Raw genomic sequence first — 123,109 nt, 5'->3', positions numbered from 1 at the left:
CAGATTTTACTCCCATTTTATTCCTTCTGCTCCCCTGAGTATCCCGTTTTTTTTTTGCTTTCTTTAAACCCGCCATACGGATCCAGAGATAGGGGCCTTTTTATTCAGTTTTAATTTGTGCAGCGTTTACTAAAGGGGTGTGGCTTATAGAATAATAATGCAGGAGTTAAAAGACACGCCCCTGAGGATCATGTGAGCCACGCCCCCTCAGAACAGACCATAAAATAAATAAATAAAACAGCCCATATTTCTGGAAACTTATGCCAGATTTAAAATAAATAAATACTACCGGGATCAACAAGAACAAAAACAGGACACCATTGACCGGGCGACAGGTTCTGTAAGAAAGGTACTCCGCATTGGATAATCACTATTTATTGGAAGAGTCTGCTAACAATAGGCTGATCACAATAGGTCCTCCGATGATCAGCTGTCATTTGTAGGAAAACCTGGCAGTAAGTGTTCAGTTTCCTGGCAGCGCCTCCACAGGGAAAATGAAGTATTACACAGAACCTACTCAAACCAATAGACTGTGTAAAGGAGGGCAGGTCCTCCTGAGCTAGAATCACTCTTTGTAGCCATTTTCTTCTCAAGCCAAGAGAGGTGGATCCTGAATTGGAGCTCGATTACCCCCGAATTTCATAATGGGGTATATGAAGTTGGGTCATAGGAGGTTTTTCCAGAATTTACATCTGTACTTAAGTCTCAAAATATCAAACTGTTCAATGAACTTTTCTTATTGGTCCAAGAGTTTCCTGACTACAAATGGGGGGAAAAAAATCTATGAATAATAACGTGATAGTAATGGCAGGAGGTTTATGGTCAGCGCTCGGAGTACTGATTGACTGCAGGATGCAGCATCCCCACCTATCCAGGCATTTGCACCATGCTATATACAGCAGATCTCGAGGTTTGCGCACATGGCGGGATTTCTGATTTGTGCCTCATCTGCAGATTTCTGGCCAAAAACAAGAACAGATCTCAAGCGAGGAAAAGACTATCCGCCAAGTTACAGCAGCTCTAACAGCGCCATCTGCAGGAGAACCTTCATTACTGCATGCAAAAAAATCAGCACCTTGTACATTATTTGCACATGCTATCCATATAATGAGTATGGGCAATACGAGTATTCAAAAAGACCCAGGCTACGTCCGTAATCTGTGGCCACTGGTGGGAGCCCCGAGAACCACCTCTTACTGGACTAGATAAAAAGCAAAAGCGCAATAGGGTCTTATACAAGTTGTCTTATGTATGGCTGTCCTGAAGAAGGAGTCGGCTCTGAAACGCGTCGATAATGAACCATCCTTCTGTATCCAATCATGGATGCCATCTTTCCAGTAAGCGCAGAACACGTCCATTGCCCCGAAGATCTTTTACCTCTTAAAGGACGGCATCCACGGCCCTTCTTAGGATTACTCTGCGTGATGCATGTAAATAATGCCGCAACGATAGCGCTGTGTCAGGTGGGCCAATCAAAAGAAGAGCCGCAGATGCAGTCAGGTAAGAGATTGTGCTCAGGGGTCCCGTCCAGACACAGCTGGTGGGCCAGGTCCTGTCGAATCAATTTGTACCAAGTCTAATGGGCAATTTTGCCCTTAAAGGGCTTTTTCAGGCATAAACTATTAAGGGGTCAAAAGGGTTTATTATTTCTGTACTACGACATCACTGTGTGTGGTGACATCATAGCTCATTTAGTACAGCATGATAAAGTGACATCACAACAGTTAATTTCTGTCTAAGGCTTCTTTCACACTAGCGTCGGCCCGACGTGCCGACGCGCGTTGTGAAAGTAATGCCCGACGTGGGCAGCGGAAGCAGTCTTACGACGCTTCCGTTGCCCCATTGTAATGTCCGGGGAGGAGGGGGCGGAGTTTCGGCCGCGCATGCGCGGTCGAAAATGGCGGAGACGATGCGCAAAAAACGTTACATGTAATGTTTTTTTCTGCCGACGGTTGCGACGTGTGGCAATCCGTCGCAATGCGTCGCTAATGAAAGTCTATGGAGAAAAACGCATCCTGCAGGCAACTTTGCAGGATGCGTTTTTTCTACATTACGACGCATTGCGACGTGCGTCGAACGACGCTAATGTGAAAAAAGCCTTAAGGGACATGACTGTGTGCATTATCCCTGCATGGTGACAGCACTTGGTCTGGAGTTTCTTGTTTTATGGAATTACTAACAATCATCCTGGTGTTATGAACCTGTGACAAGCTTTGTTCGCCATACTAATGCTCAATGATGTCACAGATGAATATGACAGGGGAGGACCACAATAATGGCAATTCTTCCCATACTATGACATCACTGTGTGCATTTTCAATTTATTTACAGCCCGATTCATTGCTTTTGTTTGTGATATTCATCTTTATTTTTCTCTTTTTCACCTCGACAAATTCTTCCAACAGGATCTCTATTTTTCTCTGATACCTTTTTTTAAGAGCAATCGGTTGCATGTTGTGCTAAAATCTATTTATATAATTGCCTTGTAATGTTTTCATTTCCTGTTCTGTCCAGATGTCACTGTATCCCAGAATTCCAAGCAGAGGAAGTTCACAGACCACCATATTGGGACACCCAAGTAATGGGTGTCTCACTATGGAAACTGCTGCTGGTACCAACCTATTGTGCGGTACCACCAGCGGAACACCGTCGCACCACACACTCGCGCACTCACACACTCACGCAGCCTCTTACGTGGTACCACCAGTTGAACACCGTCGTGAAGACACCGCCGCCGGGATCAGCCGAATGATTCACTGACTGCCGCCATCTTTGTACAGGAGGAGTTCATGCAGTTTTAATGTGACCGCCGCTATCTGTCTGCACAAACATGGCGGCGGTCTGACTTACTGCGCCTGCGCGAATTACATGCAGGTGCAGTAAAGCATTCGGCTGATCCCGGTGGCAGATGTGCGGCGTGTCTACAGGCAGAGGATGCCGATCACATTAAAGGGGTTTTCCCACGAACGAAAGTTCATTTTATAAATTGTCTGTGTCTGACCGTGTACGGAGCATACCGCATCTCCTGGGCAGGGGAGGAAGCAAAAGATAATACTTACATTACAGCAGGGAATCACACAGGATTAATTTTGTGAGGTAAAATATTTCACTGACTTTTTTAAAAAATATTTTACCTCACAAAATGTATCCTCTGCGATCTCCTGCTGTAATGTCAGTATTGTCTTTTGCTTCCTCCCCTGCCCAGGAGCTGTGGTATGTTCGGTACACGGTCAGACACAGACAATTTTTAAAATGAACTTTTGATTTGTGGGAAAACCCCTTTAAAAAGCAAATATCAACGCCAACATGGCTCCTCATAAAAAAGTACGCCAGTGACAATGAAAGGAAAGCAGCAAAGGCACAAGGTCGAAGACAGCAAAGGGCAAATGAGACTCTTGAAGAGCAACAGCATCGCTGGGACAAAAACAATGCATAAAAGTGTAGGCGTCAAGCATATGAGTCCCCTGATGCAAGAGTCATTAGATTATCACAGGATGCCATTAGGCAACAACAGCACGCATGCCTGCCCCCATCATGACATTACCACCATCACGATGCGATAGCATTGGGCCTCCATCTAGTGTTACATAATTTGCCTAAAAATTTCAGGCATATGTAAAAATGACTCACAAAATTTAGCCAACTTAAAAAAAAAAAAAAAAATTGCAATTGGCTGCAAATATCTGGTAAATGAAGATTAAGCCCACATTGGTGAAAAAAACCCTAACAAGTACATAAAATAGAATTAAACAAAATAAAAAAAAAAAAAAAAGTGTAAATCAATACCACCCACCAAAAACAAGAAGAAAAATAAAAAAAAGTTAAAATGCAGTCATGAATTAGACCCATGAAGTACAGGTGGGCTTGGGTACTTGAGGTTTCCAAATAACCCTTATGCCACACGAGAGGCGACCCATACTGTAATTGGATGCCCCTGAACATCAAATTAATTATTATTATTTTTAAGTAGAACGCAAAAACAAAAAATTGTGAAATTATTGGTCGTTTTATTAAAGGTTATTATGACTATTAACAAGTTAGGGAATTTTCTATAGATACCGGGCGGCAGAGACTCGGCTGAGGTCCTAAGATCACGGGATTAGTTCAATCACTGCTGCGAAATAAATCTGCGCTGGAAGTTATTTCAATCCATTAGTGTTGAGAAGACATCAGATTACGACAGGTTGTTCGAAGCAAAGTCCCCGACATGTCCCAGCATTTCACCGGGGTCACATTCATACAAATATATACATGCCGTACAATGCCTGCATAGGAATTAAGGGGGACATTATTCTTTTATTCTTGAGTAGGAAAAAAAACCCAGCAGTTGTGGATGGTCCTTTAAGAGTCAGCAGATGGCATCGGAGAGTTGGCATCTGCTGTGCGGGTGAGATCCGTCGGTGTTCGGACACGGGATCTCTTCACAGCTTGGCCTTCATCGGCTGCAGCTGCAGATTCTGCAACTTCATGGCCAGGCCCATGTTTCCAGTGATTTTCAGCTTGCCCTGGAAGAAAGCCTGAGAGGCACAAACCAAATTAGTAAAAGAGGTCAATGCAAATCGCAAAATGTCACCAAGAGTGGAGTTTAAAAAAATAAATAAATAAAAAACCTGCTGAAAAATGGCAGCCGTGACGGCCGCATCAGATCCCTATTGTGTTCCCACACTGCTGCACCTAAAGCCCAAAAATCCTTTGCCCAATGTATGACCCGTTCTAGAGGTCATCTCTGGATTATAAGCACTTGCTATTCTCACTACATGCTGGATTTTTCACAACTTCTAATGGTACATCATTCCCCGGCTCTCCTCACCAAACCCCATCTGTGCCACCTACAGACCAGTCGTGCCCGGGGTCCACTGTAAAGGTGGGTTTACTTTACACCATCTGCGGCTTAAAACCACCAATCGTCTAGATATTTGCCCATCAGCAATCATTTGATCGCCTTTTTTTCCTTTTTTTGTTTTTACACAGGTCGACCACGGAATGATCAGTAACTGCTCATTTAGTGCACAATAGACTCATTTTCGGCTGCACATCTGTTTACGCAAAACACTGTGCTGCCAAGGATAAGCAGTCAGAAAAATCATTTCACCCGACAAGCGTTTTTACACTTGTCAGGTGATTGGCAGCTTGTTCACACTATTGTTGTGTCATCTGCAAAGTGTTTGTATGTTCTCCCCATGTTTGTGTGGGTTTCTCCAGTTTCCTCCCACGCTCCCCCCACGTTTGCGTGGGTTTCCTCAAGTTTCCTCCCACACTCCCATGTTTGCGTGGGTTTCCTCCAGTTTCCTCCCACACTCCCCCCATGTTTGCATGGGTTTCCTCCACTTCCTCCCACACTCCCCCCATGTTTGCGTGTGTTTCCTCCAGTTTTCTCCCACACTCCCCCCATGTTTGCGTGGGTTTCCTCCAGTTTCCTCCCACACTCCCCCCATGTTTGCGTGGGTTTCCTCCAGTGTTCTCCCACACTCCCCCCATGTTTGCGTGAGTTTCCTCCTGCTTCCTCCCACACTCCCCCCATGTTTGCGTGGGTTTCCTCCAGTTTCCTCCCACACTCCCCCCCATGTTTGCATGTGTTTCCTCCAGTTTCCTCCCACACTCCCCCCATGTTTGCGTGGGTTTCCTCATGTTTCCTCCCACACTCCAAATGCATACTGATAGGGAATTTAGAACATGAGACCCAGTGGGGTCAGTGCCGATTAATGTCTGTAATGCGCTGTGGAATTAATGGCGCTATAAGTGTGAGTTAACTACATTTATGAAAAACTTTTAAACATTTATACAAAATGTCACAAAATTATTCCTGTAGGAGTCGGCATAAAAACGTGTATGGAACAGTTCTCCCTAGATCAAAGAAGAGCCAAATATTTCAAACATGGCGCTACACTTCTCCAATACGGCCAGAAATAAAATGGATTTCAGAAATTCCTCTCATGATGAATTTCGCCCTTTAATTCTTGGCCAACTAGACAATATATGAATGGATACAAGGTGTAGAGCGCCATACGTAGAGCGCACGCGTTTATAAATGGTAGCCTGCATTCTGCAGCAGGAAATATAAATTCCGCATCAATCTGCAATACAAGTGAGCAGATTACTTCGGTTTTTTTTTGTTTTTTTTAAAAGGGACTCAGATTTCTAAATTTGCAGTCATTCCACCGTACTTACTGTCTGTGGATTGATCTTGCCGGTCATCAGAGCTAGCAGATCAGAGTCGGCCATTGTGATTGTACAGTCAGCTTTCTTATCTGCAACACAAACCATCCCCCCAAAAAAATTAAATAAAAATTTAAAATTCAGATCTGAAAAAAGTGTCATTATAAAAAACATTTTGATTTTATGAATATGATATTTACAGGCAACTTTGCAAATACATTTTTGGACACCTGGGGCACATGCACACAGTTCTGCACATGCACGGACCCTATGGTCTTATACTATAGGCCGATAAGTATCTTGCATGCAGTTATGTGATGCAGCAGCTGATGGAATATGACTTTTTTTGTTACATATTTTTTATATGCAAAAATAATAATAATAATATACGGTAATATATATATATATATATATATATATTATATATATATATATATACAGTATTTATATTATATCTCTCTTTGAGGGTACCATGTTCTAGATCCATACTGTGCGGGTCCTTACCCGAGTTGTAGGCCACAGAGCCTTTGCCATTCTTCACATCAACCACCCAAGTTGCTTCTTTTCCATTAGGTCCATCCTTCACCTTAAAGGCAAAGACACCTCCAATTTTCTTAACAAACTGCTCCCCTTCCTGCAAGATGAAGAATAACAAGTGACAAAAAAATAAATAAATAAATGGGAAAAATTAAAAATATTTGAATGTTTTTTTTTCTCCTTTATTCTTGCAGATCTACTTCATTTTACATTTCTCCTGCAATACACAAGCATGCCTCAATAAAGTAGAATTTATGAGTTATTCCAGGTCGCTGGACCCTCTTATCAGAGGGCGGTTTCACCGATTAGTAAAATGATCTTTGATCCCATCGGCAGGAATGTTTTTTTTCTGCAGCTTCGGTTGTGGAATTTGCACCTTTTATTCAGCTCTGACCAAGAAATGTGACATAAGAGCTTAAAGAGAGGTCTGGTCTAGCGTCTCTGCACTACTTTATTTCACCTGTGGAGGCGCTGTTGAGGAACAGTGCTTTTTATTTGCCTCAATTTCCTTAAAGGGGGTTGTCCACTACTAAAACAACCCCTTCTTAAACTAAATGTTGGGCACCAATAAAATAATAAAGCCTATACTCACCTACCAGGCCTGCGCTGTTCCGGCCGTGTCGGCACTCACAGTCTTTATTATTTTATCAGGGGGAACATTTTACTTTAAGAAGTGGTCGTTCTAATAGTGAACAGCCCCTTTAAAGAGGACTCGTCACTTGCCAGTAATACGTAGATTATTTTATTACCTGGAGTAAATGCCATATCTCAGGAAAGGAGGGGTACGGGAGAAAAAGGAAAGCAACGCTGAATTCAGAGGAACAGTGGCATTTACACCATGTAAAAAAATATGAATAAAAAATAAAATTTACATATTTTTGGCAATGACAAGTCTCCTTTAAAGCACCACTCTGGCAATTTTTTTTTATTTTTATTTTTTAAATTTCACTGCTGGAGTGGTAGCAATATACTTTGCAGTTGCCGTCTTCTTCAGTCCTCGATGCTGCTCCGGTCATCTCCTGCTAGTTGCGACCTGATGGATGCTCAGGTCTTGATTCAACGAGGTTCTTATAAACTTACATTGAGAATTTGTGTCAGTTAGTAGCAGTCAGTCAGGAGCTGAAATTTGAAGATGGTGGAGCAGGACCTGAGAGGTGCCGGGAACAGCAGAAGGTGGCGGCCGGTAAGTATTTTACAAATTACAGCTGTGGCTAGATAGGGAAGAGGGGCAGCAGCGCATTAAGACTTTACTTGGACATAAGTAGGGAATAATGATGAGCAAATGTGCTCGGATAAGGTGTTATCTGAGCATGCTAACCGAGTGTCTTTCGGCGTGCTTGAAAACTATGTTTGAGTCCCCGCAGCTGTTAGGCAATCCTTGCATGTGTTGTGGCTGTCAAACAGCCGCGAGACATGCAGCCGCAGGGACTCAAGCACATTATTCGAGCATACCGAAGACACTCGTTTAGCACACGAGCATGCTCAGATAACACCTTGTCTGAGCATACTAGCTCATCACTAGTAGGAAACCATCTAAAAAGTTAGGAAACTTTTTTTTTTTTTTTTACATAATCATATTTCAAGAATGACAAACTAACAAAAACCACAATAGTAAGTCACTGACCTGTTCCAATTTCTTCTCAATTTCTTTGAATACATACTGGGCTTTAAATCCGTCCTCGGCACTGGTTGGATTCAGTCGAATACGGGAAGAACTGAAGAGACAGAAGGTATTGCAAGAGACGTCAAAAGCAATAAAAAATGATTTTGGGGAGATGTCAAAAGTAAAAGAAAAGTCAAAAGATGCTATAGGATTTTTACAGGATGAAAATGATGAAATGGTAAAAAAGGATGTTGAGAAGGCCGAACTTTTAAATTCCTATTTTGCATCTGTTTTCTCTCAGAAAGGAAATGTAACATCAACTGATCTTCACTGTCCTATTAAAAGAATAGAAGAATCCAGGATATCTATAAACAGAAAGATAGTGAGGAAACACTTAGCTAACAAATGAATTCAGGTCGCCAGGTCCAGATGAATTACACCACAGAGTACTGAAGGAGATAGCAGAAGAAATTTTTGAACCACTCTCCATAATCTTTGAAAATTCTTGGAGAACAGGAGAAGAGCAAATGTTGTTCCTATCTTCAAAAAAGGGGAAGAAGGTGGACCCAGGGAACTACAGGCCGGCAAGTCTGACTTCTATGCCAGGAAAGATCTTTGAACAAATTATTAAACAACATGTATGTAAGTACTTGGATAAGAATGAAGTGATTAACCAGAGCCAGCATGGGTTTGTAACTAATAAGTCATGTCAGACTAACTTAATGTCCTTCTATGGCAGAATCACTGACTGGGTGGATCAGGGAAATGCTGTAGATATAGTATATCTTGACTTCAGTAAAGCATTTGACAAAGTATCTCCCACAATCCTTATTGAAAAAATGTCAAAGTATGGAATGGACAAGGCAATTGTTAGTTGGATTTATTATTGCCATTATTGATTGGACCCAAAGAGTGGTCGTAAATGGCTGCACATCCAGTTGGAAGAATGTCTCAAGTGGGGTAACACAGGGTTCTGTCCTGAGCCCTGCATTGTTCAACATCTTTATCAATGATTTATATGAAGAAATTGAGGGTAAACTGATTACATTTGCTGATGACACAAAGCTAGGAGGGATAGCTAATACTAGAGAAGAGAGAGAGGATTCCAAAAGATATAAATACACTGGAGCAGTGGGCAGCAACTAACAGAATGGTTTTTAACAGGGTAAAATGCAAAGTACTACATCTGGGTAATAAAATGAAAAAAACATACAGAATGGGAGGAATAGAACTAAGCAACAGCATGTGTGAAAAAGACTTAGGTATACTAATAGATCAGAGACTGCACATGAGTAAACAAGGTGATGTAGCAGCAAAAAAGGCAAATACAATTCTGGGATGTATTAACAGAAGCATACAGTCTAGATCACGCAAAGTCATTATTGCCCTCTACTCCTCTTTGGTCAGACCTCATCTGGAATACTGTGTCCAGTTTTGGGCACCAAGACATAAACAAACTGGAGCAAGTTCAGAGAAAAGCAAACAGGATGGTGACCGGTCTGCAAACAATGTCATATGAGGAACGGTTACAGGATCTGGGAATGTTTAGCTTGCAAAAAAGAAGACTGAGAGGAGACTTAATAGCTGTCTACAAATATCTCAAGGGCTGTCACATTGTAGAAGGATCATCATTATTCATATTTGCACAAGGAAAGACTAGAAGCAATGGGATGAAACTGAATGGGAGGAGACGCAGATTAGATATTAGAAAAAACTTTTTGACAGTTAGGATGATCAATAAGTGGAACAGGCTGACACAAGAAGTGGTGAGTTCTCCTTCAATGGAAGTCTTCAAACAGAGGCTGGACAGACATCTGTCTGGGATGGTTTAGTGAATCCTGCTTTGAGCAGGGGGTTGGACCAGATGACCCAGGAGCTCCCTTCCAACTTTACTATTCAAGGATTCTATTATTTATAGGCAGGGCAGTATCACAATAGTACACAGCTTATACCCCTCCGTACTCAGCGGCAAAACTATGGATGTTTTTACTGTGAATCGGCGCAGTTTATTGGTTGAGCAGAATTTACAGGTTACTCTCCTCCATGAGAAAAAGGACCGGACATGCTGGACTTCAACTCGCATTCCTTTTCTTGTCAGGGTAACGTACTTAGCTCTTCCCATTCAGAACATATGCATGCTCAGCCAAACTGAGTGTGCATGGACATTGGGAAGGGAGGCTAAACCAAATCTGATTTACTCACCCTACACAGGTCCAGTGATGCCTCTCTGTACCTGCAGCTGGTCTTTGTTGACATGTTACAGTGCACATGACCTCTGCAGACAATCACTGATCTTAGCAGCGATGGTGATGTAGATGGCACTGCTGAACCCAGTGATCAGCTGCAGCGGTCATGTGCACTATAGCGGTGAGGTTACTTCAGCAGTAAACACAGACTGGTGGCAGCATCGAAGAGGTATTGCTGGACCTGAGGAGGGCGAGTAACATAGATTTCATTATTATTTTTTCAGGTCTACGGGCAGATAAGATGGTAAAGCAAAAAACCCTTTATTATGAAACTTATGGTTTTTGAAAAAAATGTTACAGTCATGAAGAAAGTCCCATTTCTGCGCCCCTTAGAGATCCGCAGGCAGAACACGGAGCTTTGGATGCTAAAGTCCATGGTTACCCAATAGTCCCCGACGGCCGGCACCGACAGCTGCAGTCAGCGACCGACTGGGCTATTAACTCCTTCTCATTGTGGCACATTTTTCATTTTTGTGGCCTTTTGTTTTTTTACCCTCCCTTTCTTCTATGAACCATATCTTTTTTTTTTTGTCTTTCAACATTGCCATGCAAAGGAGTTTTTTTTTGTGTGGAGGGACGAGTTATAGTTTGCAGTGACTTAACCATTTAATGTGCTAAGTACAGGAAGGGGGGAAATCCAAGTGGGATAAAATGAAAAAAAAAAAAAAAAAAAGAAGCTTATATATTATACATTCCCCCCTGACAGTGTTTATTTTTTTAAGTTCTTTTAAACTTTAGTGATTAATAAATAAAAAATAAATAAATTAAAATATTAGGCTGGATTGCCATTTTCAAGACCTGCTGATCTTAAAAAAAATAAAGATTGGTGGAAATGCAACCTGCCATGACACTTTCCATTGAGAAAATGGCCTAGACCGTGAGCGTAGATACATTTATTGCAAGCTCAATAAAGAATACTGCAGGAAGCTGAAACAAGTGATAACAGAGAGCAATAGCACTCGGGGGTTGAAAATGGAGAGAGGATAAACTGCACTATTCCTTTATGTATGGGATCTGTAGGTAGAAGAACATCTCGTGATGTGAAGATCGGTGTTAGTAAGTGGCCACATCACTATAGATCTCCGATATCGCCATTTCCCAGAATGCATCACTTTCGCGGGGTCATTGTCTCCTCTCCCTGCCGGGATCATTGACCTTCCAGGCGCGGTGTGTGTACAGGGCGCGATCTGCGCAGAACACGCATGGCAATAACGTATATATTCACTATACAGCTGAGATTACACGAATATAACATAAGAGTTACATGACATGAGAACTCACAATATTACACAATAGTGACATTATTATTAGGGCAGATCCCTTACCTCGCTGCTGCATCTGGAAATCCCATCTTGTACAACGTAACCACAACGGCTCCCCCAAGTCCAATGTTGTGCTGCAGGGCGAGCTTGGCTCCTGGTACCTGTCTCTTCCCGGCCTGATGTCTGAGCTGCCAGCAGAGCTCTGCACACTGAGCCAGGCCTGCGGAGACACAAGAGGTGGAGAGGAGGCTGAGCTTCCGGCTCTAGGGCGCCCTCTACCTGCTGAGAGGCACAACTGCAACTCAGCCACTTAACCCCTCACTGCCCAGCACAGAAACTCATTTTTTGTTGTTTACTGAGGTCATTCCCGGAGAGGCTTCATTTGGCAAAAAAAAAAAAAAAAAACTATCAAGGCCAATTCCACTATGCAAAAACTACATAATTTTTTTTTTTTCTTGCATGACAACCGTGCCAGCTGATCTCAATAAGGTGCATTCACAAGTATTGTCCGTGTTGCACGGGTGCGCGGAGCCGGCAATCACATGGACATGTGCTGTGGGACCAATGTTATTGAATAGGGCAGTTTGGATTATGTTTTTTCACCTGGACCAAGAGCCAAAACCATCATAGCCTGCACTAAATTTCTTATGTTTTTTGAGACTCATGCATTTCAAGTTTATGGCTGTGCAAAAATACTCATATCCCTATGTATCATCTATATTGCACCTGTTTAACAGATAAATTTATTAATGTATATACAAGTCATAAATAAAAATCCCAACCATATTAAAAACCACAGCACCAAACCTTGTGGACCCTCCCTTATGGAAACGTCTGCACCTCTTCTGGTATTTGGACCCACTACTGGCGTTGAGAGTGGTGTGAAGGTATGGTCTACATTCATAAACTTTAGATGTGTGCAGCTTGCCTACTGAGTACAGACCATGGTGGTCGGATCGACCATAGATCTCTTGACCCGGACTCAAAAGCCTCATAGATGACCACAAAACTATCTGTGTTCAGGTCAAGAGACCCTGGCCAGTTCGGACCAAGTATGGATGGGTCAAACCGTCCTTACCAAGGACACAAATGAGAGTCAAATGTGGAGAGACGGCCTCTCTGTATAAAGGGCCAGATATACCCAAGACGTCTAATCCATCATCGGGGTAGGTCACTCTCTGGCAGTTGTCCGGTGCCAGGCTATTCACGTTTTTTTTTTTTTAATCTTTGGCAAAAAGTCCTCATATCTGTGTATCTGATGAATGTCAGAGGTGCCCCAGCTACATGAGAGTGAAGTTCATCCCCGCAGTGTAAAGTCTCGTTATCTCTATCAAGCAGGGAGATAAGAAGGCACAAATTCCAGAATGTCATATAAACAGGCAGATAAGCGCTGATCCGACCCGATTCCTTCCACCTCGGCTTTGGCTTTTCACCTACATCAGGTATGATTAGTGTCGCTGTACAAGGTCTGCACATCCCATGTACTGTGGGTAGTCGCTGCGGTTTACATATCCCATAATTATACAACAGTTCTGCACATAAAAGGGTGAAAGGTTGTGGGGCAAAAATCACTGAAAGATAAGAGTCCAGCTCACCGGCGTGCGCTATTTGAAGATCCAGAGCAAAGGAAGCATCCGTGACCATGGACGTCAATGATTGCAGAGAAAGAAAATCCAGCTTCACGAAAATCCAAAAACTCTTCTTTATTGGTGGGAATAGAAAAAAAAAACACTCCAGTCGGTGAATTAATAAGTCATGGTAGTGGTTGCAGGTAGTGAAACCCTTAATCATGTTACCATAACTAGTGGTTTTATCTACTACCATGGCATTTTAAATTCACACCAATAAAGAAGGGATTTTCGTGAAGCTGGATCTTTCTTTACAAAAATCACTGCGCACACAACGACGTCGTCACAAGTGCCCTAATGGGGATAAAGAGGACGGGCCCCGATCCTCCTCCATTAGACAAAGGAAAGAGCTGCAGCAAAAAGCTGGAGAACCAGGTGATACAGGTGCTTCTCACAAAATTAGAAATCCATCAAAAAGTTATTTCAGTTCTTCAATACAAAAACTGAAATTCATTCATTATATAGAGTCATTACAAACAGAGTGATCTATTTCAAGTGTTTATTTCTGTTAATGTTGATGATTATGGCTTACAGCCAGTGAAAACCCAAAAGTCATTATCTCCGTAAATTAGAATAATTAACAAAATAAACACCTGTAAAAAAGGTCCCTAAGGGTACCGTCACACAGTACCATTTTAATCGCTACGACGGCACGATCCGTGACGTCGCAGCGATCGTATGATTATCGCTCCAGCGTCGTAGACTGCGGTCACACTTTGCAATCATGGCGCTGGAGCGATGCCGAAGTCCCCGGTAACCAGGGTAAACATCGGGTAACTAAGCGCAGGGCCGCGCTTAGTAACCCGATGTTTACCCTGGTTACCAGCGTAAACGTTAAAAAAACAAACAGTACATACTTACATTCCGGTGTCTGTCCCCGGCGTTCTGCTTCTCTCCACTGTGTAAGCACCATAGCCGGAAAGCACAGCGGTGACGTCAGATGTCACCGCTGTGCTCGCTTTCCGGCTGGCAGACGCTCACACAGTGCAGAGAAGCTGAGACGCCGGGGACAGACACCGGAATGTAAGTATGTACTGTTTGTTTTTTTAACGTTTACGCTGGTAACCACGGTAAACATCGGGTTACTAAGCGCGGCCCTGCGCTTAGTTACCCGATGTTTGCCCTGGTTACAAGCGAACACATCGCTGGATCGCTGTCACACACAACGATCCAGCGATGTCAGCGGGTGATCAAGCGACGAAAGAAAGTTCCATACGATCTGCTACGACGTACGATTCTCAGCAGGATCCCTGATCGCTGCTGCGTGTCAGACACTGCGATATCGTAACGATATCGCTAGAACGTCACGAATCGTACCGTCGTAGCGATCAAAATGGTACTGTGTGACGGTACCCTTAGTCTGTTTCAATAGGCTCCACAATCATGGGGAAGACTGCTGACTTGACAGATGTCCAGAAGGTAGTCATTGACACACTCCACAAGGAGGGGAAGCCACAAAAGGTCATTGCTAAAGAAGCTGGCTGTTCACAGAGTGCTGTATCCAAGCATATTAATGGAAAGTTGAGTGGAAGGAAAAAGTGTGGTAGAAAAAGGTGCACAAGGAACCGGGATAACCGCAGCCTTGAAAGGATTGTTAAGACCATTCAAAAATTTGGTGGAGATTCACAAGGAGTGGACTGCTGCTGGAGTCATTGCTTCAAGATCCACCACAAACAGAGGTATCCAGGACATGGGCTACAAGTGTCACATTCCTTGTGTCAACCACTCATGACCAATAGACAACGCCAGAAGTGTCTTACCTGGGCCAAGGAGAAAAAGAGCTGGACTGTTGTCAGTGGTCCAAGGTGTTGTTTTCAGATGACAGTAGGGTTGGGCAAGAAATATCTGCTTAAATAGCAGTTCCTTAAAGTCAGGGTACATCCCCCACGAGAAAACCCGAAACGAAACACAAACCAAACGGTACATGTTTTTTGTGTGCAGATTTCATTGCAGTGCAAATTGTGAAACCCCTAACATTTCAGCAAAGGGGGATCCACACTGAATATCCAATGCATAAATGGACACGCTGCAAACTGAAAGCGAACCTCGGCTCAATCAGCTCTGCATGGTTTTAAGTAAAGCACTGTTGGGCCTTATCAGACATTTGTTTTTACGCATGTGTTCTGTCCATGATTTTTTTTTTTTTTAATTCGTTTATTAACCATAAAGTGAAATATACATATTTGCATTCATTAGTATTACAGGCAATGTGGAACATGTACATTGTATGCATGACTGAAAATTGCAATTTATGCACAGCATATCTTTTTCTCCATTTAAACCATACAAACCCAACATGGAGTCATGAAAATTTAGTCATTAAACTACCTTTCTGCCGCTTGACAATGAGCCCGCAGCCTCCTTTGCGTAACATCTAGAGACACTTTGCACTAATATAGTTAACAAGAAATTTATAAAGTGAGGTGAGAGGAGTTCCATCCGCTCCAAATTTTCTCAAATTTACCTGGACATCCTCTGTTTTGGTATAGCGTACGTTCATATGGTATGACTGAATTGACTAATTCAATCCAGGCTCTGAGGGAGGGACATGAACCCCCCATCCACCGCATTGCAACCACCTTCCTCGCCATAAAGAGTGACTCCCGCAAGAAAATCCCAACATGATGACCCCAGGCCTCCTCGTCCCACACCCCAAATAGACAAATTAATGGTTCAAGGGGAACAGAAGGTTCGACTATGGATGAAAGTAGAGATGTCACCTCTTTCCAATACTGAAGAATAATAGGATAACTCCACATCATGTGGATAAAATCTGCGTCTGGTAAATGACAACGCTGACAGTCTGGGGAGTGAAGTCGACCCATCTTAAAAAGCCGTATGGGGGTTAAATACGATTGATATATTATATATAGTTGTGTCATTCTATTATTAACCGACGGGGATACTGTAAGTGGGGATTCTAAAATTTCCTCCCATTCTTCTTCTTGTACTTCAGGGATGAGTCTCTCCCACCTCCCTTTAATGAGTCTTATAATTGATCCCGTCCCTACTGACAACATATAGGTATACAAAGAAGAAATAAGGCCCTGGGGTCCCTGGGATTTGAGGATTCCTATCAGAGGTAAAGACGAAATTGTGCGGCCCACGTCTACCCCCCTCATATATGACTGGAAAGCTGATCTTAATTGTAAGAAACGAAAAAATTGGGATCTTGGAATATCATATTTAGACTGTAATTGTTCGAAGGACACAAAGGTCCCCCCTGGTCATATAAATCTCCTACCGAGGTAACATCATGCATCACCCAAAAATCAGTGGATGGGTGATTAAATAGCGTCGGAAAGTGGTTATTTTTCCAAAGGGGCATTTCAGCAATGATATCTGTAAATCCCACAACCTTTTTGATTTGTCTCCAGACCAATCGTGCCAATCGGAGCATGGGCAGTGGGTGAGGGGTACTTATTTTTTTCTGACTCTAAAAGGCCTAGTGGACACTCCACCCCAGCAGAATGAAGCAGATGATGTTCAGAGTTAGGAAGACAACCACCAGGCATCCACGTGACCAATGCCTTAGCCTGCCCGGCCAGGTAATATAGGAAAAAATCCGGTAATGCCGCCCCACCCCCCCGTTTAGGCCTCTGCAAAACAGACAATCTAAGTTTGGGCCTGGATTTCCCCCATATAAAGGAAGTGATCTGAGAGTTTAAATTTATAAAGAGGGACTTAGGTACTGGTACTGCACTATGTTGAAGGCAATAATTGAGTTTCGGGAGTAAAATCATTTTTATTAGGTTAATACGGCCCGCAACAGATAGTGGGAGTTTGCTCCAGGATGCAAATTTGGATTTAACTAAATCTAATAATGGATAGACATTGAGTCGTAGATCAGAGTTACTACTTTGGGACATATAGATACCCAAGTATTTGAAATTGGACACGACAGGTAACAAGGACAGAGTTTCAAGATTAGGCATTGGGGTACAAGAGAGAGACAATAGAGCAGATTTGTCCCAGTTTATATACAGGCCGGAGTATTTACTAAAGACATCTATAGTAGCAATCACTTTTGGTAGTGTCTCCTCTGCCTTGTCCATAAATATCACCATATCGTCGGCATACAAGCCGATGGTGTCCACCCGACCCGCTATGTCTATGCCCTTGATGTCAGGGGAGGATCTCACACGTATTGCCAGTGCCTCTATCGCAAGAGCAAAAAGAGGCGGCGAGAGGGGGCACCCCTGACGAGTTCCCCTAGATAGTGAGAAGGACTTAGAGATGGAGCTATTTATAATTATACGCGCCTTAGGTTTCATATATAATACAGTGATCCACCTTAAAAACTTATCTCCAAAGCCATATTTCTGTAGACATGCTGACAAAAAGGGCCATTCAAGAGAATCAAAGGCCTTAGCCGCATCCAGGGATGCTAATGCCCAATTATTATCCGTCACCAAGGAACTATATTGGATTATTGATTGAACTCGCCTAATGTTAAAGGGAACCTATCACCCCGTTTTTTTCGGTATGAGATAAAAATACTGTTAAATAGGGCCTGAGCTGTGCATTACAATAGTGTAGTTTGTGGACCCCGATTCCCCACCTATGCTGCCGAAATACGTTACCAAAGTAGCCGTTTTCGCCTGTCAATCAGGCTGGTCAGGTCGGATGGGCGTGGCTTCTTCCCCCAGATATTGCGTAGTTTTCCGTTGGTGGCGTAGTGGTGTGCGCATGTCCAAGGTCCCCAATCCTGCACGGGGGGGTGAAAATAGCAGCGATGTCCGTTATTCCATTGGTGGTCGGTGGGCGCGGCCATCTTCCTTTGGCCGCGCGTGCGCAGAAGCGGCGCTCTGCTGGCCGCGGCTTCAGGAAAATGGCCGCGGGATGCCGCGCGTGCGCAGATGGAGATCGCGGCGGCCATTTTCCTGAAGCCGCGGCCAGCAGAGCGCCGCTTCTGCGCACGCGCGGCCAAAGGAAGATAGCCGCGCCCACCGACCACCAATGGAATAACGGACATCGCTGCTATTTTCACCCCCCCGTGCAGGATTGGGGACGTTGGACATGCGCACACCACTACGCCACCAACGGAAAACTACGCAATATCTGGGGGAAGAAGCCACGCCCATCCGACCTGACCAGCCTGATTGACAGGCGAAAATGACTACTTTGGTAACGTATTTCGGCAGCATAGGTGGGGAATCGGGGTCCACAAACTACACTATTGTAATGCACAGCTCAGGCCATATTTAACAGTATTTTTATCTCATACCGAAAAAAACGGGGTGATAGGTTCCCTTTAATAGAGGTGTTTTTTCCCGGCATAAAGCCAGTCTGATCTGGGTGAATAAGATTTAGTATAATGGAATTTAGTCTAATGGCCAGGATTTTAGTGAAGATTTTATAGTCTACATTAACTAACGATATGGGTCAATAGGAGCCACATTCCAAAGGGTCCTTCCCCTCTTTTTTGAGTATGACAATATGTGCTTCATAGAAAGTCTCGGGCATACATCCCCCCTCCCATATACCTTGGAATACTTTCAATAGGAGTGGCGCTAGTATATCCCGATATCTCTTGTATAACTCAACGGGAAACCCGTCTGGCCCGGGAGCTTTCCCAGAGGATATGTCCGTTATTGCGTATTCTACTTCCTCCAATGTAAATTGAGCATCCATAAAATCTCGCTGAGTGGGATTCAGTGTGGGAAATATTACATCTGACAGATAATCCAAACACTGCGAGACGCCGAGGCCACTTTTGGAGGTATATAATGACTCATAATAGTTATAAAAACAGTAAAGTATTCCCTCTGTTGTGGAAATCAATAGACCGTCCGGCGCGTGAACCTGCAGTATTGTATTTGATGTATTATGTTGAACCACCAGATAGGCTAGAAATTTACCAGTTTGATTCCCCAGCTCAAAATATGACTGACATGCGAAAAACAGCTTATGCTTGGACTTAGTGTCCATATGTTGAGTATACAGTCTGTGAGGTCAACCACTCCATTCTGTTACCACTAGTTTGATTAGATATCTATGCGGCCTCCGCCTCTCTCAGCCTCTACTCCACCCCATCATTCTCTCTCGAAGTCACTCTCTTTATATATGAAATTGTGGAGGACAGGCATCCTCTCAAGTATGCCTTGAGGGTATCCCAAAATAAGTTGATATTCTGGGGCTCTGGATGAGACAAAATGAAACACTTCAACTGATCTACTGTTCTGTCGTTATGATCCAATAGTTTCAGCCAAAAGGGGTTCAGTTTCCAAACCACACCGCTCCTTGGTTGCCTAATTTTAAGTTTAAGTATGATCGGACTATGGTCTGATATCCCCCTGTTACCATGTTCCACACTATCCACCCACGTCGCCAGCCCACTGGAGCTAAATATGTAGTCTATGCGAGACAGGGATCGCTTAGTAGATGAGTGGCAGGTATACTCTTTCACTCCAGGGTGACCCATCCGCCACAGATCCAACCATCCACTGCCCTCGATAAATGATGCCAGTTGGGTCGGAACCAAAGAAAGGGGCACCCCAGATCTCTCATCATCTAATCTCAGTCTATCAAGGTTATTATCCATAACTAAATTAAAGTCTCCCATACAAATGACTTGTGCATCTGGATAGTTTAGAGCAAAGCTCATTGCCATCCGGAGGATTGACATATTAGCCGGGGGAGGGTTATAGATGCATAAAATCACGTATTCACTAGAATTAATTAGTGCGTGCACAAAAACAAACCGGCCTTCAGAATCCCTTCGGGCCTCCCTAGCCTCCCATCTAACGTCTCTGTGTATTAATAATGAAACTCCTCTCGAGTAGCTAGTATGGAAAGCGTGTATATGCCATTGTACCCACGGTTTCTGCACACATCGAGCTGTATCTCTGGTCAGGTGTGTCTCCACCAAGGCTATTATATGTGGGTGGTGACGTCTAATCTGTGAAAAGACCTTAATTTTCTTTCGGGGGGATTTAATACCTCGTACATTCCACGTCATAAATATTATTTCAGATCCCATGGTTGCTTATCCAAATATGGTATGCAATATTACTCAGGCAAAGGTCAAAGGTAACATATAGAGGACAAGAACATCGTCGGCGGCAGTTTCTACTAAAATAACAAGGAAAACCTATAGAAAAGGAAAAGTTAAACAAGAACCAAACAATGTAGGAGCCATGTCCTGTGCTCCCGTTATCGAAAAAGTAAGGGGATACCCTCGCTGGATTCAGCGTCCGGTATTGTGGATAATCTGGACATTTCCCCGAGAGAGCTTCACATTTAGTACTCAGAAGAATTTGACTGACTAGATGCATTTAGAATTCCTTGGCACAAGACGCCCCATAAGACCGTAGCCAATCAGCTACCTCCGCTGGATCCGTGAAGAACACAGAGGAGCCTTTACGGACAACCCGGAGACGAGCCGGGTAGATCATTGAGTAGATGATGTTTCTATCTCTGAGCTGCTTCTTGATCTCCATGAATCTGGCCCTTTGTTTCTGAAGTTCCATGGAAAAATCCGGAAAGATCGAGACCACAGCGTTATTAAATTTAATGGGGCTTTTTTGCCGTGCCAGTCGCAGGATCGTGTCTCTGTCCTTGCAATTAAGGATCCGTGCCAGAAAAGGTCTAGATGGGGCCCCGGGTGGGGGGAGGTTTTGTAGGTACTCGATGGGCTCTTTCCACAGCAAACGTTGAAGAAAACTCATCACCCAGAGAAGATTTGAGCCATCCCTCCAAAAATACCTCAGGTTGTTGACCCTCTGTGCGTTCTGGCAGACCAATAATTCGAATATTATTCCGGCGCAGTCTGTTCTCCAGGTCATCTGCCTTTTGCTTCCAGGAATTTATAGAGCCAGCTACTTTTGTCAACTTGGCCTCCATAGGTGTGATGGTATCTTCTACTTGGGACACCCTCGTTTCAACCTCCACAATGCGACCTTTCATAGTTTGCATATCTTGACGGAGGCGTCCCACCTCAGTATGTACATCCTCTATTTTTTCGGTGAGGGATGTTCTGGTTAGCGAAATAGCTTGCATTAATTGGTCAGACACTTGTTTGAGCGTTAATTCCTCCTGTTCGCCTCCCTCAGCGCCATCAGAGGGGCGATGTTTGCGTTGCGCCTGAGAGGGGTTATTTCTAAGAGTTCGTGTACCATCAGAGGGATCAACTCTGGCAAATTCTTTTAATTTATCTGCTGCTCCCGAGCCCTTATTACGTTGCATGATTGACAAGGTCAGAGTCGCAAGTCGTACACAGCAGGGCTATGGCAAAGTGATATCTGTAGCGAGCCAAGAGGCTACAGGCACGACGGTCCCAGGGTTTCACTAGGGTGTTATGCACCAGGGAGAACTCACTGTGTCCCCAGTGGTAGCAGCCAGGAGGGGGGATCCAGGGGCCCTCCAAAGTAATGGCACCGATAGGCAGAGTGTCTTATTGAAAAAATATGAGGGGCGCTGGGCTCAATTTTTCAGAGCACACTCCACACGCCCCCTCAGTGTGTCCAGAATTTATGCTTGCTCACCTGCCCATGCAGCGCTGCAATGATGAAAAAGATGGCGCCGCGTCTCCACCTGCTGGAGCGCGCGCTTTAGAAATAACAGCCACTTCACGTAGGCACCGCCTCCGCACGGGTCTCCCCTGCTCCCGTCGCACCGCAAGTCCCCGGCACCCACTGTAGGTATCGGCAGCCACCCGGAGATCAGGGCAGGGTCCGGTCTCCAACAGGGAGCTGCGCCGCACTTCCTTCCAGCAAGCGCGCTCCGCTGAAAATGGCCGCCTCCTCGCCACGGGTCTGCTCCGAAGTACTCTGTCCCCGGAGTTTCCCGGTCACAGCGGTCTCCCCACAAAGTTCAGAAGAGCCGGCGGGAATCAGGGAGGTCCAGCGGCGGTAATATATCGCTGTGAATAGGGGTCTTGAGTGCAGGATAATAGAAGGATTCCGGAGCTCTCTCGGTGTGCGTCCCCTCTCCTTCACTACATAGCCACGCCCCTCTCTGTCCATGATTTTACCTATTATACACGTGAACTAAACACTAATGACACTCGTCCCACTTTTTCTTGCGAAGGTGAACAAACTCGGACGTCTGAATGAGACCCAACTCTGATTCTCCACCAGGACAAGGAGGATGGAGAATCTGCCGTGTATCCAGTAAGTGTGCACATACCCTTAAAGTCTGCCCCAAAGAAGCAGCTGTTGTATGTGCAAGGGTTGGTCAATGGGACCCAGAAGTCTGGATGGACCCAATCGCCTCGTAGGCATGTCAGGAGACCCCCTGGCGGTCCGCACATGGTGAAGGCCACCTGTATGTATCATGCCTGAGGCCGGATTCACACATCCGTGTGTCGCAGTCAGCAGACAGACCACAATGTATATAGACTGTAGGTCTCCTAACCCAATCTCAGCCGCCTCGCAGGCACATAGCCTCGAGGCTGCAGAGGCTGCGGATTTTAAATGATCCAGGTGAATGGATTAATGAAAAAAAGTGAACAGACTACTTCGGTTTTTAAAAATGGATGAGGAAAAAAAAATGGATGCAAAAAATGGAAGAAAAACAGTGTTTGGGCATAAATGCACACGACATCTTTTCCAGGCAGATTCGACCTGGACACACACATGGACACATACAATGGTTTAGAGAAAACAACCATGTGTTTTCCTGGAACATCTTCTGCCTCAAAACATGACGTCGTGTAAATATATATATATATATATATATATATATATATATATATATTTATTATATTTTTTTTTTTTAAGCAGTGGAAATAGCTTGTGGAGATGCTGCTTTACTGGGGACACTTTGGAGGAGTTTTTTTATTTCTTGAAGAGTTTGGACAGTGCCTAGATTTTGTTAATCAGAAGAGTCTCAAGTGTTTTTATAAGTAAATCTGCAAGCGCAAAACCCCAATATCCAGAAAATAAAAACAATCCTCTACACAATAACAAATTTCGTTAACTGAATAGGAACATGTTCACGTTTGCAGATTATGAAGCTTTTTCACAAAAACAGATCAGATCTAAAGCAACGAAAGGCGAGAAGCCGACAATGAGAACGTGGTCAACAAAAAGCAAGGAAATCACATATGTTTAGTACGATCGGTCACATCATCATATTGGGCAGAATTGAATATTAGATAAGAAACAGAACAAGCAACACGCACACGAATCTGCCGAGAAGAGCCTTCCTAATGTAGCAGTGTGCATCGTCAGATATTAATGGCTAGTGGCCTATTGTAAATGGCTATAAGATCTCTGTAAAACCAAGCGGCCACTGATGATAGGCAAGAGTTTAGCAATTTATTTGCAGAGTGTATGATCGCCTAAGAAGCCACGCTTATCAATGGATAACCTGCGGGAACAACTAATAAATAAATACATTTAAAAATAAAATAAACCAGCTTCAAACAGATGTTGGGATTATTTAAAATCTGCACCTGAGATCCACCGATTACAACAATTTTATGCAATGCTGACCTGTTGCTCCCAGCGGATGCCCCTTGGAGATCAGACCCCCACTCGGATTGATGACCCAGCGTCCTCCGTACGTATTATCTCCTCTGTCAATCAATTCTCCTGCTTTACCTGCAAGAACAAACCCAAGAAAAACAGGTCAGAGGTGACACTCACTCAGGTCAAGACCAAAGAGGTGGCAGATGGGCACCTGACAATTACAAGTCCTGGTCAGACTATAGGACCAGGACCAAAAAGATCCCCAACATATTGATCAAGGGATTGTCCACCTTTAGGGACAGTTTTCTTTCTTCCTTATTTAAATGTGTGTATTTGGGGCGAAAATCATTTTAGCAATTGAATTTCATTAAATCTTTTGCACAGTTTGCCTTCTATATCCACCGTACCGCACTGTCTATTGCTGGCTGCAGAAGGGGTTAAAGGAGAATCCATCAGTGAACCTTTCGAACAGTCTTAAAGATAAAGTTTGTAACTCTTATATCTCTCTAAGATCGTCTCAGCTGGTTTATGACCACATCAAGTATGAATATGCTGGAATTTATTTATTTTTTTAATGGTACACACTTGAAAATTATATATATTTTTTCTTTTTTAGAACAAATACAGGCATTTAAGTTAATGGCCCTTAAAGGTGAGCAACCCCTTTAATTTCAGTCATTAGACAAAAAACAAACAAGTAATGATTAGCGACGTTGGATTACCTATGGGGCAGAGGCCGAGCGCCTCGTATGTAATGAGCTCGTTAGCAGAGAAGCAATCATGAAGCTCGATCACGTCCACATCGGTCGGCTTCACACCAGCTTTCTGGTAACACCTCTCCGCTGCGACCCTGCTCATGTCAAATCCAACCTAGAAGAAAAAAATAAAATAATAATAGTTAAAAACATGCAAACTAGAACTCTAGTGCCACCTATAGGAAGTAGCAATCCTAACAGTCAAATGTCGACCCTTTAACGAACCTTGTCAAATGACTTAGGATAAAAACGAGCATTCTCAATTAATTTAATGGCGTCACGGAACACAATGTTGTGAGAGCTCCTGATTAATATGATGGCGTCGGCTCCTCCGGCCCTTGTTGGTTAGATGCTTGTTACAAGATTTGTTTTTCGTGATGCAGGATCAACGAATACAGAATGTATTTTACAAAAATGTAAAGTTCTAAAAAAAGCCCGATATAAAGTCTCAGTGGCCTTTCCCTTAATATCGGGGACAATTCAGGTCTTGAGGGGTTTTTTTTTTGTAGGAGAGAGACTGGATGCTAAGGTCATGGTGCCTACAGTAAAATCACATTGAATAAATTATATAAAATTTATGCAAATTTACACAATGGGATTTTCTGGATATTCTATTTCTTAATGTTAAAATTATAGACTGTCCTTGTCAGCAGGCAAACTTACAAAAACAGCAGGGATCAAATACTTATTTCCCCAACTGCAAAAAAAAAAATATATATATATATATATATATATATATATATATATATATATATATATATATATATATATATATATATATATATATATATATACATACACATACACACACACACTATATGCCAACCGGAGTCTGCCCGCGTTGCACTCACCGCCTTGATGCAGCTCTCCTCATTAAACGTGCTGGACGTGTCCGTCACCATCTCCTGGGCCACGATTTCCACCGCCTGATGCTGCAGTCCGTGCTTCCTCACAAAATCCTCACTTACCAGGATGGCAGCTGCTGCTCCGTCAGAGGTAGGACTGGAGTAAAGAAGTTAAAAATAAATCAGTGGAAATCTCGTTTGGCCCAGAATGAACTCTGCGTGCATGCTCATTTCAGCTGAGCATCCATTTGCTGCAATTAGGAGGGGGATTCTGAGGAAGCCCTACATATATATATATATATATATATATACACATACACACATATATATATATATATATACATATATACATGTATATAAAGAGGTCAAAGGTCAGCTGAATCAGGGCAGACTAGTATTTATTAGACTCCATACCTCACTATTAGGCTTTACTTACCAGCACTGAAGAACGGTGAGGTAATCAAACACTTTCCGGGAATTCTTCACTTGATCCAAGCTGTATTCCTCTTGAAACTGTGAAAACCTGCAGAGAGGAGACGATGAAACGAGTGAGTGAAGGCTGCAGTGTAAAGCATCTCCAGCTACAGAAAAGAATGCACGGAAATAATAAGATTCTTTGACCATTTCCAAGACGCTCATCTAACACAAGGATTGCTTTTCGAGGACGGTCGACTATAATTTCGGCTTCACATATCAGCATTTCACGGTCCTGTAAATTCTGGACCAACTATGGTGATCTTCACCTAAACTGACAGTCTCATACAGGACTAGAGAATGGGGTCACAGCTGATGACTGACGGTTTATACGACTCACGGATTGTTTATCGAGTGTTTGTGATTCTTCCAGGCGATCTTCGCAAAATGTTCCATCTTTGTTCCTGCAAGCAAAAAAAAAAGAATAAAAAAAATTATATACTGTACCTAATGAGAGTTTGACAAGGAAGGTGAACGCGACCTTCCCAGTCATCCCCTAAATCTAAGGTTCTGCTATCTAACGACTCAAAGAAAAAAAAAAAAATTCAAGCATCCCATCCCTCATGGCACTGACATCAGCAGTGGAGCAGTACAGGACGAGCACACAGGCTGCGTTCATAGAACATCTCTGGAGCGACAATCTGGAAATCTTATGTATTATTCACCATTTCCCCAAATTTATGGTTGCAAGATGGTCATGTAACCCACGATTTTGCTGTAACTATATTTTACAGCGCAGCCCTGCTATTAACCACTTTATGACCTTGCAATTGTCCGGTTTTTTTTTTTGTGCCTTCACTTTTTTGCCCTCCTTCTTCCAAGAGCCATATCTTTTTTGCTTTTCAATATAGCCGTCAATCCGTCACTTGTTTTTTGGATTTTTTTTTTTTTAACCATGTTCACTATAGGGTAAAACTGACCTGGTAATATAGGTTTCTCCAGGACAGTACGAGTACACAGACACCAAACATGTATAGGCTTTTTTTTTTATATTCAAGTGGTGAAAAAAATGTTTTCCGAAATTTCTAAGAAAAAAAAGAAATAATAATTTTCACTTACGGTATGTTGTTATTTTCAGAGACCCATAGCAATTTTTTTATTTTGTGGGATCCAGGTCTGGCTACGGTTTTTTTTTTATTTTTTTATTTTTTATTTGCACCCTGATACCATTTTGCGGTAGATAAGATGTTTTGATGGCCAAAAAAAAAAAAAATAAATAAATTCTGGAGTTTTGATTAATTTGTTATATATTTGGATAGATCGCACATTTCTGAACACTTTTCTTTTTTTTTTAATATTACTTTATGCCGTTCTTTTTTTTTTTTTTTTACTTAATCTCCAAATGTATGGATTGGGAAGAGGGGCCAATTAGATTTTTTTTTTTTATATTTTACACAAACACTTTCCACTCATTTTATGTTTAAGTCCCCTTACAGGACTTGAGCCTGAAATCATCTGATCACCTACCAAATACTGCAATACTCCAGTATATAGTAAAATTCACAATCCTCTATGAACCCCAGCCAGTGACCACACTTCACGGGAGCACGAATTTGGCGGCAATATATCTGATTATAATTGTGCTTATCTCCAAGAAACATTATACATTTTCACACAATTTTACCATATTTCTCCATGTGTTCAAATCCAGCTCTGCCAAACAACTGGGGAGCCAATGGAGCAGGTTCCAGGCCATACTTGTTGGCTACAACCTCCACATGTTTATCCATTGGGTTGGCTCGGTCCGTGTACTAAAATATACAAAAGTTACCCAAAAAAGTTATTTAAAGAAGTTATTCATTTTTTATATCTCATAAATTGCTGATATCACAGCATGAAACCGTATCACGACAGTAAATTAAATACCAACCATGGATTTTAATGAGCCTCGTTCCATCTTCTCGAAGCCGAGAGCTAGGACGCAGTCCGCCAACCCTGCGGAGAACAGTGTAAGTCAGAGATCTGCAGAAACTACCAATATTATAGGAAAGTGACAAAAAAATCAAAGTACTGAGCTTGAAACAACACAGTTTGGATAAAGACGCGAATGCATCCCGGTCCCGCATCTTTGGTGCCTGTCACGCAGCCAATAAGCATGCAAGGATTGACTGTGAGCCACTGTACTGTTGTAGCCATCTTGGTTGTGGCAGTACTGTGATTGGCTGGCCGTGTGACATCAGAGGTTATAAAAGGACATGCGCCGCCCGGCTTGGAATGCAGACTCCATTGCGCAGCTCCGTCACACTTTGTATTGCAGGGAGAGAAGCTTGTACAGGCCTGTGTGAGCACAATATAATGAATCAGAGAGCGTCATAGGCTATGTTGTGAGGCTAAATTTTAACCCCGCGCTTTCCAATTCACCAAACAATTTTGCCCCAATCTACATAATGGGGAAAAAGTGAAAGGAAAAGTGTTGGAGGCAAATTGACAGCTGCCAGATGTGAACAAGGGGGACTTAAAGAATGAGAGTGATGGCGCCAAAGAGTATATACCATACAGTTGCTAAGGTGGGGCCCCGACATGGGATAATCACCACACCACCACGGGGATATGAACACACACACAAAATGCGCCACACACTACCACGTGCTTGAACACATATACGACCCTCAGCACACATTACACCACACATACACCAACCTCGCCACATAAAAGTCGAAACACAAAAGTCGCCGCTCAAGACTTCGCTACACGCAAAACTCTCCACATGCAAAACTAGGCTGACGCAAAACTCGCCACACGTGCAAAACTCACCTCATGGAAAACTCGCCACACGCAAAACTTGCACACGCGGAAAAATTGCCACATGCACAAAAGTTGCAACACATGCAAAAGTTGCCTCACACAAAACTTGCACATACTCAAAACGCACCACACATAAAACTCGCCACGCGCAAAACTCGCCATGGGCAAAACTTGCTGCACACAACTTGCTACACTAACCTGTCACATGCAACTCGGCACACAAAAAGTTGCTACACGCATGTCACCACACAAAACTCATCTCACAAAAGTCGCTACACGCATGTCGCCACACGCAACTCAACACGCACAACTTGACACATGAAACTCGCCCTAAAACACACACAAGTCTGGTATTATCCTTCAAAAATAAAAATCTGATTAATAAGCAGACAAACTACAAGAGCAACAAATGTACCATATAGGAATCCGGCAGCTGTCAGTCACATGACCTGTCTGTTATGTGTATGTGTGAGCTAATATATACTGCCAGGGGGAGGGCATCCTGATGGCTGGGGATTTATCAGGCTGCCAATAGCAACCAATCACAGCTCAGCTTCTTTTTTGCTACAGTTAATTAATCTGAGCTCTGATTGGTTAATATAGGCAACAAAGGACATTCTCAGAATAACAAAGCTTGTGTGAGGTAATAGCATGTCAGTTAGGGCATGTTGGTGGAAAGGCTGATGTCAGTCACATTACCTCTATGTGAGAGGATATAGAAACTGCCAGTTACAGACTATTTTTACCACAATAATGCCTCATAAGAAAAGGAATTCCATGGCACGAATGTCAGCTGATGCGAAAAGAAAAGCTGCATTATGGGCCACTGAAAAATGTGAAGACCGAGAAACAAGGCTGACACACATGAGAACAGCAGCAGCTTCCTCAAGGGCCAATGAACTTTCTGAGCAGAGGGAAGCAAGGCTTGCAGACAAGAGAACAAGAGCTGCTTACTCAAGGGCCAATGAACTTTCTGAGCAGAGGGAAGTGAGGCTTGTAGACATGAAAACAAGAACTGCTTCCTCAAGAGCCAATGAACTTTATGAGGAGAGGGAAGCGAGGCTTGCAGATAAGAGAAGAAGAGCTGCTTCCTCAAGGGGCAATGAGTCATCTCAGCAGGGAGAAGGACGACTTGCCACTAAGAGAATTGCTATTTCTTCCACCAGGGCACCGGAAATGGTTGGAGATTTGAAACATGCTGCCTTTTGTTACCAGTCACACATAAACATCAGGATAACCCTAAAGTTCAGATAGGAAAAATGGATGTGGTCTGCATGTACTGCAGTGCCCTGAAATGGAAAGATGAATCGCCAGGTTTATGCTGTGCAAATGGCAAGATAAAACTTCCACCTCTCCTGTCACCACCAGATCCCCTAAAGTCTCTGATGACAGGCACCAGTACAATTGTGAAATGCTTCTATTAGCTTAGTTTTTGCCTTTTAATAATTCCATTTCTATCTATTTGTTTTGTGGTTTTTGTGTGCAGAATATATTTTTGTTAACACATTCTATTTTGCTAACAGCAGTTATTAACCTGGGCAAAGCCGGGTAGTACAGCTAGTTAAAAATAAATTTGGTTTCCAGAGACCTAGCAATTACAAAATGCGTAACGCGTGTCTTAAGGGACGGGAAGTGGAAGAGCTGATGATGGTGCACACAGATGCCAAGGACGTGGGGCAGGTGCGACTACGCCCAAGAAACAAGCCCATCCAAGATGCATATGTTCCTGCCCCACTTTCCCGGGAGGCACGGTACACCACTTCTGAAGCGAGAGCAGTGCGAACAGGTGGTTGGTTGGATAGCAGATAATGCTTTCAGCAGGCTTCGCAGCACCACACGGTCCAGTCTCACCAGCCTACAGCCTAGATCACTTATTCCTCACCCTGATCCTCCTTCCTCCCACCATGCCGAGTTGTTGGAGACTAGTGATACCACACTAGGACACTCCGAGGAGCAGTTTACCACAAAATTTCTTGATTGTGGCCTCTCGACCTGCACGCTTCAAGAGGGACAGGAGGACATATTGTTTAATGATGCACAAACCTTATAGCAGCCACCGGCAAAAGAACATGATGGTGGGGGGACGGCAAATTTGGGACAAAGAGGAAGAAGATGATGAGTTGCCGCCAAGACTGGTTGTTGTTAAGTCAGAAAGTCAGGAGGACCAGGATGCGGTGGTGGAATACAAGGTGGCGGAAGATGAAGTTTCTGACCCAACCTTGGAAGATGTCATGCAGAGTGAGGCCAGCAGTGCTGAGGGGGGGAAAAGGATCGGCAGCACCAAAACAGGCAGGAAGAGGCAGTGGGGGGACCAGAGGGAGAAGGCTGGCAACTATTCCTACGATCACCAACACTCCTGAATTTTTCTATCAAAGAGTTACGGTAAGTATTCCCCAGTCTGGGACTTTTTTAAAGAGAGTTCTGAGACAAATGAAATGGCCATTTGCAACCTATGCCATGCAAAGATCAGCAGGGGCCTGACCATTATGAGCCTAACCACCACCAGCATGATCAGGCACATGTCATCTAAGCACCCGACTCGGTGGCCAGAATGCCTGGGGACATGATTGGTGCCATAAGATAACACCACTGCCTCTTCCCCTGTGCTAGATGCTTCCCAATCCCCTGTCCAAAACACTGGCGCAGATTTCTCCAGCTGTTCATACCCCAGAACTTGGAATTAAAAAGAAAATTCCCAGCCACAAGCCCAAATGCTAAACGGGCACATTTCCAGGCTGCTTGCTGTGGAAATGTTGCCATTTAGGCTGGTAGACAGGGAGGATTTCCGCCGACTCATGGAGGCAACCGTCCCTAGCCACCATTTTGTCTCCTGGTGTGGCGTCCCAGCCTTGTACAATCACGTGTCCAGAAACATCACTCGTGCACCTACTAGCATTGTCCACTTAACAACCAACACGCGGACAAGCGCTTGTGGCCAGGGACACTACATTTCCCTGATGGCACACTGTGTGTACATTGTGGAGGCTGGAGTTGAGTCTCACCTTGGCAAGGCGCATGTGCACCCAACTCTGAGGATTGCTGGCCCTACTTCTATCAACCTGAACCTCCAACCAGGCATGGCCGTGTGTGATAATGGGTGTAATTTGATGGCGGCTGTGAAGCTTGGCAAGCTCGCACACCTACCATACTTGGCACATGTGCCCAACTTGGCAGTTCAACAGTTTCGGAAAACATACCCAGATTTGCTAGAGCTTCTGGTCAAGGGACACCGGTGTTAGTGCCCATTTCCACAAGTCGTCTACAGCTGCCGCCACTCTGGCACTACTGCGGCAGCGCATGCAAGTGCCGGTTCACTGAACTCCACATGCTGGCAAGGCTTTGTGAGCAGAAGAGGCCAGTGGTTGAGTATCAGCTCCCACACGCCAGTCGGTATTCTGCTCGGCCTCCACACATAAGTGAAGAGTGAGCATGGATGTCTGACATTTGTGTGGTTCTCCAAGACTTTGAGAAATCCACAAAGATGGTGAGCGATGACACCATAATCAGCGCAACAATCCCGCTTCTGTGCCTACTTAAACAGAGCCTCATCTCAGCCGCTAAGCTTGGATTGGGCAACAGTGAGGTGGAGGAAGAGGCGGAACAGGAGCTGGTGGCTAGCGCAACACAGGCTAGTAGCTGCATAACCTTCGTCTCGTCTCTCCTATGTGAATAGGCATGAGGATATCGAGAGTAGTCATCATGTTGGACAGAGGGAAGTGTTGGCTGTATGGAGCTTGGCACATATGGCCTATTTTATGTACCGCTGCCTCTCCCATTACCCTTGAATTCCATTCATCTCGGCAAAAAAAAAAAAAAAGAACCAGCTGTTCCCCCTGCTAGACCCACGCTACAAGGAGAACTTTGCTTCTCTTCTTCTTGAGGTTGAGAGGTCTTCTAAAATGTTGCTATACCAGAAGGCCATAGTGAAGAATGCTGCAAAAATTCCTATCAGAAAACACCAGTGGCAGGGGGCAAGGCTCCTTGTTCAACGAAGGAGGAGAGGTCAGTGACACACAGCAGAGGCAGGGGTACACTGTCAAAGGAGTGGGCTAATTTCAAGACACCAACCCAGCGCTTGATGATCGGGTATTTTTGAAAAGGATGGAAAAGGCTTTTTTTGTTAAAATTGTCACCTGGCCGACCAAACCAGCGTACTCCCTAATTCCACTGCAACTTTCAACTATTGGGTCTCAAAGCTAGACACCTGGCTGAGCTGTCCCTCTATGCCTTGGAAGTGTTGTGCTGCCCTGCCGCTAGAGTCTTGTCTGAGCGGGTTTTTAGTGCCGGGGATGGGGTTAGGTGATAACAGACAGGCACTTTCTACAGAGAATGCAGACAGGCTCACTCTCAAAAATAAACAAAGCCTGGATTAGCCCACACTTTTTCACACTAACAGATAACAGCACCACATAAAGCATTTGTAATATTCAATATTTTAATGAGGCCCGCCAGTTGTTGCCTTTCAGGGGTTTATGGATGACCATAACTATTTCGGTCTCGCTTTGCAGTTTCTGCAAAGCCTTTATGACTGTACAAGTACATCACCTACACTTTAAAAAACACAGTTATTGTTGCATTATGGTGGTATGTAAAACTTACAAAAAGTGTAGAAAAATATTCCAGGATTAGATTACTCATCCATACAGTATTATGTGCTGTCACATTTTTGTGGTATTTAACATTAGAAAAAAAAAGTTACAATTTTTTGCTGGGTTACATTTCTCAGCCATACAGCATTACGTGTTCTTTGGTACATTTAGTAGTTGTATAACCCTCCAAAAGAAGTTTTCAAAATTGTATCGATATATAGTTTATCCAGACCATGGAATAGCCTATGGAGTACATTTCCTTGGTATATATCGTATTTTTCGGCATATAAGACGCACCGGACCATAAGACGCACCCCAAATTTGGGGTGAAAATTGCAGAAAAAAAGATTTTTTATAAGATGGGGGTCCGTCTTATTGTCCGAATTTACAGTATCTTACCTGTGGGCTGGTGGTGGCAGAGCAGGGTCACAGGAGGCATGGTGTCGGCAGAGGTGGGGTGAGGCGGTACGGCGTGCACCTGAGCAGGGTCCCTTCCTGCTTAGGTGGGCGACGCCACGGCCTGGTGTCCATGGGAGGGTGGCAGCAGTGGTTACCGGCAGAGGTGTTGGGATGAGGAGGCACAGTGAGAGGTATGGCATGAGAGGGGCCCCTTTCCCCGGTGAGGTGATGCAGCAGCCCGGTAATGCAGCAGAGCCGGGTGAATCCTGTTGTTACCGCGGTGGCAGAGGTGTGGAGATGAGGAGGCGCAGTGAGCGGGGTCCCTTTCCCCGGTGAGGTGATGCAGCAGCCCCGGTAATGCAGCAGAGCCGGGTGAATCCTGTTGTTATCGGTGCGCGCGGCCATCTTCCTGAGGCCGCGCATTCGCAGATGGAGCTCTGCTGCCCAGGGCTTCAGGAAAATGGCCGCCGCGATCCCCATCTGCGCACGCGCGGCATCCCGCGGCCATTTTCCTGAAGCCCCGGGCAGCAGAGACCTCCATCTGCGCACGCGCGGCCTCAGAAAGATGGCCGCGCGCACCGATAACAACAGGATTCACCCACCTCTGCTGCATTACCGGGCTGCTGCATCACCTCACCGGGGAAAGGGACCCCGCTCACTGCGCCTCCTCATCTCCACACCTCTGCCGCCGCACCTCTGCCGCCACGGTCCACGGTAAGCCTGCATTGCGAATATAAGACACACCCCCCATTTTCCCCCCTTTTTTGGGGGGGAAAAAGTGCGTCTTATATGCCAAAAAATACGGTAACCCTCAAAAAAGTATCCAAAAATTGAGTCTGTGTGCACACGTTGTAGACTTTGTTTGTGTGTTTGTCGCGTTTTCCTGCGTGGATTTGTGACAAAACCTGACGCAAAAGCTGAAGCCACAAAGTGAATGAGAAACCTGAAGTGCCATGCACACGTTGAGTATTTCTGACTTGCAGATTTGGTGCAGAATAATCTGCTGAACGTGAATTCTCTGTGCGTTTTTCCTGTCAAGAGATGCAGAAATTTTACTCCACGTGTCCACATCCTCTTATCGGTATTATATTGCTCATCCGTAGACTACTCCGGGGTCTGGAGTACATTTCCTTGGCATATAACCCTCAAAAGTGCATAGCCTTTATGAGCCTAGGAGTAACAATACATGACAATATGAACAGAATGTGTATGAGGCCACCTTTATGTCTAATATAGGTAGGAAATGTATAGGAGGAGTGTCAATGCACTTGGAAGATGAAGTCGAAGTGCACTGACACGCCCCAGTGCACCTCCAGCCTGTTTTGCATATGGTTTCTACACTAGATTTCTCATGACCGGCACATCGGATCTTTACAAGTAAGGTATCACTGTAATTGGGGAACAAGCACCAATAGAGTAATACCACTGCTCCGATACGTAATATGTGCTAACAGGTTCCCTTTAAAAGAGGCTGGACACCAATCATTTTAATACTGAGGGAAGTGGAAGACAAGAGCGCCACATTTATGAGACTGACGCCATCACTGATTACATATTGTGCAGGGATGTGGATGTGTCACAGCGATATAGAAGCCGCATCCATCGCTCACCTCCCTGGACGATCTGTCTGGCCATGAAGAGCGCCGTGGAGCCTGTGGAACAGTTATTGTTGACATTGATGATGGGGATCCCGGTCAGCCCCAGGCTGTGGTAGATCGCTCGCTGGCCACTTGTTGAATCACCTGAAAAAAAAAAAAAAAACAACAAAAATCACATTTTAGAAAGTGATACCCTGGTACCCGACCACCATTCTGAGAAGACCCCGCCATCATCCAGACAGGATTTCCCCTCTACTGTTAGGCACACTGGCCATGTTCTATAACCTTTAAGGACAAGGCGATTATCCTTATATCTTGCAGCTTTCCAAAAGCCAGAACTTTGGATTGAAACCAGTCATAAATATACAATTTATTGAAACACGGACATTCCACCGTTTCTTTTTTTCTAAACCACATTTGCTTAATTTTGAAACAGCCGTGTTTTTTGCTTAAACTAACTAAAATAAATAAATAAAATAATGATAAATAAAAAAAAAAAAGTGACTTCATTTGGCATATTCTGAAAGCCGTAACTTTTTTAAAATGATCTTTCAGCTGATAGTGAAGTAACAGAAAGAAAAAAAATAAAGAAATAATTTACCATTTAATTTCGCCCCCCTTCCAAAATTCACGAATCGAGTCAATATATATTATATATTATATACACACATACATACACACTCACTGGCCACTTTATTAGGTACACCTGTCCAACTTCTTGTTAACACTTAATTTCTAATCAGCCAATCACATGGCGGCAACTCAGTGCATTTAGGCATGTAGACATGGTCAAGACAATCTCCTGCAGTTCAAACCGAGCATCAGTATGGGGAAGAAAGGTGATTTGAGTGCCTTTGAACGTGGCATGGTTGTTGGTGCCAGAAGGGCTGGTCTGAGTATTTCAGAAACTGCTGATCTACTGGGATTTTCACGCACAACCATCTCTAGGGTTTACAGAGAATGGTCCGAAAAAGAAAAAAAATCCAGTGAGCGGCAGTTCTGTGGGCGGAAATGCCTTGTTGATGCCAGAGGTCAGAGGAGAATGGGCAGACTGGTTCGAGCTGATAGAAAGGCAACAGTGACTCAAATCGCCACCCGTTACAACCAAGGTAGGCCTAAGAGCATCTCTGAACGCACAGTGCGTCGAACTTTGAGGCAGATGGGCTACAGCAGCAGAAGACCACACCGGGTACCACTCCTTTCAGCTAAGAACAGGAAACTGAGGCTACAATTTGTACAAGCTCAATCGAAATTGGACAGTAGAAGATTGGAAAAACGTTGCTTGGTCTGATGAGTCTCGATTTCTGCTGCGACATTCGGATGGTAGGGTCAGAATTTGGCGTAAACAACATGAAAGCATGGATCCATCCTGCCTTGTATGGAGCATCTTTGGGATGTGCAGCCGACAAATCTGCGGCAACTGTGTGATGCCATCATGTCAATATGGACCAAAATCTCTGAGGAATGCTTCCAGCACCTTGTTGAATCTATGCCACGAAGAATTGAGGCAGTTCTGAAGGCAAAAGGGGGTCCAACCCGTTACTAGCATGGTGTACCTAATAAAGTGGCCGGTGAGTGTGTGTGTATATATATATATATATATATATATATATATATATATATATATATATATATATATACATATACATATATATACATATATATATATATATACATACATATACACACACACACATATATATATATATATGGACCAAAAAAATGAAACGCAGCACTCCAGGTTTTAGCAAAAAATATAAGTGGACTTTATTGGGCCCACATGGCGCAGTGCAACGTTTCGGCTTCCAAAAGCCTTTCTCAAGTATATGTACTTTATCACCAATTAAGTTTGGGGTAAATTAAACACACACAATTTAATATCGCAGTAAGATTGCGGCACATTGTAGAACTGCTGATCCATGAAGATGAGGAGGCCATGTCTTTCTGTATAAAACTAATATGTCCATTTGATAATCTAGAACATTTTGATAAGAGAAATGAAAGTGCGACCCTCTTCTCTAAATATAGACCCTTAATCTGTGATTTGGCGATCACACACTTCTGCAATGATCAAATGACAACATGGCACCCCCTGACATGCAATATGATATGATCGTCACGAATGGCTCTTTCTGGCCATTTTTCCCCCTGGATAATAAAGAGGGCGCCCTAGTAAGACCCTCCTATATAACCCATACATGCCCCTATGGTGTATGCCCCTATGGTGTATGCCCCTATGGTGTATGCCCCTTTCGCCTTTCTGTACTTTTATTTCTCATGCCATTACAGAAATCTAAGAATCCTCTCCCGACTGACACATTTCTGCATTTATTCTTCAGATGTAGCAGAGCTGAACTGGTCATAGAACACATTACATCGCGTACCGTAGACGTAGCCCACACACGCCTGCTCCACCAAGTTGTATGCAACTCCCGCATCCGCCAGAGCCTTCTGTCCTGTAATGAAGAAAAGAATCATGGAGGAGCTACAGAAGGAGCCGGCGACAGAGAGGAAGGTGCAGCAGGCGCCGGCCTTTGTCAAAGACGTCAATGGATTCAGGAAGAAAGTTTCTCGGTTAAATGACTTCCAGATTACTGGGATTTTCTCAGCCTGTCCTAGATGCAGAAGATTAGGAAGTGTACAGATGCCTAGAAAATCCGAGTCTGGATAGATAACGGTCACCTGCTCATGAGAAACACATGGATAATATAGGATCCTGTATTTTTTGACTCCTCCGAGAAGCAGAAGGCAAACATACAAGATGGGGCTCGTGGCTGTAGAAAACATGGCGCTTTACACTCACCTGCCTCCTTGGCCATATCCGGATAGTCAACTGCATCTCGTGGCTTCAGGAACTAAAAACAGGAAAACAAATTACGTTCTGCACTACAAGAACAGAGACGTTATACAGAGCACAAGGAAGCGGGGGGGAAATAGGGGGTCACCTTGGCACACTAGTGCGGTCCTGTTAGAGGAGCCGCTAGGTAATAAGTCCGTTAGTGACATTACTTCCTCCTAAATCTTCCCCCATCACCTGTGACTGATATTATTGAGAAGTGGAAGGAACCGCAGCAACTCAGCCACAAAGTGGAGACCCCGTAACGTTACAGAGTGGGGGGCCGAGGGCAGAAAAGTCATCAACACTCTGCTGACCCCATAACTGCAGAGTCCAAACCTTCTCTGGTAGTAACACCAGCATAAACACTGCGCCCCCGCCAGGAGCTTCATGGCCGATCAGTTACATATAGCCTTACATCACCAAGCACAATGCTGAGCGTCAGACGGAGAAGTGTAAAAGTGGAGAAAAGGTGTTCTGTGCAGTGAGAGATCATACTTGTCTATCTGGCGTCTGATGGACGAGTCTGGGTTCGGTGGATGCCAAGACAGCATTACCCCCTGACTGCATTGTGCCTGCTGTACAGCTGTTGGTAGGGGTAATGCTATAGGCTTGTTATCAGGGCTCATCCTTGGTCCCTTAGTTCCTCACATTTCTATTGGAAACATTGAACAACTTTCTTGATCTCCCCCAGATTTCTATAATGCTGTACAAAATCAGTTCTATATAATAATAATAATAATCATCTTTATTTTTACATAGCGCTAACATATTCCGCAGCACTTTACACACATTACACCCTATTATCACATTATATATTATATAGGATTACTTTATAGCTCCAGGAGCAAAGAGGAGATTTCCAACAGCAAGAAAATGCTGGGAGATCTCAGCTCTGTACCGGCGATAACTCAGGATCAGTGCTAGATATAATTAATGCAATAACTAATTAATTAACGCTATATGTAAACTGGTCCTTGACCTTCTCCATCACTGATCTATATTAGGCTCGTACTGATTAACAAGTGCGTATCACACAGTTCTATCAGGACGCCATCACAGGATTACTGCTTCTGTCTGGTCAAAGGGCAAACGCTGACTGTTCTGCAACATTTCACCACGACTTGGAAAGTTACAGAAAACGTTCCAAAACAATCTTGAATTGTGCAGACTTTTTTTTTTCCTTTTCTTGCCACTTTGCCAAGTAGGAAGCATGCAAAAAATTAACAGCAAATAAGGTTTTAATAAATAAAATAAATTTAATGTATACATTGCGGAAATGTTTTTTTTTGCATGGAAACGGCTTTCGCAGAATTAGTTATGGATTTTGCAATGTAAAAAGAGTGAAATCTGCAGCAAAATCCAAAATGTGGATTTCAGTGAATACAAAAAAAAAAAAACCCAAACAAATAACATTTCCTATGCATTAACATATTGTTACCGGCACAGATTTCCTGCTGCTCTCAAAGGTTGAGCTTCGCAGCGACGATCCGCAGTGAACGGATGGTGAATTCACACTTTACGGATTTTTCTGCAGAAATTCCCTTCTGTTGTTTCAGAACTTTCTGCGACCTGTGAACCTTCCCTATAACTTCCCACATAGAATAATATAGCGGATTTTGCACTGATGTTCAGTGTCAGCGAAGCGCAGGGGATATTATACTGTGTACACAATTAGCGCTGTGTTTGTTTAGTCATAAAAGTACAAATTGTCAAAGGTCAATAAACCAGAATATCTAAGAAAAGCGAAACGGAACCTCGCTCCTCCTAGAATATCTGCAGAATTATTATGCAAATTAATGAAAAACGTCAATTTCCCGTCGCGGATTGTTTATTTTCATCGTTACGGCTCAGCAGCATCTGACGCCTGTAGTCGGGTTTGTTGGGTTCGGTCGTTGCACCGAGTGCTGCTGAATTCTGCGCTAGCATTACAAATATCGGTGGCGGAGGCCAAACATGATCAGAACTGATCGACACAATCACTGATCAGGGCGGATCGCTCTCTGTCAGTCTCTCCCTCTCTTTTTCCTGCTGTAACTTAATTTTGTAGCAAAGTTTTTGCAAAGTCAGTTACAGAACTGCACATGACAACAAACGCAGCAGGTGTGAACACTCCCCAACCCAGGCAGATCCCACGGTCACTGACAGACCTTGGTCATTCCTACGCCCGCCACATAGACTTTCCTCTGGTTGGATCCCATCTCGGCAGCTCTCAGGTCTCGGCAGCTCTCAGGTCTCTGCAGTCTGTGTGCACAATCCCCGAACTGACCTCCTAGGACACTGATCTGCCAGCACTGGCCGCAGCCGCCCTTCTCACAGCTTAAAGCAGCGATGGCACAGAGTGTAATTGTATGTCTACCGTCCAGAACGTCGTCCCTTTAAAGAAGGCGTGGTGAAAGTGAGTAAACCGACCAATCAGGAAGCGCTGGAATGACAGCGATGACTCGATGAGCCAATCACAAGAATTGTCCCGCCTATCCAGATCCGGTGTACATAACAAGGGTTGGCCACTGGGTGGCGCACTGCCGGATAACATATTACATCATGGGCAGCTCAGTGCGGCAGTTGTCTCGGTTGCGGGGGTCTTTACATTGGGGGCTGTTCAGGGGGCTCAGCAGTGCAGCCGGGCACACAGAGGTCCGGGTCACCCATCTAGAAGGGCACGATGCGGGTGAGTGACCCCTGATGTGTGCAGGTGATGACCCCCTGCTGTGTTATATGGCTTATTATCATTAATCGGTGGCACTACAGACCCTGGGGGTCCTTGATGGGAAAACTTCACAACCCCTGGGCACTAATACCACCAATGTCACTGACACCTCCACTAATATTGCACATTGGGTCGTGCTGATTATTATTCGGGGCGATCTACAGACTAAAAACTATATAGACAATTCGGGGGCAGATTCATTATTGCATTTTGCTTTTTTTATTATTTTTTTTTCTTTATTTTTCTTTGCGTCTATTTCATGTCTTCAATTGTTTTTTTTTTGTTTTTTTTATTATTATTTTATGTTTATTACGGACAAGGTTTGGGGTTTCCAAATGTTATCACCGATACATCAATTTCAGTTTTTTTAAAAAAGTGACATTTTGTAGCAAATGTACTCCAGTCCCCTCCACCCTCCAACCCAGGAGTGATTTTTATATATGTCAGATTTTTTTATTTCTTTTTAAAGCACATGTTGCATATTATTTTTTTATTTTTTTTACAGAAAGTAAAACTTTTTTTTTTTTGTAATTAAAAAGTCGTAAAACAGGTTAAATAAATAATTTATTAAATTTATTAGATTTGTGAAATGCTGGCAGAATTACGAAGAATTTGGCGTAATAAAAAAAAAAAAAAAAAAAACAACTCACAAATATTGAATGGGCCCTGGTGTCTGGCTCTTATAAAAATACTGTAGAGGAAAAGGACCTAAGCGTTGCAGGTAACATCATGAGTTTATTTCTTCCATGTAAAAGCACATTATATGGATCCACAAACAGCAGATCTGCGCTCGGCATTGTGCTTGGTGATGTACGGCTGCAGCTGCTCAGACCTGAAGCTCCCGGCGGGGGCGCAGTGCTTGTGCTGATGGTAGCACCAGAGGGGGTCAGGACTCTGCACTTATGGGGTCAGCAGAGTGTTGGTGACTTTTCTGCCCTTTTCACCTCCTATTAAAACTTCTACTACTTATATACCATTTTTTTTAAAGCCCCTAGTTAACCCTATCAGTGGCTTGTCCTTGTGTTTCTCGCCCAGTCCATATAAACTCATGGTGGCCCCCTTCGTGTCCTGGGGTGTACCTCCCACTCAGTCTGCCACACGGCAATAACGAACAAGTTCCTCTTCATCATTTTTCCACCGTGAAAAATTCCAAAAAGCCTTGGAGGACTGTTTGGGGGCTGTGCGATAGGAAGGGTTAATGTGTGGAACTACAAGTCTCAGCATGATGTCATAATTTTTTATTTTTTTTTCCCTCTTTCAGGTATCGCGGAGATCATCATGTGCCGGCCTCGTGCTCGAAACTCCCTGGGCAAACTGTTTGTTAGTGAGGTAATGTCGGCCCCCATGACAACTCCTATGTGCCGCAGCATGGTATATTTGGGAACATTCGTGTGATTCGTACTCTGAGCTTTAGGACTAGCCTGGGTCGTAGCTGGGGGGATTAGTGGGGCTCACTTTGCCTGGGCCGCCGGGGTATTTAGACATTAACCTTTCATGTTCTCGGCTGTCTCGGGACTTGATGATGGGTCGGTACTGCTGCAGTGTATATTATATTATTGCTTTTTTTAAATTCTCCCTATACCCATCTGGTTCCAGTTTTTCCATTGTGTAGACAGCCTGCGCCATGACGGCGGTGTCCGAGTGGTGGTGGTCAGGAGCGCAGTCCCCGGGGTCTTCTGTGCAGGTAATTAACACGAGTCTATCTTACTACTTCACCCGTCTGTTGTATGCGGCATATGAGACGTCTACCGTTCTATTTCACGGGTTCTGGCATGGTGGCTCCTTCCAGCTATGGTGACACTGCTGTGGTCAGTGATTGGCTGTAGCGGTCAGTGATTGGCTGTAGCGGTCACATCATGTTAACACATCATGGCGGGAGTACGATGTGAATAAAGACTGGCGGGGGACCAGGAAAGTGTTGGCGGTAACACTCATTTCATCCATTCTCTGCGTCCGGTGCGAGCAGAGCGCTCTGTACACCTGGTGGGTGCTGGCTGTGCTATGCAGCCGTCATCTGCCTCTTACCAAAGTGGCATTTTACTGAAGGGTGCAAAGGCGAGGCCCATAAAAATAAAAAAGTTACGCCTCTTGAAAGAAAAAGGATATTAAATAAAAACGGAAAACCGAAGAAGAGATTAAAGGGGTTGTCCGGCCTTGGTGTACAAGTCTGCAGTGGCTCTATGCGACTGCAGACTTGTGGATCCTCACAGTGCACTGTCAGGATTCTTTGTTGTCGGGACGGGCGGTCTTGTGATTTCTGGATACTTGCAGCCAAATTCCAACTAGACTTGTCCGGCCTCGTTCATTGAGCGAGCTGTGCACGTCTAGTCTGTACGTCACCGCATGTGTGCAAATCACATACCTGCGGTCAAGTGCCCCCCACTTTGGGCGCTGGAGTCTGCAGTCAGTGACTGCAGACTTGTACCCTAAGGCCAGACAACCCCTTTAAGAACAACTATAATATTGTATTCCTGTAACTGTACACATAGAATACAACTGCTACACTTGAAAATGCATGAAAAGTTAGATATCAGTAGATGTGGTGATCGGCTCCATTACCCGCTCTTGTTTCTTTTTCTTGCTGCAGTGGAGATAGTCCGGTGAGTGCCGTATCTTACTACTTGTGATGTCATTACCTGCAGTATATATCCGAGTATATGTCACAGTGCAAAACTGGCAGCTCGTCTCCACCAGCAACATACACAGCCTATAGATCTGCATAGACTGCATGTAATGCCTCTGTTCCCCTGGGGTGGCGCTGCAGGATAACTGAGCACTAGCTCTTGGGTTTCTCTAGATCTCATCGCTGGGGATGATGATGATTGTTGATCAGTTTAATTTTAGGATCCCTTCTAACACACAGGGATTCTTTCCTATTTAAAGGGATATTTCTCAGTAAGTTCATTACTTTTAAAGTGATGCAGACCGCATACTTGGCTATAAAGGATTGTAATTGACCCTGTTATTCTCCGGATCACTCGCAGGCGCTGATTTGAAGGAGCGAGCGCAGATGGGAAATTCTGAAGCTTCTCTGTTTGTTCAGAGTCTGAGAAAGTTAATGAATGAAATTGGTGAGTCCATCCGACCGGATCATAAGTGATCCTCAGAGCAGATCCCTATCGGAGGGGCTTTACCCCGGTCACATATAGGTCATCTACCAGGAGAGGAATGGAAACATTACCTGATTTTATAGGAAACTTCCTTAAAAACAAAAAGTTATATATTTTTTTTTAAAGAATTTTAGTTAAAATGTAAAATATTGTACTTCTATAAAATTCGAGTGGCAGAGAACACTACTGCCAGTTTACCACATGCTGCAATGTTACCTCAATATGATCATACGTGAGGTCGAGAATGACAACTCGATTGTTCTCTTAAAGGGGTGGTGACGGGTGAAAATAGGTGATATCCATTTTTCCACTGTCTGCCATCTTATGGTGTATTTTTCCTTGCTATGTCATACCACGTAAAGATATACCAACTCACCGGCCTGATAAAGGACACTTTTTTGACCTCCGTCAGGTAACTGGTGTGCTGTGAATATATTTAGTGTATACAATAAATGTAGACCCAAAACTTTGCAACGTGTGAAGATGGCCCAATTCTGACACTCTGCATATTTCTCAGCAGCAGTTTTGGGACATATCATCACTGAACTGTAACTCCGCTTTCCCCGTGTCAGCAGAAGTCCCAGACTGTATTGTCCTAATCCCTGAGATGTTACCCAGCTTTCTCAGTCTCCGCAGCAGTCCCAGAAAGTACCATCACTAAGCTGCAATCCAGCTTTCCTGGGGTCAGCTGCAGCCTTGCGGTGTATCAACAATGAGGTATACTTTCTGAGAATGGAAAAAAACCCCGATTACAAAGTCCAAAGTAGTTGATATAAAATCATGAAAATTTTATTAAGTAATAATACATCAGATTTATAACATGAATAGAGCAACGCGCGTTTCGGCACGCTGCCTTCGTCAGGGGCACGAAAGCAGTGTGCCGAAACGCGCGTTGGAGAGGGAGCCATCCAGGACACCGGGATCTTGTTATTTCTGAGAATGGAAAAGCTCCGTCTGCAATGACACTCTTGGAGCGACCCTGGGGGAGTTATGGTGCTTCTGGGTCAGAGTCGGCGCCCCCCTGGTGCTTCTGGGTCAGAGTCAGCGCTCCACCCTCTCCCCGGTGCCTCTGGGTCAGTCTGCTCCCCCTCCCCCCCGGTGCCTCTGGGTCAGAGTCAGCGCCCCACCCTCTCCCCGGTGCCTCTGGGTCAGTCGGCGCCCCCCTCCCTCGCTGATGCCTCGGTCAGAATCAGCGCCCCACCCTCTCTCCGGTGCCTCTGGGTCAGTCGGCTCCCCCTCCCGATGCCTCTGGGTCAGTCGGCTCCCCCCTCCACCCCGGGGCCTCTGGGTCAGAGTCGGCACCCCCCTCCTGGTGCCTCTGGGTCAGTCGGCGCCCCCTGGGTCATCTCCCTGGTACGCCAGATTTTCAGTGCCCCTTTCTGCCATGCTATCAGTGCACTCAGAGAGGAACTTAAAGACAAGGAGTGACTTTAAAAAAACTTTAGAAAAATGGAAATCACCTTTTTGTGATAAAATTGCATATAAGTCATTACTTTTTGAATGCTTTTGTTTTTTTTATCAAGTATATATTGAAATTGGTGAAGTAACCTGAAGATTCAAGATCTGTAACGAGTCCCCACCTGCCATCTCTAATACTGCAGTCCCCTAATGTGGCAGAAGAGCCTAGTGCGCCCCTAGGACAAAAAGAAGGGTGCGACTCCTACCGCTGTGTCCCCTATAGCTACACCATACTGAGATCATGGGTATTGTCCCACCTTGTCAGGAGTTTTGAGTGCTTTTCTCTTTATGTACCCAGCGGCTCTGCCTATGCCCACAATTGCTGCAGTAGATGGATACGCCCTGGGGGGCGGCTTGGAGTTGGCGCTGGCGTGTGATCTCCGTGTAGCAGGTATAAAATTCTCACGTGTAGGAGCTTCGTCACTCGTGATCTATGTGCTTAGACCTGCGGGAAATGACGGGTGCGTGTCTTACAGCATCTTCAGCCAAACTGGGGCTCATTGAAACCACCAGAGGGCTGCTGCCAGGGGCAGGTAAGAGGATGCACCCACGGTACATTGGAATCATCACGTTATAAATATGTGATGGGTATTTTTTTAATTTAGGGGGTTCACAGCGACTTCCTCGCCTAGTTGGTATTGGTTTAGCCAAAGAACTAATCTTTACCGGGAGACAGATCGAGGGTACGCAGGCATTCCAGATCGGACTAGTAAATGATTCTGTTCCCCAAAATGAGGAGGGGAACTCTGCCTACAAGAAGGCATTGGAACTGGCCCATGAAATCTTGCCGCAGGTACGGGTCATATTTTATATTTAAACTGGATGTCCATTGTTTGATCATTTCTTTTTTTTTTTTTTCTTACTGTAATTAAATAAGTTTAAAGTTCGGTGCCGGTTAATTTTAGGATAAAGGTGGTCAAAGCTCCAAATTCCTTCCCATGGATTTCAATCATTTTAAATGTATCTGCTTGGAGTTGCCACTAGGGGGCGCTTCAGAGCTTATTGCATACAAATTGGACAATAATCCCTAGGTGAATAGATATATTTGAGTTCTTGACCCCAGTATCCCCTGTATTTTCTTCTAGGCCCCAGTTGCGGTGAGGATGGCCAAGTTGGCTATGAATAAAGGAAGTGAGGTAAATGGTTCATGTGCAAGTTTCCAGTGCTTGAATTCCATTGTGTCTTTGTTTTTTTTTCTTCCTTTAATCTGGTAGCCATATTGTATTCACAAGAGAATATAGAACACTGATCAGAAAGTGGAGATTAACCATTTTTCCATTTCATGCAAAACACACTACTCATTTAGAAACTGGTGGCAGCAACACATCTCAGAAAAGTTGGAACAGGGTTAACAAAAGGCAGGAAAAAAGAGAAGGGGAGGGACGGCACAGTCTTAACTAAAAATCTTCAAATTATATTAGAAGTCCATTTCATTAAAATCTGTGAACATAGTTTCCAAAATTAAGTGGGACTAATGAAAGCCATCTGGAAGAACAATGTTCAATAAAATCTGTATATAAAATGAGCATGTTAGAGAGGCAGAGTCTCTCAGAAGCAAAGATAGTCAGAGGTTTGCCAGATAGGAAAATTCACTTAATAGGATCGATGTACGGAGCTGGATTACTGCGGCCCCTTCAGTTAGCAGATCGTGAGTTACAGGAATCGGACCCCCACTGATCTGATAGTGAAGTGAGAATAATTGACATGACCAGGTCGCAAATAGCAGAGATTTCTTAAAATGTCAAACCCCCCAAACACAACCCCCCCCCAAGGCCAATTTCTGTAATAAGCAGTGGATTTCTCCTTCGCCTCATTGGGGGCCACAGACCGTAAATGAGTGGCTCGGAGAAAAGGATTTTACGGTGAGTACACAAAAATCCCTATTTACTCTGTCGCCTCATTGGGGGACACAGGACCATGGGTGTTATGCTGCTGTCCACTAGGAGGCGACACTATGCATAATCTGAAAAAGATTAACTGTGGCTCCTCCTGTGCAGTATACACCCCTGGACGGCATCAGCCTTCTCCAGTTTTTGCTTAGTGTCGCATAGGAGGCACACCTAAAAGATTTTTACTCCGTTTTTTCTAACGGGATTACAGATGAAGAAAAGAGGGTCTCCTGTGAGACTCCCGGCATGGCTCCTTCCTCGGCCCCCTATTATGGGGTGCCCAGTTGAAGTAGAGATGGCTATTCCCCATGTTGCTCCTTCCCCAGTCCCTCGGGTGCTGGTTCGAAGTCGAGACCCCCCCTCCTTCCCCAATTCCTTTTGGTTTCTGGGTTGAGGTCGAGGCGAGGATAAAGGCCCCTGAAGGTGACAACAGCACCCTCCCTATCCCCCTCTGGGGGTATTAGGTTGAGACACCTCAGGTAGGGCCTGTACAGGCAGCATTCTACAGCTCCCAGCAATGGGCCAGCACACTGCGCCTGCATCCAGGGACCCCAACCCAGCTGCGGGCTCCTGTTGGGGCCGGGGGGAGTGCAGGCAGGCATGGCACATACAGACACAGGGCTCCCTGCGCCCCTGTCTCTGCGGCAGCACCAGCTCTATACTGCCTCTGGGAGACCCCTACCGGGCTCCCCCTTCCGCTTATAGCCCCACCGCCATCCTGCCTTTAAATCCGGAGGGGTCTGGTTCAGATCCGACCCCCTCCCGGACTTTCGCGCCGGCCTGGAGCCCTTCTGGGCCTCAGGCATCTAATTTAGGCCCCGGCTTCGGCCTAGCTGAAGCTGCTGCCTCCTCTCCGCCCCCCCGGCCCGCCCCCCGGATGACAAATATGACACTCTGCAGTGTCATAAAGGGGGTGGATCGAGACAGAAAGGGCGCGTTTTTACACAGCCTTGCCCCCTTCTCCTCCTCTCTTCTCTGTCGCCATTTTCGGCTGCAAATTAACCCTGCATCTCCCGGTCTGCAGGACCAGGCAGCCAGTCTCCGGGGGGCACAGGACTGTGGATCTTCGGCGCTGGACCTAGGGGCACACTGGTGGTGTAAGATCACAGCTGGGTTCTTTTTACTCAGCTGTGAATCCATATTACCTATAAGGCTCCCCTGTAGGTTCTCTACCCCTGTAAGGTCCATCTGCTGGCAGCACCTCTGCACTTTGTGCACTATGCAGGGCTCACGGTCCAAGAGAACCAGGCAGAACTGCTATTATGCATTCTGCACAGCCTGCGGGACCGCTCTCCTCAGTAGTAGCACGTACCCGCATTGTCAGAACTGTATACAAACTACTGTGTCAGTCTCAAGAAGCCCCTGCCAATGCCTCGGTGTCTAATGCCACGCCGGAATGGGCTACTCAGATATCGCAATCTATGACGCAGTCTATAGATAACCTAACTTCCACATTGCTGCAGGGTCATGCCCCGGCTATGACCGTTACCCAGCAAAGGGAGAGCTTGACTCAGGAACAAGATGACCCTGGCACATCCACGTCTAGGTCAGGACGCAAGCGGATCCATAGATCAAGTCCATCTGCGTCATCCCATAGCACACGGTCATCCCCCTCTAGGGAGAGACACCGTAGCTCCAGGTCATCTAGACCGTCCCATTCCAGGGACAGACAATGCAGATCTCCGCAATCCCCAACCAGAGAAGGCCTCCTCCCCAGCCCACCCAGCAGGGGACGCCTCAGTGATACACAGGATTCGGAAGGCATCTGCGACTCTGACAGAGAAACGGAGGGGTCCCTGATCCCAATCCCTCCTAGCAATACAGCGCTAGTTGAGGACATAATATCGTCCATCCATCGGGTGCTGGACATTTCTGATCCGCCACCAGAGGCCCCAGAACATAAGATTTCCTTTGAAGGACCTCTGAAGCCGCCTAAGGTTTTCTCTAATCACCCAGAGTTTAAGGCGATCCTTAAAAAACAGCTCTCACAGCCTGAGAAAAAATTTGCTAATCGCAAATATCTGGAGGCGAGGTACCCCTTCCCACAGAAGGACACCAAGGAATGGACAGATCCACCTGAAGTGGATCCCCCAGTCTCCAGGCTAGCAGCACAGACCCTCCTTTCACTGCCAGATAGCTCAACCCTCAGGGACGCAGCAGACCGGCAGGTAGAATGCATGGCTCGTTCAATTTTCGAGGCAGCAGGGGCATCCCTGGCTCCTGCGTTCGCCTCAGTTTGGGCTGCCAAGGCCATCCTGGCCTGGGCAAAGAATTTACAAGCCTTCCAAGCATCCGCTCCTGAACTGTCGGACCAAGCGGTTCAAATTGCTGTTGTAGCAGATTACATGCTCCATGCAGCTCTGGATTCAGCAAGGGGAGTCGCGGGGATAGCATCAAACGCCATCACGGTTCGGCGTATCCTCTGGCTGCGGGAATGGAAAGCGGACGCAGCCTCAAAGAAGTCCCTCACGCACCTCCCCTACCTCAGTGGGAGACTTTTTGGTGAACAGTTGGACACTATGATATCCAACGCCACAGGGGGTAAGAGTACTTCTCTTCCCCAACTGAAACCTAAACGCACTTACAAGAAGCGTAACCAAACTCGATTCCGATCCTTTCGGAATTCCTCCGGCTGGTCCGTCTCACGTCCAGTACAAAATCGTAACCGTTCCCCACGCAGGGACAACTCACGATCGACGCAAAGGTCGGACAAGACCTGGCAGTCAAAAGCAGGCCAGTCTAAGCCCAGAGGAGGAAAATCTCAGACTTTCTCCTCCTCATGACTCACGGACTCCGGAAGACACCACACCAGTAGGCGGCCGACTTTTGCTCTTTCATCAAGTCTGGCTGCCTATTACAGAAGACAGGTGGGTCATGGAACTAGTGTCTTCCGGATACAAAATAGACTTCACCTCCAACCCACCGGACCGGTTCTTCCTCTCTGTCCCCCCAAAACCGCCAGCCAAGGCTCGAGCCTACCACCAAGCGGTCTCCTCGCTTTGTCAATCAGGAGTCATAGTACCGGTACCCACGACCGACCGCTTCCGAGGGTTCTACTCCAATCTGTTCGTAGTTCCCAAGAAAGGAGGCAGCGTACGGCCCATACTACACCTAAAACAGCTCAACAAATATGTACGGGTCCGTCACTTCCGCATGGAGTCCCTTCGGTCCATCATTGCGTCCATGGAGAAGGGAGAATATCTCGCCTCCATAGACATACAAGACGCATACCTGCATATACCCATTGCACCTGCCCATCAGAGGTTTCTCAGGTTCGCAATAGGCCAGGACCACTACCAATTCGTGGCTCTCCCCTTTGGACTCGCCACGGCTCCCAGAGTGTTCACCAAGGTCATGGCAGCAACCATGGACGTCCTGCATTCCAGAGGCATAGTAGTCGTTCCATACCTGGACGATCTACTCATCAAGGCTCCCACCTTCAAGGACTGCGAGTTCAGCGTCTCAATCACAACCGACACTCTCAGTCGCATGGGCTGGTTAATCAACCTACAAAAGTCATCACCAACCCCGAGTCAGTCCCTGACCTTCCTGGGAATGTTATTCAACACCTCCAGGGGTCTAGTGCTCCTTCCCAAGGACAAGGCACTGGCCCTCCGACTAGCAGTTCGCACCCTCCTCCGCAAACCCCCTCGATCTCTCCGGTTTGCCATGAGAGTCCTCGGCAAGATGGCAGCAGCAATAGAAGCCATCCCATTTGCCCAGTTTCACCTCAGACCTCTCCAACTAGCCATTCTCAGGTCCTGGGACAGGAATCCCCAACCTCGCTAGCAAAGGGGAAATCCTTTCTCTCAGGTCAATGGAAGGTTCTGACCACCGACCCGAGTCTGACTGGTTCGGGTGCGGTGCACCTACACCACAGGGCACAGGGCAAGTGGTCCCCAGTGGAAGCGACCATGCCCATCAACATCCTGGAAATTCGTGCCATCCTTCTGGCATTGAGGGCCTTCCATCACTTACTGGCAGCCTCTCACATCAGAATACAGTCGGACAATGCCACGGCTGTGGCATATGTGAATCATCAAGGGGGGACCCGCAGTACCCAGGCGATGCGGGAAGTGTCACATATCCTCCGCTGGGTGGAGGACACAGGGTCGGTTCTTTCGGCGGTCCACATTCCGGGTGTGGACAACTGGGAAGCAGACTTCCTCAGCCAACAAGGAATAGACTCGGGAGAGTGGTCTCTCCATCCCGAAATTTTTCAACAGATCTGTCTCCGCTGGGGGACCCCGGATGTGGACCTAATGGTATCCCATTTCAATGCCAAGGTCTCCAACTTCATTGCCAGAACACACGATCCGCGGTCGCTCGGAGCAGACGCTCTGGTTCAGGACTGGACCCAGTTCCAGCTTCTGTATATTTTTCCACCTCTCCCCCTGATATCCAGAGTGGTGAGGAAGATCAAACAAGAGGGAGTTCCAACCATCCTCATTGCACCGGACTGGCCCAGACGCACATGGTACGCCGACATCGTACAACTCACAGCAGACGCCCCCTGGCGTCTCCCCGACCGCCACGATCTTCTATCACAAGGGTCGTTCTACCACCAGAACTCAGGGGCTCTCAATTTGACGGCGTGGCCCTTGAGACCTGGGTTCTAACCCAGGCAGGGCTCTCGGCAGATGTCATTGGAACCACGATCAGAGCACGGAAACCAGCCTCTGCCAAGATTTATTACCGTACCTGGAAAGCTTTCTTTACCTGGTGCGAATCTCGTGGCCAGATCCCACTCCCTTATTCCCTACCCAAAGTACTTGGTTTTCTCCAATCGGGTCTGGAGGCCAGGCTGTCATTGGGCTCGCTTAAGAGCCAGGTGTCAGCCCTCTCAGTGCTTTTCCAAAAGCGCATTGCTACCAAGCCGCAAGTAAGGACTTTCCTTCAGGGGGTTTCCCGATTGGTTCCCCCCTACAGACGACCACTAGAAACGTGGGACCTCAACCTGGTCCTGACAGCATTGCAGGAACCACCCTTCGAACCCCTTAAGGAGGTCCCGCTCCGCCTTCTTTCCCAGAAGGTGTTTTTTTCCTGGTGGCAAATCACCTCGCTACGCAGGGTGTCTGAACTGACAGCACTCTCCTGCAGACGGCCTTTCCTGGCATTTCACCAGGACAAGGTAGTTCTTCGTACGGTCCCATCCTTCCTTCCGAAGGTTGTGTCCGACTTCCACCTCAATGAGGAAATTTCACTACCATCCCTTCGTCCGGTTCCGGTTCATAGAGTGGAGAAGGCTCTGCATACGCTTGACCTTGTCAGGGCTTTGCGTATATACGTGTCTAGGACTGCGTCCTTCCGGAGGTCTGATTCCCTTTTCCTCCTTCCGGAAGGCGGCCACAAGGGTATGCCAGCTTCCAAAGCTACTCTTGCCAGGTGGATCAAATCCACCATACAAGAGGCATACCGCCTTAAGAATTCTCCTCTTCCAGCCGGTATTACGGCACTCTACACGGGCGGTAGGGGCCTCCTGGGCCATTCGGCACCAGGCTTCGGCACAACAAGTGTGTAAGGCGGCCACTTGGACTACCTTACACACGTTTACTAAACACTACAGGGTTCATACCCAGTCCTCAGCGGACGCGAGCCTGGGTAGACGTGTCCTGCAGGCGACGGTGCCCTAAGTGTACGGGCCTGTCTGCACAATATTCGTCCATTGCTTCCCACCCAGGGACTGCTTTAGAACGTCCCATGGTCCTGTGTCCCCCAATGAGGCGACAGAGTAAAGGAGATTTTTGTGTACTCACCGTAAAATCTCTTTCTCTTAGCCTCTAATTGGGGGACACAGCTCCCACCCTGTTGCCCTTTCCGGGCTGTTGTAACTGTTGAGTTCTCATATTGTTTCTTGAGCTCGTACATAGTTGCCTTCTTACAGGCATAATTGTTATTCATGTTACGTTCCTCCTACTGCTTTTGCACAAAACTGGAGAAGGCTGATGCCGTCCAGGGGTGTATACTTCACAGGAGGAGCCACAGTTAATCTTTTTCAGATTATGCATAGTGTCGCCTCCTAGTGGACAGCAGCATAACACCCATGGTCCTGTGTCCCCCAATTAGAGGCTAAGAGAAAGATTTTACGGTGAGTACACAAAAATCTCCTTTTTTGTACTTCAATTCTGAGTGTGAAATCTGGTGCGTATCAGTCCTTGGTGGAATCTTGCTAAATGTAAAGTTTAGGCATTGTTTTACGTATAGTATGTTAGTGGTCACTGTCTGTCCCTTCGTTACTTGCGTTGGCAGCTGATCTTTCAGCATTTGTCTTATACAGGTGGACATTGCCTCTGGAATGGCCATAGAGGGAATGTGCTATGGACAGGTGCGTATTCTGCTATACTTTTGTTAATGACACTTTATGCTATAGGTTGGATTCAGACTTTGCATTTTGGAGCCGTTCAAAAGCCATAGATTATTTTTTTGTGGCTGTGTTTTACACTCCAATAAAGCGTAATTGTGGTTTTTGGAAAATGGAATATCATATGAAATTATGGTATGTCTGTATAGCCATCATAATATTATTTTTATTTTTTAAATCTGTGGGTTCCATGTTTGCCCTGGAATAAAAGTTTTAGATCAGAATTGTAATGTGCCCATTATCTTACTCAAACAAATCTCATGTCGTTTAGGTGATTCCTACCAAGGATCGTTTAGAAGGAATGGCAGCTTTCCAGGAGAAGCGTCCCCCTCGTTACATGGGCGAGTAACAGACTAATAAAGCATCATTTTACCAAGTTATATCCTGGACTCCTCAATTTCAGAAAAGTGGCCGAGTTACATTGAATCAGTTAGTCTGAGCTTCACACCTCCCCTGGAAATCACAGTCACATACTTATGGAATAATGGCTTCTTGTGCCAGGAAGATGGATTTAGATATTTTACATTAATCTCAGAATTATATTTTGGAATTTGCACCCTAAAAACGAGTCATTCATTACTTACTCTGCCAAGCTATATGGATAGTGGTCAAGTCATCTCCTGAAATAGGACAGGATCAGGAATTGTTAGAGCTCAGCCTATGGCACATATTCTGGCGCTGACCTGGTAATGTCTCTCAGTGCACAAAATGTGTCATTTTTATATTACTTGGTCCAGTGCATACAATGTGTGTTGGATTGTACTCCTGTATTAGGAGCAAGCACAGTCTCAGGCCCTATATTAAGTATAATTGATAAATGGTTAATTCTTCACTTTATAAAACTGGGCTGAAGTGGAGACCCTGTAACGTTACAGAGCAGGGGGCCGAGGAGCAGAGAACAGAAAAGTCACCAACACTTTGCTGACTCTATAACATCAGCACAAACACTGCGCCCCCGTTGGAAACTTCATGGTCGAGCAGCTGTATTCAGCCTTATATCACCAAGCACAATCCCAAGCGTCGGATGGAGTGGCGTAAAGCCTCCACCACTGGATTCTGGAGAAAATGTGTTCTGTGGAGCAATTACTTCCTAACTCACGGAACAGTCCAGCACAACCCCTATTAAGGTTTGGCAGGACACTCTTGCAGCACTGCATCCGGTATGCTCAGCTTAAGAAACTTAACTCTTACTATTGCCCAAATCACAACCAATCATACAAATCTGTAACATTTAGTAAAAAGGAAAGTTATGCCAGGGTCAGGTAGTCACCGCGAGTTTATTTTGTTCTGGTGCATTACACAAGATTCAGTGTCTGGTTCACATACAGTGTGATGTACACACACACACGAGGTGGCAGTTACTAAAAGATCAGAATACGCCATTTACACCATAGCGATATCCCCCATTCCTGTACGGAGCCCAGGTCAATGGTAAATGATTGTACGCCAGCAACAACTTAAAGGAACACTAAACGTAGAAGAAAACAAGGAGGGAAGCTCTGGATAACATTCAATTTTTGCAGAGTCTTACAATTCCTGGTCTCCTGCTGCAGCCAGTTCCCAAACAGCCAGATAAAAGGTTTGGGTGGGGTTTGATCTTACACATATAGAAAAATATTCATATTACATTTGTATTTAAATATATATTTTATATTCCATTTAAAAAAAAAAAGAGTAATAGGCTTTTATTTTTGCCCACATTTTTACATTATGTTCCTTTAGTGCTGGAGGTTGCTGGTATTGGGAGAACACTGCGGTAGTGAAATTCTCATACAATAGAAATTTCAATTCCAAGAACAGACAAAGCAAACACTTCATGCACTTCCCAAATCTTCTCAGAGAAATGTTGGAAGAATTTTTTTTCCTACAGCAACAAAGCAATTTTTTTTATCTTGTCCCAGAAATTTTGGATAAGACTTTGGCAGGATGATACAAAAACATCACCCATACAGATAAAGATAGGGTCTTGTCTGCAGTGTTGTAACTGATCCATATGCCCATTTAGGTTTTTGTTGGACGAAATCTTTAATTTGCGCTGCCCTTGAAGGGGTCTTGGCCAATTTTATTTTCCATAATACCTTCTAAATATGTATTAAAATACTCACAGATTGCCGTCTTCTCCAGTTTCCAGCTTCGTTCCAGTCCTCTTCTGAAAATCAGACTCGCCGGCTCACACAGGGGTTTGCGTATGGTCCGGAAGTCACTTTATGGATGTAAATCTATGGATCCTTATTTTACATCTCATAGACTTATATAGGAAAAGCAAAAGGCGATCTGTGAGCCGGCAACACTGAAGTGCAGTCACGTGGGTCAGAAGAGGATTGGAGCAGCGCTGGGAACGGCGGAAGACTACAATCAGTGAGTATGTTAATAAATTATATACATTATTGGAAGGATTTAAAACACAAAACAGAAATTCTCTTTTGGTCATTTGTTTGTAGTTTCTTGTAAAGATACAATCAACCATGCATCTTTTACAAGGAACATCCCACAAACACAATTATAGTGTATAAATACCCACATTGTCCCTCAGCCTTTGAATAATGTGTAAGTTTTACCCAAATACCCTTTCCTGATAAAATATTATTCACTATTGCAACACCGCTTTACACTGACGCAATCTGTGTTTGGCTTAGGCTATGTGCACACGTTCAGGAATTTTCGCTATAAAAACGTGATAAAACCGAGAAACTCGCATACATTAAGCATCCTATTAGAATGCATTCCGCATTTTGTGCGCATGTTGCGTTTTTTTCCGCGGCGAAATCACATTACGGAATGCAGCATGTTCATTCTTTGTGCGGAATCGCGGGGATTCCGCACACATAGGAATGCATTGATCCGCTTACTTTCCGAATGGGGCTATGCCCACCATGCGGGAAGTAAGTGGATAATGTACGGATGGTACCCAGGGTGGAGGAGACTCTCTCCTCCAGGCCCTGGGTACCATATAATTGTTAAAAAAAATCAATAAAAAAAAAATCATGATATTCTCACCTTCCGGTGTCCCCGGCAGTCATCCCGCTCCTCGCATTCCCAAGGATGCTTTGCGGCAATGACCTGTGATGATGTGGGTCTCGCGAGACCGCTACGTCATCTGGGGTCATTGCCGCAATGCATTATTGGGACCGGAGCATCGCAAGGAGCGGGAAGACTGCCGTGGATGCCGGAAGGTGAGAATATCACGATTTTTTATTGTTATTATTTTTAACATTAGATCTTTTACTATTGATGCTGCATAGGCAGCATCAATAGTAAAAAGTTGGTCACACTTGTCAAACACTATGTTTAGCTAGTGTTTAGCGGGAAGATGCATGCCAATTCTGCATGCGTTTTTCCCGCGGCAGGGAGTTCCGGAATTGCCGCGGAAATTCCGGAAGTGTGCACATAGCCTAAAGGTTTTCTGTTACATGGGGTAATGGCTTCTTAATTACAACGGTCCAGGATTTCAAAAAAGTGGTCTAATGAGCAAAAAAAAAAATACATCACTTCTCCAGCTAAGTCCATCGGTTTTTCAGCAATGAGGTCTCATCATTACCGTGACCGCTGCAAACAATCACAGGGCTCAGCAGTCATGTACTGTACATGCAAGCATCACTGTTAAGACTAGCAACGTCATGCTGGGAACTAGCAAAGTTGCACTGCGCTGTAACAGTAAGGTATTTAACCCCTTCACCCCCTGAGCTTTTTTCGTTTTTTGTTCCCCTTCTTCCCAGAGCCATAACTTTTTTATTTTTCCGTCAATATGGCCATGTGAGGACTTATTTTTTGCGGGACGAGTTGTACTTTTGAACGATACCATTGGTTTTACCATGCCGTGTAACAGGAAACGGGAAAAAAATTCCAAGCGTGATGAAATTGCAAAAAAAGTGCAATCTCACACTTGTTTTTTGTTTGGGTTTTTGCTAGGTTCACCAAATGCTAAAACTGACCTGCCATTATGATTCTCCAGGTCATTACGAGTTCATAGACACCAAACATGTCTAGGTTATTTTTTATCTAAGTGGTGAAAAAAAATTCCAAACTTTGCTAACAAAAAAAAAAAATAAAAAATTGCGCAATTTTCCGATACCCGTAGCGTCTCCAATTTTCGTGATCTGGGGTCATGTGAGGGCTTATTTTTTGCGTGCCGAGCTGGCGTTTTTATTGATACTATTTTGGTGCAGATACGTTTTTTTGATCGCCCGTTATTACATTTTAATGCAACCAAAAAAACGTAATTTTGGCGTTTTGATTTTTTTTCTCGCTACGCCATTTAGCGATCAGGTTAATCCTTTGTTTTTATTGATAGATCGGGCGATTCTGAACGCGGCAATACCAAATATGTGTAGGTTTGATTTTTTATTTTTTTTATTTTGACTGGGGCGAAAGGGGGGTGATTTGAACTTTTATTTTTTTTTATATTTTTAAACACTTATTTTGGCATGCTTCAATAGGAGGCTAGAAGCATGCACTACATGATCGCCTCTGCTACATAGAGGTGAAGTACAGATCACCTCTATGTAGCAGAAAGGCAGGTGTACTTTGAGCGCCGACCACAGGGTGGCGCTCAAAGCAATCGGCCATCAACAACCATAGAGGTCTCAAAGAGACCTCTGGTTGTTATGGCAATGCACCGCTGACCCCCGATCATGTGACGGGGGTCAGCGGTGCGAGCACTTCCGGCCGCGTGGCCGGGAGCGCTAGTTAAATGCCGCTGTCAGCGCTTGACAGCGGCATTTTACTAGTTAATGGGCGCGGGCGGATCGGATAAAGGGTGACTTTTTTTTTTGTGGGGGAGAAATTAATTAGATTTCTCTATCGCTTCATTGGGGGACACAGGGTTTATGCTGCTGCCGCTATGCACAAAAAGTTAGCTGCTCCTCCTCTGCAGTGTACACCCCACCGACTGGCACTAGGTTAATCAGTTTGGCTTAGTGTCAGTAGGAGGTGGACACGGGTCTTTCATTAGACCCATTTCTACCTCAGTGTGCGTCGTTCCTTTTCAGGTACCAAGGAGGGTATCGGTGTGAACAGTCACTACTGTATTCCCACGCAGACTAGGAGTACGGCGTGCACTGCCACCCCGTATCCTCATACGTCTAGTCAGCAGGACCCCAGCCCCTAACACAGAAGCGTGTTCAGGCGATCCGGTCCTTGCCCCTGTCTCCCATCCCCTCGCCCACCAGAGCCTTTCGGTTAGGAGGTGTGGACGTCCCGTAACGCAGCAAGTTCGGACATCTTACATTCCTGGAAGGAGAGGTACTCTTCTTCTCTCCCCCAGGTTCTCCAGAGGTGGCAAAGAGAAGTTCAGAAGAAGAAAACGGTATCGAAGAAAAAAAAAATAAATGTTTTTCTTTCCTCATTTAATTGGATTGGAGTGTCTGGGCACTTTTAGACGATAGGGGCCCTTTTCCACTAGTTTCCAGGTGGAATGGGGCATTAGGCTACCTTTTTTGTGGTTCCTTTATGGCCTCCGCGCCGCTCCCCCTGCTCCGGCGATCAGGAAAATTAATCTAGGTCCCGGCTTCTCTGGGGTCTAGTGTTCTGCGTTGGCTCTGCCCCCTTTTCTGTATTCGGGTGGGCTTTTCTCCCGCCCGTATCTTCTCCCTTGCTAAAGTTCTATAATCGCCTCTTCCTCTGGCCCCAGAGAGCGCGCTCTACTCCACAGCTGCGAGCCCTCTTCGCCCTATGCCCAGTGCGGTCGCCATTTTCTTTTTTGGATACCCTGGATGCTGTATTGTTCTTGCTGGACCTGCATTGGCTTTACTCTTGGAAGCAGACTACAGGACACCGGCATAGTACTGTGAGTAGCTGCTCTGCAGACTGACACTCTCCTTTGCATATTCCTGTCCCCTAACCTTCTGGCACCTGTTAGTGGGTCTGTTTCATCATGCCTAATACTAAAGGAGAGCGTTCTCACCCTATTACCTTTTCTTCTTTCTCTGCGCTTGTTAAGACATTGTGTGTGCTCTTCGTGTAAGTGCAAGCTTCCTTCAGGTCAGTTTCCTTCCCAGGCTATTGAAGATCAAAGCGGAGGGAGTGCCGTCACTCTGATCGAACCGGATTGGCCCAGAAGGTCCTGGTTCGCAGAGATAGTCAATTTTCTCGCGGGCACCCCCTGGAGGCTTCCAGACAGGCCGGATCTTCTGTCCCAAGGACCGATCTGCCACCAGAATTTTCAGTCGCTCAATTTAACAGCATGGCTGTTGAAACCGCGGTTCTGAGAGCGTCTGGATTTTCTGATCGGGTGATTCACACCATGATCCAGGCTAGGAAGCAGTCGTCTTCCAGGGTCTATTATCGGACCTGGAAAGCCTATTTCAGCTGGCATGAGTCTAATCACATCCCGCCTATGTCCTTTTCTCTCCCTTCCAATTTGACATTTCTCCAGGCCCCTTAGCTAAAGGGCCAGGTGTCAGCACTTTCCATTCTTTTCCAGAAGAATCTATCCTCTCCTTCTCAAGTCAGAACTTTTCTTCAGGGGGTTGTGCATGCGGCTCCCCCGTTCCTGGGACCTCAATCTAGTTCTGGAGGCCCTGAGGAGTTCTCCCTTTGAACCGCTCCGGAAGGTTTCCCTGTCCTGTCTTGGAAGGTGGCATTTCTGGTGGCCATCACCTCCATTAGGCGCGTTTCGGAGTTGGCGGCCCTTTCCTGTCGCCCTCCTTTCTTGGTTCATCACCAGGATAAGGTGGTTTTGCGGCCTCCGCCTTCCTTCCGAATGTGGTGTCCTTTTTTAACCTAAGTGAGGATATTGTCCTCCCTCCCTTTTTGTCATGCTCCGGCTCATTCTCTGGAGTGTTCGTTGAACAGGCTAGGCCTGGTGAGGGTCTATCTGGCTAGGACTGCCCCCTTTAGGAAGATGGACTCCCTTTTTGTCATTCCAGATGGTGTGCGAAGAGGCTCCCATGTTTAACAGCTCGTTCTTTCTTCTGTGTTCTATTGTTACAGTTTGCGGTTTGTTTGTTTTTTTTTCCTATGTTGTTGCTTCTCCTACTGCTTTCTCACTATCTGATTAACCTAGTGCCAGTCGGTGAGGTGTACACTGCAGAGGAGCAGCTAATTTTTTTTTGTGCATAGTGTCAGCCTCTTAGTGGCAGCAGTATTCACCCATGGGTCCTGTGTCATCCAATAAAGGCTCCGAGAAAGATTTTACGGTAAGCAACCAAAAATCCTGGTTTTATAAACAAAATTTAGCTTCCTTTTAAACACTCAAAATAAAAGTAATAACTTACACGGTTAAACAAGCACGTCCTGTAGTCAATAGCTCTCATCAATTAAAATGTCAGTAATAAAAAACGTAAGTAGCTTATATACAATATAACACTTTTCTCTAGTTTTACAACTTTTTTTCTTTGCATTATACGGCGACTAGACATCTGGAGATACTATTAAATAAGAAAACCAACCTATATTATGAACACTGCAAAATATCACTGGCAGTGACCGATCGGTTAGTAAGGGGACGACGGATGAGGTTGTGAGATCAGCAGGCGAATGTCATTTCTTACATTTATAGCAACCCACTGGATCTGCCCTGTAATAGCTTCAGGGGTATACAGAGCCCCTTGCATAAAGCAGAGAGCACCAACATGTCTAGAAATTCATTAAAAAACTAATAACACTGCTAAAGGCAGACATGTGAAGGTACCTGGGTAGAGACGGGATAAATGGGGAATATGTCCTATATTATATTGCAAAATGAAAAATAATTCACTTTTCATGTAGAGTGTCACACCTCAGATCTAATAGAAAGCGGATTTTATGCAAGTGGTGCATATACATCCATGACTGTGCCGTGTAAGGTGTATTCCTGTCTTAGGCATTTATGGCATGCACGCAAGAAAGGTTATAAATGTCCGATAGATGCGACTGGCAGGTATCTCATGAATAGGGGTCCACCAAACTGCTGGCCACCTGAAGATAGGTGGCGGTCACAGAGGTGGGACAGATATCTCTCAGACATTCATGACGTGTTTATGCCATAAATGTCTAAAAGTGACAATAACCCTTTAAAATAATGGATAACCAGAATATTAAACAATAGGAATGGTGTATAAATATAGCACGGAGAATAAAATATTATCAGCTCTTTTGAGCATGTGCACCTTTAACCAGGGTTCCTCGGTTCCAGAGCCCCATTCTTGGGATCGCTGGGGGCCACAAAGGTTGGTCCCCCATCAACGCAAGTTAACTTTATCCTACGCTATAACATTTAGTGATGTTGGTTCAGTTACACTATCAGCTGCCATTAGACAGCACTGCCTATGAAATGTTAAAGGGGTTTGTCAGAGAGGTCAAGAAATGAATCCAGCCGCGGGAAAAGTTTATGAATTACCTGCAATATTCTCCGCCAGTCCAGCAGGGATGCTCCAGTGGTTATCGTCGGTCATTGGTGAAATGACATAACATACTGACATTGGATCACTGGCTTCAGCTAGGATGTATGCCAAGTGACTGACTGCAGTCATCGATTCAGGCAAATAAAGACCACCGGGGACCACTAGAGCATCGGCCCTGGGATATACCAAGTCTGGGTGACATGACCAACTCCAATGCATGCAACCCAGAGTTTGCCACTGCTGCTCAATTTTCTCTTTGTAAATGAAAACAAAAAAAAAAAACAACACAGGAGACGTACACGCCACAAGCTTTTAGCGTTCATGCAGTAAACCATGATTTTCATTAGTCACTAACCAGTTGCTGCTATTTTTTTATGTTATTGACCTCTTAATTGCAAGTAGAGTTGGTGGGGGGTCAAAGTCCTGAGACCCCCACAAATCACTCAAAATCACCCTGGGGCTCAGGAGATGGGAGTACAAAGAGTAGGAAGCATGGGCTTTCTACTGCAGGTGTACTCCATTCTGTGTGCGCTCCCATCCTGAGTGGTGCTCCTCCCAGGGTGTTTGAGGGGTCAGTGGGGTCCAGATCCACTTGTAATTAGGGGAACAGCAACATATAAAGAAGACTAGGAAACGTTTACAAATCACTAAGAGTTGAAGCGACCCGTTTAATGTTGCAGTGCTCTGGCGATACATTGAGTGATGCTTGGCCCACAGCAGTTAGGTATAAAACTCTTCACCAGCTCCTTACAGTACTGGGTCACTACCAAGGACATCTCTTCCTACACATGTAATGTGCCACACTAGTACTACTCCATACTGCAGTTTTTGGTTTACCACCTACACATCAATATTCATTTTTAATCTATTCCTATAATTTCCTATTTTTTTCCCTGTGGTTTTTACCTTTTTTAATCAGAGTAGATCCAAACTATGTGCTGGTTAGTATAAGATGCAGAGACATCGAGCTCTAAATTCACCACCTCCATAGACTTAAAGGGGTTATCTGGGACTTTATATTTTTTTTCTTCTAAGGGCCCAAGAACTTATGGCAGGTAGTTTCTAACAATCTGCGTTGATCTCTTCCGGCTGAGACATCAATTCTCCTACTTCCTTTGACCTCGCACTGGCAGAGCAGCTCCTTCTCTTCCTCTCTGCTGTCGACAGTGCATCACTGCCAATGTCATGTTGGTTGACAGCCAGCATGATGTCGGCAAATACACCCTGTCAACAGAGCAGAGTGGAGTGGATGAGAAGGAACTGCTCTGTCGACATGACCTCTGAGCCAGAAGAGATTTTCGCACGGCAGAACAAGCAGGTTGTAAGTGCTTATACCCATAGAGAAAAAAAACAAGCCAGAAGTTCTGGATAAACCCTTTAATTGATAAAAATCAGACCGTCTGCAGCCACCACTAGACGGAGCTTGCAAAAAAAAAAATAGCTTACATTAAATCCGTCTTCAGTCTGCTCCCCCTAGTGGTGACTAAGCAGACAGAATTTTATAATGAAAGAATTGTCCAGAATATTTTTTTTAATGGGGTAGAGGCAGTATAGAGAAAAGGGGGAGAAAAGAAAAAAAAGAAAAGAGAAAGCAGCATTAGTCATCTATTCAAATCCTCACTGTTTCGGCACCGCTGTTCCAGTGCTCCCTTCCCTTTCTGGAGCTATACCACTTACGTGACTGCTGCAGCCAGTTAGTTGCCATCCATTCTATGGTAATCGCTGATGCCAGTGATTGGCTACAGCGATCACTTGAATGACTGATGTAATGTCATCCTACAGCACCAGAGAGGGACAACCAGGTGGCATTAAAAAAAAAAAAAAAAAAAAAAGGGTACCGAACACACTTTTCCTACCTTTACCATTACGCTAAAAAATCTAAGACATCCCTTTAGGTGGCAGAGGAAGCAGCGGAGCTCGAGAGTAGAAGTTGAAAGCTTGGACCTCTATGAAATATTAGCAAAAAACTTTTAGACCCAAGTAGATTAAACCATGTAGCCGTCCTTTGGTTCCTTTTTATTTTATAAAAAGAGAACCTACCCTGTAATGGTTATCCAGATGTTTTCAATGCAATTTTACAGACTATAAATTTTATCTTTTTTACAATATAATCTCTCATGTTACTTATATACACTTTTTCTTCCACACATTCATAGTTTCATTATTTAAGCAACCCAAGTAAAAAAACAAAACAACATTTTCTTATTATCTTCTAGGTCATAGGGGTAGCAAATTCTCACTACTGATCCCGAGGGGGCTGGCAGACTCCCATTGTAGGTGTCCCAGCATTTGGATCCCCCAAAGATACATGTTGCTTTTGGGACAACCCCTTTAGGAGTGATGCGATCACAAATAAACTGTAGATTTCATATTCTAGCAAACTCGCTTCCATCAGGACTGTAAAGTATGGGAGCAAAACTACTCTGGCCGGAAGCGAGAGCACACGACAAAGAAGAGAATTTGAAAAAAAAACTAATTTTTACAGCATTTTTTTCTTTTACACACTCATGCAAAAAAAATAAAAAATTATGAGGGGAGGCGGATGAGTGGTAATGCCAACTTTCATTCCTAATGCAAAAGTCTCTGCTTCCTTAAATAAAAAGGAACATCTGGTGGGACATTGAAAGACTCCAGAGAAAAGAGGACTCCAGACTTATTTTGTAGATGTAGAAGGTCTTGGACAGAAAGTGTTACCGTGCCGCGTAAAGTGTCTATCGAGGTTGTCTAAGATGGCGATTGTAATCTGCAGGACATCCGGGTCGGCGCTCGTGTGGTCTCGGATGAGATGCAGCTTTTCCAAGCCTCCTTCTTCAATCAGCATGTTGCAGTACCGAACGGCTAAAACAGGGACAGGAGGTAGAACGTTAAATCACAGAAGTCTACAAATAAATATAAATGGAAGAAGGAAATTTGCAAAAGTTTTCCAAAGTACATACGGTTTTTGCTACAGACGTGCTGCATGGCCCAGACTGCCCAAAGCTGTACACCAGGGGTGCTAAAACAGGCGAGGAGAGGGAAGAAGGGATTAAAAGACCTGCGAAGAAGAAGCAAAGATGGAGAAGTTACATTGTAATCTTAGAACGTATTCATGACATGAAACAGCTCTGAAGTTTTCTGAGCCCCGCATGCACTTTAGACAACCATCGGCTGAACGTCTTACTGCTCTGACGAGTACTCGTGTGTTCTCCATGAGACATCGCTGGCGGTGGCTTATCTTTTGGGGAAGAGTTAGATGGCGGTACAACTTGGACAAGGATCGCAATGCTTGGATTGGCAGTCTGTCCTCACAACTCGAGCAGGTCAGCCGATGGTCATTCCGAGAATTGCGTTCCTAGCCTCGTAAGTTATATTGCCATCTAACTCTTCCCTTAAGAGAGCAAAAGCATCGGCAGTCTTTGAACAGATTATGGGGTAGCTAAGGATCCGATCTATCAGACGTTAATCTAATGCTTTGGGGGCTGTCGATCCGTTTCTAGTACCACAAGATGGCACCAACTGGAGATGCGCTCTTAGGATCTTCTGGTGCCGGATGGGTCAGATCGGTAATGCCTCACCCTCTCTCTCGCTCATAAGGTATGTTTTAGATAAGACTACCAGTCCAGTGGTTGGCAGTATCATTCTTTCCTACTAATTATCCACTTTACAATTTTAGATGAAAGTAAGAGTAGATTTATAAATTCTCATCCATTTATTGGTCCCTTACTTGCAAATAATGAACGCTGCCATCTTGAAAATATTAATATATATATATATATATATATATATATAATATTTTCAAGATGGCAGCGTTCATTATTTGCAAGTAAGGGACCAATAAATGGATGAGAATTCATAATGCACCAAAATAAATCTGTACAGAGGTCTGCGCATGTTAGTGTGGATCAGGCAATGGATGGTTTATCTGGTTCACACAACAGGTAATATTGATGATCGCACGTAAAGCAGCTCATGGCACGGGATTTTCCTGATGCCTACAATAACGGCTTTCATAAGTGGTTGTCATCACAATACGTACACGAGTCGTGATGTGACTGGACAGTACCTGGACATGACAAGTCGCAGGGCAGACGGCAAAATCAACCACAATTTAAGACAGTATGAATTTTTTAAAATGCCACAGCTGAATACTCTTAATAAATAGGAACAAAGGATCAGTTTAATATGTCTTGGGATCTTCAGCACTCAAAAACTGAGAAGTTACAATGGACCTCACAAGCAGACAAACTTCCAAAGTAAGAAAGGTCTGCCTGTACGATAGATTTTTAAAAGGAGTCTAACAGCACCAACAGGACTGTTCAAACCAAGCACAAAACGCACCCTTGACGTGTCCGACTCGCTCAAGCGGCTGAGCGAGAAAAAGGGTCCTCATTGGCTGATCTCATCATAGAGGCTTAAATATGGATTTTTGTGTACTCACCGTAGCCAGCCGTGGGTGTATGCTGCTGCCACTAGGAGGCTGACACTAAGTGATACAAAGAAAATTAGCTCCTCCTCTGCAGTATACACCCTCCTGCTGGCTCTCAGCTAACCAGTTCAGTGTAAAAGCAGTAGGAGATCAATAAACAATATATGAGCGTATAACATGTCACATTATATATGAGAGTATAGCATGTTAAAGTATAAAACAAGCACAAGCTAATAATAGGGTGGGAGCTGTGTCCCCCATTGAATGGCTCGGAGAAAAGGATTTTTACGGTGAGTACACAAAAATCCCTTCGTTCAGAATATGGGGAACCCATTCCATTATGTGGACTGGTGCGGAAAGAGATGAGGGAAGAACGATGCCCTCATAACTGTGGGAATACAATACCACCTTGGTAACAAGGGATGGGGATGGCCTGAGGGCAACCTTGCCTTGATGGTAATAAGGGAAAAAGGTCTGAAAGAACAGAGCTGCTAGCTCCGAAGACTCGTCAGGATGAGGGGATCGCAGAGAAAAAAAAGGGGCGACCTTCCTTGATAGTAAAGTCTGTTCGGATCAAAAGGAGTCTACTGTAAGACTCCCAGGATCATTAAGGTCCCAAAGATCTAACGGTATGCGATAGGGAAGAACCACATGTGAAGACTCCCTGCGAGGAAGTCCATATTTGCAGTCTTGCTGCAATAAGACGGAAAAATACTAGTTCCGCAAATGAGAAAAAACCTGACATGGTCAGTGCGGATCTCCCAGGATCACTGGGGCCCTTCCTGCTTCCGAAAAGATCTCGGAAGTAGTGGAACCATGGAAGGACCAGAGCATGCACTGCAATGGCTTTTGGACGTGGAGGCCGAACCATGAACTTATACTACATTGGCTTTCAGTCTGGACGCCATCCGATCTACATCTGGAGTGCTCCAGAGAAGAAAGATCTAATGGAAGACTTCCGGGTGAAGTTCCCACTCACATGAGGCGGGACCCTGACTGCGTCCACCGCCTAGAGTTCTACTCCTGAAATGTGTAGTGCCGAGATCACCAAATGATAGATCGTGGCCCAACAGAGAGTGTGAGGTACCTCGGCCATGACATCTGACCATGGGTACCTGCTAAATGATTTACGTATGGCACAGATGTGGGATTGTCCGATTGAATCAGATGGGGGTGACCCGCCAGAAGGCAGTGGACCTGCCATAGAACTAGCTGTGCCGTTTGGATCCCCAGAACAATGATCAGGAGAAGAGGCATCAGTAGTCACTAATAACTACTGAACCGGGAGGAAATATCTCCCCTGGATGAGGAAGTAGCTCAGAGACTACCCTCTGAAAGCCTGATTGACCTGCAGAAAACGAGAGGAGCGAAGGGAAATGCATTCGTTGTCGTCACCGATTGTCCTCAGAACCCTCCTAGCAAATCGAATGGAATGAGGGGATGAGTGAACAAGTACGCAAGCTCCCTGTTGAAGGGCCACGGCCTTGTCTCAAGGGAGAATCACCAACCTTCTGGAAGATTCCAGGATCATCCTCAAAAAAGGATATCTGCTGGGCTGGAAATGAGGAAAAACTTGTCTAAGTTTAGGTGCCAGCCCAGGAGAGAGAGGGTATAGCAAGAGATATAGACGACTCAGCGCAGGGCTGGAAGAGCGGCTAGAAAGTCGACCAGATAGGGCAAGACGACCACGCCTCTAGGTGAAAGAGGAATGTGACAGCCGTCATAACCCCTGAGAACACTATGGGTGCAGTGGCAAGGCCGAAGGACAAGGTCGTGATTTGAAAATGCTGTTCGCGAAAGGGGAGAGAAGGAATTTTTGAAGAGGGGAAAACATAGGAATGTGAAGGTAAGCATCCCGAATGTCAGTGGATGCCAGAAACTCCCCCTTTTTCCATTGAAGTAATGGCTGAGCGGGGGAACTCCATCCGAAGAAGGGGGACCTTGTCAAGCTTGGTAGAAGTTTGAGGTTCAGGGTCGGTCTTACTTTCCGGTCCCCATTTTTGGAACCAAGATCCCTTAGATCTAGACCGTCCTGGACAACTGATCCACTGCTGGTTGAGTCTATAGGAAATCAAAATAGTTAAGGTCCCTGACCAAGAGACCATTGCTCTAGCAACACATGCGGCAGCTAAGAGAGGGTAGAGCGCTGAACTGGAGGCCGCAAGACGGAACAAACTAGATTTGCTATCTGACAGTCGGTTGTATTTTTAATTGATAACCCATCGGGTAGGGATACTGGTAGGTATATTACAGGAGATTCTAGCCGGTTAATATGCCAAGTGGCAGAATGCGCAGCTGCATGCAGAAGGTCAGGAAAAGCTGTCTCTTGCTATCGCCGCTCTCTTTTGATGGTGCGGAGTTTAAATGATGAACCCTCGATCCACCATCCTCTTAACAGGGAAGTGGAGAGGGATCGTCCGCCTTCTTGCATCATCTCCTAAATAGTGGAGATGCAGAGGGTGTGTTTGGACACCAAAAAGGGAGCCTCTGTACATCCACAGAGTTAAGGTCCCTGGGTGGACAGGGCTGGTTGTCCGGCATTAGGCCTGGCTCTAGAAGAGGATACGTGGAGGCGACACTCCATGTGCTCGTCTATCGATAGTGTGGGGAGATCGGTGCCCTTTAAAGAGGACCCGTCGCCCTTAAGAATCAGACCAGGCATGACATCTCACGTCTGAGGTGGGTATACGTGGAGTGGATACCCCGCGTGTTTGCATATTGGCTGAAAAAAAAAAAGGATACTACGCTTGCAGAGGTTTGTCCAGTGGATCGCTTATCCGGATGCTCCATGTCCAGGTGAATGGTAAATGCTCTGCGAGGGAGTTTAGTTTCCTCATGAGGGACACTGCGTGATCTAGAGGAGAACCGAAGTCCTCGTCAATCTACAGAGATTGGTTGATGATATAAATATGCAAATCCATCATTTTCTGAAGTTTTGGTGAGTCCAGAACCAAGGGAATATCCGATCCATATTCAGCGACTTGTTCTCAGCAAATCATTGGTGAGGGATGAGGAAATGAAACTTCCGTTTTCTAGGCGCGTGAGTTTCTAGACGCCTGTATGTTTCTAGAAAACCTGCGGCTCCTGCTAGCCGACGGCTCGCATGAAGGAAAGGGACATCTATATTGGTCCTGCGAGCACTCCGAGCCACAGAGGGTTCACGGAGGGATTCAATCTCTTGTCAGAGAATCCGTGGGGTGCAGCAGTCACGAAGCCCACTCAGGGAACTAGGTACTCTGGGATAAGCTGGGATCGGCGGCGGAGGGCTCCTGAGCTCATTTAGGGTGACCAGCTTCGGACTGGTCATGTGCCTTTGAGACATGGGAATACTGGTCATGTGCCTTTAAGACCTGGGAATACTGGTCATGTGCCTTTAAGACCAGGGAATACTGGTCATGTGCCTTTAAGACCAGGAAATATTGGTCATGCGCCCCTAGGAAAAGTAATAGTGGTCATGTGCCTTTAAGGCCAGGGAATACTGGTCATATGCCTTTAAGACCAGGAATACTGGTCATGTGCCTTTAAGACCAGTGAATATGCACCTTTATGCAGTACTTCCTTACTCGGTTGCAGTCGTTGTGCCCCTTTAATGTAAAACCATATCCCCTGTGTGTGTGTGTGCCAGCAGGGTGGCCCAAGATGACCACCGGGAGTCGCAAAGGTGGTAAAGTCTCGCAGAGAGCGAGAGGCGCAAATTTTTTTGGGGCGGAGCCACATACGCTATGTGGGCGGAGCCTCGTGACTTCCATGAATAGGCCCAAGCTGGGGCCTAAATTTCTGCAGCCAGCGTGAGCAATACCAGCATGGCTGAGGGAAGCGATCGTTCCTGTGCCAGGGAAGAAGCACCAGAAAAGGTGGGCGGAGCCGCCTTAGTGCGGGCGCGGCTTCCGAGATGGGGCCTACACATCGGCCCAAAGCCGGGGGCTAAATTTTTGCAGCCGGCCTTAGCGTTACCTCAGGGAGGTGGGCCACAGGGAAGCTGAGGCTGCCTGTTAGCATGTGAATTTCCCACTGCAGAGGCCCATCGCTGACTGGATCCACTCACCATCTGTGCGCGTCCCGGCATGGAGCCGCCGCGATGACTGGGTTTCAGCGCCGAGGAAAGCGCACGCAGTCTATTATTCTGGTGCAGGGATACAGGGATAAACCTCAATCCACCATCCATTTGTTAGGGAGGTGGAGAGGAACCGTCCGCCTCCTTGTGCCATCCGCTTTCACAGTGGTGGGACAGTGGGGTCTGCTCGGACGCCATAGAGAGGGGCCTCTGTACATCCACGGAGTTCAGCCCCCGGGTGGACAGGGCCAGTTGTCCGGCATTAGGCCTGGCTGCAGAAGAGGGTACATGGAGGCGACACTCCATGTGGTCGCCTGCTGCTGGTGTGAGATCAGGACACGAAGGAACCATCGCCCCTGAAGTGAGCTCAGGCATGGCTTCCCACGTCGCAGGAGAAGGTACGGGGAGGTATACTCTGCGTGCTCGCCTGTTGATGATTCGGGGGAGATCGGAACCTTGAAAGGAACCGTTGCCCCTTTCACTTTAATTAAAAAATTAAAATTTACAGAAAAGTAAAAAATAAAAACGTTGGGGTCTGAACCAGACCCATGTGCCTCCTACAGACACTAAGCAAGAACTGGTTAGCTGAAAGCCAGCAGGAGGGTGTATACTGCAGGGGAGGAGCTGAGAGCCAGCAGGAGGGTGTATACTGCAGAGGAGGAGCTGAGAGCCAGCAGGAGGGCGTATACTGCAGGGGAGGAGCTGAGAGCCAGCAGGAGGGTGTATACTGCAGGGGTGGAGCTGAGAGCCAGCAGGAGGGTGCATACTGCAGAGGAGGAGCTGAGAGCCAGCAGGAGGGTGTATACTGCAGAGGAGGAGCTGAGAGCCAGCAGGAGGGCGTATACTGCAGGGGAGGAGCTGAGAGCCAGCAGGAGGGTGTATACTGCAGGGGAGGAGCTGAGAGCCAGCAGGAGGGTGTATACTGCAGGGGTGGAGCTGAGAGCCGGCAGGAGGGTGTATACTGCAGGAGAGGAGCTGAGAGCCAGTAGGAGGGTGTATTCTGCAGGGGAGGAGCTGAGAGCCAGCAGGAGGGTGTATACTGCAGGGGAGGAGCTGAGAGCCAGCAGGAGGGTGTATACTGCAGGGGAGGAGCTGAGAGCCAGGAGGGTGTATACTGCAGGGGAGGAGCTGAGAGCCAGCAGGAGGGTGTATACTGCAGAGGAGGAGCTGAGAGCCAGCAGGAGGGCGTATACTGCAGGGGAGGAGCTGAGAGCCAGTAGGAGGGTGTATACTGCAGGAGAGGAGCTGAGAGCCAGCAGGAGGGTGTATACTGCAGGGGTGGAGCTGAGAGCCGGCAGGAGGGTGTATACTGCAGGAGAGGAGCTGAGAGCCAGCAGGAGGGTGTATACTGCAGGGGAGGAGAGAACTTTCTGTATATCACTTAGTGTCAGCCTCCTGGTGGCAGCAGCAGACACCCATGGGCTGTGTCCCCCAATGAGGCGTAGGAGGAAAAAAAAAAAAAAAAGATTAACGGATGTCGGCGGCACATTTTGTAATGGAAACATGCCGTAAACAATTTGCTAATTTTATGGAGGCCAAGTGGTTGTATTAACAATTATCTTGTTAAATCAATAATTGGCACTTGGTGAGAAATGACCACTCTCCAGTATACACTATGGACAATAGTATTGGAACACTATACATCACACCTACAGGAGCTTTTATCACCTCCTGTTCTAAATCCATAGGTATTATTAGGGAGATGGTCCCTCTCTGCAGCTAAACACCTCCCACTCTTTTGGGAAGACTGTCTACAAGACTTTGGAGGGGGTCTGTGGGAATTTTGACTATTGATCCAGGTAAAAGAACGGGTGAGGTCATACACTGATGTTGAACAAGGGGCCCAACTTGACTTGTTTAAAAGGTCTTGTGCTGAAGCATTAATATTTCTCTTCACTGGAACTAAGGTGCTGAGGCCGAACCCTGATAACAAGCCCATAGCATTATCTCTCCTCTACCAAACTGTACAGGGGCACAATGAAGTCAGGGGGTAAAGTTCTCCTGGCATCCACCAAACCCAGAATCTTCCATCAGATGCCAGATAGAAAAGTGTGAGGAGTCACTGTACGGAACACATTTCCTCCAGTGTCCAGTGGTGGCGGCTTTACACTACTGTATCTGACACGCTGCATTGTGCTTGGTGATGTAAGGCTGCATGCCGCTGCTTGGGCATGAAGCTCCCGGCAGGGGCGCAGTGTTCGTGCTGATAATACCAGAAGAGGTCTGGACTCTGCAGTTATGGAGTCAGCAGAGCTTTGGTGACTTTTCCGCACTCTGCTCCTCAGAATTTGCCCCACCTCTATGTAATGTTACGGGGTCTCCACTTCATGGCAGAGTAGCTGTGGTTCTTTCAGCATCTCAATAATATCAGTCACAGGTGAAGGGGAAGATTTAAGAGGAAGAAATGTCATCAATGGACTTGCTACCCCGGTGGCTCCTATTACAGGACCACACTGGTATCAGTGAGATCTACACCACCGGCCGTTTTGTGTCACATGTTAGTAGAGGCAGACGGCATAGCAAGGGACCGAATGTTATACACTGGGGAAAATGAAAAGCTAGAATTCAATGATTAAGACGTGCGTCCGAATACCTTTCTCATTACAGTGTTTATTTGTTAAATTATGACATGTTCCTATAAATTTAGACGGTCTGCCAACAATGTAATGTGCATAGGTGTGGACTGTTCCCTGACATCAGATGTCAGAGGAATCCATCATCAGGCATGTCCTATGTGTTCTGAAGGAGCCTAGATCACCAATCCCATGTACTGATACAAATCAAAAATATTTGTTTATGGCCAAAATCAATTTATCTATCTAATCTATCACATCTATCTATCCCACATTTAGACATGAGGGTCATGTAATTCTTACCTGTACGCCACCATCTCACACTCTGGTGTTGGCCAACTGAGTATGGCAGAATGCTGCGAAAAACAGATATCGTACATACAAAATTAGGAATATGCAGTTATATTAGTGGGGTCCATGATAATTAAACTGTTGGCACTCATGAAATTACATTCTTATATATAGATACAATTAATGCTTAATAAATTAATACAAATAAACACAAAATGAAAGAAAAATAATAAATTCAGTGCAGTATAAAGTCTCACGGGTAAAATAAAAATTTCAGAATTTGTAAATATCATTAAACTTCTGATCTCTGTGAATATGTTGGTTGTGACTCACAAGTTGCTCCAGCAATTTATCTCGCAAGCTTGAGCTTAAGGTCCAGGTCTCTTCTCCGCGGGACACGAGGTGCGCAATAATCCCAGCAGCGAAGTAACTGACCTCTACTTCCACACTATGCAGGAGCTTACTGATCTGATCAATAAAATCCTTCCACATCAGTTCTGAGTGCAGCTCCTTCACCTCCGCTATATTGTTCTACAAGTAACAGACAATTGTGGAAAAAGAAAAAAAAAATTATATATATTTAAAAGTGCAAAACACCATAAATCAGCAAAATTACTTGACATGACACTAAAATAATAATTGGAGTATTTAATATCAGATAATTACTACACGCTGATTCCAGATAAGATTAATCAGCATCAATTGGGTTTATGCTTTTCCTGGACGTACCCTTAAGTATGAGAATACATACTGAAAAGGAGTTCTGTCCCAAACTCTTCCCAAAATCAAGGGTGAGCTAAGCCCACCGGCATCAGGGCTTATCTACTGCATTCCGGGGCCTCCCATCTTCATAGGATGACGTCCTCTTCTGGTCTTCACGCTGCGGCTCCAGCGCAGGCGTACTTTGTCTCAGAGCTATGTACTAAAGTGCGCAGACGCCGGGAAAGGTCAGAGAAGCCCAGCGCCTGCGTACTGCAGTACTTTGCTCTGCCCTCAACAGGGCAAAGTACACCGGAGTCGCAGCGTGAAGACCAGAAGAGGACGTCATCTGATGAAAACGGGAGGCGCCGGACCGAACCGCAACACCCATCGGATCGGACCAGGACCTCCCCCAGGTGAGTATAATCTAACCTCTTTTTCTTATCTTTCAGGATACATTGGGGGCTTATCTACAGCATTCCAGAATGCTGTAGATAAGCCCCTGATGGTGGTGGGCTTAGCTCACCCTTGATTTTGGGGGTGACCGGTTCCCTTTAAGAAGAAGAAAAAAAAAAAAAAAAAAGTACGTCATCGCTGTGCTCTGCTTTACGGCCGGGGCTGACAGTCAGTGCAGGAAGCTCTGAGCAGCAGCGCGTAACCCTGTGGACGCCGGGGGACGTGACAGACATCAGAATGTGAGTATGTACTGTTTTTTGTTTTTTTTAACTTTTACAATGGTAACCAGGGTAAATATCGGGTTACTAAGGGTGGCCCTGCGCTTAGTAACCCGATATTTACCCTGGTTACAAGTGAACACATCGCTGGATCGGCGTCACACACACCGATCCAGCGATGGACAGCGGGTGATCAGCGACAAAATAAAGTTCTGGACTTCTAGCTCCGACCAGCGATATCACAGCGGGATCCAGATCGCTGCTGCGTGTCAAACACAACGAGATTGCTATCCAGGACGCTGCAACGTCACGGATCGTCGTCGTTCTCGCTGCAAAGTCGCTTACTGTGAAGGTACCTTTAGCTTCTTGAATCTTGGCACAAATCAGATTCCCCGGTGTTTTGTTTTTTTTTAAAAAAAAAAAGAGTCACTAATCCATCTCAGGAGAAACAGCCCCAATGTCATCATCCGAGCTGCTTCCAGCCATGACCATGACAAGTATTAGCAAATGCATACATCACGTGCAGACAAATGGTTAGCATCTTACCAGTAAACCCAGGACCTTCTGCTGAATGGAAGACTCTGATGGAAAGGTCTTGAAAGAGAGAGAATACGGAATTATTAGCATATGTACAACTTGGGTTCTGAGCTTATCTCTGTGGAAAGTCAATATTTGCTGAAGATTATATGGAATTTATCTCACAACTCAAGAACGTGCTGGGTGTGTGCGCGGTACAGGACCACGGAGAAATGAATGATGTGATTATAATCTATGTACAAAGCTGTGGAATATGTTGGTAACAAATAAAAACGTGCCAGTTCTTCATTACCTCAAGGACCTTCATAAAGAGTTCCAGGCCTTGGTTTTCTATAAAATGTCGACATGTGGTCGGCGATTCATCCGTCAGGTTCCATAAAGCGCTGAGAGTGAATTTCAAGGTGGTGTCCACAAGACTCTGGCTGGTCTTTTGTCGCACGATTTGAAGCAGTTGCTTTGGAAGGAAGGAAGGAAAAAAAAATAATAATATGAAAATATGACATTTATATGCATGTAAAAAACCATCATAGTCTTGACTAAGCAGGTCCAGAATATAGAAAGAAAAAAAAAAAAAAAAAGAAAAGAACAACTTGCATTCTCTGACAAATAGATGTTTCAGGCAGAATATTCTTTTACACAAAAGCTCCAAACTAGGCCTGTAACTCATTCCTAATGTAGTATGTAATTGTACGTCCTAGATCGAGTCTGGGCCCACAACATACCGAGCAGATTCCGGCTGCATTATACTGCAGGCATCTGACTAACAGCAGAGACTGGTGCTAGCTCCGATCACTGCTGTTTAAGCATTTAAAGGGAACCTGTCACCCCAAAATTGAAGGTGAGCTAAGCCCACCAGCATCAGGGGCTTATCTACAGCATTCTGGAATGCTGTAGATAAGACCCCGATGTATCCTGAAAGATGAGAAAAAGTACAAAGCAGGTGTCGGGCCTCTGCCCTTTCCCGGTGCCTGCACACTGCAGCACTTTGCTCTGCCCTCGACAGGGCAGACAACGTACGCCTGCGCCGGAGCTGCAGCGTGAAGACAAGAAGAGGACGTCATCGTAAGAAGATGGGAGGCCCCGGACCGGACCAAGACACCCATCAGACCGGACCGCAGCGGGACCGCCCCTGGGTGATTATAATCTAACCTCTTTTTCTCATCTTTCAGGATACATCGGGGGCTTATCTACAGCATTCCAGAATGCTGTAGATGAGCCCCTGATGCTGGTGGGCTTAGCTCACCTTCGATTTTGGGGGTGACAGGTTCCCTTTGAATTCTGTTGTCCATGACTAGTAGCGGCAATTAAATTGTGTCATTGATAGACAAAGCATTCATGGGCTCCCATCGCCACCTTGTGCCACAATCACAAGGTATTTATGAGCTATCATGGCAGCCAGGGTCCGCTGAAGGCCCTTGTTGCTACCCTCTTAGTCCTTTGAAGCCCAGCCTTTGGGTATTACTGCAGTATCTAGTAATCAAACGATTGCATGTTCACGTCCCCTAAGAGGCCAAAAATATGTAAATAAAAATTTATATTTTACCTTTTTTACAGTTTAAAAATAAGTAAAAAAATAGATCCATACTAAATGCTGTAAGGCAAAAAAAACAAAAATAAAACAAAAAGCAATGTATGTACCCTAAAATGGTATAGCTAAAAAGGTCAGGTTTGCATAAATACAAAAAAAAAGCCATCACAGCCAGAAAAAAAATGAAAGCGTAGAACAAAAATTGGTATTCACTTGAAAAAGTTAAACACATATTGGGAGTGGAAGTGTAGGAGTTTTAAAAACCCAGTAGCACTGAGGTGAACTCAATTATATCAGACTGAAAAGCAAGAGTCAGCTGGCTGTATAACACGGACGACGATCACAACGTAATGCTCAGACTGGCTGTCACACAGCTGCATAGAAATACCGGCTGTCACACTTGGGATGGAAGAGCCGCCGGCCAGTCTGAGCATTGTGTTGTGATCCTTGTCTGTGTTATACGTCCGTCTGACTCTTCCCTAACAATGTGTCACATAGCCTAATGAAATTTCAATTTACAGGTTCATCGGGAATCTGTAAACTGAACTGTGCCCATCCATTCCAGGGTGTTCCAGAAGGTCTGCAATACGAACCCGCACGATGAAGAGCTCAGCTCCTAACTGTGCAGTTTGTTCAGTTGATAGCTGTAAAACAAAATGACACAGCCAAAATGTTATTTTGTACTGTCAAGGTGAAAATGTATTTTCTTATATACCTTTGTACTTTTATATATCTTTATACTCTTTTTGTACTGTTATACTCTTATACTGTGAAACAATAAGTTTTTCCTATCTGTTAGTTAATGATTTAAAATGGCTGCCAGGCAGTTTCGTTTCTGGTTTGTGTCTGGAGGGATGAATCATTTCTTTGGAAACGAAACTAAAGGAATGATAAGAAGAGGAGGAATTCACCAGGAGACGTTCGACGAATCAGAGAGACTAAGCACTAGATGTATGCTGCTTAAACCCCACCCATTGCATTCCCTTTTTAGTACTATGTATTGGAAAATAAAGCACAGTTGCTGCTCAGCTCCTCACTGAGGTGATCGCAAGAGCATCAGCAAAGATTGAATCAGCTACGTGTCTGAATCATTTCTTTTTCCGGTACCAGAAGTTCTGCGCTCACATTACAATTTGGAATGACTGGTGAATGAGGATTAATTGTCGTTATTACGGCCCCGACAATTTTGGCGCCCAACGTGGGGCGTGGCCAGCGATCCGAGACTCTCTGGACCCATGCCTGGATGTCTGTGGATGATACCCGTAGTGGCTGACCTCGAGGACTGATCACCCTCCGTACACGGTAAGTGGCGATCATGTACACTGTATATGTCACACTTGCTAGTGTCTCAGCCGTTATTGGTTTGTCTGTAGTCTCCTTGGGTCCGGGAGGTGAATGATCGAGTGGTGAGATCAAACGTGATCCTGTGCCACGCTCTGAACCAGCAACTGAGAGACGTCGCATCCTGTGCGACCTCTGTACACCACACCTCCCTCACCGGTCATTGTACTCCGTTCAACCATCCTACCCGTGACTATTGTCTAGTAGTGAAGTGGACTGAAAAATTGAGCCAGTTGTAGATTGTGGGGCAGCTTAGAGAAAGGGATAGGAGACGCAGCCTCTGTGATATTGTGCTGACAGGTAAATAAGGCGTTCCGTGAGGGGACCACCTGTCCAGGCAGGTAAATAAGGCGTTCCGTGAGGGGACCACCTGTCCAGGCAGGTAAATAAGGCGTTCCGTGAGGGGACCACCTGTCTAGTTAGGTAACCTAAGACGTTCCGTGAGGGGACCACCTATATTTTTGTGGAGGGGTCTCATTAGGAGGCTGCCTCCCGACTGTTTGGGATATCGTGGCAGGATAGTCTGTAATCACTGTGTTCAGGTTAGGGACAGGAAATATTGAGCGCGAGGCTCTTTTCCTAGTACGTCGAACGTGAGGCTCCGTACTGTGGAACACCGTGTTGGTATCGCTGTCAGTGGTTTTACTGCAGAAAACCATAGTATCCTGGGAGCCAAGCTGCGTATCTTACAGCAAAAGAAGTCTGTGCCCCACAAGTTAGATGAGGATGCCGTGGAAGTCAAGACAATGGTCACGGGAGGGCAAGAGACAGTCAAGAAGCTTATCTGCGAGTTGCGCGAGGCTTAAAGAACAAAGGATGAAAATAGGTTGATGGAGAGGAAGGATCAGATAATACAGAACCCGTATTCGGTTATAAAATGCCTGTGAACTGTGATCTTACAGATTGTAAAATGGCCGCCGTGCCACTGATGATGAAAATGCAGTCTCAGCCAGCGCCCTGTAATGGCGGCGGAAAGAGCTCTCCAGATGTGTAGGTGTGTCCTGTTTGTGTTGTGCAGAATCCAACCTGGGTGGAGACCTGCCTTGTGTGTGTGTACGGACTGTCCTTGGGGCTCCGCCCAGCCCACGGAGGATTATAGGAAAGTTTTGTAGAAATTAAGTCTGAAAACTGCTGCCGTTTGTGACTGTAGAAGATACGGAGTTTTGTGTCAGTGTTGTGTAGTATGGGGGAGGGGCAGCAGCAGACCGCTGCGAGATTTCTTTGTCAGTTCTCCTCTCTTTTCTACTTATCTACGCTACAAGCCGGAGAGAGGGGGGCAAGGTGCTGGGTTTCGTTTCTCCCTCTTGCGCTGTGGATTGCAGTGAAGGTTCTTATCTCCCTGTGTACTAGATGGGAGGGGCTGAGTGAATCCCTGCGCGACTTGCTCGCAATTTTTCCCCTCGGCGCTGCGGGCTACAGAAAGGGGGGCTATGTATTGCATTCCAAAGTTTACTCTGTCCTTGGTTTAGTAAAGACAAGGGGTTAAATCACTAGCCCCCACCTTTGCAGCTGCGAGATCAGTGTTTCTTATCTCCATGGGCAAACACCACTGCCCCCTCCTATTGTACATGCAAGTCCAGCTTCACACTCCGATATCCCTTTTAACCCTGTCTGGGAATCTCTCTCCCCAGCCCCGACATGCAAATTCTCAGATCAAGAGCTTGTTTTAATTAGAGTAGATGACAGACCCAATGAATATACTCTTATAAAACCTATCCCTGTGGGACCTTTCCCTGAAGTTACTGCTCAGTTCGTAATCTCTTCTATATGTTCGGTAAATTTACTGGGGGCAGATTTATTATTACAGTTCTGCTCCAGGATATAATTCCAAGATGATGGTCAGATGGTCCTTGCGTTATATAACTCCTATGCAGATGAATATAAAGAGATGTGTATCCTACTTGCCCTTCCCACAGTTATGATGGTCCTGATAGACCCAGATTCTCCCCCAATAATGCCTGTAGAACCAGTAAAAGTGTTTCTCAAACCTGGTGCCCCTTTTTCTAAAGTCCATCAGTACCCTTTGAAACATGATCAGGAGCAGTGTCTCAAGGGGCAAATACAAATGTTATTCGATAATGGTGCCCTGATACCCTGTGTTTCCCCATGTAACACACCCGTGTTTCCCGTTAAGAAACGAAAGGGGGGGCCAGTTATAGCCCAAGAGTGTCAGGCCTACCTTGCCACTTATGGCCCCTTGTATCCAGGAGACGCTATGTCCACCCAAAGAGGGAATTTGCCCTGTGATACAGTGTTACACATTGCAGGCCCTATATATGATTACAAGACACCCGGGCACTGCCGTACAGTATTGCAGACTGCCTTGCAGACAGAGCTCACCTATGCAGGACATGTTACAGGTTTGCTGATTCAGCTTCATGGAGACAAATAGAGACCTGTTGCTTATTACAGCGGCCGCCTGGATAGGGTGGCAAGAGGAAGTCCCTCCTGTATTTGGACTGTGTTGTCTGTCCAGCTGTTGCTACACAAGTCTTCAGAGATTGTTTTCAATTACCCACTGATGGTCCACACCCCACATGATGTATATAGTATCCCTAACCAAGTATAATCTAGCCACATGTCCATGGCTGGACAGCTGCGACTTCGGTGTGCTATTCTCATGCCTACTGATGTGACTTTGAAAAGGTGCACTGTCCTAAACCCCGCTACTCTTCCCCTAGTTCCCCTGGATCCAAAGGGGGGAGGAGTAGGTGACATGAAGGTGACATGAGCAAGGACACTCTTTCTTTTTCTTTCTAGAATGGATCCAGAGGAACAAGATTAGGTTTCCAAACCACATGATTGTCTAGAATTGATGTCTCAGGAAACGGCTGGTCTCTAGTGTGCCCATTCTAATGCTGATTTTGAGCTTTTTGTAGATGGATCCCGTCACCAAGATGACCGAGGATGCTACTGTACCAGATATGCTGTGGTCTCAGAACATGAGATAATCAAGGCAGAGTTAATGCCAGCTCATATGTCTGCACAAGAAGCATGCAAACTAGCAGAAGGTAAGACTGTAAATATCTACACTGATTCCAGGTATGCTTTTGGCATTACACACGATTATGGGCCTATCTGGAGAGCCAGGGCTTTCCTGACAGCAAATGGCCACCCCTTTAAACATGCTGAGGCAGTCCAGCAACTTATGAATGCACTACAGCTTCCCACCCAAGCAGGCATCATAAAGGTAAAGGCACATACCAAAGGCACTGATGGACGGATAAAAGGGTAACGCACTGGCAGACCAGGCTGCGAAGAAAGCAGCAAGCACTCCTGTGGCCTCTCGAGTACATCACCTAGACACCCCACCATCTCCACTTGTGTTGAAAGACATCTTAGCCCGGTTACAAGAACAGGCAAGTAAGGAGGAGAAAAATAGGTGGCAAAAGATAGGGGCTTGCTCTGATACCGTCACTGGACTATGGGGGAGGGGTGAAAAGGTCTGCCTACCACAGGTACTGTACCCAAAGATGGCACAGGTTCTGCACGGGAATGTGCACCACTCGAAGACGGCCATGTGTGACACCCTACAGAAACAATGGATTGCCCCCCGGGTTTTCCACCTGCGCAGAAAGGCAGGTACAGAGCTGCATGATATGTGCCACACATAATCAGAGTAGGACAGTGAAAACCCCATCCAAACACACTCCCCGGCCCTTTAACCAATTCCAGAGACTGCAGAATGATTATATTCAGTTACCCAGGGTAGGGACGTATGAGTATGTGTTGGTCTGCATTGATTTATTTTCAGGTTGGCCAGAAGCCTACCCAGTTGCCAAAGCTACGGCTAAGACAACGGCGAAGAAACTGATGGCTGAGATCATATGCAGGTATGGAGTTCCTGAAGTCATTGAAAGCGATCGGGGTTCCCATTTTACTGGAGAGATTATGTCAGAGGTAATGGCAGCACTGGGGGTAAGTCAAGCATTGCATACTCCATGCACAGAGTAGTGGAAAAGTGGAGAGACTAAATGGAACTCTTAAGCTTAAAATCCAGAAGGCAATGGCAGAGACTGGTAAACCATGGACAGAATGCCTTCCTCTAGCTTTGTTTTCAGTAAGATATACCCCAAACAGGAAGACAGGACAGTCACCGTATGAGATTCTGTTTGGCAGGGGCCCCAATCTTGAATGTTTCTTTCCACAACAGTTGCAGCTCAAGTACCAGGACTTGACTAGCTATGTGCAGGCCTCACATGGACACCTTGCCAAAGTGCATTTAACTGTCTTCAGTTCTCTTCCAGACCCAGACAAGGTTCCTGGACACCATCCCTTTGTGCCAGGAGACTTGGTGTATGTGAAAAAGTTTGTGTGCAGAGATTGTCTCCAGCCGAGATTTGAAGGACCCCACACAGTGATCCTGGTCACCCCCCCACCGCAGTAAAACTTGAAGGAAAGAGCACCTGGATTCACGCTTCACACTGTAAAAGAGACCGAACCAGTGTTTAGTCACAGAAGTGACTGAAGGGAAATGTTGCTGTTTTTGACCTTGGGACTGGGGGCCATCCTCGCCCCTACCTCTTCGGCCCCTATTGTAGATAAGAATTCTGGCTCCACTATTCTCTGGATAAACCTGACAGCCCCGGTGAATATCTGGCGATTTGATTTCTGTGATGTAGTCAAGTGCCCCGAGACTGAATGGGCGGTAGAGGGAACTATCCAGTTTTATATGTGTTACCAGAAATGACAACAATAATTGTTATTATTGGACAGATGCTGCCTGGAACACGGGAGATGATTGGGGATATAAACCTAGTGAAGCCATGTTCCCAAGGATGGGACGGGTAGGAGTCTTCGTGAGAGAATGCATCTAACAGCCCTTCTGCAACCACTTAGGGGCTGTAAATGGGGTAAAAGTTGTCACCCCCTCCTCCTAAATCTTGAAAGCCCCCAATCTGCTGATCTGCAGACGTTCGTACTGGGAAGGCATTATAATTATGTATTTAATAGTGGATACCATGGGAATTTAGGCCATATACAGCTCCAGGATATTAGTTTCAGACCAACCAAGGCCCCTGTTACCAGTACACCTAAAACAGGCCCAGGTGAGCGTTTGCAAAATATAGTTAATGAAGTAATCCCCATTCCAGGTCTTAGTTGGCAAGAGGTTTTCTCCATAGAAACACAAACAGCCCCAAGGAAAAACCTATGGTTAGAATGGGTGAGATACAATGTAAGAGTCCAGAATATCTCTGTAGGATGTATTGCTTGTGCTGCTGCGAATACATATCTATACACACATGTGTTGCTTTTCCCTGATGACAACACCACTGCCTGTGTCATGAATTTGCTGAAAGGTTTGAAGCCCACTGATTGTCCAGATTACGTTCCACTGATTCATAAGGAACCTAAACTAAAGGTCCCAGGAGAAGTAATCGTATTAGCTGACAATTACACCTGCTATAATTCCTATAACACTACAGGTACACCAGTAGGGATCTTCGAGACAGGTTTCTGTAGGGAGAACAGTTCTCTAGATACTGATTTGCTAATCAAACATACACAATATATGTACACCAAAGATACCTGATGATGAACCTACCAGAAAGAGGAGAAGTTTTGATCAGCTCCACATGAGTTATGAAGAAGATCCACTAGTATATATTGATGCCATTGGGGTGCCAAGGGGGGTGCCTGACCAGTTTTGAAGCCCAGAATCAGATTTATGCCGGCATTGCTTCTATAATCCCACAGGTGCAGATTAATAAAAATGTTGAATGGATCAATTATATATATTACAGTGAACAAAGATTTGTCAATTTTAGCCAAGATGCCTTTCAGGGTATAGTTGAGGATTTGGGCCCTAACACTTGTATGACCCGTGCTGCAACCCGACCTAAGAGAATTACACTGAATCCTGTCCAGACAAGATCACATGCAGTGATATAAGAAGCTGACACAGGATTGTGGTTGGTGGATACTGGAGACATTAACTTTTAGGAGTAGGCTGACAGTAATCCTTTTGGGAAGGAGCTGTAGACCAGCATGTCATGTCGCCCCCACCACCAGAGAACCAACCACATCGGGTAGGGTAAGACAGATACAGGAGTGTTATCCCTGGAGGCCCACTGACTAGCTAGCTACGCAAAAACATTTGGCTGACCCTGAGAACCAATCTTTCTCATTCTACAGACAAATAATGACAATATGATGGACGTATTAAGTGCACCTAGGCAGGCCTAGGTAGTTAGTGAGCACAAAAACAGGTGACGTGCTAGGACACAAATTAAGATCTTCTACAGATGTGACAAAGGAGAGAGTGTAGAGCTATACGTTGGACGGTTACAGCTGAAATAGGAAGACATGGAGTACAGTCCCATAAACCCACTTGATGTTAGAGTATTGGTAAATACATTCATTGACGGTATGACCAAAGACTTACGAGACGAAATATAGACAGCCAGACCTGAATGGCGAAATGTAGATCCGAAAGACCTGAAGGTTTCTAAAGAAGTTGAACAAATTAGGACAATAAGACGACGTGTCATGTATGCTGGAGCAGACACATCTTTCTTCTCCAGTTGGTTAGGTGGGATCAAGGGATTCCTTCAATAAGTTTGTTTAGTACTGATTGCTCTCCTTATAATTGAATCGATAATCCTCTGTTGTGTTATTCCCTTGTATAAAAAGGTTATTGCCAAAGCAACTCCGACTGGCACCTTCCTCAATCAAGAAGTAGACCCACCAGAGTACAATGGTACTGATCCAGGGAAGATCCCGAAGTATATTCCTCTTAAGAGAATAGACAAAATCCCCCATTTTCAGATGATGCTAGGAGATCTAGTTTAGGGACAGTGGGAGAACTCCATGTGAGGTTAGTGAAGGGTTCAGCTGCCTGGAGGCCTCTCACTAGGGGAGAGCTTCTGAGGTGTCTGGATGAAGAAATCCACCTCCCCTTTTCCCATCACATGGACAGTCTCGAAGGATCTTTCTTTAAGGGAAAAACTTAGTGTTTAGGGGGGATTGTCAAGGTGAAAATGTATTTTCTTATATACCTTTGTACTTTTATATATCTTTATACTCTTTTTGTACTGTTATACTCTTATACTGTGAAACAATAAGTTTTTCCTATCTGTTAGTTAATGATTTAAAATGGCTGCCAGGCAGTTTCGTTTCTGGTTTGTGTCTGGAGGGATGAATCATTTCTTTGGAAACGAAACTAAAGGAATGATAAGAAGAGGAGGAATTCACCAGGAGACGTTCGACGAATCAGAGAGACTAAGCACTAGATGTATGCTGCTTAAACCCCACCCATTGCATTCCCTTTTTAGTACTATGTATTGGAAAATAAAGCACAGTTGCTGCTCAGCTCCTCACTGAGGTGATCGCAAGAGCATCAGCAAAGATTGAATCAGCTACGTGTCTGAATCATTTCTTTTTCCGGTACCAGAAGTTCTGCGCTCACATTACAATTTGGAATGACTGGTGAATGAGGATTAATTGTCGTTATTACGGCCCCGACAGTACCTTATGTATTCTTTCTACACCAAGGGCTTTATATCAAGGGGAAAAGAGAGAAAATGTAATTATGAATAAATTCCTCAATACCTTTAATTAGCAGTTCACATTTGTTTTGACAAGGAGTCCATAACTATAGGATTGAAACAACCACATAGAGGAGCCTATGAGCATGTGCAGTAGGAAGCTCCGCTGCTGTGACCCAGAGATGACCTATACCATGAGCATGTGAAGTAAGAAGCTCCACTGCTGTGACCCGGAGATGACCTATATCATGAGAATGTGCAGTAAGAAGCTCCGCTGCTGTGACCCGGAGATGACCTATATCATGAGAATGTGCAGTAAGAAGCTCCACTGCTGTGACCCGGAGATGACCTATACCATGAGAATGTGCAGTAAGAAGCTCCGCTGCTGTGACCCGGAGATGACCTATACCATGAGAATGTGCATTAAGAAGCTCCACTGCTGTGACCCGGAGATGACCTATACCATGAGAATGTGCAGTAAGAAGCTCCACTGCTGTGACCCGGAGATGACCTATACCATGAGAATGTGCAGTAAGAAGCTCCGCTGCTGTGACCCGGAGATGACCTATATCATGAGAATGTGCAGTAAGAAGCTCCGCTGCTGTGACCCAGAGATGACCTATACCATGAGCATGTGAAGTAAGAAGCTCCACTGCTGTGACCCGGAGATGACCTATACCAGGGGTGTCAAACTGCATTCCTCGAGGGCCTCAAATCATGAGTGTTTTCAATATTTCCTTAGCATTCCACAAGGTGCTGGAATCATTCTGTGCAGCTGATTAAATTATCACCTGTGCAATACAAGAAAATCCTGAAAACATGACCTGTTTGCGGCCCTCGAGGAATGCAGTTTGACACCTCTGACCTATACCATGAGAATGTGCAGTAAGAAGCTCCACTGCTGTGACCCAGAGATGACATTTATTATGAGCATGTGTAGTAAGAAGCTCCACTGCTGTGACCCGGAGATGACCTATACCATGAGAATGTACAGTAAGAAGCTCCGCTGCTGTGACCCGGAGATGACCTATATCATGAGAATGTGCAGTAAGAAGCTCCGCTGCTGTGACCCGGAGATGACCTATACCATGAGAATGTACAGTGAGAAGCTCCACTACTGTGACCCGGAGAGGACCTATACCATGAGAATGTGCAGTAAGAAGCTCCACTGTTGTGACCCGGAGATGACCTATACCATGAGAATGTGCATTAAGAAGCTCCACTGCTGTGACCCGGAGATGACCTATACCATGAGAATGTGCATTAAGAAGCTCCACTGCTGTGACCCGGAGATGACCTATACCATGAGAATGTGCATTAAGAAGCTCCACTGCTGTGACCCGGAGATGACCTATACCATGAGAATGTGCAGTAAGAAGCTCCACTGCTGTGACCCGGAGATGACCTATACCATGAGAATGTGCAGTAAGAAGCTCCACTACTGTGACCCGGAGATGACCTATACCATGAGAATGTGCAGTAAGAAGCTCCGCTGTTGTGACCCGGAGATGACATGTATTATGAGCATGTGCAGTAAGAAGCTCCGCTGCTGTGACCCGGAGATGACCTATACCATGAGAATGTGCATTAAGAAGCTCCACTGCTGTGACCCGGAGATTACCTATACCATGAGAATGTGCAGTAAGAAGCTCCGCTGTTGTGACCCGGAGATGACTTATACCATGAGAATGTGCATTAAGAAGCTCCACTGCTGTGACCCGGAGATGACCTATACCATGAGAATGTACAGTGAGAAGCTCCACTACTGTGACCCGGAGAGGACCTATACCATGAGAATGTGCAGTAAGAAGCTCCACTGTTGTGACCCGGAGATGACCTATACCATGAGAATGTGCATTAAGAAGCTCCACTACTGTGACCCGGAGATGACCTATACCATGAGAATGTGCATTAAGAAGCTCCACTGCTGTGACCCGGAGATGACCTATACCATGAGAATGTGCATTAAGAAGCTCCACTGCTGTGACCCGGAGATGACCTATACCATGAGAATGTGCAGTAAGAAGCTCCACTGCTGTGACCCGGAGATGACCTATACCATGAGAATGTGCAGTAAGAAGCTCCACTACTGTGACCCGGAGATGACCTATACCATGAGAATGTGCAGTAAGAAGCTCTGCTGTTGTGACCCGGAGATGACATGTATTATGAGCATGTGCAGTAAGAAGCTCCGCTGCTGTGACCCGGAGATGACCTATACCATGAGAATGTGCAGTAAGAAGCTCCACTGCTGTGACCCGGAGATGACCTATACCATGAGAATATGCAGTAAGAAGCTCCGCTGTTGTGACCCGGAGATGACCTATACCATGAGAATGTACAGTAAGAAGCTCCGCTGCTGTGACCCGGAGATGACCTATACCATGAGAATGCACAGTAAGAAGCTCCGCTGCTGTGACCCGGAGATGACCTATACCATGAGCATGTACAGTAAGAAGCTCCACTGCTGTGACCCAGAGATGACCTATACCATGAGAATGTACAGTAAGAAGCTCCTCTGCTGTGACCCAGAGATGACATGTATTATGAGCATGTGCAGTAAGAAGCTCCACTGCTGTGACCCGGAGATGACCTATACCATGAGCATGTACAGTAAGAAGCTCCACTGCTGTGACCCGGAGATGACCTATACCATGAGAATGTGCAGTAAGAAGCTCCACTGCTGTGACCCGGAGATGACCTATACCATGAGAATGTGCAGTAAGACGCTCCACTGCTGTGACCCGGAGATGACCTATACCATGAGAATGTACAGTAAGAAGCTCCGCTGCTGTGACCCGGAGATGACCTATACCATGAGAATGTACAGTAAGAAGCTCCGCTGCTGTGACCCGGAGATGACCTATACCATGAGAATGTACAGTAAGAAGCTCCACTGCTGTGACCCGGAGATGACCTATACCATGAGAATGTGCATTAGGAAGCTCATGGTATAGAGTAAAGAGCTTTGCATAAAAAACAGCAAGAAAGACTTAGGTATTCCTGCACAATTCATCATGCACCTTTATAAGTATTGCACTTTATAGGATCGTGTTCAGTATAAAATATTACATTTCTTAAACTAGAGGAAATTTAATGTCAATGCAGAATCCTCTTAATATATTGGAGGACATTTTTTTTGCCAAAGACACATTGTTGTTTTCTTCTATTTTCTGTGGTAGCAGGAGGATTTACAGGGGCATTGCTTTCATATAGCATTATATGCTCAATACAATACTGTACCCCAAAAAGTGAGTATTGATATTCATATATCATTTGGCTGTCCTGTTATTTACATTGGAGTAAGTGTCCCTCCACATCAGCACCTTTTCTTTTAATTAAATGTTATTGTTTTTAATTTTATTCCAATAAAGATATATATTTTAGTCCTTTTTTGCACTTCGTTGGTGTTATTAGGCTTAGCACAGTAAACCCATGGTCTTGTTATGTTTAGTTATGAAGTGCTGACTAGTGAGGAGTGAGCAAACAGACAATCCCTGCATGTGTTGTGTCTGTCAAACAGCGGCGGGACATGCAACCGCGGCGACTCAAGCATTTTTCTTCAAGCATGGCGAATATACTCGACTACGAGACGAGCACACGCGCTCATTACTAGTGCTAACCCCTTATATGGGCTATAAAATATTAGGATTTTTGGAATAAACATGCAAACCTTTGCAGCAAGAATCGAGATAATGGCAACCGCCATCCTCTGCATGTTCTGATCTTCATGATTGCACAACCACTGCATTACCAGCTTCGCTGCATCAAACCTAGAAAATAAGTGTACAAATGTTGTAATTAAAAGGAGTTGTCCGGGCAAAATGAAAAAAGGTTCACCGTAACTTTCAAATGTTAAAAAAAAAAAAAAAAAAACGACAAGTTGAGTGAAACTCACCTACAGACACCCTCATGGATCTATCACATGCTGCTCCAGGGTCCGCACTGACATCGGAAATGGAGACGTCACTTTTCCATCATCAGCAAGACCACTCCGGCCTTTGATTGGCTGCAGTGGTCAGGTGAATTCAACAATACATAACTGATCAATCACACAATGCAGTAGTCCTGTTGCTGGAGGAACGGAGAGGTCTCCACTTCCAGAGTGAGTGCAGACCACTGAACTGGATCCTGGTGAGTGCAGGTAGGAGAGTATCACTTACCGTATATACTCGAGTATAAGCTGACCCCCCCTAATTTTGCCACAAAAAACTGGGAAAAATTAATGACTCGAGCATAAGCCTAGGGTGGAAAATGCAGCAGCTACCGGTAAATTTAAAAAATAAAAATAGGTACTAATAAAAGTAAAATTATTTGAGACATCAGTAGGTTGTGTTTTTGAATATCCAAATTGAAACAGGAGTCCCATATAATGCTGCATACAGTTCATGATGGGCCCCATAAGATGCTCCATACAAAATACACCCCATATAATGCTCCATAAAGTTTATGATGGGCCCCATAAGATGCTCCATACAGTTCATGATGGGCCCCATAAGATGCTCCATATTAAAATATGCCCCATATAATGCTGCACAAAGGTTAATAATGGCCCCATAAGATGCTCCATAGACACGTTAGCCCCATACAGTACTGCATAAAGGTTGATTATGGCCCCATAAGATGCTCCATAGACACATTTGCAAAGTATAATGCTCCACAAATGCTGATTATGGCCCCATAAGATGCTCCATACAGATATTTGCCCCATATAATGCTGCACATGGCCCCATACAGATATTTGCCCCATATAATGCTGCACATGGCCCCATACAGATATTTGCCCCATATAATGCTGCACATGGCCCCATAAGATGCTCCATACAGACATTTGCCCCATATGCTGTTGCTGCGATTAAAAAAAAAAAAAAAAAAAAAATACACACTCCCCTCTCAGGCCCCCGGCATTTGCTATATTCACCGGTCCGCGTTCCACCGACGGCCGCCGCTGTGTTTTCCACGTCCTCTGCACTGACGTTCAAGCTGAGGGCGGCACGCACACTAATCGCGTCACCGCGCCCTCTGACCTGAGCGTCAATGCAGAGGACAGGGAAGACGCAGCGGCGGCCGTCGGAGGAACGGGGAGCAGGTGAATATCGTGCACTGCGTTATACTCACCTGCTCCTGGCGCGGTGCAGTCCCTGGTTCTCCGGCAGCTTCTTCCTGTATTGAGCAGTCACATGGTACCGCTCATTACAGTAATGAATATGAGGCTCCACCCCTATGGGAGTCCATATTCATTACTGTAATGAGCGGTACCATGTGACCGCTTACTACAGGAAGAAGCTGCCGGCACCCGGAGAACCAGGGACATCCAGGGACCGCGCCAGGAGCAGGCGAGTATTATTAGACAGCTGCTGCTCCCCCTCCCCTGCCGACCCCTGGGAATGACTCGAGTATAAGCCGAGAGGGGCAATTTCAGCCTAAAAAAAATGGGCTGAAATTCTCAGCTTATACTAGAGTATATATGGCAGTTTGTTATTATTATTTTTTTTTTTTTTTTACAGCTGCAAGCCACCAGTGATTTTTTTTCAGGATGATTAGAACAGCATATACCTTGTATCACAGTGTCAGCACTGACATAAAAGCACAGGAGGTTTCTATCTAGACAAAATCTGTCCTCGTAAATGAAGTAATATTTGTCCTTACCAAAGGCCAACCAATGTAACCAGTGAATGTATAAGTACCTGTTGAATGGGACGTCTTGTAATATCCTATCGCTGCACAGGGACAGTAGACAGTTCTTCTGCAACTAAACCATGAAAACAAAAAAAAGTTCAAAAATGACCTGTCAAGTTCCAGAAATCATGAACCCCATGTTACTTAAAGGAGCTGTCCATTTTTGGGATGAAAGCCTGCAGTCACTATGTGACTGCAGGCTTTTGAATCCTCAGGGTGCACACTGCACGCTGTCAGGTTTCTCTGCTGCCAGCGGCAAGAGCAGGCAGTCCTGTGACCCTAAGCATGTGTTTTGCATACATGCTGTCACATGACTACTAGACATGCACGGCCGGGCATGTCTAAGTTGAAGTGTGGCCGGAAGTATGCAAATCACATACTTGCAGTCACATGACATTCTGCTATTGCTGCCGGTACCGGAGAATCCTGACAGATTGTGGAAAAAGCCACATTGTCATTTATGTATTTATAAATCCTCTTTCCTTGTCATAAGCCATATGGACGTCATAGATAAGAGGGTCACTGCTCCAAAACCCATTTCGAAATCCAAATTAAACACCTATCCCTTTCGCCCTATTGAGATGAGCATACACAATCAGCAGTCGAGTGGGCGCGGTTATGGCAGAGTCGAGTGGGCGCGGTTATGGCAGAGTCGAGTGGGCGCGGTTATGGCAGAGTCGAGTGGGCGCGGTTATGGCAGAGTCGAGTGGGCGCGATTATGGCAGAGTCGAGTGGGCGCGATTATGGCAGAGTCGAGTGGGCGCGATTATGGCAGAGTCGAGTGGGCGCGATTATGGCAGAGTCGAGTGGGCGCGATTATGGCAGAGTCGAGTGCATGCGATTATGGCCGAGTCGAGTGCAATAGAGGTCTGAGACGAAGAGGTGACCACAGTCTTATTAGGATAGGTTTACTGTATAACCCATGAGCTGAGTGACAAGTGCTTTGGCGTACGTCGCTTTCTGCCACTGTCTTTATCTAAATTCTGCTGGTAAATGATTAGGTCGTACCTGCTGGTGGTTTGGGAAATTCTTCATAGCTTTAAGTAGTAAATGTGTAACATCAGCCAGCAGTTTCACAGGCATCCCAGCCGCTAGATCTTGCTTGGTCAAGTTAAATACACAGGCGCTGGCGGCCAGCTGTACGGGGAGATTAGTCGGATGGTTTCTCATGCCTATGACTACTAACTGTAAAGAAATCACAAAGTTTCATTACAGATATGACAATGCTGCCAGTAGGTCCTCACCTTAAATTGACTCCTTACCTTCAACATCTCTGGATTGGCTTTTTCCATGGCATGTGTTAGACTGAACAGGTGAAAGAGGGCCTCGCGAACGAAGAAGGAGCGCTCGCTGTATCGGCGCAGTGCTTCTGCAATCTGGATCTGATTTGCTTCTCCGGAAACCTAAAAAAAAAAAAAAAAACCCACACCACAATAAATTTAAATCTATTCTCTAGTACCCTTACTGATCCTAAAAATCAGTGCGTGCCCCAGCCACCCACTGTACAAGAAACTTCAGCACTGATCCATTTAAGTGAATGGGGATGGAAGCAATTCCCTGCTCAGTGGGGTGACAGGAGCGCTGCTCTGCAGGGAAAACTTAGAAGGAGATGCAATACTAAAGCAGCCCTGAGACCCCAATCATTTTCAGGATCGGAAGACCGGACCCCATCTTGCAAAAAGGAGATTTTTGTGTACTCACCGTAAAATCTCTTTCTCTTAGCCTCTAATTGGGGGACACAGGACCATGGGTGTTATGCTGCTGTCCACTAGGAGGCGACACTATGCATAATCTGAAAAAGATTAACTGTGGCTCCTCCTGTGCAGTATACACCCCTGGACGGCATCAGCCTTCTCCAGTTTTGTGCAAAAGCAGTAGGAGGAACGTAACATGAATAACATAATTATGCCTGTAAGAAGGCAACTATGTAACATGAATAACATAATTATGCCTGTAAGAAGGCAACTATGTACGAGCTCAAGAAAACAATATGAGAACTCAACAGTTACAACGGCCCGGAAAGGGCAACAAGGTGGGAGCGGTGTCCCCCAATTAGAGGCTAAGAGAAAGAGATTTTACGGTGAGTACACAAAAATCTCCTTTACTCTGTCGCCTCATTGGGGGACACAGGACCATGGGACGTCCTAAAGCAGTCCCTGGGTGGGAAGCAATGGACGAATATTGTGCAGACATGCCCCTATACTTAGGGCACCGCCGCCTGCAGGACACATCTGCCCAGGCTCACGTCCGCTGAGGACTGGGTATGAACCCTGTAGTGTTTAGTAAACGTGTGTAGGCTAGTCCAAGTGGCTGCCTTACACACTTGTTGTGCCGAAGCCTGGTGCCGAATGGCCCAGGTGGCCCCTACCGCCCGTGTAGTGTGTGCCGTAATACCGGCTGGAAGAGGAGAATTCTTAAGGCGGTAGGCCTCTTGTATGGAGGATTTGATCCACCTGGCAAGGGTAGCTTTGGAAGCTAGCAGACCCTTGTGGCCGCCTTCCGGAAGGAGGAAAAGAGAAATCAGACCTCCGGAAAGACGCAGTCCTAGACACGTATATACGCAATGCCCTGACAAGGTCAAGCGTATGCAGAGCCTTCTCCACTCTATGAACCGGAACCAGACAAAGGGATGGTAGTGAAATTTCCTCATTGAGGTGGAAGTCGGACACAACCTTCGGAAGGAAGGATGGGACCGTACGAAGAACTACCTTGTCCTGGTGAAAAGCCAGGAAGGGCCATCTGCAGGAGAGTGCTGTCAGTTCAGACACCCTGCGTAGCGAGGTGATTGCCACCAGGAAAACCACCTTCTGGGAAAGAAGGCGGAGCGGGACCTCCTTAAGGGGTTCGAAGGGTGGTTCCTGCAATGCTGTCAGGACCAGGTTGAGGTCCCACGTTTCTAGTGGTCGTCTGTAGGGGGGAACCAATCGGGAAACCCCCTGAAAGTCCTTACTTGCGGCTTGGTAGCAATGCGCCTTTGAAAAAGCACTGAGAGGGCTGACACCTGGCTCTTAAGCGAGCCCAATGACAGCCTGGCCTCCAGACCCGATTGGAGAAAACCAAGTACTTTGGGTAGGGAATAAGGGAGTGGGATCTGGCCACGAGATTCGCACCAGGTGAAGAAAGCTTTCCAGGTACGGTAATAAATCTTGGCAGAGGCTGGTTTCCGTGCTCTGATCATGGTTCCAATGACGTCCGTCGAGAGCCCTGCCTGGGTTAGAACCCAGGTCTCAAGGGCCACGCCGTCAAATTGAGAGCCCCTGCGTTCTGGTGGTAGAACGGGCCTTGTGATAGAAGATCGTGGCGGTCGGGGAGACGCCACGGGGCGTCTGCTGTGAGTTGTACGATGTCGGCGTACCATGTGCGTCTGGGCCAGTCCGGTGCAATTAGGATAGATGGAACTCCCTCTTGTTTGATCTTCCTCACCACTCTGGATATCAAGGGGAGAGGTGGAAAAATATACAGAAGCTGGAACTGGGTCCAGTCCTGAACCAGAGCGTCTGCTCCGAGCGACCGCGGATCGTGTGTTCTGGCCATGAAGTTGGAGACCTTCGCATTGAAGTGGGATGCCATTAGGTCCACATCCGGGGTACCCCAGCGGAGACAGATCTGTTGAAAAATTTCGGGATGGAGAGACCACTCTCCCGAGTCTATTCCTTGTCGGCTGAGGAAGTCTGCTTCCCAGTTGTCCACACCCGGAATGTGGACCGCCGAAAGAACCGACCCTGTGTCCTCCGCCCAGCGGAGGATGTGTGACACTTCTCGCATCGCCTGGGTACTGCGGGTCCCCCCTTGGTGATTCACATATGCCACAGCTGTGGCATTGTCCGACTGTATTCTGATGTGAGAGGCTGCCAGTAAGTGATGGAAGGCCCTCAATGCCAGAAGGATGGCACGAATTTCCAGGATGTTGATGGGCATGGTCGCTTCCACTGGGGACCACTTGCCCTGTGCCCTGTGGTGTAGGTGCACCGCACCCCAACCCGTCAGGCTCGCGTCGGTGGTCAAAACCTTCCATTGACCTGTGACAAAGGATTTCCCCTTTGCTAGCGAGGTTGGCTTGAGCCACCAGTGCAGGGACCTCCTGGTTGACGACGTTAGCTGGAACTCCCTGTCGAGAGAAAAGGGTGTTATGATCCGGTGACCTTGGAGCCGCATGAAAACTCTCTCTGGAGTCGGTGGAACCTGTACTGACCGCAAATCCTGAACTAACACTGCAACTAGAAGTAGCCGTGGGGTGTGCCTAACAAACCCTAGACACCTCGACACAGCCGGAGGACTAAATACCCCTATAGATGGAAATAGGAATGCTATCTTGCCTCAGAGCAGACCCCCAAAGGATAGGCAGCCCCCCACGAATAATGACTGTGAGTAGGAGAAGAATAGACACACGCAGGTAGAAAACAGGATTTAGCAAAAGAGGCCACTCTAGCTAAATAGGAAAGGATAGGACAGATTACTAGGCGGTCAGTATTAAAACCCTTCCAAAAATATCCACAACAGATAATACAAAAAGTTCCACAATCTAACTAAAGACATGGAATGTATATCTGCCACTCCAGAGAATCCAGCAAGACTGAGAAAATACTGACACAATCTAAGCTGGACAAGAAAACACAAAGAATAGCACTGAATTGTGAAGCACACAGCATGTGTGCCACAGGAAAAAAAAAACAGACACTTATCTTTGCTGATTTGGCAGAAAGACAGGAGGAACCAGGCAGAGGTCCAACACCTCCCAACAACAATTGACAACTGGCAAGGACTAATGAATCCTGCACACCTAAATACCCCAGTCAGAACTGCAATCAGCAGACACACCTGACCAGGACTGCAACCCAGGGACAACTGCATTACTACCTACTACCACCGGAGGGAACCCAAAAGCAAAATTCACAACAAAAGGGATTCCTGTCCCAGCACTTGAGAATGGCTAGTTGGAGAGGTCTGAGGTGAAACTGGGCAAATGGGACAGCTTCTATTGCTGCTGCCATCTTGCCGAGGACTCTCATGGCAAACCGGAGAGATCGAGGGGGTTTGCGGAGGAGGGTGCGAACTGCCAGTCGGAGAGCCAGTGCCTTGTCCTTGGGAAGGAGCACTAGACCCCTGGAGGTGTTGAATAACATTCCCAGGAAGGTCAGGGACTGACTCGGGGTTGGTGATTACTTTTGTAGGTTGATTAACCAGCCCATGCGACAGAGTATCGGTTCTGATTGAGACGCTGAGCTCGCAGTCCTTGAAGGTGGGAGCCTTGATGAGTAGATCGTCCAGGTATGGAACGACTACTATGCCTCTGGAGTGCAGGACGTCCATGGTGGCTGCCATGACCTTGGTGAACACTCTGGGAGCCGTAGCGAGTACGAAAGGGAGAGCCACGAATTGGTAGTGGTCCTGGCCTATTGCAAACCTGAGAAACCTCTGATGGGCAGGTGCAATGGGTATATGCAGGTATGCGTCTTTGTATGTCTATGGAGGCGAGATATTCTCCCTTCTCCATGGACGCAATGATGGACAGAAGGGAGTCCATGCAGAAATGACGGACCCGTACATATTTGTTGAGCTGTTTTAGGTCTAGTATGGGCCGTACGCTGCCTCCTTTCTTGGGAACTACGAACAGATTGGAGTAGAACCCTCGGAAGCAGTCGGTCGTGGGTACCGGTACTATGACTCCTGCTTGAAAAAGTGAGGAGACCGCTTGGTGGTAGGCACGAGCCTTGGCTGGCGGTTTTGGGGGGACAGAGAGGAAGAATCGGTCCGGTGGGTTGGAGGTGAAGTCTATTTTGTATCCGGAAGACACTAGTTCCATGACACACCTGTCTTCTGTAATAGGCAGCCAGACTTGATGAAAGAGCAAAAGTCGGCTGCCTACTGGTGTGTGTCTTCCGGAGTCCGTGAGTCATGATGAGGAGAAAGTCTGAGATTTTCCTCCTCTGGGCTTAGGCTGGCCTGCTTTTGACTGCCAGGTCTTGTCCGACCTTTGCGTCGATCGTGAGTTGTCCCTGCGTGGGGAACGGTTACGATTTTGTGCTGGACGCGAGACGGACCAGCCGGAGGAATTCCGAAAGGATCGGAATCGAGTTTGGTTACGCTTCTTGTAAGTGCGTTTAGGTTTCAGTTGGGGAAGAGAAGTACTCTTACCCCCCGGTGGCGTTGGATATCATAGTGTCCAACTGTTCACCAAAAAGTCTCCCACTGAGGTAGGGGAGGTGCGTGAGGGACTTCTTTGAGGCTGCGTCCGCTTTCCATTCCCGCAGCCAAGAGTATACGCCGAATCGTGATGGCGTTTGATGCTATCCCCGCTACTCCCCTTGCTGAATCCAGAGCTGCATGGAGCATGTAGTCTGCTACAACTGCTATTTGAACCGCTTGGTCCGACCGCTCAGGAGCGGATGCTTGGAGAGCTTGTAAATTCTTTGCCCAGGCCAGAATGGCCTTGGCAGCCCAAACTGAGGCGAACACGGGAGCCAGGGAAGCCCCAGCTGCCTCGAAAATTGAACGAGTCATGCGTTCTACCTGCCGGTCTGCTGCGTCCCTGAGGTTTGAGCTATCTGGCAGTGAAAGGAGGGTCTGTGCTGCTAGCCTAGAGACTGGGGGGTCCACTTCAGGTGGATCTGTCCATTCCTTGGTGTCCTTCTGTGGGAAGGGGTACCTCGCCTCCAGATATTTGCGATTAGCTAATTTTTTCTCAGGCTGTGAGAGCTGCTTTTTAAGGATCGCCTTAAACTCTGGGTGGTTAGAGAAAACCTTAGGCGGCTTCAGAGGTCCTTCAAAGGAAATCTTATGTTCTGGGGCCTCTGGTGGCGGATCAGAAATGTCCAGCACCCGATGGATGGATGAAATTATGTCCTCAACTAGCGCTGTATTGCTAGGAGGGATTGGGATCAGGGACCCCTCCGTTTCTCTGTCTAAGGCCGGAGACACACTGGTGCGAGAGACGGCCGAGTCTCGCTGGTTAAAAGCAAGCTGTGGCACCTGCATTCCGGAGCTGAGCGTGCAGCTCCATGTATTGCTATGGAGCCGCACGCTCCGCTCCGGAGTGCAGGTGCCACAGCTTGCTTTTAACCAGCGAGACTCGGCCGTCTCTCGCACCAGTGTGTCTCCGGCCTGAGTCAGAGTCGCAGATGCTTTCCGAATCCTGTGTATCACTGAGACGTCCCCTGCTGAGTGGGCCGGGGAAGAGGCCTTCTCTGGTCGGGGATTGCGGAGATCTGCATTGTCTGTCCCTGGAATGGGACGGTCTAGATGACCTGGAGCTACGGTGTCTATCCCTAGAGGGGGATGACCGTGTGCTATGGGATGACGCAGATGGACTTGATCTATGGGTCTGCTTGCGTCCTGACCTAGACGTGGATGTGCCAGGGTCATCTTGTTCCTGAGTCAAGCTCTCCCTTTGCTGGGTAACGGTCATAGCCGGGGCATGACCCTGCAGAGCCTGAAGCAATGTGGAGGTTAGGTTATCTATAGACTGCGTCATAGATTGCGATATCTGAGTAGCCCATTCCGGCGTGGCATTAGACACAGAGGCATTGGCAGGGGCTTCTTGGGGCTCTGACATTAGTTTGTATACAGTTCTGACAATGCGGGTACGTGCTACTACTGGGGAGAGCGGTCCCGCAGGCTGTGCAGAATGCATAATAGCAGTTCTGCCTGGTTCTCTTGGACCTTGAGCCCGGCATAGTGCACAGAGTGCAGAAGTGCTGCCAGCAGAGGACCTTACAGGGGTAGAGAAACCTATAGGGGAGCCTTATAGGTAATATGGATTCACAGCGGAGTAAAAAAAAACAGCTGTGATCTTACCCCACCAGTGTGCCCCTAGGTCCAGCGCCGAAGATCCACAGTCCTGTGCCCCCCGGAGACTGGCTGCCTGGTCCTGGTCCTGCAGTCCGGGAGATGCAGGGTTAATCTGCAGCCGAAAATGGCTGCTGAGACAGAGAGGAAAGGAGGAGAAGGGGGCGGAGAGCTGGAAAAAGGCGGCAAGGCTGTGTAAAAACGCACCCTTTCTGTCTGGATCCACCCACTTTATGACACTGTAGAGTGTCATTTGTCATCCGGGGCGGGCCGGGGGGCGGAGAGAAGGCGGCAGCTTCAGCTAGGCCGAAGCCGGGGCCTAAATTAGATGCCTGAGGCCCAGAAGGGCTCCAGGCCGGCGTGAAAGTCCGGGAGGGGGTCGGATCTGAACCGGACCCCTCCGGATTTAAAGGCAGGATGTCGGTGGGGCTATAAGCGGAAGGGGGAGCCCGGTAGGGGTCTCCCTGAGGCAGTATAGAGCTGGTGCTGCCGCAGAGACAGGGGCGCAGGGAGCCCTGTGTCTGTATTGTGCCATGCCTGTCTGCACTCCCCCCGGCCCCAACAGGAGCCCGCAGCTGGGCTGGGGTCCCTGGATGCAGGCGCAGTGTGCTGGCCCATTGCTGGGAGCTGTAGAATGCTGCCTGTACAGGCCCTACCTGAGGCGTCTCAACCTAATACCCCCAGAGGGGGATTAGGGAGGGTGCTGTTGTCACACCTTCAGGGGCCTTTATCCTCGCCTTGACCTTAACCCAGAAACCAAAAGGAATTGGGGAAGGAGGGGGGTCTCGACTTCGAACCAGCACCCGAGGGACTGGGGAAGGAGCAACATGGGGAATAGCCATCTCTACTTCAACTGGGCACCCCATAATAGGGGGCCGAGGAAGGAGCCATGCCGGGAGTCTCACAGGAGACCCTCTTTTCTTCATCTGTAATCCCGTCGGGAAAAACGGAGTAAAAATCTTTTAGGTGTGCCTCCTATGCGACACTAAGCAAAAACTGGAGAAGGCTGATGCCGTCCAGGGGTGTATACTGCACAGGAGGAGCCACGGTTAATCTTTTTCAGATTATGCATAGTGTCGCCTCCTAGTGGACAGCAGCATAACACCCATGGTCCTGTGTCCCCCAATGAGGCGACAGAGTAAAAATGATTGCTTATCCTAGCAATATCCCAGCACTTTGTAACAATGGATATTACTTTTTTATTTGTGTTTCTAGTCGTAACACAGTGCAGAAGCAGTTTCTAGTAATCAATGAAGAAAAGGGAGTTGCATTAGTTAACAGTATAAGTGTCAGTCGCACCCTTAGGTTATACAGTTTCTGAAGTGCATCTATAATTAGTAATATCCAAAAGTTAATTATTGTCATCTCTGCTTCAGGAATCTGCACTCAGCGCTGCGGTGGTTGGCACATGGCACATCTTTACGGTCGCCCACCGCCAGTGGTAGTGGCCTGCATACCGTATGATCAGATAGTTAAACCAAGAACCTCATGTTTAGTTATGTTAATTTTTGCTTAGCCGCAATAGAATAATGTATAAGTTTTGGCTATGGTTCACGTCTTTTTACTGCAGCTATGACTATGAGAAAACGCACCCTTACGCCAACCAAACACATAGGGCTGTGTACACATTACGTTTCTGCCACATTTATGGCTCCGTCAGGGGACATCTGTCTATAGCCCTGAAGAAAGGCATTGAGATAAAACCCATGATGAAGCCGTTGACTATAAGAAGGCAGACATTCACTTTGTCCTACGTCTCACCTCTGATCCAGCAGTGTCCATCCTTTTTAGGCAGGTTCAAAAATGTTGCAGATGGGCACTGCTGTAGCATGAGCACAAAGTGACTGTCTGCCTCACTATAGTGAAGGGCTCTGTCCCGGGTATTGTCCCAATGCTGTTCTCCAGACGGAAGCACATAGCCTAATATATATTTGACAAGACAAGGGTTTGGCAGACAAACGTCTTAAGGTATGTGCAAACGTTGCAGATTTCCTGCAGATCTGCAGCTTTTTTTTCCGTGCAGAAACGCTGCAGATCTGCAAGTGAGTTACAATACAATGTAATTCAAAGGAAAAAAAAAAAAAAAAAAAAAAATATGCTGTGCTAATGGTGCAGAAAAATCTGCCCAGAAAACGCAGCAGATTCAAAAAAGGACCATGTCAATTCTTTGTGCAGAACTGCTGAGTTTCTGCACCCACTCCATAATAGAAATCTGCAGGGGTAAAAAAAAAAAAAAAAAAGAAGGAAGAAATCCGCACAAAAATCTGCAACGTGTGCACATACCAAAAAGAGGTGCAGGTTCTGACCTGCGTTTTCTGCCAAGAAATGCAGAATCTGCACAGAAAATTCCAGAGTCAAATCTGCAACGTGTGCACATAGCCTTACTATTCCCCTATAGAAATACATTATTGGATGGTCTTACAATTCATGTTTATGTTCTGCAAACACCCAATAAAAGCCTGCTTGGCAATTTCAAGAACTTCCATAGTTAAGGCTTGTTTTACACTTGCCGTTTTATTTGCGGCCCGTTATCGTGGGTCTTTTTTTGCGGGCCGCATCAACGCAATTTTCAAGGTCTGCTGCAATATCAGACAGCAAAAAACTTGCAGATCTCCATTTTTCAGGTTCCCAAAACTATAGCAAAAGTATTGGGAAAAAAATAAAAAATGGCGGTCCGCAAAACCAGAAGTCGCAGCACACCGCAAAAACAATCTTACGTTGTTTTTGCGGCCCCATTGATTTACAATGGGGGCCGTGTTTGTAAGCCATGAAAAATATCGAGCAAGCTCGATATTTTTTCACGGCCGTAAATACTGCCCTCACGGCCATACGGTGCTCCTACGATTTTTGGCGGCCCGTTTTTGCGGCCCCATTGAAATCTATTTGGGCCGCAAAAACACTACAAGTGTAAAAGCAGCCTAATAAAGACAGATGTGCTTGTGCGGCCACAAGAAAGGCCCCCCACAACTATCAGACATTAATGTCACACCTTCACATTGCCTTCTCCAGAGAGGAGCTCCGAATACCCAGCCTCGGTGGCCAGAAGGCCAACAAACTGGATTTGAGGACGCTGCGATATGAAGCTCTCCACCGCTTTATCAGTCACGTGTTTCCTCCCGGAGATGTCCAGCGAGACGAGGCTGAGCAGGATATCGTTTTGCTCTAGCAGACGACAGGCTATGTCCGATGTGAACTGCTTGTCGTCAGATATATCCAAATGGGTGAGGTGCTTCAGTTCTTTGATCACTTCCAATATTTGCGATGTCGTCATTTTTAGACACTTCAGGTGGTGCATCGTAAGGGATTTGAGTCTGTCCTTGCAGTCCAGTAAAGCCGAGATGTCAGTCACTGTTGTATTGGAGATATCCAAGCTTTCCAACCTGGGAAGAGAAGCGACATCGGCAAGATCCTCATTGTAAAACAACACGTTGGTGATGCTCAGAGCACGGAGTCCGGACAGCTGACTGAAGCAACGCTCGTACGGATCCTCCAGGAACAGCGTCAGGGAGTTGAGGATCAAGCACTGGAGGTTGTCCTGGATCCATTTACTACTACTGAGCCCACTTATAATGTCAGTGATGGTTATATCAGCATTCACCCCCGTCGCGTCCAATTCAACCAATTTGTGATGGCAGAAAGCCTTACGGAAAGCTACGGCAGAGATCTTCGCCTTGCGGATACATGCACGCTTCAGTCGTAACTGGCTTCCACGGAAGATTCCGACTGTCACCTCATTGAGCTGTCCTGAAGAGGAGAACCATGACAAAATCAGCAAAACAATATTATAATAAATGGGCTTGTCAGGACTACGATATAGACGATTCATAAAAAAAGGTCACCAATATCAGACCATGGGGGTCCGACACTCGGCACTCCCACTGATCAAGTGCACAATGTACAGAGACGGAGCAGCTCCACACACTGTGAAGTGGCTGAGAAACCGCCATTGCTATTAGGTGGCAGATGTCGGACCCCACTGATGATATTTATGAGCTACCCTAATATTGCCGGTGTGGATTACTTTGCACAGCCATGGTGCGCAGCAGTTGATCGGCCACCTCCTGAGGGAACACCGCCGCATCATGGAGACAATACGTCCCGTCTGGTCTCTTCCAGCAAAACTTTTCAAGGTGAGCGCTCAAGTAATGTAGGGCTGTGTCGATCAATGACTTTGGGGTGGCTTCCTCCTGGAAGATAAAAGTTAATTTTACATTATTAACCTTAACCGCACAATGATGCAGACAATTTTCATTTTTGCATTTTTGTTTTTTTCTCCATAGCTGGATAATTTTTTTTGTGTGCCGAGCTGCAGTTTTTCTTGATACCATAAGGGTTACCTACGACATTTCAATTACTTTGCAGTGCATTTAGTGGGAGAGGTGCAGTGACGAAAAATTGAAATTCTGGTGTCTTTTCATTTTAAAAATTGGACATGGTGATACTGAAATGCTTTTCGAACCTTTAATTTACTTTTTTCTTTGTCTTTTTTTTATTTTTTAGTCTCCATCGATCTTGTGAACATTTGATCACTTGTGCAACATACTACAATATTTCAGTATTCAGTCTGTAATTAAACTAACAACTTCCAATGAAGCTCAGTCATAGGAGTACAAAAAATGGCAGCCACGGAGGTTTCAAAAAGCCCCCCCATCAACTCATCAGGGTCCCTTGATTGCGTCACGGGTGGTGTGGGCCAGAGTATCAGAACACAAGTCTGCAGCGGACCACTCCACTAAAGGCTCTTCTTCTGTACACAATAAAATTAAAAATACCACTGTTCTTAGGAAAGGAGATGATTATTTTTTAATTTTTTAAATTCGTTTATTAATTGCAAAATAAATCATACAATACACACATTTGCATTCGTGTCCATCATTGTCAATTATAACATAAAAAAATAAAATAAAAAATACAAATAATTACAATGCATCGTCACATCTGGAATATTACAAAAGTAACAAATGGTGCATGTCGATCATTAGTATCCTATAAATCTCCTATTGTGTGACTTTAACTACTAATAGGACGCCGCCAAAAAGAAAATTCTGCATAAATTCCATCCTGTAAGCAATGTCCCCAAAGCCATGGACCCTGCTTCTTACATAGATATTGAATTGTTGCAGACTATAGAGTGTGATAAGAGGAGTTCCATCTACCCCATATTTTCTCAAATTTATCTGGACATCCTCTATTCTGATATAATGTCCGCTCATACGGGATAATTGAGTTTACTAGATCAACCCAAGCTCTAAGAGATGGGCAAGAACCACCCATCCTTCGCAACGCTAGCACCTTTTGCGCCATAAACAGTGTCTCTCGCAGAAAAATCCCAGTGTAGTGATCCCAGGTTTCCGCATCCCACACCCCAAATAAACAGATCAATGGCTCAAGTGGGACAGGGATCGACAACAAGGAAGTCAATAATGTCGTCACCTCTTTCCAATAATGAAAAATAACAGGACACCTCCAAATCATATGAATGAAATTTGCATCACTGGAATGACATCTCAGACAATCTGACGAATGGAGACGACCCATTTTGATGATTATTTTTTTTAAATAAATAAATTGCAAACTTGCCTGTTTTTCCAACTACTTTGCAATTTTAAAGGGAACCTGTCAGGCATTTCATGGTGCCCACACTGCGGGTACAAAGAATAATCTCTGAAATGCTCCAGTGGCACCGAACTAGTCTGCTCTTTGGCTATGGTCCTTGGCCGGCTCTTCCCAGCGCCACAGCAGGAGATTGACAGCTCTCTCCCTATGTTCATGCAAGGCAGAGACTTATCAATTATCCTTGGCAGCACTGGGAGAAATAAGCCAGGGACATCGCTGGACTAGTCTGCTCCACGTTCCGGGTCAGATCTTCAAATCTTCAAAGTATATTATCTCTGAAACTTTGTGAAGCCAGGCTGCGATTCATGCTGGCCACGGTTTGAGCAGCACGAGTTGCCTGACAGGTTCCCTTTAAAAGATAACTCAATTTTTTGAGCAAGTGACAGGCTAAATACTTTGTAAAAATCTCTAAGCTCCTGTAGTTCTATCACTATTTTCCGTTCTGCGCTGCGTTGCAAATTTGTAGCACAATATGGGAAATTTATGCTTAAAGACCAACTGACTATTTCTTTACTTGCTGACAATCAAAGCTCAGCAGCCGCTGCGACTGCTACATCAGCGACAGAGTTGCGAGAGCTCACGACCCCAGAGAAAAATTTGAAGAAATGCCCAGTTGGACTACAAGAAGAGATTGCACATATTGCACTGCAGAAGACACAAATGTGAATATCTCTGCAATGGCGCAATGCAACACAAAATGGAAAAGAGCTGGAGAATCGGTGGAGTTCAGAGATTTTTACAAGTATATAACGCAAACTTTTTGAGAAGGTGACAAGTCCTCTTAAATCATATAAGAAGGTCGGAGATCGACAGCAGCAATTGGAGTGAGCCTGGAGGACATCCAATGAAAGTGTAAGGCTGATGCATGAACTGTAGACAGAGTGATGGCTGAGGGTGGTGCACAGCCAGCACCCCAACTAATGCATTATAACCTCTTAGATGCCACTGTCACGCAAAACACAGGCACTTCAGAGGTTGGAAATGAAGGTGGTGTCCTTCCAACATGAATGAGGGCAGCCGATGGCATTGCCACCGCAGCTGGGGGAGCTTGGAGAAGGCGCCCGTGTCTGTCATTAGATATTCCTGGCCTTACAGCACTGCAGGGTATTCAGTGCACCATGGATCTCAGGTTCAAGCTTCCAAATTAAAAAAAATTATATATATAAATTTACAATTGATGCAGCGTAATCGTCCTAATAAAATATTTACAGCAAATAGTGGGAAAATATATGTGTCAGAATCGCTGTATAGGGATCAGGAAGTTGTATGGACCCCAGAATGGAATCGATAAAATCTACAGCTCGAGCCACAAAGAACAAATCCCCATACAGCCCTGCAGAGCGAACCAGCTTGGAGACAGGCAGCAGCTGCGGGGACTGGAACATATATTATTCAAGTATGCCGAAGACACTTGGTTAGCACCTGAGCATGCTCAGATAACACCTAATCCAAGCACATTTTCACATCACTAGCATAAAGTTATAGGTCTGGGGGAAGAAGGGTGGGGGCAAAGATCGAAAAGGATGAGGGTCCATTGTTGTGGGGCTGCGGCACAGGAATTATGTTTTAGGGGACCTAAAACACTAATATGCCCCAGACTCGATCCATAATCTTGTCCCAGAGCCCCACCAGGTGGTCCTGGCCCCCTCCTCCGCGGCCCCACCGGGTGATCCTGGCCCCTTCCTCTGCGGCCCCACCGGGTGGTCCTGGCCCCCTCCTCCGCGGCCCCACCGGGTGGTCCTGGCCCCTTCCTCCGCGGCCCCACCGGGTGGTCCTGGCCCCTTCCTCCGCGGCCCCACCGGGTGGTCCTGGCCCCTTCCTCCGCGGCCCCACCGGGTGGTCCTGGCCCCTTCCTCCGCGGCCCCACCGGGTGGTCCTGGCCCCTTCCTCCGCGGCCCCACCGGGTGGTCCTGGCCCCTTCCTCCGCGGCCCCACCGGGTGGTCCTGGCCCCTTCCTCCGCGGCCCCACCGGGTGGTCCTGGCCCCTTCCTCCGCGGCCCCACCGGGTGGTCCTGGCCCCTTCCTCCGCGGCCCCACCGGGTGGTCCTGGCCCCTTCCTCCGCGGCCCCACCGGGTGGTCCTGGCCCCTTCCTCCGCTGCCCCACCGGGTGGTCCTGGCCCCTTCCTCCGCTGCCCCACCGGGTGGTCCTGGCCCCTTCCTCCGCTGCCCCACCGGGTGGTCCTGGCCCCTTCCTCCGCTGCCCCACCGGGTGGTCCTGGCCCCTTCCTCCGCTGCCCCACCGGGTGGTCCTGGCCCCTTCCTCCGCTGCCCCACCGGGTGGTCCTGGCCCCTTCCTCCGCTGCCCCACCGGGTGGTCCTGGCCCCTTCCTCCGCGGCCCCACCGGGTGGTCCTGGCCCCTTCCTGCGCGTCCCCACCGGGTGGTCCTGGCCCCTTCCTCCGCAGCCCCACCAGGAGGTCCTGGCCCCTTCCTCCGCTGCCCCACGGGGTGGTCCTAGCCCCTTCCTCCGCAGCCCCACCAGGAGGTCCTGGCCCCTTCCTCCGCGGCCCCACCGGGTGGTCCTGGCCCCTTCCTCCGCGGCCCCACCGGGTGGTCCTGGCCCCTTCCTCCGCTGCCCCACCGGGTGGGCCTGGCCCCTTCCTCCGCGGCCCCACCGGGTGGGCCTGGCCCCTTCCTCCGCTGCCCCACCGGGTGGTCCTGGCCCCTTCCTCCGCGGCCCCACCGGGTGGGCCTGGCCCCTTCCTCCGCGGCCCCACCGGGTGGGCCTGGCCCCTTCCTCCGCGGCCCCACCGGGTGGGCCTGGCCCCTTCCTGCGCAGCCCCACCGGGTGGTCCTGGCCCCTTTCTCCAATGTGTACTGTCACTGAGGGGAAGTTATCAGCTGTGACACCCGCAGAGCACTCAGATAGGGGTAGCAGTCCCGCAGACCCCACACATGGGAGAACGACCGGTGTCCTGTGTGATCTGCAGGGGGTACACGGAGCACACCCGGGCTGTACGCGGAGCTGCACCCACCATGATTACTCCGGGATCAGCCGCCGCCGTGCAGCTCCTCCGCCGCCACCTCGGCCTGTGCAGGGAGGCCCCCCACCTCGGGCTGACTTGTCAGCGGTGCCCGGCTCTGTCCTCTGCCCGTAAGGAAGTCACAGCCTCCAGCCCGGAGAGGCGGCGGTGGTGGGAGGCCCGGGCGGCGCAGGCCGGGAAATGAACGCGTTGCTACGCAACCTTTCTTAAAGGGACCGCAGATATTTATAGCTGGTGCGGGGTCACTCAGGACAGGGAGAGCGAATCACTGACAGGGCCGCTTACATAACGAGAAAAGACACCGGGCACTGCTGCTCAGGGGCATTCACTGGCGGCAAGCAGCGTCACAAGGCGGCCACAGTCACCGCAGAATATCATGTAATAATGGTATAATCACCGGGGACACTGAGAAAGCTTCAGCTGTGAGAGCCCCCCATAAGCAGTGTCAGGGAGAACACATAACAATGACCAGAGCGCCCCCATAAGCAGTGTCAGGGACCACAGTGCCCTCATAAACGGTAGTAACGTGCCCACACACAGTGCCAGTGTCCCATAACCGGTGCCCTCATATACTGTACTAATGTGCCCACACACAGTGCCAGTGTCCCATAACAGTGCCCTCATATACTGTACTAATGTGCCCACACACAGTGCCCTCATATACTGTACTAATGTGCCCACACACAGTGCCAGTGTCCCATAACCAGTGCCCTCATATACTGTACTAATGTGCCCACACACAGTGCCAGTGTCCCATAACAGTGCCCTCATATACTGTACTAATGTGCCCACACACAGTGCCAGTGTCCCATAACCAGTGCCCTCATATACTGTACTAATGTGCCCACACACAGTGCCAGTGTCCCATAACCAGTGCCCTCATATACTGTACTAATGTGCCCACACTCAGCGCCAGTGTCCCATAACCAGTGCCCTCATATACTGTACTAATGTGCCCACACACAGCGCCAGTGTCCCATAACCAGTGCCCTCATATACTGTACTAATGTGCCCACACACAGTGCCAGTGTCCCATAACCAGTGCCCTCATATACTGTACTAATGTGCCCACACTCAGCGCCAGTGTCCCATAACCAGTGCCCTCATATACTGTACTAATGTGCCCACACACAGCGCCAGTGTCCCATAACCAGTGCCCTCATAAACGGTAGTAACGTGCCCACACACAGTGCCAGTGTCCCATAACCAGTGCCCTCATAAACGGTAGTAACGTGCCCACACACAGTGCAGGTGTCCCATAACCAGTGCCCTCATAAACGGTAGTAATGTGCCCACACACAGTGCCAGTGTCCCATAACCAGTGCCCTCATAAACGGTAGTAACGTGCCCACACACAGTGCCAGTGTCCCATAACCAGTGCCCTCATACACTGTACTAATGTGCCCACACACAGTGCCAGTGTCCCATAACAGTGCCCTCATATACTGTACTAATGTGCCCACACACAGTGCCAGTGTCCCATAACCAGTGCCCTCATATACTGTACTAATGTGCCCACACACAGTGCCAGTGTCCCATAACAGTGCCCTCATATACTGTACTAATGTGCCCACACACAGTGCCAGTGTCCCATAACAGTGCCCTCATATACTGTACTAATGTGCCCACACACAGTGCCAGTGTCCCATAACCAGTGCCCTCATAAACGGTAGTAACGTGCCCACACACAGTGCCAGTGTCCCATAACCAGTGCCCTCATAAACGGTAGTAACGTGCCCACACACAGTGCAGGTGTCCCATAACCAGTGCCCTCATATACTGTACTAATGTGCCCACACACAGTGCCAGTGTCCCATAACCAGTGCCCTCATATACTGTACTAATGTGCCCACACACAGTGCCAGTGTCCCATAACCAGTGCCCTCATATACTGTACTAATGTGCCCACACACAGTGCCAGTGTCCCATAACCAGTGCCCTCATATACTGTACTAATGTGCCCACACACAGTGCCAGTGTCCCATAACCGGTGCCCTCATATACTGTACTAATGTGCCCACACACAGTGCCAGTGTCCCATAACAGTGCCCTCATATACTGTACTAATGTGCCCACACACAGTGCCAGTGTCCCATAACCAGTGCCCTCATATACTGTACTAATGTGCCCACACACAGTGCCAGTGTCCCATAACCAGTGCCCTCATATACTGTACTAATGTGCCCACACACAGTGCCAGTGTCCCATAACAGTGCCCTCATATACTGTACTAATGTGCCCACACACAGTGCCAGTGTCCCATAACCAGTGCCCTCATATACTGTACTAATGTGCCCACACACAGTGCCAGTGTCCCATAACCAGTGCCCTCATATACTGTACTAATGTGCCCACACTCAGCGCCAGTGTCCCATAACCAGTGCCCTCATATACTGTACTAATGTGCCCACACACAGCGCCAGTGTCCCATAACCAGTGCCCTCATATACTGTACTAATGTGCCCACACACAGTGCCAGTGTCCCATAACCAGTGCCCTCATATACTGTACTAATGTGCCCACACACAGTGCCAGTGTCCCATAACCAGTGCCCTCATATACTGTACTAATGTGCCCACACTCAGCGCCAGTGTCCCATAACCAGTGCCCTCATATACTGTACTAATGTGCCCACACACAGCGCCAGTGTCCCATAACCAGTGCCCTCATAAACGGTAGTAACGTGCCCACACACAGTGCCAGTGTCCCATAACCAGTGCCCTCATAAACGGTAGTAACGTGCCCACACACAGTGCAGGTGTCCCATAACCAGTGCCCTCATAAACGGTAGTAATGTGCCCACACACAGTGCCAGTGTCCCATAACCAGTGCCCTCATAAACGGTAGTAACGTGCCCACACACAGTGCCAGTGTCCCATAACCAGTGCCCTCATACACTGTACTAATGTGCCCACACACAGTGCCAGTGTCCCATAACAGTGCCCTCATATACTGTACTAATGTGCCCACACACAGTGCCAGTGTCCCATAACCAGTGCCCTCATATACTGTACTAATGTGCCCACACACAGTGCCAGTGTCCCATAACAGTGCCCTCATATACTGTACTAATGTGCCCACACACAGTGCCAGTGTCCCATAACAGTGCCCTCATATACTGTACTAATGTGCCCACACACAGTGCCAGTGTCCCATAACCAGTGCCCTCATAAACGGTAGTAACGTGCCCACACACAGTGCCAGTGTCCCATAACCAGTGCCCTCATAAACGGTAGTAACGTGCCCACACACAGTGCAGGTGTCCCATAACCAGTGCCCTCATATACTGTACTAATGTGCCCACACACAGTGCCAGTGTCCCATAACCAGTGCCCTCATATACTGTACTAATGTGCCCACACACAGTGCCAGTGTCCCATAACCAGTGCCCTCATATACTGTACTAACGTGCCCACACACAGTGCCAGTGTCCCATAACCAGTGCCCTCATATACTGTACTAATGTGCCCACACAAAGTGTCAGTGTCCCATAACCAGTGCCATCATATACTGTACTAATGTGCCCACACACAGTGCAGGTGTCCTATAACCAGTGCCCTCATATACTGTACTAATGTGCCCACACACAGTGTCAGTGTCCCATTACCAGTGCCCTCATATACTGTACTAATGTGCCCACACACAGTGCCAGTGTCCTATAACCAGTGCCCTCATATACTGTACTAATGTGCCCACACACAGTGCCAGTGTCCCATAACCAGTGCCCTCATATACTGTACTAATGTGCCCGTACACAGTGTCAGTGTCCTATAACAGTGCCCTCATATACTGTACTAATGTGCCCACACACAGTGTCAGTGTCCCATAACCAGTGCCCTCATATACTGTACTAATGTGCCCGCACACAGTGCCAGTGTCCCATAACAGTGCCCTCATATACTGTACTAATGTCACACATACACAGTGCCAGTGCCCCATAACCAGTGCCCTCATATACTGTACTAATGTCACACATACACAGTGCCAGTGTCCTATAACCAGTGCCCTCATATACTGTACTAATGTGCCCACACACAGTGCCAGTGTCCTATAACCGGTGCCCTCATATACTGTACTAATGTGCCCGCACACAGTGCCAGTGTCCCATAACCAGTGCCCTCATATACTGTACTAATGTGCCCACACAGTGCCAGTGTCCCATAACCAGTGCCCTCATATACTGTACTAATGTGCCCACACACAGTGCCAGTGTCCTATAACCGGTGCCCTCATATACTGTACTAATGTGCCCGCACACAGTGCCAGTGTCCCATAACCAGTGCCCTCATATACTGTACTAATGTCACACATACACAGTGCCAGTGCCCCATAACCAGTGCCCTCATATACTGTACTAATGTGCCCACACACAGTGCCAGTGTCCCATAACCAGTGCCCTCATATACTGTACTAATGTGCCCACACACAGTGCCAGTGTCCCATAACCAGTGCCCTCATATACTGTACTAATGTGCCCACACACAGTGCCAGTGTCCTATAACCAGTGCCCTCATATACTGTACTAATGTGCCCGCAGTGTCAGTGTCCTATAACCAGTGCCCTCATATACTGTACTAATGTGCCCACACACACAGTGCCAGTGTCCCATAACAGTGCCCTCATATACTGTACTAATGTGCCCACACACAGTGTCAGTGTCCTATAACCAGTGCCCTCATATACTGTACTAATGTGCCCACACACAGTGCCAGTGTCCTATAACCAGTGCCCTCATATACTGTACTAATGTGCCCGCACACAGTGTCAGTGTCCTATAACCAGTGCCCTCATATACTGTACTAATGTGCCCACACACAGTGCCAGTGTCCCATAACCAGTGCCCTCATATACTGTACTAATGTCACACATACACAGTGCCAGTGTCCTATAACCGGTGCCCTCATATACTGTACTAATGTGCCCGCACACAGTGCCAGTGTCCCATAACCAGTGCCCTCATATACTGTACTAATGTCACACATACACAGTGCCAGTGTCCTATAACCGGTGCCCTCATATACTGTACTAATGTGCCCGCACACAGTGCCAGTGTCCCATAACCAGTGCCCTCATATACTGTACTAATGTGCCCACACACAGTGCCAGTGTCCTATAACCGGTGCCCTCATATACTGTACTAATGTGCCCGCACACAGTGCCAGTGTCCCATAACCAGTGCCCTCATATACTGTACTAATGTCACACATACACAGTGCCAGTGTCCTATAACCGGTGCCCTCATATACTGTACTAATGTGCCCACACACACAGTGCCAGTGTCCTATAACCGGTGCCCTCATATACTGTACTAATGTCACACATACACTGTGCCAGTGTCCCATAACCAGTGCCCTCATATACTGTACTAATGTGCCCGCACACAGTGTCAGTGTCCCATAACCAGTGCCCTCATATACTGTACTAATGTGCCCACACACAGTGCCAGTGTCCTATAACCAGTGCCCTCATATACTGTACTAATGTGCCCGCACACAGTGTCAGTGTCCTATAACCAGTGCCCTCATATACTGTACTAATGTGCCCACACACAGTGCCAGTGTCCCATAACCAGTGCCCTCATATACTGTACTAATGTGCCCACACACAGTGCCAGTGTCCTATAACCGGTGCCCTCATATACTGTACTAATGTGCCCGCACACAGTGCCAGTGTCCCATAACCAGTGCCCTCATATACTGTACTAATGTCACACATACACAGTGCCAGTGTCCTATAACCGGTGCCCTCATATACTGTACTAATGTGCCCACACACAGTGCCAGTGTCCCATAACCAGTGCCCTCATATACTGTACTAATGTGCCCACACACAGTGCCAGTGTCCTATAACCGGTGCCCTCATATACTGTACTAATGTGCCCGCACACAGTGCCAGTGTCCCATAACCAGTGCCAGAGTGTGCCCATGAAGCATGTAGGGGGGTGAATGTGCCGCATGTTGGCAGTCACTCTCTAGTGCAGCCTGTACACCGGTGCTCGGCTGCTTGACTTTCTATACAGTTACTCAGTCTCAGACACACTATGACAGTCCTGTATATGCGGTTATGCGCGTCACTCAGACACGTTCTCATGACGTCATCACGCAGCGCCCGGTTTCGGCGTGCGTGTTATCATGGGAACGCCGCTCACTTCCGGGTCGTGTGTGGTGGGCGGGGCCCGGAGGTGACTGTGACCGCTGCATGTGGTCGTTATGGCCGGACTGGTGGATTTTAAGAATGAGGAGGAAGTGAAGGAGTTTCTGGACAATCTGGGCACCGAGTATTACTACCAGTGCCACCGGGAGAAGGACGCGGACGGTGAGAGCAGCGCGCACAATGCGCATGTGCAGGGGGAGCTGTAACTCACCAGGAGCAGAGTGTAGCTGTCACCTCTACCTGATTAGTAGTCAGTGCACTACAAGTCTCAGCATGCAGCCAGCGTATGTTGTATATATAACACCTAGGTCTAATCTGTTACAATGTATCGCTTGTAAACGGAGTCAGTTCTGTCCTGATGGTTTGGTACAGTGTGTCAGCGAAGGGACGAACCTACACACATCACATACTGGTTAGTATTTACTTAAAGGGGTGGTCCAATACCAGAAAGCCCCTTGTTAAATGGTCCCAGTGTGAAGGACAAAAAAATAAAAAGTATGCTTCCCTTCTGTGAGGCCACACGACCGCTGCAGCCAATCGGCAGCTGCTGATCCGCTGCATTATTCATGTTTCTGAGTGAGGGGGAAAAAAAAACTTTCTGCAGAAATAAAATTGTTCAGGTTGCTGTGGATTGGCTGCAGTGGTCATGTGGACTTAAATATCCTTTTTTTACCTTTTATTTAGCACCCTGGCGCTATTGCTAAGGGCTTGTGCAGTACTGGACATCCCCTTTAAGATCAGCAGCAGTTGCCTTCTATTCCATGCAATCTTCTAGTCTGTAAAAAAAGACCATAATAGTTCTTGCGGAATCATTACGTGTTTTTTGTCACTTCTCCGTATATGCTGGCACACTGGGTAGAATGGGTTTATGTGCGGCCATAGTGTACATACATGGGATTGAACACATTTGCACGTATTTACATGAGACTGCTGTCCCGGATCTATACTGTCTTGTCCTTCTCTCCGTATATTCACACGTTTCCTTCTTCGTTTCTCAGGATGTCATCGGTTAGCTGAGTATTTAGAGAATATAAAAAAAACCTTTGAAGCTACAGCCAAAGTGCTGACGTTTAACTGCGAGCAGAACGGTCACAGCGAGAGCTGCTACAAACTGGGAGCTTATCACATAACGGGGAAAGGTACGTACTGTGCGCCATGCTCACCCAGTGGAGGGGTCACAAAAGTGAGTACACCCCTCACATTTTTGTAAATATTTTATATCTTTTCATAGGACAATACTGAAGATCTGACACTGTGATACAATGTAAAGTCGTCCTTGTACAGCTTGTATGACAGTGTAAATTTGGTGCCCGCTAAATAACTCAACACACAGCCATTAAAGTGAACCTGTCACCCCGTTTTTTCCGTATGAGATAAAAATACCGTTAAATAGGGCCTGAGCTGTGCGTTACAATAGTGTATTTTGTGGACCCTGATTCCCCACCTATGCTGCCGAAATACCTTACCAAAGTCGCCGTTTTCGCCTGTCAATCAGGCTGGTCTGGTCAGATGGGCGTGGTGACATCGCTGTTTCTTCCCCCAGATCTTGCTTATTTTTCCGTTGGTGGCATAGTGGTTTGCGCATGCCCAACTGGAGAATCCACTGCACAGGTGAGGAAAAAGAGCGCGATCTGCGCTATTCCCCTGGTGATCGGTGGGGGCGGCCATCTTCCTTTGGCCGCGCGTGCGCAGATGGAGCGCTCAGCTCAGGCCCTATTTAACAGTATTTTTATCTCATACGGAAAAAACGGGGTGACAGGTGCCCTTTAATGTCTGAACCGCTGTAAACAAAAGTGTGTACACCTATGGAGACATGGGGCTGTCAGTGGGTGTGTCATCACAACGCCCCTAAGTGAAAATTTCCAAATTGTGCCCAAAGTGCTAGTATTTTGTGTGGCGACCATTATTATCAAGCTTATTTTCAAGCACTGCCGTAACTTTCTTGGGCATTGAGGTCACTGGAGCGAAAATGGAATTGGAATTCTCTGTTGCCAGCGGTTCTGACATTAATGGCTGTGTGTTGAGTTATTTAGATGGCACCAAATTTACACGGTCATACAAGCTGTACACTGATTTCTTTACATTGTATCAATGTGTCAGATCTTCAGTGTTGTCCCATGAAAATATGATAAAATATTTACAAAAATGTGAGGGGTGCTTTTCTGTCATATTGTATCTTTATCATAGACAGGTGGTGCGGTACTTGGCACGTCCGCTTAGGGGTCCTAGTCACTACATGTTCCGTCCCCTGATGATTCCTCAGGATTGAGGATGAAATGCGTTAGGAGGAACTAAGGTGTCGTACTGACACGTGGATTCTGCTCTTGTCAGGGTGGGAACTATTAAATGGGCATGACACGGGGTCATTAGAGGGCCCTAATTTACCCTTTCTTCCCTTAAAGTGCTTCTGTGAATCCTGAAGCACTTCAGTGGGTCAGTAGTGAGCTCCAGCCAGCTGTATATGAGCACTGTTGATTTTGGGCACCCATATTTTTTTCTATTTGTGTTGTGCTGCCCATCACTATATTCTGTAGCAGCTTGAGATTTCCCCTGACACAGGAGGTCATAATTCATTTTTGTTCATTTATTGGACTTAATTTAAGGCACTGTCATTTTGAATGCATTTCCGTAAAAGTTAGGTTTTATTTTATTGTTCCCTCCCTGCTGTTGCGCTAAATCTCCATTTGCAAGATCTGACACCTCCTTTACTAAAGAGGTGTCATATTGTGTAGCCATCTCCAAAAAAAGAAATAATGAGCGCGCTTAAAAACAAAATTTTGGCCATGGTGATGAAGTTTAAAGGGTTTGTCCTATAGTAAAAACACACTTTATTTTCAGGCAAACCCCTAAAGTTGGGTGTTTGTTTTTTGTTTTTTTTAGCAAATTTGACTTAGTGTGATTGATTCCAGTCGTTTTCGGTTTTCTCTCTTCCATTATAATGTGTGCTGTTTCTGGTTTTGCAGGAGGAGTTCCAATCGATCTAAAAACTGCCTATAGCTGCTTTCTAAAATCCTGTGGTAAGGGAGGAAAGAAATCTGCTGATTCCTGCCATAACGTGGGGCTCTTGGCACAAGACGGTCGCGTAAATGATGAGAAACCCGATCTTCACCTAGCCAGGGATTATTATACAAAGGCTTGCGATGACAAATTTGCACCAAGTTGCTTCAACTTAAGCGCCATGTACTTGGAAGGATCGCCCGGCCTTGCCAAGGATATGAAGCGGGCTCTGCACTTTTCTGAGAAGGCCTGTGAGCTGGGACACATATGGGCTTGTGCCAATGCCAGCCGAATGTACAAACTTGGTGATGGGGTCAAAAGAGATGATGCCAAGGCGGAAACGTTAAAAAATCGTGCTAAGGACCTTCACCAAAAGCAAAGGGAAGCCAAAGAAATTACCTTTGGGGTGTAAAGGACAGCGGAACAAGAATGATTTTTAGCTACTCTGCCAGATATTGGGGTTTTCCACCAATATGGATCCTAGAATGTAATAAAATAATAATTTCACAAAACCTAACACTTATGCGTTTCTTTATCATATGTACTTCAGGTAGACAAGGGTATGAAATGAGGATCCACCCTGGTTGTTTTTACATTGCTGTGCATATGTTCATTTTTTTGGGATGCCGTGCTCACATGTCCTAAAGGGGTTGTCCAACATCGAGTGTCTTTATATGTTTACATATATACCAGTAAATATAGACTGGCTGACGATCAAGTTCATAGGTTTGGATGACCCCCAATGTTTTGCTTCTAACTTCAAAAATGTGTAATTCCAAGAAATATATTAGTTATGGTGTGGGATCGATAGTTTGTGGTTTATAAATGCGACGGTGGAGGACACAGGAGATGTCTTCTGACTTTACTTTATATTCAAGTAGATTCTAATGGATTCCAAATAAGTCAGAATTAAATTTTCATGTGAACACCCGTTCTAGTTTTGCTCTCCGTTGTTCACGTCACCAGTTCAGAGGGCATTCTCTGCGCTGTGGAAAAGCTGGACACTACAACCAGTTTAGTTTTACATTATTGACTTTCTTGCAACAGGTGTTACACTTGAGGCCCTAAAGCCGAATCTGGGGCTCCACATCATTTTTATGTGACCCACGAGATGAGGACATGGGAGGATCAGCTCTCCACTAATCCTGTAAGGAGAGCTGGTCAGAGCAATGCAGAAGTGTGCTTCGGAGCTCAAAATCTAAGATGGCACTCACCCCTTGTGTTGGTGCCATGTCCACTGTCAAGTACTAGAAGTGTTGTATATGTCGCACAAGCAGTGTGGGAGGCATCTTTGGAATCTGAGCAAACACAGCCAACACTTAGTAGTATTCTTATTTATTTATATAGTACCATTGATTCCATGGTGCTGTACATGAGAAGGGGTTACATACAGATTACAGATATCACTTACAGTAAACAAACTAACAATCACAGACTGATACAGAGGGGCGAGGACCCTGCCCTTGCGGGCTTACATTCTACAGGATTATGGGGAAGGAGACAGTAGGTTGAGGGTTAAGGAGGAGACAGGTTATGGATGGCTTTGTAGGTCATTATTAGTAGTTTGAACTGGATATGCTGAGGGAATGGAGCCAGTGAAGAGATTTGCAGAGAGGAGAAGCGAGGAGAGAGATGAATTAGTCGGGCAGCAGAGTTAAGGATGGACTGGAGAGGTGCAAGGGTGTTAGCAGGGAGGCCACAGAAAAGGATGTTGCAGTCGAGGCGGGAGATGATGAGGGCATGCAGAAGCATTTTAGTAGATTGAGGGTTGAGAAAAGGATGGATTCTGGAGATATTTTTGAGCTGGAGGCGACAGGATGTGGAAAGAGCTTGGATGTGCGGTTTGAAGGACAGGGCAGAGTCAAGGGTTACTCCGAGGCAGCGGACTTCTGGTACGGGGGAAAGCGTGATGTCGTTAATTGCGATAGGTCAGGTAAAGAAGATCTATGAGATGGAAGAAAGATGATGAGTTCAGATTTGTCCACACTGAGTTTGAGGAAGCAAGAGGAGAAGAAGGAGGATATGGCTGATAGACACTCTGGGATTCTGGAGAGCAGGGAGGTGACGTCTGGGCCAGAGAGGTAGATCTGAGTGCATTCAGCATAGAGGTGGTACTGGAAGCCATGGGACTTTTATGATTTGTCCCAGGCCGAGTGTATAGATTGAGAAGAGTAGGGGTCCTAGAACAGAGCCTTGGGGGACTCCAACAGAGAGAGGGTGGGATGAGGAGGTAGTGTGGGAGTGGGAGGCGCTGAATGTGCGGTTGGAAAGGTACGAGGCGATCCAGGATAGGGCGAGGTCCTTGATGCCAAAGGAGGAGAGGATCTGCAGTAGGAGGCAGTGGTCAACTGTGTCGAACACAGAGGACAGGTCTAGGAGGAGGAGTATAGAGTATTGTCCATTAGCTTTGGCTGTAAGTAGGTCGTTAGTAATTTTGGTCAGGGCTGTCTGAGTTGTGATGGGAGCGGGAACCAATTGGGTTAAAATCCGCTGAGTTTAATAGTTCAAGCAAAATAAATGTGAATTCATGAAAACTCATGACCACTGTTGCTTTTTTTTTAAAAAAAAAAAAAAACTTCTTGGCCAAACCACTAGGGGGCACACATACACAATATAATGGGAATCATCTTTATTACAATAAAAATAAAATGTGAAACTGGCTCATACCTCTCTCTTTTGGAGCGGAGCACTGGCAGATAAGGTTCATTTATTTTTAGTTTGGATTCTGCACTAATATTAAACTTGAATGTAGAAAAGAGCCGAAAGAATGTAGGCGAGACCCTGCATATGTTATGTATGAAGATTAGTTATAGTTAAACGAATGAACTATGATTACCAAACTCTAGTCACAAAATAGTAAAAAAATATAATCCTGCAAAAACATCACTACATACCGTATTTTTCGGACTATAAGACGCACTGGACCATAAGGCGCACCCCAAATTTGGGGTGAAAATTGCAGAAAAAAAGATTTTTATAAGATGGGGGTCCGTCTTATTGTCCGAATTTACAGTATGTTACCTGAGGGCTGCCGGTGGCAGAGCAGGGTCACAGGAGGCATGATGTCGGCAGAGGTGGGGTGATGCGGTGTGGCGTGCACCTGAGCAGGGTCCGTTCCTGCTTAGGTGGGCGACGCCAAGGCCTGGTGTCCATGGGGGGGTTGCAGCAGTGCTGTGGCGGCAGAAGAGGTGCAGGGATGATGAGTGGTATGGCGTGCGCAGGGTCCCTTCCACAGGTGCGGCCCAGTATGCAATGTGAGCAGCAGAGCCGGGTTAATCACCGGTTTATCTGTGGCAGCGACCATCTTCCCAAGGCCTCGCGTGCGCAGATGGAGTGCTCTGCTTCCCGTGGCTTCAGGAAAGAGGTCGCGCGTGCGCAGATGGAGATCGCGGCGGCCATTTTCCTGAAGCCGAGATCTAAATCTGCGAACTCTGCTTCAGGAAAATGGCCGCCGCGATCTCCTTCTGCGCACGCGCGACCTCCCGCGGCCATTTTCCTGAAGCCCCGTGAAGCAGAGCACTCCAACTGCGCACGCGCGGCCTCAGGAAGATGGCCGCCGCCACCGATAAACCGGTGATCAACCCGGCTCTGCTGCTCACATTGCATTCCGGGCTGCTGCGTCACCTCACTGGTGGAAGGGACCGTGCGCACGCCATACCGCACCTCTGCCGCCGCCACCACACCGGGTAAGCCTGCATTACGACTATAAAACGCACCCCCTATTTTCCCCCCTTTTTTGGGGGGGAAAAAGTGCGTCTTGTAGTCTGAAAAATATGGTATATGTTTGTCCTCAAAGGCAGATGTCACTCATCCCCCCCCCCAGGTGAGAATTGCCAGGCTGCAGAAAGGTAAGGTAGAAAGCTTTATCTCAGGCTCTGTTCACATTGCCATCGGAAATTCCATCATGTTTGATAGCAAGAAAAATGCAGCAGACATCAAAATTCTTGCAATTAAAACAAAGGACCCCTGATGAATCCCACTGTATGCTAAGGGGATCCATCATTTGACAGGTCTGCCCATCATTTTTCTTCTTATTATTATTTAATATTATAGCTCCATTTATTCCATGGCGCTTTACATGTAAGGAGGGGTATACATAATAAAAACAGGTACAATAATCTTGAACAATACAAGTCACAACTGGTACAGGAGGAGAGAGGACCCTGCCCTGCATTTAGCCTACTTTGGCCATAATAACTTACTTTATCCATGTTTTAATTTTAGTAATTTAATTAATGGACGAATTAGAACTAATGTTGTTGGAGCATAATTATGACATGGTGGGGATATCTGAAACATGGCTGGATGAGAGCCATGACTGGGCTGTTAACTTGCAGGGCTATAGCCTTTTCAGAAATGACCGTACAGATAAGCGAGGGGGAGGGGTGTGTCTGTATGTAAAATCGACCTTAAAACCCATCCTGCGTGATAATATAGGTGAATCTAATGAAAATGTAGAGTCCCTGTGGGTGGAGATAAGGGGAGGGGGAAAAAATAATAAATTACTGATAGGGGTTTGTTATAAATCTCCAAAAATAATGGAAGCAATGGAGAATATCCTCGTAAAGCAAATAGATGAAGCAGCGACTCAAGGAGAAGTCATTATTATGGGGGACTTCAACTACCCTGAAATAGATTGGGGAACAGAAACCTGCAGTTCCAGCAAAGGTGATCGGGGTCTGACAACTATGAGAGACAATTACCTTTCACAACTGGTTCAGGACCCAACAAGGAGGGGGGCACTGCTAGACCTAATATTAACCAACAGGCCAGACCGCATATCAAATATAAGGGTTGGGGGTCACTTGGGGAATAGTGATCACAAAATAATAAGTTTTCATGTCTCCTTTAATAAGATGTGTAGTAGAGGGGTGACAAGGACACTAAACTTCAGGAGGGCAAATTTCCAACGGATGAGAGAGGATCTTGGTGCAATTAACTGGGACGATATCCTGAGACATAAAAGTACACAAAGAAAATGGGAGACGTTTATTAGCATCCTGGATAGGACCTGTGCACAGAATATACCGTATGGGAATAAACATACTAGAAATAGGAGGAAACCAATATGGCTAAATAGAGCTGTAAGGGGCGCAATAAGGGACAAAAAGAAAGCATTTAGAGAATTAAAGGAAGTAGGTAGTGAGGAGGCATTAAATAAATACAAAAAATTAAATCCTGTAAAAAGCAAATCAAGGCAGCAAAGATTGAGACAGAGAGACTCATTGCCAGAGAGAGTAAAAATAACCCCAAAATATTCTTTAACTACATAAATAGTAAGAAACTAAAAAATGATAGTGTTGGCCCCCTTAAAAATAGTCTGGGTGAAATGGTGGATGAGGATGAGGAAAAAGCCAATATGCGAAATGACTTTTTTTCATCAGTATTTAGAAAAGAAAATCCCATGGCAGACAAAATGACTAGTGATAAAAATTCCCCATTAAATGTCACCTGCTTAACCCAGCAGGAAGTATGGCGGCGTCTAAAAATCACTAAAATTGACAAATCTCCGGGCCCGGATGGGATACACCCCCGAGTACTGCAGGAACTAAGTACAGTCATTGATAGACCATTATTTTTAATCTTTAAAGACTCCATAATAACAGGGTCTGTACCACAGGACTGGCGTATAGCAAATGTGGTGCCAATATTCAAAAAGGGGACAAAAACTGAACTCGGAAATTATAGGCCAGTAAGCTTAACCTCTACTGTGGGTAAAATCCTGGAGGGCATTCTAAGGGATGCTATACTGGAGTATCTGAAGAGGAATAACCTCATGACCCAGTATCAGCACGGGTGTACTAGGGACCGTTCATGTCAGACTAATTTGATCAGCTTCTATGAAGAGGTAAATTCCGGACTGGACCAAGGGAGCCCAGTGGACGTAGTATATATGGACTTTTCAAAAGCTTTTGATACGGTGCCACACAAAAGGTTGATACATAAAATGAGAATAATGGGGATAGGGGAAAATATGTGTAAGTGGGTTGAGAGCTGGCTCAGGGATGGGAAACAAAGGGTGGTTATTAATGGAGCACACTCGGACTGGGTGGCGGTTAGCAGCGGGCTACCACAGGGGTCAGTATTGGGCCCTCTTTTAACATTTATTAATGACCTTGTAGGGGGCATTCAGAGTAGAATTTCAATATTTGCAGATGACACTAAACTCTGCAGGGCAATCAATACAGGGGAGGACAATTTTATATTACAGGATGATTTATGTAAACTAGAAGCTTGCGCTGATAAATGGCAAATGAGCTTTAATGGGGATAAATGTAAGATCATGCACTTGGGTAGAAGTAATAAGATGTTTAACTATGTGCTTAATTCTAAAACTCTGGGCAAAACCGTCAATGAAAAAGACCTGGG

The 123,109-nt window shown here is 46.3% G+C and overlaps 4 protein-coding genes across 4 annotated transcripts; 2 read left to right on the top strand and 2 right to left on the bottom strand.

The window, feature by feature from the left end:
- Positions 1 to 3,987: 3,987 nt before the first annotated feature.
- On the bottom strand, positions 3,988 to 40,438 carry SCP2 (sterol carrier protein 2). Its single transcript, XM_077278645.1, has 16 exons — positions 40,239 to 40,438; positions 38,056 to 38,107; positions 37,637 to 37,708; positions 35,265 to 35,396; positions 27,792 to 27,856; positions 27,546 to 27,672; positions 26,262 to 26,325; positions 25,884 to 25,970; positions 25,454 to 25,604; positions 24,570 to 24,717; positions 23,872 to 23,979; positions 11,868 to 12,024; positions 8,318 to 8,408; positions 6,661 to 6,790; positions 6,169 to 6,248; positions 3,988 to 4,517 (listed from the first exon to the last, which is right to left on the bottom strand). The coding sequence occupies exons 1-16, from the start codon at positions 40,287 to 40,289 to the stop codon at positions 4,422 to 4,424; spliced, it is 1,611 nt and encodes a 536-aa protein (XP_077134760.1). The 5' UTR covers positions 40,290 to 40,438; the 3' UTR covers positions 3,988 to 4,421.
- Positions 40,439 to 40,601: 163 nt separating this feature from the next.
- ECHDC2 (enoyl-CoA hydratase domain containing 2) lies at positions 40,602 to 53,996 on the top strand. The gene is made up of 10 exons (XM_077278646.1): positions 40,602 to 40,759; positions 42,060 to 42,127; positions 42,395 to 42,482; positions 43,783 to 43,869; positions 45,665 to 45,757; positions 45,843 to 45,899; positions 45,972 to 46,159; positions 46,452 to 46,502; positions 53,533 to 53,580; positions 53,888 to 53,996. Exons 1-10 carry the CDS (start codon positions 40,633 to 40,635, stop codon positions 53,963 to 53,965), a joined length of 885 nt encoding a protein of 294 aa, XP_077134761.1. The 5' UTR covers positions 40,602 to 40,632; the 3' UTR covers positions 53,966 to 53,996.
- Positions 53,997 to 63,918: 9,922 nt separating this feature from the next.
- LOC143788191 (protein zyg-11 homolog) lies at positions 63,919 to 107,788 on the bottom strand. The gene is made up of 14 exons (XM_077277631.1): positions 107,582 to 107,788; positions 103,012 to 103,177; positions 101,980 to 102,734; positions 92,468 to 92,608; positions 92,214 to 92,390; positions 91,214 to 91,278; positions 89,200 to 89,299; positions 77,292 to 77,342; positions 75,463 to 75,624; positions 75,180 to 75,227; positions 73,594 to 73,791; positions 73,273 to 73,325; positions 64,874 to 64,971; positions 63,919 to 64,775 (listed from the first exon to the last, which is right to left on the bottom strand). The coding sequence occupies exons 1-14, from the start codon at positions 107,582 to 107,584 to the stop codon at positions 64,591 to 64,593; spliced, it is 2,202 nt and encodes a 733-aa protein (XP_077133746.1). The 5' UTR covers positions 107,585 to 107,788; the 3' UTR covers positions 63,919 to 64,590.
- A 5,933-nt stretch (positions 107,789 to 113,721) lies between these two features.
- COA7 (cytochrome c oxidase assembly factor 7) lies at positions 113,722 to 117,544 on the top strand. The gene is made up of 3 exons (XM_077278447.1): positions 113,722 to 113,905; positions 114,742 to 114,882; positions 116,707 to 117,544. The coding sequence occupies exons 1-3, from the start codon at positions 113,800 to 113,802 to the stop codon at positions 117,150 to 117,152; spliced, it is 693 nt and encodes a 230-aa protein (XP_077134562.1). The 5' UTR covers positions 113,722 to 113,799; the 3' UTR covers positions 117,153 to 117,544.
- The last annotated feature ends 5,565 nt before the right edge of the window (positions 117,545 to 123,109 follow it).

This window comes from Ranitomeya variabilis, chromosome 8 (genome assembly GCF_051348905.1).
Source record: "Ranitomeya variabilis isolate aRanVar5 chromosome 8, aRanVar5.hap1, whole genome shotgun sequence".
NCBI lineage: Eukaryota > Metazoa > Chordata > Amphibia > Anura > Dendrobatidae > Ranitomeya > Ranitomeya variabilis.
The sequence above is the reverse complement of the archived record's forward strand: the minus strand, read 5'-3'. Positions and strand labels throughout refer to the sequence as shown.

Coding starts and splice junctions, on each gene's coding strand:
- ECHDC2 (XM_077278646.1), top strand. CDS start 40,633: ATGGGCAGCTCAGTGCGGCAGTTGTCTCGGTTGCGGGGGTCTTTACAT. Junction 40,760..42,059: donor TCTAGAAGGGCACGATGCGG/GTGAGTGACCCC, acceptor TCCCTCTTTCAG/GTATCGCGGAGATCATCATG. Junction 45,900..45,971: donor AGGGCTGCTGCCAGGGGCAG/GTAAGAGGATGC, acceptor TTTTTAATTTAG/GGGGTTCACAGCGACTTCCT.
- SCP2 (XM_077278645.1), bottom strand. CDS start 40,289: ATGGGATCCAACCAGAGGAAAGTCTATGTGGCGGGCGTAGGAATGACC. Junction 27,857..35,264: donor CAGACAGATCGTCCAGGGAG/GTGAGCGATGGA, acceptor TGTTCTCCGCAG/GGTTGGCGGACTGCGTCCTA. Junction 6,249..6,660: donor CTCTGTGGCCTACAACTCGG/GTAAGGACCCGC, acceptor TTTGTGTTGCAG/ATAAGAAAGCTGACTGTACA.
- COA7 (XM_077278447.1), top strand. CDS start 113,800: ATGGCCGGACTGGTGGATTTTAAGAATGAGGAGGAAGTGAAGGAGTTT. Junction 113,906..114,741: donor CCGGGAGAAGGACGCGGACG/GTGAGAGCAGCG, acceptor TTCGTTTCTCAG/GATGTCATCGGTTAGCTGAG. Junction 114,883..116,706: donor TTATCACATAACGGGGAAAG/GTACGTACTGTG, acceptor CTGGTTTTGCAG/GAGGAGTTCCAATCGATCTA.
- LOC143788191 (XM_077277631.1), bottom strand. Junction 92,391..92,467: donor CCAATCCAGAGATGTTGAAG/GTAAGGAGTCAA, acceptor ATTTCTTTACAG/TTAGTAGTCATAGGCATGAG. Junction 77,343..89,199: donor TCTCGATTCTTGCTGCAAAG/GTTTGCATGTTT, acceptor TTTGTTTTACAG/CTATCAACTGAACAAACTGC.